Below are 118,148 nucleotides of genomic sequence, written 5' to 3'. Positions count from 1 at the left end.
CTTTTCCGATTTGGAACTAGAGATAGATAACTAGGAGTGGGATTTCTGTGTCCTATGGTAAATTTATGGTTATCTTTTTAAGAAATTCCCAAACTGTTTTCCAAAGCGACTGTACCATTTCACATTCTCATTACTCTCTTCACATTTCTCCACATCCTTGCCAATGTTACTATTTTTTTTATTATAGCCACTCTAGTAGATATAAAGTGGTATCTCGCTGGGGTTTTATTTTGTTTATCTTTAAAATTTACTTTTAGGCCATGCAGCTCTGCTTGCGAGATCTTAGTTCCCTGAGTAGGGATTGAATCTGGGCCCCTGGCAGTGGAAGTGCTGAGTCCTAACCACTGGACCACCATGGAATTCCCTCATTGAGATTTTAATTTGTATTTCCTTGATGACAAATAATGTTGAGTATCTTTTTATTTGCTTATTAACCATTAACATATCTTCTTTGGTGAAATGTCTATTCAAATATTTTGCTCATTTTTAAACTGGGTTGTTTGTCTTAATACTGAGTTGTAAGAGTTCTTTATATATTTTAGGTACAAGTCCTTTATCAGATATAAGCTTTAAAAGTATTTTGTTTCACTCTGTGACTTCTTTTTTTTCTTCCTCTTTTTAGCTGTGCTGCAGAGCATGTGGGATCTTAGTTCCCCAAACAGGGATTTGAACCTGTGCCCTCAGTAGTGAGAGTGTGGAGTCCTAACCATTGGACTGCCAGGGAGTTTTCCCTGTCTTCCTTTTAATAGTGTCTTTTGAAGCACATTTTGATGAAGTCTCATTTATCAATTTTTTCTTTTATGAATTGTGCTTTTGGTGCATTGACACTAACATTTATTTAGTTCTGTTCTGCCGCCAAAATTTATCCATAACCCAGCACTTTCCTCCACCTCCATTGTGACCACCTGATCCAAGCCACCATCATCTGCAGCCTAATCAGCACAATTCTTGCTTCTACCAGGCCCCTTGCAGTCTGCTCAACACAGCAGCCAGAGTGATTCTTTAATACTAGATGCCAGATCAAGTTACTCCTCTTAAAACCATCAAATGACTTCTCATCTAATTCTGGAGGGAAGCCAAGTCCTCATAATGGCCTACAGTCTCTCCCCACCCTCAACCCTGTGTCATTCCCTCCCTCCATCACTGTTCCAGTTCCCTATCCCCTCAAATCTGAATGGCTTGTTCCCTCACCTCCTTCAGGGCCTTGCTGACATATCACCTCCTCAGTGAAGCCTTCCGGGACCACCACTAAATGCTTTATTTATTTGCTTTATTTATTTTTCTGTTGCTCACCTCTCCCCATTAGAATACCTGCCACCATGGGGGCAGGGATCTGTGTTTTGTTCACCAAGATCCTCAGCACTTAGGACAGCCCTGGCTCTTCGCTTGTGCTCACTAAATATTATGTTGAGTCAAATGATATTTCTGAATTTTTCCTTTTCTAAAAAAATTTTTGGTTGCGCTGGGTCTTCATTGCTGCACACAGGCCTTCTCTAGCTGCGGCAAGCAGTGGTTCCTCTTCGTTGTGGTGCACAGGATTTTCATTGTGGTGGCTTCTCTTATTGCAGGGCACAGGCTATAGGATGCAGGGGCTTCAGTAGTTGTGGCTGTCAAGCTCTAGAGCACAAGCTCAATAGCTGTGGCCTACAGCTTCTCAGGTGGTACAGTGGTAAAGAATCCACCTGCCAAAGCAGGGGATGAAAGAGACTCACATTTGACCCCTGAGTCAGGAAGATTCCCTGGAGTAGGAAATGGCAACCCACTCCAGTATTCTTGCCTGGAAAATCCCATGGAGAGAGAAGCCTGGGCAGTCCGTGGGGTCACTCAGAATCAGACGACTGAGCATGTAGCATGCACATACAGCATATGGGTTTAGCTGCTCTGCCGGATGTGGAATCCTCCCAGACACCTGCATTGGCAGGTGGATTCTTAGTCACTGGATCACCAAGGAAGTCTTGTATTTTATCCTCAGAATGAATTTTTGAAGAAGTCATTATTAACATCCCCATTTTATTTATTTTTATTTTTTTAGACTTCTTTGTGTGGACTATTTAAAAAGTGTTAATTTATTTTTAATTGGAGGATAATTGCTTTGGTTTCTGCCATATACCAACATGAATCAGCCATAGGTACCCATATGTCCCCTCCCTCCTGAGCCTCCCTCCTGAGCCTCCCTCCCACCCCATTCCACCCCTCTAGGTTGTCACAGATCTCAAGGTCTGAGCTCCCTCTGAAAGTGCTAGTCACTCAATCACATCTAACTCTTTGTGGCCCCATGGACTGTGCCTGCCAGGCTCCGCTGTCCATGGAATTCTCCAGGCAAGAATGCTGGGTGGGTAACGGTTCCCCTCTTCAAGGTCTTCCTGACTCAGGGGCTGAACCTGGGTCTCCTGAATTGCAGGCAGATTCTTAAGCCTGTGTCACACAGCAAATTCCCACTGGCCATCTATTTCACACATGATAATGTGTACTGAAACTCCAATACTTAAGCCTGTGTCACACAGCAAATTCCCACTGGCCATCTGTTTTACACATGATAATGTGTACTGAAACTCCAATACTTTGGCCACCTCATGCGACGAGCTGACTCACTGGAAAAGAGTCTGATGCTGGGAGGGATTGGGGGCGGGAGGAGAAGGGGACGACAGAGAATGAGATGGCTGGATGGCATCACCGACTCGATGGACATGAGTTTGAGTGAACTCCGGGAGTTGGTGATGGACAGGGAGGCCTGGCGTGCTGTGCTTCATGGGGTTGCAGAGTCGGACACGACTGAGCGACTGAACTGACTGACTGAACTGAATGTGTATGTTTCAATGCTACTCTCCCAGTTCATCCCACCCTGTCCTTCGCCCACTGCCTTTTACGAGGACTCTTTTTAAAGTCTATTGAATTTGTTACAATATTGTTTCTGTTGTTTACCTTCTAGTTTTTTGGCCCTGAGGCACTTGGGATCTTAGCACCCTGACCACAGGTGGAACCTACACACCTTGCATTGGAAGGTGAAGCTTTAAGGACTGGGGAAGTCTCACCATCCCCATTTTATAGCTGAGGAAACTGGAAGGCAGGGAGGTTGTTGTTCAGTCACTTAGTCATGTCCAACTCTTTGTAACCCCATATATTGCAGCACAGCAGGCTTCTCTGTCCTTCACTATCTCCCGAAGCTTTCTCAAACTCATGTCCATCTAGTTGGTGATGCCATCCAACCATCTCATCCTCTGTCATCCCCTTCTCCTCCTGCCTTCAGTCTTTCTCAGGATCAGGCTCTTTACCAGTGAATCGGCTCTTCACATCAAGTGGCCAGATTACTGGGGCTTCAGCTTCAGCATCAGTCCTTCCAGTGAATATTCAGGATTTATTTCCTCTAGGATTGACTGGTTTGATCTCCGTGCAATCCACGGGACTCTCAAGAGTCTTCTCCAGCACTACAGTTCAAAAACATCAATTCTTCGGGGCTCAGCTTTCTTTAAAGTCAACTTTCATATCCATACATGAGTACTGGATAAACCATAGCTTTGACTAGATGGACCTTTGTTGGCAAAGTGATGTCTCTGCTTTTTAATTTGCTGTCTAGTTTTGTCATAGCTTTTCTTCCAAGGAGCATCTTTTCATTTCATGGCTTCAGTCACTGTCAGCAGTGATTTTGGAGCCCAAGAATAAAAAGTCTGTCACTGTTTCCATTGTTTCCCCATCTATTTGCCATGAAGTGATGGGACCATATGCCATGATCTTTGTTTTTTGATGCTGAATTTTAAGCTAGCTTTTTTACTGTCTTTCATTTTCATCAAGAGGCTGTTTAGTTCCTCTTTGCTTTCTGCCTTAAGGGTGGTGTCATCTGCATATCTGAGGTTATTGATATTTCTCCTGGCAATCTTGCTTCCAGCTTGTGCTTCATCCAGCCCTGCACTACACATGATGTAAATAAGCAGGGTGACAATACACAGCCTTGACGTACTCCTTTCCCAGTTTGGAACCAGTCCATTGTTTCATGTCTGGTCCTAACTGTTGCTTCTTGACCTGTATACAGATTTCTCAGGAGGCAGGTAAAGTGGTCCGGTATTCCTATCTCTTTAAGAATTTTCTGCAGTTTGTTGTGATCCACACAGTCAAAGGCTTTAGCATAGTCAATGAAGCAGAAGTAGATGCTTTTCTGGAATCCCCATGCTTTTTCTATGATCCAGCAGATGTTGGCAGCTTGATCTGCTTCCTCTGTCTTTTCTAAACCCAGCTTGTACATCTGGAAGTTCTCGGTTCACGTAGAGCTGAAGCCTAGCTTGAAGGATTTTGAGCATTACCTTGCTAGCATGTGAGATGAGGACAATTGTGTGGTAGTCTGAACATTCTTTGTCATTGCCCTTCTTTGGGATTGGAATGAAAATTGACCTTTTCCAGTCCTGTGGCCACTGCTGAGTTTTCCAAATTTGCTGGCATATTCGGTGTAGCACTTTCACAGAATCACCTTTTGTGATTTGAAATGGCTCAGCTTGAAGTTCGGTAGCCTGAAACAGACACTGAGCCTGAGGGTATCTGTGGACCAGGAGCGTGAGTGATGAACTCAGTGAGTCAAGGACCAGGGAGGACTCCGTCTGTTTGTTAATGATGCCTTTGACCTTCACCTCGGAGTCGGTAGCGTTCCAGTCTTTGCCTGTGGACTAAGCTGCTGAATGTAAACATCTTTCTCAGGAGTTTGGGGCAAAGGGCCTGATAACTAGTTGCCCAGGAAAGAAGCCATGATCTGTAAGCAACAGAAACACATTGACATGACACAGCCTGACCTGTTCAGCTTGGATCACTGGGAGGAGCTTCTGCAGCCAGGTCGGTTTAGGTACAGAGAAAGAGAATTCAGGCTCAATTCAGCCTTGCAGACAGTCAGTTGGAAAGACCAGTGCCTCCTAGCCTACAAAATATAAAAATACAAATATAAAAATGCTCCAAGGCAGACACACACATACCCACAAATACACCCTGGATCTCTACATTTAACAGAAACAGAATTTTTCTTTCTGGCTCTGATTCATCCTCTCGCCCAGCAGAGGATGGCTCAGCATTCCAGCAAAGGCACAGAAGCCATGGAGGCACAACAGGAGGTGCCCTGTGGGCCCCCTCTATATCACATTCACCCCTTTCTCCCTTGCTTCCACCAGCTCTTCTACTTGGCTTGTTTTTTGTTTGTTTGTTTTGTATCATCTTTATCTCGGGCACCAAAATATCTTCATCTCAAAGCCAAATCCCCTCCATCCTTCAAGACTTGACTCGAATTCGACCCGTGTATATTCCTTGTTGATGTTGTTTTTTGGTCCAGCAGCTTGTGGGGTCTCAGTTCCCCAGCCAGGGATTCAACCCCGGGCCCTTGGCTAGTGGAAGCTTGGAGTCCTAACCACTGGCCTACCAGGGAATTCCAGTGCATTCTTTTATTTAAAGATATTTTAAATATAATCCTATTTTGTGCTTGGAGAAGGAAATGGCAACCCACTCCAGTATTCTTGCCTAGAAAATCTGAGGGACGGAAGAGCCTGACAGGCTAGAGTCCATGGGGTCACAAAGAATCAGAAGACATAACTGAGTAACTAACACTTATTTGTGCTGACTCTGGGGATACAAAGATAGACTGACTCTATCCTACTACTTGGACATTTGCAGGCACCTCAAACTCGGCAAAAGCAAACTCTTGATTCTCCTCTAAACCTGCTCCTGCCTCATTCTTGAGCATTTCAGAAAAAGCCCCAGTCTCCATCCAGGTGTCGAGTCTGTTGACTCTTCCCTCTTGCAGCCCACATCCAATCCTGTTGACATTACTTTCAAACTCCGTCCTGAATCCTATCCCTCTTACCTCCCTGGCACTACCGCCCCATTTCAAGCCATATCATGTCTCTCCTGGACCCCTGCAACCATTGCCCCTTTCAATCTGTTCTCCACACAGCAACCAGGGTGCTCTTTCTAAAAAGCAAATCTGAATTCACAGCTCTATTGAGAACCCTTAAAAGCTCCCTGTGCCTTCACCATGAACTCCAAGCCCCTTGCCATGACCTACCAGGCCCTGAGTGATTTGGCAAGTGGCCACTCTCCACCCCATCCTGCCCCACTGTCCCTTGCTCTCTGGGCTCCAGCCATACAGGCCTCTGTTCTCTTTTTCTAAAACACTCTTAAAAGGAGCTGTACTCCTTGCTGCCTCAGGACATCTGTTGTTCTTGTTCAGTTGCTAAGTCTTGTCTGACTCTTTGCAACTTCATGGACTACAGCATGTCAGGCCTCCTTGTCCCTCACTATCTCCCAGAGTTTGCCCAAGTTCATGTCCATTGAATAGGTGATGCTATCCAACCACCTCATCCTCTGCCACCCTCTTCTCCTTTTGCCTTCAATCTTTCCCAGCATCAGGGTCTTTTCCACTGAGTCAGCTCTTCCCATCAGATGACCAAAGTACTGGACCTTCAGCTTCAGCATCAGTCCTTGCATTGAATTTTCAATGTTGATTTCCTTTATGATTGACTGACTTGATCTCCTTGCTGTCTAAGGGACTCTCAAGAGTCTTCAACACCACAGTTCGAAAGCATCAATTCTTCAGTGCTCAGCCAACTCTTGCATCTGTACATGACCACTGGAAAGACCATAACTTTGACTACATGGACTTTTGTCGGCAAAGTGAGATCTTTGCTCTTTAATACGCTGTTTAGGTTTACTAAAGACCATTTCCTCACAGAAGCCTCTCTGACTCCCATGCAGGTTCTCCTCGCTTTAGGCACTCTTCCTGGAGAGTATCTAGGAGAGTCTGTAATTACATAAGCACATTAAGATCTCTGTGACTAATGTCTGTTTCCCAACATACAGCGAAGCCTCTAAGGAAAGGGACTTTTGTACACTCCAGGAGTATGAAACCACACAGGTTGCGCTTTGTATAACGCTTAAGCATTCAGGCTCTGGAGTCACACAGATCTGGGTTCAAATTTAGATTCAACTTCTCTTGTAGCTGTGTGGCTTAGGGTGAGTTGCTCTCTGAATCTTAGTCTTCAGCTGCAAAAGGAGATACTGATATGAGCTACTCTACAAAGACTGTTGGAGGAATTAAATCTCAACGATGTCGGTAAAGTGGTTGGTACATTTAAGTGGTTAGTGATGCTATCAGGCATTATTATAGCACATCATAGATGTATACCATGTGTTTGTTGGATTTAAATCTTGGGGACCACGTAGGAGCTCAGATGGGAGGAACTGCAGAGGCTGCCCTGAAAATGTGCCCGAGGGGAGGCTAGAAGGGGCCATCCCTGGAAAGAGGCCTGTTTGTGGGGGCTGATTGAGGAGTCTGCTTCTGGGGTCAAAAACCTCTTCGCAGGTCAAAGTCCAATCCAGGTCCTGGTTGATCCTTCTTTCTTTCTTTGTTTTAAAAACTTTACTTATTTGTTTTTGGCTGCACTGGGTCTCTGTTGCTCTGTATAGGCTTTCTCTCGTTGCAGCGAGCAGGGGCTACTCGTCACTGTGGTGCTCAGGCTTCTCATCGTGGTGGCTTCTCTTGTTGCAGAGCCCAGGCTCTAGGGGGTGTGGGCTCTGCTGCTCCATGGCATGTGGAATCTTCCAAGGCCAGGGATCAAACCTGTGTCCCCTGCCCTGGCAGGTGGGTTCTTAACCACTGACCATGAGGAAAGTACTATTTCTTCTTTCCTTAGGAGCTATTGTTCCTTGGTATATCTCCATATGAGCCATTCCTCCCATCGGGGAGGGGCATGGGGAGACAAGCAGTTCATTAGGGAGAGGGTAGAGTTTGGTGTGGTGGATGCTGACCCCATCCTAGATGAGGAGGTTGAGGGTGGGAAGACCCTCTAGGATCTGACCAAGGTCTGTGCTTAGGGTGAGAGATGAAAGGAAGGGAAGGGCCTCAGAAGAGCTGGGAGTAGAGATTCTAAAGGTTGGTATTCTGGCAGCCCAGCCATGTTGTTGTTTAGTTGCCCAGTCATGTCCGACTCTTTGCTACCCCATGGACTGCAGCACACCAGGCCTCTCTGTCCCTCACCATCTCCCGAAGTTTGCCCAAGTTCATGTTCATTGCATGGGTGATGCCATCCAGCCATCTCATCCTCTGACACTCTCTTCTCCTTCTGCCCTCAATCTTTCCTGGCATCGGGGACTTTTCCATTGAGTCATCTGTTTGCATCAGCTGACCAAAGTACTGGAGCTTCAGCTTCAGCATCAGTCCTTCCAGTGAATGTTTAGGGTTGATCTCCCTTAAGATTGACTGGTTTGATCTCCTTGCTGTCCAAGGGACTTTCAGGAGTCTTCTCCAGCACCACAGTTCAAAGGCATCAATTCTTTGGTGCTCTGCCTTCTTTAGGGTCCAGCTTTCACTACCATACGTTACCACTGGGAAGACTGTAACCTTGACTATATGGACCTTTATCAGCAGAGTAATGTCTCTGCTTTTCAACACACTGTCTTGGTTTGTCATTGCTTTCCTGCCAAGAAGCAATTGTCTTCTGATTTCATGGCTGCAGTCACTATCCACAGTGATTTTGGAGCCCAAGAAGAGGAAATCTGTCACTATTTCCACCTTTTCCCCTTCTATTTGTCATGCAGTAATGGGGATGGTTGCCATGATCTTAGTTTTTTTTAATATTTAGTAGTAAATCGGCTCTTTGATTCTCCTCCTTCACCCTCATCAAGAGGCTCTTTAGTTCTTCCTCACTTTGTGCTATTAGAGTGGTATCATCCACATGTCTGAGGTTGTTGACGTTTCTCCTGCCTATCTTGATTCCAGCCTGTAACTCATCCAGCCTAGCATTTTTCATGATGTGTTCAGCGTATAGGTTAAACAAACAGGGTGACAGCAGACAGTCCTGTCGTACTTCTTTCTTGATCTTGAACCAAGCAGTTGTTCCATACAGGGTTCTAACTATTGCTTTTTGACCCACATAAGACACGACTGAGCAACTGAACTGAACTGAACTGAACTGAAAGGTTTTTTGGGAGACAGGTAAGATGGTCTGGTATTCCCATCTCTTTAAGAGCTTTCTACCATTTATTATGATCCACACAATCAAAGGCTTTAGCGTAGTTGATGAAACAGATGTTTTTCTGAAATTCCCTTGCTTTCTCTGTAATCCAGTGAATGTTGGCAATTTGATCTCTAGTTCCTCTTCCTTTTCTAAAGCCAGCTTGGACATTTGAAATTTCTTGGTTCACATAATGCTGAAGCCTAGCATGCAAGATTTTAAGCATGACCTTACTATCATGGGAGATGAGTGCAATTGTCGGATGGTTAGCACATTCTTTGGTACTACCCTTCTTGGGGACTGGGATGAGGATTGACCTTTTCCAGTCCTGTGGCCACTGCTGGGTCTTCCAGATTTGCCAACATAATGAATGGCAAATCTTGATGGCATCATCCTTTAGGGATTTGAATAGTTCTGCTGGAATTTAATCCAATAGCTTTATTAACATAATCCGCCCAACAATCAGATTTTCGTCCTGCCTCAGGGCCAGGTCAAACTCCTCCCACTTTATCCTTATTGTTTTCCAGTCTGTCAGTCATGTCTAACGCTTTGCAACCCATGGACTGCAGCATGCCAGGCTTCCCTGTCCTTTACTATCTCTTGGAGCTTGCTCAGATTCATGTTAATTGAGTCGATGATGCCATCCAAGCATCTCATCCTCTGTCACCTCCTTCTCCTCCTGCCCTCAATCTTTCCCAGCGTCAGAGTCTTTTCCAGCGAGTTGGCTCTTCACATCAAGTGGCCAAAGTATTGGAGCTTCAGCCTCAGCATCAGATCTTCCAGTGAATATTCAGGGTTGACTTCCTTTAGGATTGATTGGTTTGATCTCCTTGCTGTCCAAGGAACTCTTAAGAATCTTCTCCAGCACCACAGTTCAAAAGCATCAGCTCTTCAGTGCTCAGCCTTCTTTATGGTCCAACTCTCACATCTGTACATGACTACTGGGAAGACCATAGCTTTGACTGGATGGACCTTTGTTGGCAAAGTGATGTCTCTGCTTTTTAATACACTGTCTAGATTTGTCATAGCTTTTCTTCCAAGGAATAAGCATCTTTTAATTTCATGACTGCAGTCACCATCTGCAGTGATTTTGGAGCCCAAGAATATAAAATCTGCCACTGTTTCCATTTTCCTCCCATCAATTTGCCATGAAGTTATGAGACTGGATGCTTTGATCTTAGTTTTTTGAATGTTGAATTTCAAGCCAGCTTTTTCACTCTCCTCTTTCACCTTCATCAAGAGACTCTTTAGTTTCTCTTCACTTTCTACCATTATGGTGGTATCTTCTGCATATCTGACGTTATTGATGATATTTCTTCTGGCAAACTTGATTCCAGCTTGTGATTCATCCAGTCTGGTATTTTGCGTGATGTACTCTGCATATAAGTTAAATAAGCAGAGTGATAATATCCACCCTTGACGTACTTCTTTCCCAATCTTGAACCAGTCTGTTGTTATCCTTTTGTGTGCTAAGTCACTTCAGTGGTATCTGACTCTTTGCAACCCTATAGACTGTAACCTTCCAGGCTCCTCTGTCCATGGGATTCTCCAGGCAAGAATACTGGGGTGGGTAGCCATTTCCTTTTCCAGGGGATCTTCTCAACCCAGGGATTGAACCCACATCTCTTGTGCCTCCTGCATTGATGGTCAGTTTCTTTACCACTAATGCGACCTGGTAAGTCCTGTTATCCTTTTAACAAACATTTATTGAGTCCCTCCTTTAGGCTAGGAGGCAAGGGTCCTTATCTTCAAAAAGTTCACAGTCCAGCGGAGGAAACAGATGAATCACACAATAATTATAATGCCAATTTGCATTTCATTTCTCCACCGTTGCTTACATAATTTCTTTTTTTCCCCCTATCTTAGTATGTGAATAGCTGAAGAAGCAAGAATAATATAAGTGCAGTAATATGGTTACTGGACCCATGGCTCAGCTGGATGTGAGGCTGTCTGGTCGAGGGTGGGGAGATAGGGGCCAAAAGAGGATTCTGTGAGGATTTGTCCTGGCTCAGGTGTGCCAGGAAAGGCGTCTAGGCACCTGCCACTACAGCCTCTGCATTTGTCTGCCACGGACACATTCTCATAAAGAAAGTGCCCATCAGAGGGAGAGGAACTAGAAAATACATTTGCAACAGGGACCATCGAGGGGCAGGCCCTGGGGCAGGCCTAAGGGCTTCACCCATGTTGTGAGGGGCATCCTCCCTAGAGTAGGGGTGTCTTCTGCCTTAAAGAAATATGTACTCCTTTCATCATCCTCCCAAGGGCTGGGCCACACCCCCAAAAATAGCCAGTCCCAGGCAGCCGCCATGTTCTACGCCAGAACTGCCCCTGAGAGGACCGAATGACAGAACTAGCAGACACCTTAGGGATGTCACTGAATCTGGACCTGAAAATGTCCCCACTCAATGCAGAGACCAAAACATGGGGATGCGGCCTCAGCCCTCATGAATCTGACAACCGATTGTGGAGCAACAGACCAGGTGCCTGTGCTATTGGGACCCCTAACCACTCCTGGGAAGGCTTCCTGGAAGAGATGACATCCCGGCCTCAGGAGGCCTGGGGCTAGAAGGCAGTCACTGAGGTGGTGGGTTGAGTTTCCAGGTAAAGGTAGGGAACGAAGTGTGAAAAGACGGGAGAGAACTAGGCACCTGAGGGAAATACACTTCATTGCCCTGGAGTGACAGGGCAGATCCAACAGGACCTTGTAGCTTTTAAGGAACTGGGTTACATTCAGGACTTTCCCGGTGGTCCAGTGGTTAAGACTCTGTGCTGCCAATGCAGGGGGCATTGGGAAATTGGATTACAGGGCTTTCATGATGGCATAAACGGTAAAGAATCTGCCTGCACTGTAGGAGACCTGGGTTCGATCCCTGGGTCAGGAAGATCACCTGGAATTCTTGCCAGAATTCCATGGACAGAGGAGCCTGGCGGGCTACAGTTCATAGGGTTGCAAAGAGTTATACAGGACTGAGCGAGTAATACTTTCACTCTCAAAATAGTTTTAAGGAGGGTTGACAAGATCAGATTTGCTCCTTGGGAGATGTGCTGTTTGGAGAATGAATGGGAGAACCATCCAGAAAGGGGGCAGTAATCTGTCCCGCCAGTGGGTGGAGGACCCTCATTTGTCCTGGAGTTTCCAGAACCTTTTCTGACTATGTTCTTCCTGGCCCCAACTACTAGCATGAGAAAAATAGTATGGAGATTCCTTTTTTAAAGTGAAGTCCATAAAGGGGTGTGTGTATGTATGTGCGGGCATGTGCGCACTGGGGTGGGGATGGGGAGTTGCTGCAAACAACAACAACAATAATAAAAACAAGAGAAAACCAAACAGAGAGCATCACCACCTGGAAAAATCACCGCTAACATTTTAGTGTACATCCTTGCCTGCGCTGTTTTCTTTTACACATGCCCTAAGAAACTGTCAAAATACAAATTCTGATTCAGTAGGTCTAGGGCGGGGCCTGAGATTCATTTTCTAAACTGCTCCCAAGTGATGCAGATACTGATGGTCTCCAAATTCACTTGAGCCAGGCTGTAGGCTATGTTTGTGTGTGTGTATTTTGGGTTGTTTCTCACTGTTCAGTATTATAAACAATGCTGCCATGAATTTTTGCCTATAGATTTTTTAAAATGTTTGTATGATTGTTTCCTTTATATACTTTCCTAAAATTGTATCACTGAATCAAAGGCAAAGCATATTTTACAGCCTTTGATAGACAAGGCACATATTCCCCCTAAAAAGATAGAAGCTGATTATATCCCTACTAGCAATATGCATGTGTGTGCCAAGTTGCTTCAGTCATGTCTGACTCTTTGCGACCCTATGGACTGTAGCCCACCAGGCTCCTCTGTCCATGGGAGTCTCAGGCAAGAATACTGGAGTGGGTTGCCATGCCCTCTTCCAGATCTTCCGGGCCCCAGGGAGTCTCGAACCAGAGTCTCTTAGGTGTCCTGCATTGGCAGGTGGATTCTTTACCACCAGCGCCACCTGGGTGTCAAATCCCCACAGCATATTAGCATATTTTTGTCCATTGAGTGTCGCACTCTAGAACCTCACTGTTCCGATTGTGCTTCTTTGATTAATAGGGAGGCTGAGTATTTTCCCCTATTTTATTGGAATTTGTGTATCTTCTTTTGTAAATTGCCTACTTGTGTCCATGCCCGTTTTTCTATTAGGGTGTTTCAGTTCAGTTCAGTCACTCAGTTGTGTCCGACTCTCCACGACCCCATGAATCACAGCACGCCAGGCCTCCCTGTCCATCACCAACTCCTGGAGTTCACTCAAACTCATGTCCACAGAGTCGGTGATGCCATCCAGCCATCTCATTCTCGGTTGTCCCCTTCTCCTCCCGCCCCCAACCTTTCCCAGCATCAGAGTCTTTTCCAGTGAGTCAACTCATCGCATGAGGTGGCCAAAGTATTGCAGTTTCAGCTTTAGCATCAGTCCCTCCAATGAACACCCAGGATCGATCTCCCTTAGGATGGACTCGTTGGATCTCCTTGCGGTACAAGGGACTCTCAAGAGTCTTCTCCAACACCACAGTTCAAAAGCATCAATTCTTTGGCGATCAGCTTTCTTCACAGTCCAACTCTCACATCCATACATGACCACGGGAAAAACCATAGCCTTGACTAGACGGACCTTTGTTGGCAAAATAATGTCTCTGCTTTTTAATATATTATCAAGGTTGGTCATAACTTTCCTTCCAAGGAGTAAGGGTCTTTTAATTTCATGGCTGCAATCAGCATCTGCAGTGATTTTGGAGCCCAAAAATATAAAGTCTGACACTGTTTCCACTGTTTTTCCATCTATTTCCCATGAAGTGAGGGGACCAGATGCCATGATCTTTGTTTTCTGAATGTTGAGCTTCAAGCCAACCTTTTCACTCTCCTCTTTCACTTTCCTCAAGAGGCTTTTGAGTTCCTCTTCACTTTCTGCCATAACGGTAGTGTCATCTGCATATCTGAGGTTATTGATATTTCTCCCGGCAATCTTGATTCCAGCTTGTGCTTCTTCCAGCCCAGCGTTCCTCATGATGTACTCTGCATATAAGTTAAATAAGCAAGGTGACAATATACAGCCTTGACGTACTCCTTTTCCTATTTGGAACCAGTCTGTTGTTCCATGTACAGTTCTGACTGTTGCTTCCTGACCTGCATACAGGTTTCTCAAGAGGCAGGTCAGGTGGTCTGGGATTCCCATCTCTTTCAGAATTTTCCACAGTTTATTGTGATCCACACAGTCAAAGGCTTTGGCATAGTCAATGAAGCAGAAATAGATGCTCTTCTGGAACTCTCTTGCTTTTTTGATGATCCAGCGGATGTTGGCAATTTGATCTCTGGTGCCTCTGCCTTTTCTAAAACCTGCTTGAACATCTGGGAGTTCACGGTTCACATATTGCTGAAGCCTGGCTTGGAGAATTTTGAGCATGACTTTACTAGCGTGTGAGATGAGTGCAATTGTGCGGTAGTTTGAGCATTCTTTGGCATTGCCTTTCTTTGGGATTGGAATGAAGACTGACCTTTTCCAGTCCTGTGGCCACTGCTGAGTTTTCCAAATTTGCTGGCATATTGAGTGCACCACTTTCACAGCATCATTAGGGTGTTTACTTTTTTCTTATTGATTTGAAAGATTTAGATTTAACTCCTTGATTGTTACAAAGGTTTTGCAAGGTGTGCCTGAGAAACCATGGTATTTAGATAAAGCTGGAGTGAAAGGTTCAAGGAGAGATGAGCCAAGAACTGAAGCAGAGCATAACGTCTAAAGTGTTGGGCTGTGGACCCTGGGGATGCTAAGAGCCTGCACTGCCTGCCTTACAGCCCCCGTTCTAGAAGCTGGGATGGCTGCACACATCAGATATTGTTTCCTCCCTCTCAGCAGGGCTGGATGGGCAAGCTTACCTTTGATCTTAAATTTTAGCCTTCATTTAGAGTCCAATCAGCTTTTCTTTCTTTTACATTAACATATATTCTTCAGATACACTGTTGTCAATTTTATCAATAAAATCTGCAATCAGAATTGAGGATGGAGTTTTCAAAAAATAATTTAATATCTAGTGGAGGAAAAATAGCAACTGGCACTAATTATTATTATTATTTTTTGCACTAATTAGTTTTAAGAAAAAATATAATGATGGGGGACTAGCTAGCTGTGTCAGATAATGAAACAAAGTCACGCAAGTTAAATAAGTAGTTTTGGCTTAGACTAGATGAAAGGACAAGTGAAACTAACTTCAGGCCCAGAGTACAGAGTAGACTCTGTACTTATAATAACTTCAAATGTGATAAAAAGGAGGCGTTACCAATCAGGACAGGGAGAAAGGTGACCTAAACAAAAAGTATTTTTGGGGAAAACCCCAATTTAGATACTCACATTAGCTATACTCCAAAGGATTTTCAAACAGAAAAATTCTGAAAGATAGTAAGTAGATGAACTCAGATTGACAGATAAACCAGGGCTGAGAAAAGCACAAGCCCAAGATCCCTGAGTCAAGGGTCATTCTTCCCAAGTGAAGCCTGAACTGGGTTTAAGTTCAGAATTTACAATTAAAAAAACCAAATTAGTGATCAAGCAAATATCAAGGCAACTTGATAAAGAAACCTGTTAGCAAAGCATCAACAGTGCCATATAACCCTCCTCCTTCAATAACTGGTTCATACAGTACTAGAAACAATAGCTTTAAAAGTTTCTGGAAATTTTTTTTTTTGCCTCATTGCAAAGCATGCGGGATCTTAGTTCCCAGACTAGGGATTGAACTTGCAACTCGCACTCCACTGCTCTGGAAGTGCAGAGTCTTAACCAGTGGACCGCCAGGGATATCCCCAATTTTTTTTTTCAATAAAGAAGCCCATCCAGACAAAGTTAAAACCGAGAGTGAATGTAAGAAAAAGATATTTTCAGGAATACAATAATCTTGTGAGGTATTCTACCAAAGTAAAGAAAAAGGCTCAAAATGCTGTATAAGAAACTGTGGGAGTGGAGTGTGCTCCAGAAGGGAAGGAAATAAAGAAAAAAGTAGAGACTTATTTGAAATTGATGCTTGAAAGATTTTTCATAAACATCCAGTTAAAATGCTGTTTATAGGTTTTTGATATTTAGGACCAGACAATTATACTAACAGATCAGAAAATATTATAAACCTTGACAATGAGAAATAAAAAATGGTAGTTGGAGGAGGGAGAATCAAGGAGAGTAAGCTAATTTTCTCATTCTTCATACAGGGTCATCAAAAGGATACTGCTCAGGGTGATAAATCAGGAAATAAATATTTAAACATATTGTTTAAAGTCATGAGAGAGCTCATAAAGAATTAAGAGAGATATATAACAAAATCAAGAGGAATAGGTGGGATTCACCAATTTGGCCAAATTCCACAGGTTTTGTTGTGAGGACTCACCAGGTGTACTGCTAGGCAGCTTACTGTGGAAGATGTACTGCTTCCACCCAGACGACTAAAATCAGAAGCTCTAGGAAATGACACTGTTGTGGGGAGGAGGGAGGAAAACTTACCTTTGGTTTTGTATCTTTTAAGACTGTTGGAATTATTTAAATTATCTTTATTAAAGGAAAGGTACGCATCTACTTTTCAATTTTGGCCGTGTGGGGTCTTCACTGCTGTGCGTGGGCTTTCTCTAGTTGCGGTGAGCGAGGGCTCCTCTGGTTCCTTGTGCGGGCTTCTCATTGAGGTGGCTTCTCTTGTTGCCTGGGCTCAGTAGTTGCGACTCACGGGCTTAGCTGCTCCGTCGCATGTGGAATCTTCCCGGACCGGGGATCGAACCTGTGACCCCTGCATTGGCAGGCAGATTCTTATCCACTATAGCACCCGGAAAGTCTCTATCTACTTTTTCCTTTAATAAACAAAGCTATAATAATAACCATGAAAAAAATTTATGGCGTATCCATAACAGAAGAGTATGTAGCAGTTTCAGTTCAGTCGCTCAGGTAAAAACTAACATGGAAAGAAGTTCCCACTAATATGAAAAGAGCCATTTGCAGAAAGCTATGAACAACAGGATGACAGTTGTATAAAAATAAAGTTTATACATGTTTCAAGATTCATATAAAATGCCCAGAAGAATAAAGAATAAATTGGAATTCCCCCCAGGGAGTTGGGGGGCAAGGAAATGGTGGAAACTTTAATGTTTTACACTTCTATATGGAAGATTTTTGTTGTTCTAAAAAACGAAGTGTTGGGACTTCCCTGGCAGGCCAGTGGTTAGGACTTGGCGCTTTCATTTCAGGGGCATGGGTTTGATCCCCCGGTCAGGGAACTAAGATTCCCCCAAGAGGCACAGCATGGTGAAATACCATTTTAAAAGTTTGTCCTTTTTAAAACAGTCTTTACAGAAAATTTAGAAAATTGTGAAGAAAAAAGCCACCCACACTCACAGCTTTTGGTGTATTTCCTTCTAAATATATATATATATTTTTCTCTATGCATCTGATTCTGTCTCTAGCTACGGGCGGGGAGCAGTGGGGAAATAGCTCTGGAGAGTCAGGCAGACCCTCCTGAAATTTCCAAATTCCTCCAAACTCCTCAGCTCCTATGTACAGCTTCCCCATCTCAATTCCAGTTGCTCAGGCCAAAACTGTGGGGTCAACCTTGACTCCTTTCTCACATCCAGTCCATAAACAAATCCTCTTAGTTCTGCTTCCAAGACACAACTGGTATCTGGCCACACTGCTCACCACACCTGGATTCCTGCCAAAGTCCTCCCATTGGCCTAGAAGCTGCCCCATTTCCTTTCCAACCTCATCTTCCACTGCTCTCCCATCTCCTGCTCATGGTGTCACGGCCACACGTGCCTCAACCCATGAGGCACACTCCTGTCCAGGGCCTCTGCTCCAGCTGCTCCTTCGGCCTGGATGCTCATTTCAAAGACGTTCAGGCAAATCTATCACCAGCTTCGTCTTTCCTCAAATCCCATCTTTTCAATGCTGCTTTCTCCAACCACCCTGATTATTAACCAAACCTTCCCTGTGTTCTAATCTCCTCCCCACTTTGAGGAACCCATCACTTTCTAACAAACTATATACATGTATTACTTTTCACATGCATGGTACCCTCCTGCTAGGAAGATAACCACCACCCAGGCAGAAGTCTGTGCCCTGATGTGAGTAGCCCATGGCAAGTGCTCAAGTTTTCTGTTGAATGAGTGAATGAGGCCTGATTTTCTCATCTACAAAATGGCCTAACAGGACCCACCCCACACATTGCTGTGAGGATCACGTGAAAAATACCTATTTCAAATTACTTGCACAGTAGGGCCCTGCCGCCTCAGAAACCTGTGGTTTGGGCTGACTGCGAAGGCCTGGTCAGGTCTTGTTAGGACAGTGTCATGGTCACATCTGCTAACAGAATCACTCTGGTGGCAATGCCGAGGAGAGAATGGCTGGGGCAGGGCTGGGGGCAGGCAGACCAGGGAGCAGGCACGGCAGCAGTCCAGGCAGGAGAGGGCAGGTCCCGGAAATGCAGAGAATCAAACAGGTGCAGAAGAGGCCAAAAGGGCAGGGTTGAAGAGATGCCTGTAGATGGGGTGCCTCACACTGTGAGGGGGAGCCCTGGAGCCTGGAGGAGTGGGTTGGGAGGGGGTGACAGCCAAGAGGAGGGAGCCAGACACCAGGCAATGGAGAAGGCAGGGACTCTGGAACAGCCATAACCAGGTGTGGGTCCCAGCTCTGGCACCAACTTGCCCTGTGTGGTCTGCCTGCTGAGTTGTTCTGAGGCTGTGATCATGTCCATAAAGCAGCATATGCAGAGCCTGCCTGGTACAGTTCATATACTGTTGCTCTTCAAGAGACAATCTGATATCTACCCTCACTTGAAAATGTTTAATGGCTCATTATTAGGAAATTTAAATTTAATATCAAGAATAATGCAATGATGGCACTGTTTTTCTGAATGAAAAGAAATATGCCAGACACTGAGCTAGGAGCTAGAGAAACCACAGCCACCGAAGAGACTGTTGGTAACTGGGGGGCTGTGAAGGCCTCAAAGGCGTGGTATAGAGCCTCTGTTCAGCATGGTACAGAGGCTTGCCACCCAGCAGGGAGTCCACAACCAGCTCAAGCCCCTCAGCTGCCTTCAGTCTCCTTATGTCTGCCACCTTATGTCTGTCTACCCCAGTCATGGGTGTTCTTTGTAGTCTATCATATTTGTTAGCCTGTTTCTTGCTTCCAAGCCTTTGTACAAGTTACTCTCTCCATTGGAAATGCTGTTCTCATCTTTTGAAAGAAACCTTACTTAGCCTATGTGACACTCAGAATCCAGCTTACATCACCTCCTCCAGGAAGTCCTTCCTGATCCCGCTGCAGGGTGAGGTGCTGCCATAGCACCTCTGTGTTGGGTTTACCACAATACTCGGTCACCGCTGACCACATGTATTTCTTTTCTCCACTTGTTCTGGACCTTGCTTATCTCTTGTCCCCAGAAGTTCCAAGGTTCCAACCTGGTAGGACTTACTGATTACCAGTGGAGAGACCACTACAAATGTTGCTCTGTGTCCAGGAGCTGGATGGCCACACTGGGTCTAATGCCCACACTGCAGGAATTACTAGTATCCTCTAACCAACTGCCATATAGTCTGGGCCGCCACTGCCATAGTGCCATTCTTTTCCTTACAGCAGGGGAAAGGAGAGGGAGGAGGTGAAGGAGAAGGGGATGTGGCAACCCAGAATCTGGCAGGGGGTGTGCTGCCAGCCCCGGGAGCTGGGGCTCATGTCAGAGTGCTCCCTCCACACACTTGGTGGCTCAGTCTTCAGGCTCCCATCTGAAACTGGTCACCATCCTGGGAGCCCGTCTCGTCACCAGATCCTCAGGACAGTCACACTGTCTCCTGAGGAGCAGGAAATCTGCAGAACCCACCCCGAGGGACTGACAGTCCAGACTCGCATTCCAGAAAGAGCGGAGACAAGAGACCCAATTTGTAAGAAATCTGATTATTCAAATTTAATACCATCAAGAATTCTGCAATGATGCTGTAGTTTTCTTAACAAATAGAAAACAGACTGTGTACAACAGTGAACTCTGCAGCACTAGCATCCACAAGGTAAAAATGAATGTCTCAGTCAACGCTACCAACCCTGGATCGGTGGTCTCGACAGCCTAGCTAGATCTGGGGACGTCCGTCTCACGTCCCTCGGCTAAAACAGCTATGCACCCTTCCCGCCCCCACTTACCTACCTAGATAGTGCTTCCCAGAGGAAGAGGCCCTCTCCCTGCCCCTCAGCAAGCCGAGATAATAGGGGTTGAGGCTAGTATCATTGAGAGAAGTCCAGTAGTCTTGCCACATTGGTTTAGGAGGGCAGCTTGAAGGAGTGGAAAAGAGTGCTCCTTGGGGGCTTTGAAGACAGCTGCAAACCAGGGAAGGAAGTCATCTGGCCCCCACCCGGAGGACAGACGTGTGCTACCAGGCCCACTGGCCTGGACCTGAACAGCCAGCCGCACCCCTGCTTGGCCCTGAGGTGTGTGGGGCATGGCACACACCCTGACCAGTGCCCGCTGTCTCGGCCATGTGGCCATACCCACAGCCTACCAACACCATGCCATCCTGCAATGCCAGACAAAAGGCAGGCTCTGTGGACCCAGAGGGAACCCCCAGGCGCCCAGAGCCACCTACCCTCTCAGGGGTTTGAAGCAGAGGCCAGGGGGTGCCTCTTTTTTTTCTTGGGTTTTCTTTTTCTTTTGAATTTTTTTTGTTTTGTTTTTCATCTTTGCTTTATCTTTAACCTTTGCAAAACACGATGGTGATGAGGAACGCCTGCTCCCCCAGACACATCTGTGGTTCTGGGCTGTGAATGTTACACACGCACTGGAATAGACAACTGGGGGTGAGGGCTTCCCATTTCCTCTCCCCAACCACTGTCTGTGGGGCCTCAAATAAGGCTCTTACGGAAAAATGGAACAGAAATTAAACCCCCCAAATGTGTTTCCCTGCACTTGGCTGAAACAGGGTCTTGTCAGCAGGACTGGAAGGGCAGCCGGATCAGCGGTGCCTCCGCTCAGGCTGGCGGCCCCGGCTCCACACACATGGGGAAGGCACGCTCCGTCCTGCAGCAGCGAAAGTCGTACCAAAGGAAAGGATCCAAAGTGAACTCAAGGAGAAAACAAACTATTCCCCCGTTCCCCACAGCAGCCCAGTCTGCAGTTAAGAATTTGCAAAAAGAAAGGTCAGAGGGAAGAGGCTATAATCCCTGTCTATAATCCCACTTAATGTATAAAAAGGGAGGCTTCGCTCCCACCCCCCCACCCCATGAGAAGAAGCATGAGAACCGCAACAACAGAACAGAGAGTTCGCAGTGGCTCCGGGGCAGGCCTAGTGGACAGAGACCGCGCCGTGGTGCCTGCCTGCTGGCCCACCCCCTCGCCCAGGGCAGTTCTGGGCACTCTGTGCGGTGTGGCAATGTTCCTGAAATGCTGTGGTCCCAACAGCATCCGTGCAGGAGGGTTGGACGATGGTCGGTATGGCTCAGAGGAGCTGAGTCCCCTCCGGAGCCCCCAGGCGGGGGTGGCGGAGGAGAGGGGGCGGTAGTTACGTTGCATAGTGGTCAAAGCTGCCGAGGTACTCCAGGGCCGCGCGGTAGCACAGCTGGTACTGGTCCTACGGGACAGGGGGCCGGTCAGCATGGGCGGACACCCGCCACACATGGCCAAGGGCACATGCACTGCAGCCAACGGTTCATGCACTCAGCCTCTGCTGGCCAGGAGCAGCGGTTGGACCCAGACATCTGCTTGGGCTTCCCCCCTGCCACCCCAGCTTGCCCCTAGATCGTGTACCCCTAAGGACTGCCACGTGCGACCCGAGCTGGGAGCCAGGCATACCAGCAGCACCCAGTGCACAGCTGCCGAGCGGGGAGTGTGTCCAGCTCACCCCGCCCCTGTGCCTCGGGCGATGCCAGTGGCATGTGTCTGGGAGGAGCCAGCCTCAGCCTGGCCAGGGGCCTGCATACCTCCGTTTGCACCATGGCTGGGCGCTGTGTGCGCAGGGTCTTCACGGTCTGGAACATGTCAACCACGCCTTCGTAGCGCATCCGCTCCAGGACGATGCTCAGTGTGATGAACACCCCGGTGCGGCCCACGCCAGCACTGCCCAGGGAGAGCCCTGTGTCAGGGCTCCGGCCCCCAGGCCCCCGCCCGCCCAGCCCCCGCGGGGCCGGTCCCACCTGCAGTGCACCGTGATGGGCCCGTCCTGCCCAAACTGCTCCTTGGTCTTGTGCACCTGCCCGATGAAGTCGATGAAGCCCTCGCCCGTCTTCGGCACGCCCTGCTCCGGCCAATCTGTGAACTGGAACTGCCGGATTGTCCTCGACTGCCCATCCTGCGAGAGGTGGCAGGGCCCGGGGTCAGGGCTGGAGCGGAGGCACCCCCTGGCCAGGTGAGCGGTGCAGCAGCACAGGTAAGCACCCTGAAGCCATCCTGGGAAGTGGGCTCGTGCCCCCACACCTTAACTTAGGTTCCTATGGTTGGAGCTGGGGTACCACGCAGGCAGCCCCCACCCCAGAGGGGCTCAGGCAGTGTTACAAACATGCCTTCATGCACATATACATACTCCCCTGTTCACTCACCCGGGCATCCGTGACCTTGAACTCACGAAGAATATACTGGGGCATGTTGTACTCGGCCATCGGGTCGACGACAAAGTACTGGTAGCGAGCAGAGCGCTCTGCAGGCCAGTACTGGTGGCATTTCTCCTGTGGACAGAGGGCCCAGCCCTGGGGTCAGGAGGGGAGAAGGTGGGGAAGAGAGGAGCGGGGAAGGTGAGCTCCAGGTTTCAGAGGATGTGGGAGTGGAAAGCCGCAGGTGGCGGTAAGGGTCTGAGGCTATGCTTACGGGGCCTGAAGGGAAAGGACGCGATTGAGGAGGGCGGCTGGTGTGCTCACCCTGCCCATCTCCCGAAGCCTGGTCAGCATGACAATGATGGTGGAGTTGTGCTCCCACAACATGCGCCAGAAGTCCTCGGTGCTCTCTGCCAGAGGCCCCTGCGTGGCTATGTAGGCCTTCTGCTGTCTGGGGCGGACACAACACTGGACATGCTGGAGGTGTTGCTGTCCCTAGAGTCTCCCCATGGCTGCCTAGTCCCTTGGGGCCCCCACTCAGATCACCCCTCCTCTAGGAAGCCCACCCAGGTCTTCCGGGCCAGCCTGACTCTGTTGTGCCCCCCACTGGCCAGGTGCGGGCCCAGCTACTCATGGGCGTGGTGGGCAGTCACGAGAGTGCTGACCTATAGCCATCCAGGAAACTGGCGTTGATGTAGTCAGAGCCCTCCACGCCGCGGATGGGCTGCAGACACACACGGGTCAATTCATAGGGCATGATGTTCACCAGGCGGTTCTTGAACTTGTTGCAGGGCAGGTTGGCGCTGATGAAGCGGGATGTATGGGCCTTGGAGTTGGCCAGCAACTAGCGAAAGGGAAGGGCTGGTCAGGCCGGGCTTCCTGGGGGGGCCGTCCCCATGACCCGGTCCAGGCGCTGGAGCCAGGCAGGCCCAGCCCCGAGCCCACCTTGAACTCCAGCTCCATGGCAGTCACACTCTCTCCGGGAGGCACTTGGCCCAGCTTCTGGATGTGGGCGTAGAGGTTGCGGGCGGGCACCTCCGTGTGTCCACACGTGGCGGCCTCCAGCAGCGCCTCGTGGATGAACACATACTGGTCCTCAGTCTGCACCATGTAGTTGCGCTGTGCCCGCATGCACGTCACGTGGCCGTAGATGTCCACTGTCTTCTCGTGCTTCATCCGCTCCAGCATGGCGTCGATGACAATGAAGCAGCCCGTGCGGCCCACGCCCGCGCTGCAGGAACAGGACTCAGCCTGGGCAAAGGCCTCCCCCACCTCTGCCCCGCCCCTGCTGGCAGCACCCCCTCACCTGCAGTGCACCACCATGGGCCCCGCGTCCAGGGGGTTGCAGGCCTTGACCCGCCGCAGGAAGGCCAGGATAGGGGTCGGGTACTCGGGGACCCCATGGTCTGGCCAGGCCATGAACTGGAACTGACGTAGCTCCCGCTTCTCACTGGAGCCACTCTGCAGAGGACAGCAGCAGAGATGGAGTGAGTGACCAGGGAGCATGCCTGCTACAGCCTGCCCTGACACCAAGGCCAGACCCCGGCTCTCCGACGGGACTCAGAAGTCACGTGGGTCAACCTGAAGGAACTCGGGTGCTGCTTCCAACCATCCTGCCCACAGCACCGGCCGGCATGGTCCGCTTGCACCTCCAAGCCCTGACCTCCAACGCGGGACTCCCACTCGCCCCCACTCCCCCAGCACACCACTCAGACCGTGGTACTCATAGTCTCCAGGCTGGGGCCAGGCACGGGGGCAGGGCTGTACCTTGTAGAGCGCGAAGGTGCGCACAGTGTAGGTGGCCAGCTCCACTGTGTCCAGCAGGGTCACCTGGATGAGGCCGTAGGTCTCAGTGCCCCGAGCTGGCCAGTACTGATCACATTTCACCTGCAGAGGGACAGCAGCGGGGGCGGGCAATGGTGTTAGAGGGACCCAAAGGCTCAGACAGGCAGGGCCCAGGGAAGGAGCTGAGGGAAGGTCCAGCTGTGCTAGCTGCCAGGCCCCTAGCCCCTGAGATCTCAGATTCATCATGCCACCCCCTCACCAGACCAAATCAGGACCTCATACTAGGCCGCCACCCCTGCCCTTGCGAGGGGAACGAGGGACGTAACTGAAAATCATTTATTCATGACCAGATTGCACCAGGTGCATTTTCTGCCAAATCTACCCATAACATTTATACACCATTTTCAAGCTCTGTAAATTTTATGTTCCAGTCAATGCTTTGCTGTGTAAAAGCAGATAACAACAGCTCTATTCCACTAATTAACTTAGGAGATGTGTTAAGGCCCCAGCAACACTCTAGCATCTAGGGAACACGAGAACATCCCAGAAACATGCAGTAACTGGGGGACATGTTAACATTCTTGGAAAATGACAGCATCTGGGACAACATATTAACACGCTAGGAACCCACTGGCGTCTGGGGAACACACCACGTCCCAGGAGCGCCCAGCAGCTGGGACACGAGGACAACCCAGGAGAACGATAGCACTTGGCAAGTCCCCTGAAGGGCGTCTTCCCACAGGGACAGGAGGAGGTGCCCGAGTATCTGTACCTGACCCCCCAACCCCAGCAGGGCCCTGCACAGCCTCACCCGGGACTTCTCCTCCAGCCGCGTCATCATGACCACAGTGGCTGTGCGCTGTTCCCACACCATCCGCCAGAAATCGCCCATGGTCTCGGGCAGCGGCCCCTGCGTGGCAATGTAGGCGTTCTGCTTGCGGTAGCCGTCGATGTAGTTGGCGTTGATGTAGTCGCTCCCGGGGACACCTACGGGCAGGAAGGGACCCGGGAAAGCATTACCTTGGGGCCTCCGACCGAGTCCGTGGAGAGTCAGGGGATGGGAGGGGGCCCCGCCCGAGGCTCACCGTCGATGGAGGTAAGGATGACTCGAGAGTGGTCGTAGGCAATGACGTTGGCGTAGCGGTTTTTCGGCTTGTTCACCTCCAGGTTTGAATTCTCCCACGTGAACTGCTGTCCCGGGTCAATTGACTGCAAGGAGTGAAGGAGGCAGGTGGAGCGGGGTAACAGCCAATCTCTGCCTAGGGCCCCAGGAGACCCGGCCTTCCAGGTGCTGCCCACATCTGCCTTTGCTCTCAGGCCACAGTCACTGGCTCTGTCCCGTGGTGCTGGGGAAGACTGAGCCCCAGCTCCCCAGCCATGGGGCACAGAGGCTACCATGGAACTGGTCAGCAAGGTGACAGACTGAAGACTCCTCTGACCAAGGTACCAAATCCCCTTGCCTAGGAGAGTGGTAGGGGTGGGGAGGGGGCAGGGGAAGTCCCTCAAGCCCTGCACCCAGCTAGCCAATGAGGGCAGAAGTGAGAGGCGGCCAGCTGTGCATGACCCAACGCTGCTGGGCTCCAGACACTGCTGCATGGCCTTGCCCAGCTCTCCTCCTCCCTCTCCGGCTGTTCCTTCTCAGAGGCAGGACACAGTGCTTCTCCGGGGTTCATTCCTAGGCCCTCTTTGCACTTTCCAACCTTTCCTAGATGAGCTCACTGGCTCTCAGGACTTCACGCCCATATGCTGGAGCTGACGTCACTCAGCTGTAGCCCAGTCTCCCCTGAGACCCGGACTGCAGAGCCCACAGGCCCCTGACATCCCACCAGGACGCCCCACACTTTTTCAATCTCAGCCCTTGCCAAGCTGAGCTCATCAGCTCCCCTGTGCAAACCCTGCTCTGCCGCTGGGGTTCCGTCTCGGTGAAGGGCTCTGTCCTCATTTACCCCAAAGCCACGGCCACAACCTGCCAGTCATCCTCCAAACTCCTCTGTGCCCCGAATCTTATCTGTCACCACGTCCCGATGCTCCCCCAGCTCCTTGGCTCTCACCACCCTGCTGCCAGGGCCTCAGCTGGGCCACTCCTGCTCAGACTGGGCATCTCCCTGCCTCTTTCCTTTGCCCCTTTCCCTGCCTCTCTCTGCCTTGCAGCCAGAACAATCCTTATAAAATGCCAATTTGATGATCAATTCCCTGCTTAATGCCTTCCATGGCTCCTTGTCACTTCGAATGATAATAATAACAGCTGAATCTCAGCAAAAACTTACCGAGTGCGTGGCGCTATTCTCTGCACTCTGTGTATTCCCTCTCCCAATCCTCCTATGAAACCAGTTCTATTATTACCCTTCTTTTACAGATGAATACAACCCGAAGTTCTCAGCACAGCACATCACCTGCCTGTTGGTTTCTGCACCAGCCTGTTACTCTGCCAGGTCAGTGAGCACTTCCGTGAGACCCCAGCACACCCCACCCCTAGCCTGCCTGCTTCGTGCTGCTGTTGGAGGACCTTCTCTGCACATCTGCATATTTAACACCACGGCACAGGGCCACATTTACTGTTATCTGTCTGCACTCATCTCCCTATCAACTGAGTTCCCTGTGGGCACTTGTCTCCACACTCCCAGTGGCAAGCACAGGCTAAGTGCTTGATGATGCTGATCATTAAAGGTAACAGCTACCAGATCCTGGCTTCAGAAAAGCTCTCGGCAGGCCAGGGTGGCCAGAGGTGGCTTCCTGAAGGAGGAAGGTCTGTAAGGGGAGCGCAGACTGGAGCAAAGAAGTGGCAGAAGGTGAGAGAAGGACACTGCGGGCCTGGAGAGTGGGGTGCAGGCCCCACAGGAGGAAGGGTTAGTGGGAGGTGGAACTGGATGAGTGAAGGCCTCATGGGAACTGGAGGCAGGGAGCCTGACTGGGTGGCTCCTTCCCCCTGTGGTGGGGCCCTGTGCAGGGCAGGCCCTCCAGTGGGAGCTCCACAGGAAGAAGACAGCACCCTGTCCGCTAGGCAGATGTGATCATCAATTTGCCTGCCAAGCTCAGCTTCCTCTGTGGAAACCTGACCCACAGCCCTTGGAAGTGGAGCCCTGGTGCCCAGGACAGCAAGCACAGTGGAGGGTGGACAAGTGACTGGAGGGAAGTGGATGCACAGCAGGGCAGAGCTAGCCCTTCAGTCACCCATCCATCCATCATCCACGGAGGCGAATCCTGTGCCAGGCCTGCGCCGGGAGCGGGGCCTGAGTGGGGTTGAGGCAGAAGATGCTTTAACAACACCTTCGCCAGTACTCCTCAGAGGAGTCTGGGCTCTCCTTATCACCTCCTTCACTAGCAAAGCCCCTCTCCAGTTGGGAGCTAGAAGCCTTGACTCCAGGTCGTGGAGCAGTGAAGTCTGAGCCCCCAGCGTGTGTGCATGCTCAGTCGATTTAGTTGTGACTCTCTGCATGATTCTTTGCGACTCCATGGACTGTGACCCACCAGGCTCCTCTGTCCATGGGATCCTCCAGGCAAGAATACTGGAGTGGATTGCCATTTTCTTCTCAGGGGATCTTCCCATCCCAGGGATTGAACCCACGTCTCTTATGTCTCCTGCACTGGCAGGCAGGCTCTTTACCACTAGCGCCTCCTGGAAGCAGGTAGGGTCGAAACCACAGTGAAGGAAGCACCTGGAGCAGGAAGGTTTATGCAGCCCAGGCGGCAGGAGTCAGGCTCCCAGACTCCCCATCTCTGTGATATACACTGAGCACACGCGCGTGCAGGCACAGGCTGCCAGACAGGCTCCACTGCTCATCAGTGACATGACCTTAGACAAGTCGTTCCCTTCTCAGGGCCTCAGCCTCCTCACCTGTAAGATGGGATAACACCAGGTCCCATTTCACAGGGTTGTAAGGAGGACATGAATAGATGGTACATGCAGAGCGCCTCGCCTGGAGCTGGCTGGCAGGGAGCTCTCTACAAATGCCAGCTGTTATTACTGATTGTGTTTATGACCTTCTCTCTGCCTCCATTAGCACAAGGGCATGTGACTTTGTGTCCTAATCTTGGCATGCCTGAAAGGTCTTGACCAGGCCCGGTACCTAAGAAGCTGAGTTCCCCACTGGCTACTGCTGACCCCTTCAGTTTGTGCTCTTGGGCAGCCTGGAGCCCACCACCCACTCCCCAAACACACAGCAGGGGCCTGAGGCAGGACAGGAGCTGGCCTGGGGCCAGGCATATGGTGGTGGTGGGGGTGACGGTGAAGGGATGTCTCACCTCGTACTCCTGGGAGAACTTGAGGCCGTCATTGGCTTTGAGGCGCTCGATGTTGTCAGCCAGGTCGGTGATGGGGATGGGCGGGTGGTCTCGCATACCTGGGAGCAGGGCGGGTACATGAGCAGAGTGAGCGTGGGGCCTGAGCGGGTGGTGGAGACAGCCCGATGCATGTATGTGCGCATGTGAACACGTGTGACCATGGAGCACTCGGCACTGGTGGTATGGAGACAGCGGCACATGCGGCGACAAGGGTGGCGGGGCACACAGCGGCCGGGGGGCGGGAGGGCACAGGGTGAGGGGTACGGATGCCGTGGGCATGAGTGGGCATGGCCACGTGACACCGTGTGGAGTGGCTGGTCCTCCTCCCAGGTCGGGGCCAGATGCCCAGGTGGAGGGCAGCGGACGGGCCGGGGCTGGGCTGCTTCAGCCTGGGCCCAGCCCGCAGGCCCTGCTCTGGACAGCGCTCCTGCCCTCAAGGTGCCAGTCACCGTGGGAGGCTCTGTGACCTCATCATCCCAGCACCCGGCACGGGGATGGAGTGATCATGACGTACAGAGATACGGCAGAGTGATGAGGAAGAACTCGGAGGGAGAGGTAGAGAAGAGGAGGCAGACACTAGGGCAAGGGGATGGGAGAGGCGCCGGAAAGGAGTCGGACTGAGTCGGGAGGTGGGAGAGGCAGAGACGAGAGGGGGCGGCCGGAGGAAGGGGGCGAGGTGGGGAGAGAGAGGGCGCAGGAGGAAAAGACAGGGCGCTGAGAAGGCAGAGCAAAGACAGGACAGGGGAAGAGCTCAAGGAAGGAGAGAGGTGACGGTGAGAGAAGTAGAGGAGACACACAGAAGCCAGAGTGGGCCCCAAACGGGGAACGTGAAAAACTAACTTGAGATATTCGGGCAACTGGGGACACTGGAACCTGCAGAGAAAAAGAACAAAAACAGCGGGGCAAGAGAAGGACACCTGTTAACCTCTGGCTACATCGCTGGTGGACTGCAGCCACTGGGGGTCTGGGGAGCTCGGAGGGCTGGCCCACCGCAGCCCCTTCTGCTCCATCCCGCCCAAGTGACAGACGCCCCTTGCCCACCCGCTAGAGCCTGCACAGCCTTGGGGGCCGCTTCCTGGGATGAAATTCTAGGTTCAAGCCAACCTCGTGGCTTCTGGTAACGAAGTTTGACCCTGGCTATTTCCAGATCATTTGGCAAAATACAAGTGTGCTTTTAGAGAGAGGGAAGGCACGTGTGTGAGAAACAGAAGGGTGCGTCCCCAGCAAGGATGGGCAGATGGGGACCGCGCCACTCTCTCAGCTCTTCTGTGCATTTCAAGCATCTTCAGAAGGAAAGTTAGATTACGAAAGAAAATAATTAACATTTGCTGAACTAAAAATATGGGAAGGGGGAGCCTCAGCGCTGCCGCTGCTCCAGCCAACCCTTCCTTCTGGTCACTGGTTCCCGTCCCTGGATAACCCTGTGCACAGAGACCCCTCTCCTGGCCAGCAGCCTCATCCCCTGACCTCAGCCCCTCTGAGGACCCTCACCATGCCCTGCCCCAAGGCCTGCCCCGGGCCACGGCCTCCTATCCTTCTGGTCCTCCATCCGTTGTAACACCACCTTGGATCCCCTGTGCTCCACCCTGCATTCCCTCCTCAGATCCCTACAGCCACAGGGATCCAGACCCCGGCAAGGCCTGCATATCCACTGGCTCATCCCCCACTGGCAGTACCTCAACCCGCTAAAAGGCTCCTTGCCCGGGACTCAGACCTCTCCGAGGTTCCAACTGCTAAAACCACAGTCTGTTGCACAGCCCCCTCAGCCTGGCCTCAGAGACGCTCCTCTCCCCGACATTCCCTCTCTGTCTGGCTGCCCCTCCTTGGCCATCCTTCCATCTGTCCTCAACATTCCAGCTCCTTCCCTGGCTGCTCCTGGGCCAAGCTCTCCCTTCTCTGCGCCCTTCTCCGGGGAGAGCTCATCTATCTGCAGGCTTTGACCACTGTGTGCTCCTCGGCACCTCCTCTTCCTATGGTTTCCGCCAGGATGTCGGTGTGGAGGACCCCCTGGACCTGCCATCCCCCTGCTCAACCAGCAACCATGGAGCCATCCTGAGACCCCTACCCCTATTTCCTCACCCCACGGGGAATCAAGCCCAAGCTCTGCTGCTCAGGCAGGCCCCTACGGCCAGCCCCACGTCCAGGTCCTCAGCACCTTCACAACGGTCTGCCTCCCCGGGTTCTCCCCCTCCAATCTGCTTTCCAGCCAGGGTGATACTTCCAGAGCACAATTCTGACCCCCATTGGTCCCTTCCTGAAAACCCTTCACGCCTCCCTGGCACCCTCAACATGAAGTCCAAACCCGTTAGCTTGGCGTGCAGGCACCCGCTGTGACTCACCCTCCAGACTGAGCTCTTGGCTCTCAGCACGCCCAGCTCCAATGCTTTAGGACACAGTGCCCCCCAGTTGCTTCTGCACCTGCCACTGTCACCGGAAGGAGCTGTCTCCCAGCCCCTCTGCCTGGCTAAGGCCCCCAGGGCTTTGCATCCCTCTCAGGGGAGGCTTCTCTGCCCTCCAGACCCCAGCACCCTGGAGTTCTGATTCCGTGCAGATCTGACCACACCTGGGTGCAACAGCCTGGCTCTCTCCCTCTCAGGACACGTGCATTTGGAGTGTTGTCAGGAAGCCCAGGGTGCGGGAAGAAAGCCGAAAACCCCAGGTGGACCCATAGCTGACTCCAGTATCAAGCACCAGACACAAGAATGAATGAGTCTCCAGAATTCTGTGGTCAGCAAACTTTCCCATAAAAGGCCAGAGAGTAAATATTCTTGGCTTTGGGGACTCTGCTCTCGAGTGTGAAAACAGCCACAGACAGTACATGTATGAAAGGGCTGTGTTCCAATAAAACTTTATTTTCAGAAACAGGTGGTGGGCCACATTTGGCCCCAGGCCACAGTTTGCTGACCTCTTATTTAAATGATTCTGGCCTTTGAGTCTTCCTGCCGAGGGCCCAAATATTCTGGAATAGAGACAAGCTGATCCTGCTGTGCTCCCGTCTGAATCTCTGACTCATAAAGGCCGTGAGACTAGCACATCATTGCTGTCGTTTCCAGCCATGAAATGGTACGTTCACTCAGCACGCAGTGCACACTAGCTCGTGCACACACAAACCCTGTGCTCACTCATTCATTCAGCTGCGTGTTTCACAGGCACTTAACAAGACCCTCAATGCGCACAACCCAAGAGATGGAGGAGGAGGAAGACCGTTCCTGGCTTCACAGAGCTCAGACTGTCACTGAGGCAACCCCAGACCAGGGCAAGAGGCATCCTGATGGAAAGAGCCCCTGGGAGCCGAGGACTGACCCTGCCCCGCTGGGAAGGAGACTGAGCTGTGCTGCTGGGGTGCCGACACGGAATGACAGCCAGAGAGCCCACGACAGTGGTGGGGAAGGAGGGGCAGGCTCCAAGTCCTGTGCTGCGTCCTAGGGCTCACACGGAAAATCGGGGCCCAGCCATCAAGGAGGGTCAGGTGCAGACACCCCCATCCTACCACAAGATCTGATAAGCCATCCCCCCTGAACAAACCTCTCTTCTGGGTGCAGGGGTCAGAATGCACGTACAGGGGCTGACACCCCAAGGCTGGGATGTGGGTTCTGTGAGGGTCCTGGACCTATATTTGGAGGGCTTGACTGAAAACGAGTTAGGGTCTAAGGAGCTTCACCCCACCCGCCGAGGCTTCCAGGCTTTCCAGCGCCTATCCAGTCGCTGGACACAGGGGTTCCTGGGTCACTTCATGACAGTCAATGGGTTCAGGGAGAAGGGTGGAAGGCAGGAACAGGAAACGGGGGCCAGGGTGAGGCCAGCATCCCTGGGCGGAGACCAGCACACCCAGGCAGGGCTGGCAGGCTGGCGGAGCCACCCTACCTGGGGTCTGGTAGTTGAGCCGCCGCATCTCCACAGGGTCGGAGGAGTGGGCCAGCAAGGAGTCCTTCAGCCCAATCGACTGCTCGTCCTTGGACGATGGGGAGTGGGTCCTTTTCCTGGAGAGGCAGAAGGGTGGTTGGTGAGACCTGAGGTCCAGGCGGAGGACAGAGACGCATGACGTGGCCGGCTGCCCCAGAGTTCTGTGTCCACAGCTCTGCCCCTCCCATCCTGGCTGGGGGTCTCTGAGCGCAGGGGGGCCAGGGCCACAGCAGCCTCACAGGGTGGGATGGGGGGAGAGCAGGAGTCGGGAGTGGACAGTGGGCCAGCACAGCAAGAAAGGAAGGGGTTGCAGAGGCTGGTGGCTCCTTCCCACGGGCACAGGTCACGGCTGGGCAGTAGCTGCTGTCCGCAAGACCCCCACGCTGAGGCAGCAGGAGCCACCAGGACTAAACATGCAAAGGACACATAAGATACGCAAACATCACAGAGAGCTGGGCCCCCGCCGTCTGGCTCTTGGGATCAGGGTAAAGGCGCAGAGCAGCAGGGGAAGGCGTTCCCCTAGCTGGGCAGTCTTCCCTTGCTATTGCCTTGGCTCCCCGGTCTACAGGGACAGGATCAAAGACAGACTGTGGGGTCCCTCTGCTGACAAGTATCCAAGGCTTTTGCGCAGTGGACACAGCTGTGTCGGGGAGGAAACTCAGGCGAGTGTGCGTCAGTGTGTGCCACACACTTCCCCACTGCCCTGCAGCCAGCGCTCCTTGCACACTGCAAGCTCTGTCTCCTGCAGCGCTGCGGTGACCTTAGACACCTGGGAGCCTGGGGGCAGGCTTGGGGGAGTTCCGAGTCGGCCTGTGCATGCATGGGCAGCATTGGAGTTCTGAGCTAAGCCTATCTCCTGAGAAGGGGCACCCCCTTATGCAGGGCACAGGTGGAGAGAGTGACAGAGCCGGCCCCGGCATCTGCTGAGCTGACCAGACAGCCGCAGGCCACGAGGCTTCTGGTTCAAGCAGCGTCCCTCCCCGATGGACCCGCAGTGCGCACTGGGACAAGAAGTGAAGGGGGAGGCGTGTGAAGAGAGAAGGAAGGACTCCTACCTTTCTTGTTTACTAGGTCCCGAAAGACAGGCAAGGACAGAAGAAAGGAACCGTCACTGTTTCCGCCACACACACTCAGGCCCTCTCATGACACAGGGGGACACTGCGAACCAATCTACAGCACCCACGTGGCATTCACAGGGAGGGGGTCACCTCTCCTGGCGTACACCAGGACCCAGACGGCAGCGGAGGGGGCTTGAGTGGGTGTGGGAGTCGCTCTTCAGGTTCCCTACCCAGGGATCTTCCGGCCCTGAACCAGGCAAGCTTGTCCCTATTCACCCTGGGAGGAAGGAGCGAACTTCAGGTAGCAGGCACTGAGTCTAGGTCAAGGGTCAGGGTCAAGGGCAGGGAGAGCTGGGGCACCGGGCACAGGCCCTTGTGTGTGTACCCGTGTGCAGACACAAGGGCCAACAGGCGTGTGCTGACAGCCTCGTGCTGGGTGACGGGAACAGGCCCAGCGAGGTTCCCGTGGAAGCACCACCAGGCAGTGGGGGACAGTGTGACGGGGGAGTGGGAGGGGCCTGGCAGAGCCTCGTGGCACCAGAGCCTGGACAGGAGTCTCCAAGGATGGGACGAGAGTGCAGTGGAGGGGCGCAGGCCAGGATGGCCGGGAACTGCGTTAGTTCAGTGATGATGTAGGGGTGGTGGCAGGGGCCAGAGCAGCCAGGCATCTGATGGACCGTCAGGCTGCAGACAGGCTATAAAACTCTTCAGTTAAAGCTGAGAAATTTCATATTGAGGGTGACAAAGTAAATCTTTGCAAATACCCTTCAGGCCGGGAGGAGGACAGAGAGGAACGGGCGCGGTAAGAAGAGGAGGAGGCTGCAGCTACGCGAGAGACAGGACTGAGGCGTGCCACGTGCGTGTGCACTGCCTCGCGGGGAGCTCACGGTGGGGTGGGGGGCAGGTCAAGTGATATTCACGAGAGACTGGGCGGGGAGTGGGAGGGAGGAGGGTCGAGGGGGACGCTTGGATTCCCGGTTGGTGATGGGGTGGGGGGGCCCATCCCCTGTGACAGGGACCCTTGGGGGAGGGCTGTGGGAAGGGTCAAGACACCCTCTGTCTGGGACAACTGGGGATGCTGTGCTCACAGCAGCCACTGAATGACCGTCCGTCAAGTGAGTGTCCGTGGGCACGTGGGCCTGGAGCTGGGTCTGGGCCTTTCAAAGCCTGGGCAGGGGAGTCAGGCTGGGAGTCATCTAGGGCTGGTGGCAGAGGGGATGCTGAAGGCAGGAGACCAGCGGGAGGTGGTGCTGTGAAGCTGAGAGACAGACATGCTCACATCCATCGAAACACAGAGACGGACAGACAGACATGCCCCTGGGATGCACCGGAACAAATCCCTTGTGAAGGTGCGCGGCTGCTCATCACACCCAGGCTCACACCAGTGGGTGTGCGCACACACTGCTTCGCTCTCCTGACTCCCCTCCGAGCCCAGGAGCGTGCACCCCGGGGTGCAGGCCGGCGTGGCTGCCCTGGCCTGCATGTGTCTGGCCGGGGAGGGCCTGGGGGGTCCACGGGCAGGTGGCCGTCCACCAGAGCGCTCACCTCTTGAACAGGAGAATGGCGATGACAATGAGGACGATGAGGATGACTGCCAGGACAGGGCCCGTCACCCACAGCAGCTCCGGTTCCTCCTGCTGCTGGGCCGGTGTCACCTGGACCACGATCTCGTCGGAGTAGGGGCTGCAGGCATAGCGCTTCTGTGACCCGGTGGAGGAACAGCACAGCGGGTGAGCCCCAGGGTGAGAACGCCCATCCTCCATCCCCCAAACCTGGAGAAAGGGCTCTGGGCTGGGTCTCCTGGAACTACGAGGTTGACCTGGGTCTGGTCAGCTCACTGGGCCCCTAGGGCCAGGTCGGGTTGTCCTTCTGGATCCTAGGGGTTAGTCCCCTGAGACTGCAGTGCAGGTCTGGGGCCTCTGGGGTGTCTGAGACTGGTCTGGGGGTGTCTGGTCAGGCCTGGGGTCTTAGATAGACCTGGTCCACAGGTTCCTTCAGGGAGGCGAGCACAAAGCACTGGTAGCTCAGGTCTGGAGACAGTGGCCGGTTGTAGAAGCCCTGGTAGTTCTTCTTGTCCCCCAGGGTGAAGGTCTCCGGGAGAACGTCCACCTGAGCGGCCACGTATGGCTTCAGCCGCTCCGTCTGCCGCCGGCGCCGCTGGCGCTCCCCGCCGCCCTGCTCGATGGCCTCCAGCAGCTGGCAGCAGAGCACAGGAGTCACACAGGGCCTTGGAGCGCATGCTCCCGGGCTAAGGCTAGGCTCACCGTCCACGTTAGGGGCCTGGGCCTGGCCTGACTCACTGTCCGTGTAGAATCACACTGGACACCAGCAGGCAATGCCACTCCTCCCAGCCAACCTGCTAAGAAGGGGCCCTCTGGGTAACCTGCCTCCTCACCCTCACCAGAGAGGGCTGGCTGCCCACCACTGCTGGGGTTCCACTTGAGCCCGTCTGTGGCCTCTAGACCCCTGCAGACTGCGAGGCTCACAGGGCCTGAGATTCTCTAGATCTGAGAGATGGCTCTGCCACTTTGCACCCCAGGGGATGGATCCTCCATAAACCCCTCTGGGGAGGTCTCGGTAAGCCCTCCAGGAGTTCTCTGAAAGCTCCCAGGAGCCAGCTCAGAGTGCGTCTCCTTAAAGACACAGGCAGGCTGCCAATCAGAGAATAATTCCAGTTTGGGGGGAGTCCCCGGGGCACAGCCAACCAGCACAATGGGACTGCCATCAGGGCCGCCCTGGCCAGGTCCCCAGGCACCTCGTCCAGCTCCAGCTCCTCGGGCGTGCTCCACCGTGGCGCCAGCATGCTCCCTCCCATGCGGTCGATGGGCACCACCATGATGTAGAACCATCTGGGCGGGCAGAGAAGAATCAGGACTGTCCTCCCCTGGCTCTTGCATGGCCAGCCCTGCCCGCCTCCCCTGAGGTGTGTCTGCGCACCTGACAAGTGCGGGTTCCTGCACGCGGGGCATGGTGAGGGTGAAGCGGCCGTCCTCGATGTAGGCTGAGGCCGGCAGTGGCTTGTGCGGCAGGAGATCGGGGGCCGTGCGGATGGACACGAGGTGTTGCAGGCCCCCCGCACTGCTGCCGCGGTTCATCAGCACAAATGAGTATTCGGTGTTGGGCTGCAGGTCTGCGATCAGCTTCCGCATGGAGTGCCCATCCACCTCCACGCTCTGCCCGTTGTATAGGATCTGCACAGGAAGGAAAGGGGGGCACAGGTGGCGTGTTCGGGTGAGGGGCCCCCTCCCAGGCCTACGGGACAGAGCTTTGTGAACGCAGATGCGCGGGCGGAGACTGCGATATGGGCCCCACCTACCCTGAAGGGTACTGCTGACTTGTAGGAGTCAGGCACTTCCCAGCTGAGCAGCACGGATGTCTTCATTGCAGCCTCCACACGGAAGTTCTTGGCAAACACTGTTGGGATGTAAGGCGGGAGGAGTCACCTCTGGCTGCCTAAAGGGGATAACCGGGCCTAGAGGGCTCCCCGCTGGGGAGAGATGGGGTGGGGGCAGGGCACAGGGGATTAGGGATGGCTGCAGAGGGCCAGAATCCCCACTCCCGCCAGCTTCCACTGCACACAGTTCAGCTCCCAGCCCCGGCTCTGCCTCATGGTGAGGACCAAGCGGGGCAGAAGCCACAGGACCCGTGGTCAGGCTCTCCAGAAGGGCACAGGTGAAGCTGGAGCTTACAGACAGCAGGTCAGAGTGACCAGAGGTCAGTGGGACTCGGGCACGAGAAGCCATGTGGCCGCGCACCAGAGCACGGTGGACCGTGTTCACTAGAGGTCAGGGGGTCGTGGCCCCAAGAGATTAGTGTTGCATACCCAAGAGCGGTGATGCAGTCATGAGAGATCAGTGGGTCAAGGTCACAAGAGACTGGAGTTGCCCAGCAGAGGTCAGTAGGCCAAGGACAGCAGAGGTCAGAGACCACACACACAGAATGTGGCGCCTGTTCACTAGAGGTTAGTGATCATGGTCATGAAAGATTGGAGTGTCACACACCAGAGGTCGGTGGCTCACAGTCGCCAGAGGTCAGTGAGTCAAGGAGAGCAGAGGTCCCCAGGCGTAGCCACGTGCCCGCAGCACACACCTTGCTCCACGGGCATGGTCCGGGACTGGATGCTGGGGCTGAGCGGGCCGGCGCCTTTGCTGGTGCGTGCGCGGACCTTGATGTCGTAAGTGGTGTCTGGCTTGAGACCAGAGAGCGTCAGGTGGGTGTCGGCAGTGACGTTCTGAAGCTCCTGCTGGCTGTTGATGTCACGGTACGCCACGGTGTAGTTGGTGATGCGCCCGTTCCTCTCCGCCAGCACCGGGGGGTCCCAGATCAGTTCCATGGTAGACGTGGTCAGCCCTATCACGCGCAGGTTTTGGGGGAAACCGCTGGGCACGTCCTCGGGGGTCGTGATCTCCTTCTCGAACTCCTCGCCCAGGCCAGCCCGGTTCTTGGCAGCGAGCCGGAAGATGTAGGTGGCCCCTCTGTGCAGGCCAGTGACCGTAAAGTGCTGGTCGTCCTTGCCAAAATCCATGGTGTTGGGCCGCGCTTCGTCGGCTCGGCGGTACTGCAGCCGGTAGCCCAGGAGCTCCCCAGGCAGCTCCTTGGGCGGGTGCCACTGGAGCAGCGCCGTGTTCATGGCCGTGGTGCTGACCATCATGGTGGGCCGGCCTGGGACTGAACAACCACGCACTGGGCTCTGGCCCTGCCCTCCTCTCGGCCCCGCCCTCAGTTCTGACCCCAACCCCTCACTCACCTGCCCCCGTGGTCGTGACAATTTTGGGCTTGCTGCGGGCACCGTCCCCCTTGGTGGTGTAGGCGGCCACGGTGATGGAGTAGGTGGTCTCTGGGGTCAGGCCGCTGATGGTGGTTTCCTAAAGGAGGAGAAGGGGCCCATTCCCATCACAGGAGAGCAAGGAGGGACCAGACCAGGCCAGCCACCCCAGGCACATGGGGCCAGAGGTCTTGGGAGGGGGGCTGTGCGGTGCTGGACCCTGCGGGAGGCAGTACAGGCAGGTGGATGTGTGCCCAGGAGGACCCAGCCTTTCCGGGGAGCCACAAGCCTAAGGCAGACAAGCTGCTCATTCTTCCTTTCAGACAAGAACAAAAGGCCACACTGCTCCTTCACTGCACTGTACTGTGAATGACACCTCGTGAGGTCCAGGTACACGTGACACACAGGGCAGCCTTGCACGCATGTAGCACCTCGCTCGGCTCTTGGCACGGACCCCTGTGCAGCCTGCAGCTCCTCCTGCACCAGCAGGCGGAGGGCCACCTGGAGACACTAACGCATGCACACGCACACCACAGAGGGAGGTGGAGGGGTGGGCCGAGGCACCACCCTGCAGGACTGGGTAGGACCCCTCCTGTCTCCATCCAGGCCCTGGCTCTGTGAGCACCATATGCCTTGCAAAGCTTGCTGGGGCAGGGAGGAGAGATGAAGAGGACAGGGAACCCCCCCACCCTGGGGAGCATACTGTCCCCAGAGACGCCTGAGAAGTCAGCCAGGGCAGTGTCCCTGTGCCTTGGCAGGCCCTGCCCATATGCCCATTTCCAGCCAAGGCATTATTTCCAGAGACATGCAGAAAAACACCATGGGAGGCCAAGCCACACCACACACAGGGAACAGTGGGAAGACAGGAGGGGACCACCGCGCAGTGGGAACAGAGCTGTCACCACCAGCCCTGGCGGCCCTCCAGCTCTGAGCCTTGGGTGGGGCCGCTGCAGTCGCCACCAAACCCTCGCAGGCCCCTTCTGCCCTGGCTGGAGGGTCTCCCAAGGCTGGGGTTCCAGAACACACCGATGCTGGAACCCAGCCCCCAGAGCCGCCTCCCAGCCTGGGCCTGGAGCAGGTGATTTTTCACTCCAGGGATCAATAAGGCCTAATGATCAGGATTGGATTTAACTCCATCCCTATCTGGCCAGAGCAAGGGCCAGGGCCCGGTCGATCTCGAACACTGGCCTGAAATTGCTGCTTGACAAGGGAGAAGTAAGGATTAGAGAAAATGCCAATCGCTGCTCAGCTCGGGGCTCGGCGTAAACGCCAATTTTCTCCAGATGTGGCTGGTGCCCCGTGGATCTTGGCGGCTCAGGCTGGGAGGAAAGGCGGGGGCGGGGGAGTGTCCCATGAGCCCAGCCTAACCCAGGTCTTGCCCGCGCTCGCACACCTCTTACTTACATAGTCCTCGGACTCCTCTGGCCGCCACTGACCGCGGGAGAGGGAGAAAAAGGGAGACAGGATGTGAAGGAGTCTGGCCCCGAGGGGGACTGGTTGGGGGAGGGCTGGTGGCAGGCATGGGCCAGAGGGGTGGCACCCCAGGACCACTCGCCATCCAAAGATCCCAGCCCTGCCTCACAAGCCCAGCTGGGGGCACCAGGACTGCGGAGGAGAAACTTGGAGGGCAGAGGGCCAGAGCAACAGGGCTCCCTGACACTGAGGGGTCAGAGGGCGCCGCCCGGAGGTGCCTAGAGGGAGAGGCTGCCAGACTGGAGGGGGTGGGTCCTACAGCTCAGGCAGAGGAGTGGGGAGACACGAAAGTGTCTGTATTGTACACGGAAGTGGCTGCAGTGGTTTGCCGGGAACAGTCCTGGTCTAAGCTTGCTGTCCTGGTATGATTATTCACAACATCTCCTTTTACTCTCAGAAGCATCCCAGTTGGGAAGACAGATTATGCAGTGTGCTCTAGGCAAGTGACGTTGTCCCAGGAACAGCAGAAGCTACGCTGTGGCTGGAAGGGGCGGGGCAGACTGGTCAGCAAGATGACAGAGGCCGTGAGTGCCAAGTTCAGAGTCTGGACCCTGCCCCACAGGCACTGGGAAAGACCCAGTTCCTTCCCAGGATGCCTGAACATCAAGACAGGAAGGCACAGATCTGGGCTGGCGCTACTGCTGCTGCTGATTCTCAGTACGTTCTTCTCCAGGCTGGGGTGCATGCAGGTTTACTAGCTGGAGGGTGGAGAAGGGAAGGTCCCGGGGCACTGGAGGGCTGGGGGTTGAGAGCTGTCCAGCACAGCACAGGAAGCGGGGCCGTGCCACCCCCAGACCATGGGGTCCTCTGGGCCAACCGCCTCGCAGTGCTGGCCTGATCTCTGTCCAGCAATCCCAGCTGCTCCTGTTCTGGGAAGCTGTCTTGGAAAGTACTTGCAAGGAGTGTGGGACAAGATACGGGAGGAGGCCCTTGGCCGTCCCTCCTGGCCTCGGCCACTTTCCACGGTGTGGCTGGGCCCAGCTCTGCCCTAGGTTCCTTGCCTAGGGGGATGGGGGATGCCCTTGCGAGCCAAGCCAGGTGTCGGCGTGGAGGGCCTCGCAAGGGGGAGACTGGGAGACAAGAAGGGAAGAGGAACAGGTTGAGGCAAAACACGGGGCCAGAGGATGGAAGGGACCACCGGAGAGAAGAGAACAGACAGGTGAAAACGCAGTCAGCGAGGGGGAGAGACAGGACAGAGAGGAAGGAGAAACCGAGCACAGGGATGAAAAGAGACAGGGCGGCGGAGTCAGAGCGCGAGAAACAGGCTTCAGATGGAGACACACACATGAAACGGGACAAGTCTGCCCAGACAGTCGTGGGGGGCACGCACCCCCACTGATGAGGCCCGGGCTGAGCAGATGGTGCTGTGGGCAAGGACAGGCTGTGACGTCCTTGACCAGGCGCTCGGGGGACAGCTGGGCCCTGTGGCCAGGCTGGGGACCAGGCCCCATCTGCTCACCTCCTGGCCTGGAGCACAATGACCCAGTCCGGGTGTTGGGGGCTACAAAGGCCGGTCCTCCACCTTCAGTGGGCTTCCCTAGAGCTCAGGCGCAGGTTTACCTCCTGTCATAGGAGATCTGAGACCAAGAGGACAGTGCCCTTCGTCCTATGGCCCAGCTCCCTCCTAACCACTTGGGACCAGAAGGGGGCACCCGAAGAGAAGCAGCTTCTCTGGAGCCACAGTGGCTGCAGCTGTGCTGCTGGCCCCCCGGGGCGGCAGGGCCGGAGGGAGCCCATTCCCGGGATGCTTCTGGGTGGGTGTGTCCACCCGCCGAGGCTCCAGGAAGAGCCCTCGATCTACCCCAGGAATGCAGCCACAGGCCCGCCTATCTCTCCCCTGTTCCCTTAGCGCTGGGCAGGCCCAGAGGAGGAAGAGTGCGCCCTCTGGGCAGAAAACTGAACCCAGCCGGAGCTGGAGACAGGAAAGCCCTGTCTGCCTGTGGGTGAGTCCAACCCTAAGTGCAGCATGAAGGACACCGGTCTGATCCCAGCCTGCAGGACCCAGGTGTGAAGAGCCAGAACGGGGGCGGGGGGGGGGTGTTGGTGTTTGCATTCTGCCGGGGGTGGGGGGGGGATCAGGCTCCACCCCCTCACGGCCCTGATTCTGGACAGAAAGCCCTTCAGCACAGACACGCCGCCAGATGTTGTGAATCTTCAACAGAATGTGTGGGAAGGGAAGTCGTGGTAGCAATTACAGGCCTTTCCCAGGAATCCTGAGACCTGGTCTCAGCCACCCCTTACTGGGAAGTTCTGGCCCGCGCGCCCAGTCTCCCAGTGCCCCAGGTTCTCCTTCTGGATAGCCAACCAGTGCTGAGAATACCCCAGGAACCTCACCCCAAGCTCCCAGGCAGAAGCGCCATCCCCTGAGGATGGAAGGGTGTAGAGGTATGAGTGAGATGGGCCGTGGGCCCAGCCCTTAAGAGCAAATATCAGCCCAGCCCGGTTCACGGAACTCTGCCAGGACAACGGCCGAACGGGGGAGGTGACCGCCCCGGCTGTGAGAGGAGGAAGGCACATCTCGAAAACCCAGCCTAACTGACAGCGGGTGCATTTCCTGCAGGCCACCAAGGAGGGCTTGGGGGTGGGGGGGTGCTGAGGCCTGGGGGCGTGCCGACAGCCCCACACTGCTGGCACCGGTGGCTCAGCCACCGAGGTGACTGCCAGGCTGGAACTGCCAAGAGGGCAGGTAGGGCTAGCTGAGCCTTGGTTGGGACAGATCGGGCAGAGCCAAGACAGAGGAGGGAGTGATCCTGGCAGCAGGCCCTAACCTCCTGGTCTCAGCGCCTCCCCAAATGGCACAGCATGTCTTGTTGTCACCGGCCCTCTGAGAGCAGGCAGGGGAGGGGAGCGAACCTGGGCTCAAAGAGGAAGGGGAATGTGACGGTCTCGCCCGCCCGCCCGCCGACCCCACCACCTCCTGGGGGCACACCTGGGCCTCAGCCAGCATGACGTCCTGGATGATGGGGGCGCCACGGGGCTCGCCGTTCTCCAGCCGTACGTAGGTGACCTGGTAGCCGCGGATCTGGCCGTGCTGCTTGCTGGGGACGGGCAGCTTCCAGGAGACGCGCACGGCAGTGGAGTTGAGCGGCTCCACCTCCACCTTTCGCGGTGGCCCGCTGGGCACTGGGGAGACCAGAAGGAGAAATCAGGCAGGCACAGCACAGCTCCAGGGCCGTGCCTCCACACCCCACTGCCCCTGATGCGGTTGCCTTAGACTGTCCGCCCTGCAGAGGAACGTGGAGGACTCCCTCCACCTGCATGGGAAAGAGCCTGGGACTCTGCGACCCTCGGGCCAGGACTGCCTCACTCGGCGGGGAGGAGGGCTGAGGCAGGGCGGTGGGGCAGCGGGCTTCGACCTCCCCGAGTCAGCACGATCTCTGCTGTCTCCTCTGGGCCCTGCGCCACCCTGATGTCTAGTGAGGGGAGCCTCGCTAGTGTCGGTGGCGCCAGTCCCCCCGGTTCTCGCCCTCATTGGCCTCAGCCTTTTGAGGCTCCCCTGCTTGGGGAGCCCTGGGGCTGGGATTCAGGCATGGGCTGTCCTACGAGCTCCATCTCCCCAGGCGGGGCCATTAAGCTTGTACCGGGAAGATGGGGAGGCCCCCCAGGGGCGCTCGGGAGGCTGAGCCCTGGGTGCCCGGTGGGGACACCTCCTGCCGAGACCGAGGCACAGCCTCTCTAGCTCCCTAGCTCTCTAGCTCTTTCCAGCGTCCCGCAGGGCTGCCCCGGGCGTCCTCACCCGTAGCGAGGCCACGCTCCCTGCCCATCCCCTCGCCGTGCCCCGGCGCCGCCTACCGTCCTCGTCCGTGCGGACGAGCACCGGGCTGCTCTCGGGGCCGGGGCCCACGTCCGTGTGCGCCCGCACCCACACCCGGTACTCCGTCCACTTCTCCAGGCCCACCAGGTCCCAGCTGCAGTGCTCGCGGCCGATGCCATCCACCACGTGCCGCCCGCGGTCCTCGCCGTCCACCGCCTCGTAGGCCACCGAGTACTGGGTGATGACGCCGTTGCGGCTGTCGGCTGGCGGCGGGACCCAACTTACCCGGACGGTGGTGGAGCCCACGCTCACACACGTCACCTTCTGGGGGGGTGCGGAGGGGGCTGGGGGAGACAAATGGGGGGGGAAGCAGGCAGATGGAGGGTGGGGGGCCACAGGCAGGGCGACCGGTCACGGAGGACGGAAACTCACCCAGATGGGCTACTCCCCGGGGGGGGTGGCGTGGTTATTCCCGGGGCCCCTCCAGGCAAGCTGCCGCCACTGGCTGCCGGACAGCCCGGTTCTCCCGCCAGGCCGCAGGCTCTCCACACACGCACACAGACACACACGCAAGGCTCTAACGCAGCGCCTCACACATCCACCGTCTCAGACGAAACACACACAAGCAATGGAGGCCATGCCACCCTCACCCCCGCTCACGCCTACAACCACTCACGGCTGTGCCCACAGCTCTCCCCCTTCTCAGGACAAGTGACTGATGGCTCTTCTGGCGTGAGGTGGCCTGAGTCTGTGCCTGCCTGGACAGAGTGTCTACGGCCGAGGTGCAAGACCCCTGGGGCAGTCTAAGGGAAAGGGCCATCAGAGGGGCCCTCACTTATCGTTTCCCAGACCCCAGTCCCATTGAGGACTCCGCTATCATGGCAGGGGTGTTCTCATCGTGAGTTCTGCCACCACCCTGCCTGGGATGCCAGCAGCCCCTCAACCCACTGGCTCTTAAGCCCCTCACCTTCAGAGCCTTCTCCTCCCTGCACTGCGGGGGTCCTGCCCCAGACTCTGCCACACTCTCTACAGCTGACCTCCAACACCCCCCGACAGGCCCTCACCCCATGGCCCAGCTTAGCAACTCAGGGTTCCCAGCCCACCGCCTGCCCTGCAGCCCCAGGGTCCCCATCTGCTGACCTGCCATCCTCACTGCCCTTGCTATTCAGCTTAGACTCACACCACTCATACCAACACACCAAACTCTGAGCTCCTGCCTTGCCTGCAGCAGGCTCTAAATGACCCCATCCCCCACCTTCTCCAAGGCAGCACACGGGACAGGCAGAAAAACCCTACGAGTGCCCACGGCTCCCGGGGCCATCCACGCTTGTTGGCTGGCCTCTGCTCTCTGCCCGCCACCCCTCACCACGCCGCTTGACGCAAAACACCTTCCACCTCCTCCACGTTCCTCAAACCTTCTTTCCTCTCGGCAAATAATCCCATCTCCTACTCTGCAGAGAAAACCAAGACCTCCCAACAGCAGCTCCTGCATCTCTTGGTACCAAACCCACCACTCGGCCAGCTTCGGCTCTGAGTTTCTCCTTCCTGCACCCGGGAAGGAAGGGAGTACCTTCCTGTCCAGCGCCAGTCCCTCCCCTCGCCTGTGCTCTGCCCTCTTCCCCACTTCCCAAGGTGCCAACTATCCTGTTTTCCACACTGCCTACTCCTCACGGGCACACTTCCAATGGCGTTCACGTGTGCTCAGGATTTCCCCATCTTAGTCTTCCCACATCCCGTCCTTGGCCCCACAGCCTCCCCTGCTGCACCAGCTGCACTGCCCCCTTTCTCAGCCAAGCCTCTGTCTCTGCCTCCGTGTCTCCCATACACGCCTCCTGGGGCTCCAGTCGGCTTCAGCCCCTCACACCAGGTCCACCCCTGCGTATTACTACACCCAGTGGTCACACTCTGGCCCTGGCCGCTCAGCATCAACAGCGATGGTCTCCTCCTTGAAACCCTCTTCTTCTGATCTCCAAGACACCCCCATCTCCTGGAGTCCCTCCCATCCCTGGTCCTCCTTCTCAGCTGACCTCCAGCCCCAGCTCTGGATTCCGGCAGCCCGCCCAGCATCAGCACCCGGATGGCACACAGCTTCCTGAGCCTGGGGGCCTTGGCACCAGGTGTGCCCCTCGTACCTGCTTCTGTCTCACTTTCCATTCTAGGGAGCGAGCGGCACCACTCGCCTCCCAGGTTTATACACCACACGCAAGGCTGCACCTGAGGCATCCCTCTCCCTTAGCCCACCCCCACCCCTAACCTGTCACGAAGCCTGGTCAGCGGGACCCCAGACAGCTCTCAAAACCACCCCCAACCCCCACCTCCAGCTCACCTAAGCCACCATCACTTGCCTAGACCGATGCACACAGCCTCTCCTGTCTCCAGCGTCCTGTTGGGCCGTCCTGTGCATTCTCACCCTTAGCTAGGCAGCTCTCCTGTTCCCTGTCCCCAAAGCCCTGATGCTGTCGTCTGGGGGCTGCTCTGGCCATACTGGCTGGCTGCTTGCCCTGACCCCAACCAAGCACCTTCCTGCTTCGGGGTCTTTGGCACCTGCTGAGCCCCTGCCTAGGGCTTCTGTGTCACCCAAGGAAGCCCCTCGACCCCTCAGATCACACGAGGTTCCTTTCTCATCTTCTCTCCACTGTTCGTTTCCTCCACGGCACTTTACACAAATATAATTAAAAGCTCATTTGGGTAATTGTGGGTTTAATGTCTGTCTTCCCCACTAGACTAGGACCCCCGCAGGCAGAGGCCACGTCACGGTTGTGCTACTCCCAGCAGGGTGCATCGGCCCCGGCAGGAGTGTGGCAGGTGCTTGTAATGAATCCAGGAACACCAAGTCACACAGGGCACATTCACACAATCCCATGTGACGTAAGGGGCCTCAGAGGACCATCACATGTCATCACGCGTGCTGTCTCAATGCCACGACCCCAGCCAGCCACACACACTTGGCCCCATCATCACAGGCAGCGCCACAGACGGTGGCTCACTGTGGCCATGTGACTAGAGAGCCCAAGGGCTCGCAATCTGTCACTGGGAGGGAGAGGGGCAGAGACCCAGACACCCTGAGACACACTGGTTGGGTCCCAATCCTAAGAACAGCAATGGACACACCCAGGCCCAGCCACAGTGACAGACACCCCCAGGGGCTGCACAGCTGGGTGCTCAGACGTGGACACACTCTCGGCATCAGTCTCACAGGAATACAGCAGCACGCAGCACTCCTAGGTGCGTACACACACAGCCTCATGCAGTCCAACACATGAGTGCCGCACGGCGCCACTGTGGTCTCCTCTCTCCCCCGTGCAGCTGGCTCAGTGAGACTGCCTGGCTCACGTGGATGCTCGTGGAGGGAGCAGGAGGCAGGAATATGGGTAACGGGGGGATGAGATGTGGGGATGCAGGAGGGAAGACGCCGCTGGAGCAGGTCTGAAACACAGCGAGCACAGCAGTCCCTCCATGGAGGGCGGCCGTGGGCTTGTGTGACCAGCATAGAGCGGCTGGGGGAGGAGACACAGAACTTACCTGGGCGGGGGCGGGGCTGAGGGAGGGCAGGAGGTGGGCAGGGAGCAGCGAGGGCAGCAGCCGCCCGGGTGCAGACTAGAGGGCACTTACCTGTCCCTCACTTGGGATCCAGACCGAGCCCAGGGCCCAGTGGAACTGACCACCCGCCTGGTCGAGGCGAAAGGGTGTGTGTGTGTGTGTGTGTCCGTGACCTACCCAGCTGTAGCAGCCATGGCTCTGGGAGACACTTACTGGACTGTGCCGTGCGAGCCTCAATGGTGGGGGTGAAGACGCCCACCCCCAGCTCAGAGCGGGCGGCCAGCTGGAAGCGGTACAGTGTGTCGGGCTTCAGGTCCTCTACGGTGTAGGAGGATGTGGGGTCGAAGGTCACCTTGTGCTGGAAGAGCAAAGAGCACTCACTGACCACCCTGACCTCAAAGGTCACTCAGAGGTCACCCCCAACACAGCTGCAGGGCTGGCTCCCTGCCATGTGGCCACGTGGCCCACGCAAGGGCACCTCACTGACCACATGGGCATGGGAACACCACGGACATGGTGGCCTGGGGAACTTGAGGGCTCTGCTGGCGCCATGCGAGCCATAGCGCTGAGGAGACCCAGGACGGACTCAGGAGCTCCGTCCCCAGGACAGGGCTGACAAAGACTACAGAACCGTCCAGGCCAGCACGGGTCCCAGAGCCTCAAGGGCTGTGTCCCCATGACCCGAGAATCCAGGAAAGCCTACGTGGGAGAGCCCAGCACAGACCCCCGGGGACCAGGAGCAGCCCTCCTCCCTGCACACCGCCGGGCACTCACCTGCTGGCCCTCGTCCTCCGCCGCCCAGTACACCAGCTCATACTTGACGATCCGCTCCTGTGGGGGCAGCAGCCACGACAGCTGGATCCTAGTGTCTGAGTCCGCCTCGGCCTGGAAGTCCGCGGGCTGGGCAGGCACTGCAACACCCCAGCCAGGCACCATCAGCCTTGCCAAGCCCCCGAGGGCAGGGGCCCCCGGTGGAAGGAGGCAGGGCCTCACCCCACCCCCGTCCTGCCTCCCCAGTGGCCGTGTGCAGATATGGGCTTTCATTATCCCAAAGACCGACCCCCCCCCCCGCCCCCGGCTCACAGCCTGAGGGAGGCGGGTACCACCCAGCCTGGCCTGCGCCTACCTCCCTGCTGCGTCTTGACCTGGATGGTGGGGCTGGGGGGACCGTCGCCCACGGCAGTGAAGGCCAGCACGCGCAGGCTGTAGGTGATGCCGGGCAGCAGGCTGCCCACGGTGGTGAGGAGCCCAGCGTCTGTGTTGTGCTTGTGCCAGGCACTCAGAGGGCGGCGGGAGTCGGGGGTGTAGTAGACACGGTAGCCCCGCACCAGGCCGTTGGGCTCCTCGGGCGGCTCCCACTGCACCAGCATGGTGCTGGCGCTGAGCATGCGCGCCTGCACGCGGCGTGGGGGGCTAGAGGGCGCCTGCTCCCCTGTGCGCGCCCGCACCGCCTCGCTGGGCGGTCCGCGCCCGATGCTGTTCACCGCCAGCACGCGGAAGGCGTACTCTGAGAACGGGCTCAGGCCGCCGATGCTGTAGCGGGTGGTGGCCACGCCGTCCACCTCCTGGAAGGGGCCCTCCGCGCCCGCTGGGCGGTACTGGATGCCGTAGTAGGACACAGGCTCCGAGTTCCCAGAGTCCCAGGTCAGAGTGACGCTGGTGGCAGTTGTCTCTGTCACCACAAGGTCAATCGGAGGCTTTGGCAGGGCTGGGGACAAAGTGGAAGGCTCAGGGCTGCCAGAGGTCACGACCCCAGGAGCCGACCCTGCCCTGGGGTTCACCCCCAATAGCCCTCCCCAACAAAGAATTGCCTGAAAAGCCCTCGTGACCACTGAGGTCACCTAGCCGGGGCTGGTGTCCAGGCCCATCAGTACCTGCAGGGGCCTTGGGTCATTCGCTGTCCACCTAAGTCACTTCTAAGACTCCTTGGACCTCACAAAAGCCCTGGTGGCTCATCGAGCACACGGACCCAGAGGGGCCGGCCAGGGCCTGTGCAGATGGGAGACACACGGGCCTCTGCAGTGCATCTGGGCTCACCCACTGGCAAGTGTGTGTAACAGGGGTGGGGAGAGGGAAGGGATTTCCTCAGGGAATGGTCCTGGATTTGAGAGAGACGGATGGGGCTGCTGGCCCCACAGACACCATGGCTTGGCTCAAAAGGAGGGGAGAAGTCCCAGGTCACAGCCAATCCCCGAACAACAGACACTCACAGAGTGCTGATGGTGTGCCAGGCACCGCGCTAGGCTTGAGGACACACTGTCACACGGTCACATCGCTGAGCTCACGGGGCTTATACACCAGCGTGAGGAAGAAGCAGTCAGCGAGCGATAACCGTGGCTCTGGTGTGTGTAATGGCAGCAAAAAGCAGGGTGCGGAGATGGGGAAAAGTCCAGGGCGTCCTTGAATGGGGTGATTGGGGAAAGCTCCCCAGGACTGAGGCCTGGAGAGCGGGGAGGAGCCAGTGGCGGCATGAGTGCACTGAGGGCGGGGTGAGACTGGGACTGTCAGCCTGCTCAGTTCACAGCAGTGAGGACCCTGCTCTTTATCTTAAAAGCAGTCGGAAGCCACCGCAGGGAGTTTCTCCCTTCTGTAACATGATGCTGAAAATGAGGACTCGTGCTGCAGAATAGGGGGTGTTATCAGAGGAGAGAGGGGAAGCAGAGCACCCCAAGGAGACTGGTCTACATGTGGCTGTCCTAGGGCTCCGGGCAGAGACAGAGAACCCACCTGCCTTGGCTACTGTTTCCCATCCTTCTTTCTGGGAGGCTGGGAAAGCTGAGGGTCCAGTTCTATGGTTAGAAGGGTGTGTGGTGGATTCAGACCCCCAGGGTTCAAGTCCCTGTTCCATCATTTACTTCCCTGTGACCCTGCGCCTCAGTTTCCTAACTTATGGGAATAACAAGAGAATCTATTTCCCAGGGTGACACCACCTGAACAATATAACCTGTGCTTCCTAACCAGCACGGTGTCTGCCCTCCAGGGACCTAACACCTGTTAGCTAAAATGATGAAGCCAGTTTCTGACAGAAAGCCCTCTGCCCACCACTGAGGGCCAGGAGGACCCCCGGGGCCGGGCACCAGCAGGGTAACAACCCTCAGCCCCACCTGTCCCCCAGCAGTCATGCCCCCCTACCCCCCAGCCCAGGGAAGGCCACGGGCCACAGCCAGCACACCAGTGAGGCTCACCTTTCACGGTGACCTGGGCTGTTGCCTCGATCATGCCCAGGGAGGAGATGGCCACGCAGGTGTAGTTGGCAGAGCGCACCACGTTGCTGAGCTCCAGCACGTTGCGGCCGACTGGCATCTCGTCCTCCTTGGTGAGCTCTTCGGCCCCCATCATCCACTTCACGTAGGGCATGGGCGCACCGACGGCGACACACGTCAGGTTCACGCTGCCACCCGGCATCACCTCCTGGCTGCTGGGAGGGATGGAGAAACGCGGAGCCACGCGGCGCACTGCGGGAGGAGGGAGAGAGGCGCTCACAGGCCGGGCAGGATGCGTGTGCGGGTGGAAGGGCAGGGGCCCCTCGTCCAGGAAGCCCCTCTCGTCAGAGCCAAGGGGTGGGGTCCCTGGGTCCCGGCTGACCCCCACCCATCCTGCTTTGGGGCCAGAATAGCCTCTGCTCTCAGGGACTGTCTGGAACATGAGAGATTCTGCAACCAAGCTCCCATTTTACAGCCTAGGAAACTGAGGCCCAGGATCACAGGGGAATTAGTACAAGGCCTTGTAGGGGCCACATCCCAGGTCTCTCTCCGACCCCCGCCCCCACCAAGGAGGGTCTCCAGCAGGGCTAGCTGAGGCACTAGTGCGAGAGATCCAGGCACCCTAGGGTAGAGGGTCCTCAGAGCAGGACTGGGGCAGGGCAGAGGGTCAGCCCGGAAGTGACGTGGCCACCTTCTCTGAGGCCACTGCCTCCACCTCCAGGCCGTGATCCCCGGGGAAGAGATGAGGGCAGCAGCAGGACCACCTCCCAGGACCTCAGCCATGCTCAAGGCAGAGCCTGAGAACCCAAGAGGAGGCGCTGCCTCCAGGAGGGAACGGACAGGGGCCAGAGTTCTGGCGGGCCAGGGACGTGGTCCGTGGGCAGGATGGGCATGACGATGGCAGTAACATGATGAGGGTGCCAAGCAGACGGCTTTCGGCACCAATGGACAGGGTCTCAAGGCGGAGGGGTGGCAGTGCCTGGCCACAACCTCCAACCTTGGGCTCCCCAGGAAAGAAGCTGTTCTGAGCTTCTCAGTTCAAGGTGCAGCCTGGACCCCCCCGCAACTCCTCCTGCCAAAGTCTCGAGCTGGGTAAAGACATTCGGAACATGCAGAAAGAGGGAAGGCAAGCAAAACCTAGCCATGGGCAGACATGCTTGGCATACAGACAGGGCATGCAGTTGGTGGGCAGAGGCTGGGGTGTGTCCTTCCTGGGCACCCCTACACGCAGGGCTGGAGATGGCAGGCAGCGAGGCTTAGACCCAGAGGAGATCACTCAGGGTGCAGGTGTCTGAGGGTCCTTGCTGGGGAGCCCAGGCATGCAAAGGACCCATGGTGCTACATCGGGAACACCTCCACCACAGATGCCAGACTGCTGCTCGCTCAGCCCAAAAGCACAGAATCAGAGCTGGAAGTAACTGCAGAAACCACCTGGTCCAACCTGTGACCTCACAACACAGAGGTCAAAGCTGCAACCCACAGACCAGACATCCAGCAAATCACCAGGTCCCGCTAACGCACCACCTAAAATATCCTTCTAACGCTCTAATTTCTTGCCAAGTCCACAGGTGAATGCCACCTCCGAAGTCCAAGCCACCGTCCTTCCGTGGATTGCTGTACTGTGTTCTCCATTGCTCCTCCTGCCCTGGTCATCCCCTGACCCGGTCACTGGCCCTCCACAAACAGCCGGCACAAATCCGTATCTGTTCACATTACCTGCCCTGTTAAAAACTCTTGCGTGGAGCTTTGAACGACTCCTAGGCCCTCACTTTACTCAGCCTCAACCGTACCCACACTGCCTCCCTCCAAAGCCTCCAGTTAGAGCCAAAGCACTGCCAGTGCCACGGCCAGCACCAGGGGCCGAGTCTACTTCCCTCTGTGCGCCGTGCTCACTGGGGTGTCAGTGTGTCTCCTCCTAGAACTGGCATCCCCATCTTCTCAGGAGAACCATCTCAGTCCCCATTTTTGGTTCATGAGCTATGCGACCCAGATGTGGCTCAGGAGATAGAACCTTTGGCCTTTTGCAAAAACTACTAAGACACGTGGCTTTTCCTCTCCACTTCTGGTCTCTAACCTGGGGTGGGGTGGGAAGCTGGGGACCACCTTTCACAAAACTTGAAAGGACCTGCTTGAGAACAAACGAGTTATTGAGGAGAGGAGAGGTACAGACAGAGACAGACGAACGCCTGACCAAACTGTATAAACACCTGCATCCAGCCCTGCCTGACGCTGAATCTACTTCTATACTTTCAGTTTTGTAAGACAAGAGTTTCCGTGTTTCGCGTTAAGCTGATGGAAGTGGGCTTCTGTCGTTTGTCCTAGAGCCGGGAGTCTACACTGAGTGACACAGCACAGTTCAGGCACAGCAGCACTGTGTGGCAGGGGGACAGGTGGATCCCAGGGGCACGGCTGGCAGGGGAAAGCCACGACAAACAGCTTCCTTTGAGCACTCCCCACAAACAGCTGAAGGTGAGGCTGGGAGGCTCGAACATGGTGCAGGCACTCCCTGGGCTCTGGTGCTGAACCTGGGGCACAGGTCATGAGGAGCAGCATGCCCGCTGGTGAAGATGTAGCCTGGCTAAAGCAAAAACGCTCAGCGGTCCTAACTGACCAACTCTCTTCTTGCCTCTCCTCTCTGCCAGTGGCTGCCCCGTTTCCTCCTTGTTCATGGGCATCCAAATGGGTCTGGGGGGAAGAGAACCACTCTCGGGCACCTCGTCCGGGCTGCAGGTTTCCTCGCTGTGGATGCGGGCACCTCCCAGTTAAAGAGGTGGGAACTGACAGCTGACACTCAGGGACATGTTTATACATGTACTGGGAGCAGGTCCGTGGGATGAAAAGCTCAGGCCCCTTTGAGCCCTGGCTCACAGGGTGAAAAGAGAGACCCGGGCGGCTCCATGAAGAAGCTTCTGGGTCTGTTGAGGCTGATGGAAGAACACTCTCCAGTTGGTATGAGGATGGGCTTCAAGCCTGTGCCAGGGACACAGCTGCCAGCTTGACGGTGGTCAGTGGCAGAATCCTGGGACCCAATCGGGTCCCTGGACATGAGAACCAAGAGCCCCAGGGGAAGGAAGTAGGTCGTTGGTGGATAAACCTTAGGTCTCAACCTAAGCTGCGAAGAAAACTGACCGGGCTTTACCTCAAACCGTCCCAGAGGACAAGGCCTTCCTGCCACTGCCAGGAAATAAGGGCCCTTGGGAAACTAACATTGAGAAGGGTTTGTTTTTATTTTTAATTTCCCCCCTTCCAGATCCAAGTGGAAGGGAGAACCCCAGGGGCTAAGGATGAGTGAGAGGTCAGAGGTGAGCCTCAGGATCACCCTTAGCACCAGGGCAGGGCCTCAAGCCCAGGGACTCCTGGACGGCACGCTCCAGCAGGGCACCTCCCTTCACAGGCCTGCTGGGCTTCAGCCAACACAAAGAGCCTGGACAGGTTTCCCGCAGAGCAGACTCATCTTCCCCACGGTGTAGGGGCTAGGACTACAGAGAAGGTGGGAGTAAGAGGCGAGTGACCACTTCCTGGGATCCTGAGTATCTGTGGAGTCCCGAATTCTGGATGGTCACCCCCCTGTCCCAAGCGCCAGGAGTGGCTGGCTCCTCCCTGCAGCAGTCGCACCGCCACTCCTCTCACTGTCACTGACACGAGGCCTCCAGAAGGGGCAGGACTTGCCCTGGACTCGGGTCTATTGACAGCAGCAACAGCAGGGAAGGAAAAACCAGGGCTGGGGAAAAAATGCACTTAAGGGCTAATCTTGAGCTCCAACAATGACGGTCTATTACTGTTCCCTGAGCATCCTTACTGCTGACATTTTATAGACAATTTCCAAAACAGGGCCTTGCCATTTCTGGATTATATTTCAGCTGTAACTTTTAAGTCTAATTATTTGAGCTGACAACCCCCTATAATAGGGCGGTGTGGCGCCTGGAGGCATCGGCATTCAGTGGAGTGACAGCCTAATCGCAGGGGGGAGGCAGCCCCGCAATCGGCATTCACTCACGGAAATTTCTCTGATGAAAATAACACAACATTAAGGAGGGGATAAGGGGCAGGATCCACCGTATCAAGATAAAATAACTCTTTAATAAATAACCTTGTGGCTGCCGCAGAGCAGTAATTAAATGCCGGAGCACTCGGCACACAGTTTTAAGTAAAGCTGGAAAAATGTAAGATGTAATTATCAGCACCAAACAAATTACCAGCACGGCAAATCCCCCCTGGAATATTTAGAAACTCATTTCTGCCTTCCCATTAAATATTTGTGTACATGCTTATTTTTGGTGGAACCATGGAATGGGAAAAGGAGAAGGGACAAGGGACTGGGAGGGCGGGGGAGGGGGCCCAGGGGGAGGCAGTGGCAGGCTGGGCTCTCTCTGCTGATGACCGTTTTCTGAACTCGCCCTGGGGCAGATATGCCCGGTCAGCGAAAAGGTGTAACTGAAATGCCCCAGAGCTCAGGAATGCATATGATGATGCTCAGGGCTGGTATCTGAGCCAAGGCTGCAATCCTCCTCCCAACAGGCTCCCTCTCCTTGTGGAGGAAACCCAAGCCACAAAGAGAACGCACAGGACACCAGGTGGCCCGGGTCTGCTCCCTGGGGCTTCACCCAGTGGACGGGAGCGCCTCCTCTAACGGCTCAGACCAAGGGACACAGGAAGGACTGCTGGACCAAGGGCGTGGAGTAGAGGCCTGGCCCTGAGGGTGTGAGACTGCTCTGGAATGGGCTGCTGCGAGGTCTCTGGGAAGTCCTCCCCGACCCACGGCCGCGCTAGGGCTGTTGAGAGTCTCACACATGGCTCTAAGCAGCACTTGACCGCTCGGTCAGATGTGAGCTCCTGGTCGAATGCCCAGCACCCAGTGTGGGGCCGAGGAAATGCAGCTGTCTGGGAAAAAGTGGGAGGCTTGGACCAGGTGGGAAGACCCTCATCTGGATCTAGCTGCAGGGCGAAGAGACCAGTCAATGGGAGGCTTCCTCAGTGAGCCAAGGTGATGCCACCCACCCTGTGCCCCAGACACTAAGCTCAGTGGGCACAGCATGGCTGCTGTCCATCCAGCTTTGGGGAGGTGCTCAAGGATAGTGCAGACCCTGGAGGACGTTCACCCTGGGCTGCAGGATCTTGAGGGGTGAGCTCATTCTGGATTAGCCTTCCCCTTCATCTTCCCAACAGTTTTAGCTGAGCTCTAGCAAATGTGGATTTTCAGCAGGGGGATGCGGGAACTGTGGAAGGCCCCACAGATGCACAGAAAGCCCCACAGCTCTTACAGAGCCCACAACCACTTCTGAGCTCCACCTGGAGCAGGCAGCTGGCCTGGGCACAAAGGCAGGGCCCAGTCTCGTGCCCAGGACCGTGCCCACCCAACCTCCCCAGCAGGGGAGCCCAGCTAAGGGGACATGCAGACACGTGGGGTGGTCAGGGACCCAAGCAGCAGAAACATGCGGGGCAGGGGGGCCTGCCCACCCACCCCTGGCCCTGCCCGCCTGCCGGCTCGAACAATGGAAGTACAGAGCCCGACGGGCGGGCAGGCCTGACTGGGGCAAGCCCGAAGAGCTGACCGAGCCCGCTGGTCCCTACTGACGGGGGCGTCCCGTCGATGGGCGAACTGTAGATGGATAAGAAGTGAAAAGGACCAACCTTCTCGCTGATCTGAGAGATGAGAGTTTGGGTTGATGGCAGAGTGCGATGAGGATGAGGAGGGAATAAAAAAAAGACAAGGAGAAACACAGAGAGAGTAAAAACAGGCCAACCTTCATCTGCCCACACAGCACGGAGACGAGACAAGACTCTTGTGCCCCACGCACACGCACGTGCCCACAGGTGCGCGCGGACCACGCCGCTCACAAGACTCAGGACTCATGGAGGACACGGGTGGACAGGGCTGGGTCCCGCCAGCAGGTGCCGGGTGCCAAAGGGCGGGACAGGGACGGGTGGCAGTGTGGCACAGGCAGGCCCCCATGCCTCACGCGCACCCCAAGGCTCAGACAGACCCACTGAGCTCAGGGCCCACCCAGCCCACAAACCCACTGAGGCACATGGGCCACTAGAACCCCACCACCTTGATGAAGCCCCACGCTGCGCAGCCCCAGAGTGAGGAAGCTGGTCTGGAGTCTGTGGGGAGAAGCCAAGGAGCCATCGCCCCGTTTAGAGACAGCTGCGGCCCAGCGGCCAGGTCCCTGCAGAGAAGTGGGGAAGGGCGGGGGCAAGTAGCCCAGGCTTGGTGGAAAGCATGGCCCATCCCTGGTCCCTGGCAGCCGTGCGTCCTAAGAGCTAGACGGGAGAGACGCTGTGGATGGAAGGAGTGAGTGAGTCACTGGGGAGGGGGTGGAATGGAGAGGCTGGTCCACCCGGCACGCCTGGGCCTGCTAGACCGTGGGTGGAGCTGCAGGCAACTGAGCAAAGTCAGACGAAACTGGGTGGTGCAGCCCCCACGGTGCTTTCCCCGCGGCGGCAGTGGCTACTGACTGCCCAGCACTTCCTGCGTGCCCAGCACCGGGCTGGGAGCTCTACACGCACGGCCCTACGAAAGGCAGCCACTGTAGGTCTGAGAGAGGTGGTGGGAGCCCCGAGTCTGCGGGACAGAGGAGGGGTGAGAGGTGGACACTGGAGCCAAATCCAAGGAGACACGACCTCGGGTCCCGTGGACATGGCAGAAGAGAGAGATGGATGGAGATAAGAGCCAGAGTGAGGCTGTCCACCTGAACAGTGTTTCGTAATGGAGGAGAGGAGGATTCCCCCAAGCGACACTGGGCAAGGTCTGGAGACCCTGTGAGCCGTGACCAGGGGGTGCTATTGTATCCAGTGGGTCGGTAAACACCCCAAAATGCACAGGACAGCTCCATACAGGTTACTTGGCCTCAAATGTCAATGGTGCTGAGGTTGAGAAACCCTGAGCTGGCGTCCACACCGACCTCGATGCTAAGGCTGAGCCCAGTGGGGGCCTCCCACTGGCCTGGAGGGTGACAGGTGCCCTGCCTGGAAGGAAGCTTTACCCCCGCTCTGCTGGGAAGCAGGCGGGCACAGGCGAGCACTGGGGGCTTTCTCCATGTGTGCCCAACCCCAAGAGGGGTTCAGGATACAGAGCTGGTGGCCAGTACCGCAGAGGCTGTCCCAGAAAAGTAAGGGGCTGATGGGGCTCTCAGCACTGCTGGGGCAGAAAGCAGGGGCTCTGCTAGGACCGTGATGAGGAGGGGTGTGGACCCCAGATGCCGTGTCCTAGCAGCACAGCTTAGGGTTCTGTCCTAGGGCTACAGGGCAAATCACCCTCTGCAAAGCGGGATGGGTACAGATTCAGGTGGGAGCCTGGGTATCAGACATGTCCTAGGGACAGACTGAGGACTGGCCCCACAGGAATGTGTGTGTGCGCCAGTAAGAGGGAGGGACAACCAAAGTGAGGTTGTCCCTATTTTAGGATTCTTAGCAAGTGGGGCTAGAACTAAAGGAACACCCACATTTCCGGCCCAAAAGGCCTGAAACGGGTCCGGGAAGGCAGTTCAGGAAGACCTGTGAAGTGGGGGATGGGCCATAGCAGGAACCAGTTAATAGTTCTGCCTGAGCCCATCACGGGCAGACAGTGGAGTTCCCACAGACAAGGAGGTAAGAGCCCCCTGGTCAGCACCTGAGCCACCAGCTACAGCAGCTGAGCTCAGCTCATCCATAGAGACCCCTGTCCTGCCTCGGGCTGCGGCCAGCGTGACAGTGACTTCAGAGAACGCTGCCCAGCCAAGACGGTGACGAGGAGCTCAGCCACCCCGGCTCTGGGCCTCCTGCCTCGGTGCGGTGCCTGCAGCTCTGCCTGCCCCACCTCTCCCTGGTGCAGCCACATGCAGTGAAGGACTTCACTGCTGACGCCTCGAAACTCCATCCTCAACACGACGGTCTTCTGGAAGAAGTGCTGGGTCAGGCCCACACAGTAGCTGGAACAGTCTGGGTGGAGGAGGGAGGTCTCTGAGGAGGGTCGTTCAGTTGCTCCTCTCAGAGGGGACTCATTAGGACCTTGTGCATAGGTCAGAAGCTCTGCTGAGGGCAGCGTGGGGGGAAGGCTGTGCAATTTATGACATATTCATCTTGGCTATCTGGGTGACCTGCACGCTCCTGGCCTCCATGCCCTGATGCTTCTCCTTAAGACAGGCCCTGGGGCAGCTCAGGTGAGCCCTGAAGAGCAGAACACCTGAGAAGGGGACCAATGGAGACCTTCCATCCCATGCCCCCAATTTTGATGAGGCATCAGCCACTCTCTGAAGCCCCATGTGCCCATCACCTGTGGCCTCTTGGGATCTTGTGCCCTGACAGCACAGCCCTTTAATAAGCTCACGGTTGATAGCCTAATTATCTCTGGTCTGTCTGACCACGTGGCCCTGAAAGGTGGGACAGACCACTGAGCCTGCCCTGCCCCACGCTTGGCCTGGGTGGACAGGCAGACTTCGCCCACTGTGAAGCTGTACTAAGCACTTAGCGTGATGAAATCATCACTGAGAAGAAGCGGCATCCACTTTCCTTTAGAAATCCCCAGAGGGGAGATGGTTTCACTTTTCATGACACCCATCTGTGAAGGAGGATTAAGTGGGGGGGATGGTAGGGGTAGGAGGGTTGCCAAGGGTCCCCCCTAGACACTGTGCACGCAAAACCTAGAGTGTTCTTAGGAAGGGGCAGGTGGCCAGCTTTGGGCTGTGAGCAGAACAGAGAATGGACAGGCCAAAACAGCCCCCGGCCCTCTCTGCTGGGTACCTGGACTTGTGAATACATGACTCACTTAGTCCCAGCGAGAAACACCTCAAACGCACGAGGTGCCCACCTGCAGGGGCTCAAAGCTGCCTGGGCCTGACCCCCCTACACAAGGGCCCTGGCTGATGACAAAGCACAGCTGGCTCCTCCCCCAGGAAGGCCCCAGGCAAACCTGGTCAGGAGGCAGGGACACTTGGCCTGAAGCCCACCCTGCTGGGGTCGGCAGGACAGACTCAAGGAAGACCAGGCAGGTGTGAATATGTTCACACGCAGACATGTGTGCCTACTCACACACACACACACACAGTCTGCTCGGAAGGCTCGAGACTCTCGTGGGGCTCCAAGCTCACGAGGCAGGACCTATAAGAGATACAAATGCTCCCAAGAGCGGCTGTTCCCAAAGGGCCTGCGGGAGGAAGGCAAAGTCGGGCGGATGTTAGGAGCTTGCCCAGTGGGAGCTGCTGCTGCTACGGCTGCTGCAGAGAGAGGCAAAAAGGAGGAGAGACAAGGCCCGCGGCAGCCCGGTGGTCCACACCAAGGTTCTGGGCAACAAGCCCGGCAGGCGTGGCTTGCTCCATAGTCAGGCAGGGCTGGGCACCACCTGAGTCCTTACCTCGCACATACAGGTTGGCAGGGGCCGAGTAACGAGTGCCTGCAGAGTTGGTCGCCACACACTCGTACTTGCCTTGGTCCGACTCCTCGCTGCTCTCAATCTGCAAGGCACCTGTGGGGACACAGAGATGGCGGTCTGGCCTGGAACCTGAGGAGGGATCTCGACAGCACCCGAGGCTCAGGTCGACCAGATGTGGCAGGCATCAGGGCCACACCTGGCACAGGTGCTGCTTCTGGGAAGCTCTCCCTGACAAGCCCAGAGGCCTCCTGGACAGAACTGAGGGTCATGCTCCAGATATCAAGCCCGCCCACTCACGGTCTAGCCGGGCCTGTGGGCTGGGCCAGGGGCTCCACCCCATCCCCCAACTCCACCAAGCATCCGCCATGTCTGGCCAGCACGCAGTACTGGAGCATGTTTGCTAATGAGCATCCCCAGTCAGAGCATCACAGAGCCAGGTGTGGGTGGGAGCAGCCTGGAACCCACAAGCATGCGATGCCCTCCTCGGGCAAGACCTGAGACTCTACCGCCCACCAGAACCCGCAGGAAGGAAAGGCTGGCCCTGTGGGCCTGGTGCCCAGCAGCTCTGCTCACAGTACCCCTCCTCCCCGCCCCCACCTCCACCCCCGCCAGCCCCACCCATTCCGGCTCCTCTCCTCAGCCCGGTCCCTGCTAAAGTGCTTCGACCCACCGCGGCTCCTGCATAATTCAGGAGGCTAATGGAGGCTGCAGCTCCCACTCGGGCCAGCACCCTGAGGGGCTGTTCTGGCCACAGACGGACAGATAGGAGCCGGGACCTGGGCGTGGGGGTGGGCGCTGAAAATGACCCTCACAGAGGGCGGAGGAAAGGGCTGAGGCCAGTCCTGGCAGGTCCAGGTACCAGGTAGGGGAGGCCAAGGCGAGGGTGAGGTGGGGGATGGGGGCAAAACCAGGACCTGGCCACCTCCATCCCCGGCAGTAAGCGCCTGAGAACACCGCTGCTGCTGAGGGTACACCTGGCAAACCGTCGTGACAGGAACACCCCAAGGCACAAGCAACACCCGCTCCCTGGAACAAGCTGACAGACAATCACACCCACGCAGGACGCTCCAACGGACAGTTAACAACCCCACAGGACACAGCCTGACAGAAACCCCTGCCTACACAGACCTACCCCTCCCAGAGCCCAGGCCGGCTGACAGTCACACCCACACAGGACGCAGACAGAACTGCCTGATCCTGCCTGACCCAACGGGACAGGAGCCACAGGGAGGAGCTCCCGTGGCCCAGGCTCCGGGGGGCGGGGTCCCACTGCAGGTCTGAGCTGTAACATGTAACAGCCTCTTCATCCCCCAATACCTCTCTTTCATCACCCAAATGCTGGGCAGCAGGAGGGGCAATGAACACTGGAGGTGGGGAGAGGGGTGCTCAGGCTTGACCCCAATGCAGAGGGAGAAAGGGCTGGCCTGCTCTGTGGTCCTGGTCAGCCCTCCCCACCAGCATCAGGGAGCATGAGGACCCAGGACACATGCCAAATACCCAGCTCCTACGAGAACAGCCCTGATGGGCACCCAACAGGTCATGTTTATGGGATGGATGGACGCTGTCACAGAAAACGCTCATTCAAGCAGATGGGGGTCAGGCCCCTGGCCAAGGGGAGAGGGGGCTGTACGAAGGTCAGTTCAGCTGAGGGTAGGGGGGAGTCCTGGAAGCTGGTGCCACAGGTGAGAGCAGGAAGTGGTACCTGGGTGGGATCCTGGCTGGAGGAGGCGGCTCCCTGCATGAAGAACCAGGACTGGTCAGGGGACCCCACGCAGACCCTGAGACTACTGCACACAGAAATCCCCAAATCTGGAACCAACCCCACGAGCCAGCAGTGGGGGCCAGGCCCCATCTTCTGTTCTGAAAACAGCCTGGCCCTGAACTCTGAGGGTCTAGAGGTGCCCAAGGATACTGAGAGATGGGGAGAAAACGATGTGAATACAAATACTACAGAAGCCACCATTTTACAGGATGTCTGCTCTGGGCCAGACCATACCCAGTCTTCTCCCTCTGCTCTAGTCATCATACCCCATGAGGTGGGTCCCTGGCCTCAGCCTAAACAGGAGAAAACAGACTTTTGAGAGAGAAACTGAGTTTTCAAAGGACACGAAGTTGAGTCAAACTTGAACATGGCTCTTCATGGATCTTTGAGTCCAGTCCGGGCTTGGAATCCCAGAACGTAGGATCCTGCAGCATGAAAGCAGCTGGGGTTCACCGGTCAGGGGATCAGGCTACCCAGGACCCTGTTAATTTCTGCTGTCATTCCAGCCTCTGTGTTAGTCTTAACTGCCTGTCCTTCCTAGTGTTTGCTGGACTGAGAGATTTACAGGGGGAGCCTCAATCTACCACAGGGCTGGATGCTGAAGGCGGGGCTAGTAATGACTGAAGGCCCCAAGACCAAGGAGGTTCTTGAGATGGAAGGCAAGGCTTGGTCATGCTCCCCCACCTCATGGGAAGATTCTCCATCTCTGGCTAGCCTTGAAGACTAGGGCCTGGCTTCCCTGCAGGAGCCAGCAAAGACTCTTCTGTCTGCGGGGCTGGCCTAGAAGGCCTGGTCAGTGGGCCTGCAGTCCCAAGGCGGGGATGAGCTGAGTTATGTCCACAGTCCAGACTTGGAATGGATGAGCCACAGGAGGGGATGGCTGAGTGGATGTGTGTGGTGGCCGGTGGTGCTGAGGGGCCGGAGCTGGAGATGAGGAGGCTGGAGAGGTGGGGATGGGGGAGGTGACGACGGGACGGGACGGGATGGAGTGGTGGTGACGGCGTGGCGAGGCGTGGCGTGGCGTGGCGAGATGCACGGACAGCATTCTTACCTCTGATTGGTGAACCACCTGGCGAGGTAATTTGAATGCAAATAAGATCAGAGAGAAGCATTAGTACAAAAGGAAGGAAAGCCACAAAAAGCCAAATCAGATAAAATAAAACGCGAGAGAGGGCCTTAATAAATACACAGAGAAATTGAGGTCTGGCTAAGGCCGCTGCAGGTGGTATGTGAGCAAGCACCAGCTGCGTGGAGGCGAAGCTGTGTTCCCCAGGTCACTGGCACGGCTCTGAGAAGGGAGGCAACTGAGGCTAGGTCAGCAGGGCTGGGGGGTGACAGGAATTAGGACCGTGAGGCAGGGCTCCTGAAGACCCCACTGGCTGAGGTCAATGGAGAGGGAAGGTGAAGAGAAGAGGCGATAACCCCACCCTGCAGGGACCCCTGAAGTGCACAAGATTGAGTAGGATTTCAAAACAGAGGACTTACCCAAAGCAAAGCATTTAAGCAGACAGAAGAAACGGCTAAAGGGAGGGCTCACTTCAGGCCACTACCAGACCAGGCCCCCACAAACACACACACCAGCCCCCTCCTCACCATCGGGTGGCAGATCCCTGTGAGGTCACTCAACCCTGCTAAACAGAGTAACTGCAGAGTACCCCCAACCTGGCTGGTGAGAGGCAGAGGCCATTCCCCGCACCCCTTTGCCTGTTCATTGCCTTGTAACCCTGGGAATCAGCAGACAAGAGGGTCAGATGCTCACCCTGCAAACGCCGGGTGCGGGGCTATTATCAGGTCTGGACTGGCTCCCTCCCCAACAGCGGCCCCTCTCTCCAGCTGCCCCATCCAGAGGAGTGGGGGCCTATGGGCAGGTCCAGGTCAGCGCTGTCCACCCTGCCCCTCTCTGCCCACTCCTAGGGAGGGCAGCGTGCTGGGAGACAAACACTGATTACAGCTCATTGAACTCGACGACACCCACTGAGGAGGAATGTATCCATCTCAGCAAGAATGAGGATACAGAGGCTGAGGAACATCAAGTGCTCAAAGCCCCAGGTCACACAGCTTATGAGGTGGCAGGAACCAACCAGGGCTGGCTCACAGCCTTCCCAACTGGACCAGGCTGCCTCCTTCAGACACACAGGCTGGAGAGAAGGCACAGGCAGCGCTGGGCCCTGGGCAGTGTGTGAGGCGCACAGAGACGGTCCAGGGAGAATCATCTTCCCGGTGATCCTCCAGGCGTGGTCCATGGACCTTCAGGGCACCTGAGGCTCTTTCAGGAGTCTGCAAGGTCAAAGCCGTTTTCACACTACTGAGAAGCTTTTGGCCTTTGTCACTCCTGTTCTGTCATAAACATACAGCGGAGTCTCCTGGAGGCATCAGAATATGTGATATCACAATAAACCAAAGACAGAAGCATACAGAAGGATCCAGCTGCCTCCTATTAAGCCCCAAATTAAAGAGATTTGTAAAAGTGTAAAACAGGGGCGCTCTTCTCACTGAACGCTTTTGTTTCACAAAATGTAATTATTTTCCATTAAAAAATGTTGTTTATGTTAACACATAATGGGTTTTTAAATTATTTTAAAGTAGATTAATAAATATTTAAAATCTTCTTGGTCTTAACATCTAATGTGGCAAATACTGATAAATAAAATCCATACAAAAGCTCTTGGAGATGCTCTGATATTTACAACCAGGGGTCCTGAGACCACAATGTCCACAGACTGATCTACTCCTACAGTCCAGGTTTAACATGGGAGGGGGAGGGGGAAAGGAGGGGAAGGGGTGGCCACCTAAATGCTCCAGGCCTGGGACCCCTAGCTCTGGCCTCAGTAATTCCAAAACCTAACCTGCTGTGTGACAAGACTCTGGGCCTCTCTGGAAAGTGGTTTCCCCACCAAACTGAAAGAATTTGTCTTTTCCATTTTCCGTGATGGGTGTGGGAGACTGGACGGTCCCTCAGATCCACACTGCCCCTGAGGGGTACCAGAGTATTCAGATAAAAGGGACCATTGCTGACAGTAGGCCCTCCTGGCAGACCCACTGGTGGTGGGATGGAATGGGGGCTGCAGCCCTCAGGCCCACCAAAGTTCCATCTGTCTGGCCCAGTGGGCCTCTTTCTGCAGCCAGATGCTGGCATCCAGGCTCAGGTGTCTGGGTGAGCAGCGGACAGTGTGGGCAAGTGGTCTTGCACGGTGATGGGGATGGTGGCATACACACTCAGGCCGTGGGATGAGCGGAGCACAGGAGGTGTCCCACAGTGGTCCTTCCGGGCTTGGCAGAGTGTGGGGCCCACAGCAGTGGTTTGGACCCCACCTGGCGGTCAGCCCTGTCTTGGCTCCAGTGATGCTGCCCACTCCTGACTGACTTCCACTCTCCCTGAATTTGTGCCTATTCCTCTGGGGCCCACACCGGGTCTCAAGTTCAAATCCTTCAAGAGGCAAAGGCTGTGGCAGCAGGTGACGTCACTTCAGAGAAGAAAGCACCTGTTGAGCAGGGGTCGCGCACATGCACTTTGTCACATGCTTTTGCTCCAGGGGCCACGCCCTGGAGCCACGTGCTAGGGCCGGTCTGCAGTTACCTGAGGAGTTCTGGGTACAGTCGGGGAGCGCCTGAGGTTTGGAGAAGACAAGGCTGTGGCGCTCTGGGGCCCTGGCAGGGCCCAGCCTCTCCCCAGGCCCCAGGTTAGTCGGATGTGATAGTAGAAGGCCCTAGATACCATTCCAGGGGAGCTCTCCAGCCTTGGATCTCCCCGTGACCCTGGGCGGGTGACTCCCTAACTCAGCTATAAAGCAGGCATGATAATCACAAACTGTCCTACTTCTCATGGTTGCAAGAAAATCAAGTGCAACCAAAGGCAGGAAAGCACTTTGTAAACGGTTGGTGATGCATAAACTGTGAGGTCCCTGTAAAAGCTGAGCGCTTGGGGCTATTCCACTCTGTCAGGGACACCCCTGTCAGATGTGCCTGGCACAGTTCCACACCCTTCTCAACGGTACAGGCCAGGGGCAGCAGCTACTGGGTCAAGGGTCAGGACCAGGGTCAGGAAGTGAAGGGAAGAGTCCTGTTATTGAGCAAGTGGGATGACTGAGGCCCCTCAGATGCCGTCCCAGGAGCTTGATCCTGGGTACCGCTTTCAGGTGGCAGGACAGGTCAAACAAGAAAGGTTTCCCTGGACCTGAGAAGCAGGTCTGCAAGGACAGGGCCCAAAGGTCATCAGGAAATCGTTTACCCTCAGGGCTCAGAGATATCTGTCCTATAGCTGGGCTTGTGCTGGTCACCTGCCAGGCCCTTGAAGGCAGGAGCCAACCCCAGGCCCTCCCTCCAGAACACCCAGCCTAAGTGACGAGAGCTGGAGCCAGATGGTGACAACACATAGCAAGGGGAGTACTGAAGGAGTGGGCCTCAGGCAGAGAAGGGGGGCTTCACGCTCCAGTAATGTGAGTAGAGGGTGAGGATGTGGTTGGGGGGCCCAGTACAAATTGGGGAGTGACTGGAGCTTCAATGAGCCCCATTCACAGAACCCTCATCACAGGCCAGTCAACTACAGCTCTCACCACCATTGCCTCACTTAATCCTCACTGTAACTCCTTTTTAAAGATGAGAAACTGAAGCTCAAAGTTAAATAACTTGAGTGAGGCCAAGAAGCTAGTGGGTGAAGCCAGGACCCGATGAGAAGCCAGAGACATGAGCTGGGGAAGAGTGAGAAAGGCTGTGTGTGCCTGTTCAGGAGTGTGCACCTGACCATGGAGGCAACGAGATGCCACCGAGGCCGTCAGAAGACACGGGGCACAAAGAGCAAACTCTGCCCGTGCTGCAGGACAGATTCAAGGGGAGAGCCTGGAGCGCAGTGTTCAGTGACCTGGAATACAGGAGAAAAGAGGGCCAATGTGAAAGCCATGTTGGTGACCAATCAAGAGGGTTAGGGATTTCCTTATATAGAGCAGGAGTTGGGGTGTGTCCTAAGTTCCAGGTTAGAGGGGCTGCCACTCACAGACAGAGGGTCAGTGGAAGCAGGGCACTGTTTGGAAAGGAGTTACCACCCTTCACGGTCAGGGTAACACCCAGAAGCCAGAGGGCTTTTTTAGTCTAGGACTCCAGCAGGATGTTTGGGTTAGAGCGACAGAACCGGGACTCGCGGGCGTGCAGACAGATGGAACCTGAAGCTACAGGAGTGGGCGAGCTGGCTGGGGGAAGGGCTCTGTCTATGGGGCAAGAGCAGGGCTCACGCACTCCCTGCCTGGAGGAGTGAGCAGACCAGGCTGCCGAGCAGAGAAGGGACGCTCAGAAAAGAGGGAAGCCGGGGCGACCGGGGAGCGAGTAGGTTGAGGGAGGCAGGGTGGCTGCTGAGAGGCTGAGGAGGCCAGTGAGCAGCATACCGCGCGGGAGCTGACTCACGGGGCCGTGAATGGGTGGCACTGGGCCCAGCACACAGCAGGCGCCACATAAATACTTAACGAACGGAACACGCGAGACGGCGTGCCTTCCCGGAACTGCTGCCACAGACAGCGCCGTGCCAGTCGGAGGCCAGGCCTGCGGGGAGGACCATCTGGCTGCTTGGGGAGCCTGCCTAGGGGCTGCGGGGACACGCAGAGGAGCCGAACCGTGGCGGCCGCTGTGCCACGCTGGGCAGCGGCCGCGAACGCTGGCGGCCTGTTTCCTGCCTTGATTATGGCTGTTTTAATTAACTGCGCTACAGCTGCCTCCATCTTGTTGAGTTTTAATTAAATTAAATGAGCTAACACTTCGTAGGCTGTCTCAGGCGGCCACGGCTGGGACCAGAATCCTGCTCCTGCTGGGTGGCTCATCCCTTCCTCCTCCCCTGGGCACCATGGGGGCGCCCACCCGGCGGGAGCTGGTGTGGAGGGGCTGGCACCCCAGGGAGTGGCAGGACATCTCTGCAGCCAGCAAGGCCCTGAGAGCGGCTAGGGTCATGACCTCCTTTGTGGTGTTGACACCACAGCTGATGGGTACGGTTGGGGCTGGCCATCCGGCCCGAGCCCACGATCCCACAGCTGGCAGGAGGGCTCCTGGACTGAGGTTGACCAGCCCAGCCTGCACTGGCAGCAGATGCAGAGCTGCAGCCAAGCTGATTCCAAGGCTCCCTTCCCACAAAAACGGAATCAATTATCCTGGCGGGAGCCTCGCAGGCAGATCGATCGACAGGGCGACACCTGCCTGGTTTCAAGGCAGCATCCTTGCTCGCAGGGCTCCAAGCTGGCTCGACTGTCACATCCAGAGGAGACAGGTGGCCCTGGTGGCCGAGGGATGGCTGAACATCCCCCTGGCTGCAAGCCTCTGAGGTCCAGCCTTTGCAAGCCTGATGAATCAGACATCTTTGGTGTCTTTCCCTGCCGTCTGGAGAAACAGAGAAGCGCCGTCCAGGCCCCCTTCTCAGGCCGGGCTCCAGGGAAGGTGGAGGATGAATGCCCACAGAGCACCTTCGCAGAGCCCAACACAGCCTGGGAAAGACACTCGTGCCTCCAGGCGCAGAGGTGGATTGAAGTCTGGAGTCGGACAGTCCCAGAAAGGTGAAAGAATCGCCAATGAGCAGCCCTTGATGCCAAGCTCTCTTCCTGGGCAGGTCAGGTGGGCCTACAGCAGTATCTGGCCTACCCACCAGGTGCCCTCTGCTCAGCCCTGGAAGGTCAACCCAGGCCGAGGCCTCCCGTAGCTCCCAGGCCCAAGAGGGTAGCGCTGGGATCCGGCCCAGCGCCATTCCTAAAGTCTCTGCGGCCCCTCGACCCTTGCCCTCTGCTCACCTGAACGCAGTTGCTTGATGCGGCCGTTGCTCGCGGCGGGGTCCACAGGGAGGAAGTCCTTGAACCAAGAGATCTCAGGGTCTGGATTCCCGCCTGCTGCGCACAGCATGGTAGCCGTGCGGGCCTTCTCCACCACCTTCAGCTGAGGCCCCATATCGATGGAGGGGAACCCAAGGGGCAACTGTTCCTCTGTAGACAGAGAGCAGATGTGCACATTAGGGCTGGCACTGCCCAATGGGACCGTCATGATTCCCAGGGTAGCTGCGACCCTTGGCTCCTCTCTTCTCTGCATTCTAAGTACGAAGCCTTGCCCTGACGTGAGGAACCAGAGTCTGGAGCCCCACTGCCCAGCCCTGCCCTTCACAAGGCCAGCGAGCTGCCAGGGGGCCCACCCTGTCCCGTTAGGAAGTTTACAGGTCTGAGAAGTAGGCCGCAGACTGCAGACATGAGTACTTACCTCTCCAGGCCCTGGGAAAATGAGTTTTGAGCCTCTCCTGGCCACAGAAGAAAGTGCTTCGTGGACACTGGGCTGGAGGGGGCCCATGGCTCCCACAGCAGCAGCACCAGCCACAACTCAGCCCAAAGGCTCCCTGTGCCAGCCAGTCCCCACCCTCTTGTGTGTATGAGAAGTGTCCTTTCCGCTGCCTGCATCCAGCCTTCAGCTCCACCCCAGGGCAGAGCCCCATGTCACAGCCTGGGTTCTGGCCCTGACTCTGGGCACCCCTTGCCTTACCAAAGACCCATCTTCCACCTCTGGTCCCCACCCTGAACCTCCTTCCTTACTCAGTCCTGACCTTGGAGGCCATGGTCAGGCCCAGGGACCAGGTCTGAGCATGTGGAAGCTGAAGAGATTAAAAAAAGGAAAAAAAAAAAAAAAAGCCCTGTGAGGACATCAAAAGTCGATGAGGGAGGCAGAACTCCTTGGCTGCTTCTCCCAGCTTGCCAGTGGTTGGGGGCTCATGGAGGAGTCGCGTTCACAGGAGCCACAGGCGCGGGCCGCAGCAGCACACCCCTGCTCCCAATGCACATGGACTCCGGCATCAGCGTGAGGGACCCAGACAGGGGCAAGGCTGCCCACTCCCCACCCCTGGCAGCGCATGGGGCTGAACACAGACTCTGGACAAGCGCAGACCACGCAGAGCTCCCGCCTCCATCACTAACTAGCTCTGCGACCTGGGAGTGTTACTAATCCTCTCCCTTTATCCATTTTTATCTATTAACAAGGTTCAAGTGCTCTCCTTATAAAGTCGTCGTGAAGACTACATCTAATGATGCACATAAGGTGCTGGAAAGTATCGGACAAAGAATCTGAACCCAAGGACTACTGGCTGACGTTATTATAATAGCAAGGGCTAGGCCACCAGGGCAGGCAAGTACCAAGACTTGGGCCTGGGGCCCCCTTCCTGTCCTGGTCTGGTGAGAGGCGCTCCCTGCCAGGAGCAAACCACAGAGTGAGTGTGGCAACTGGGCAGAGTCTCTCCACCAGTGTGGATGCCACGCTGCACACCCAGTGGGGGAATGGGAACCCTGTCCTTTGTCAGTTTCCTGATAGAGGAGCAGGGCCCGGTGGTCGGGGAGGCCAGCACCACACCCATCTCCCTCCCACAGGCCCAACTCGAGTGTGTGGGGATGTTTGCTGAGGTCAGCTCCCGTGCCAGGGAAAAGGCAAGTGGCATCCTCAGAAAGGAGGAAAGTAGAGGCTGGCAGGGCTGGTCCCCCCAGAGACCCAAGGGAAGTGACTGGTGGGCAGGGAGGAGAGGAAGTTGGAGGAGCCCCAGCAGGCAAGGGCAAGACTCTCTCTGCTGCCACACCCCAGGTGGCGCTCTGCCAAGGCTCCAGCTGCCTAAGCATCCCTAAGGGACTGTGGCCCTGTCGGGAGAAGGGGCAGAGTCTCTGGCTAGGGACCAGTAGGAGTCACCTCCCCAGCTTCTCTAGGTAGCTGGCAGAACACCTCCCCACCTGCAGTCCTATAAATTCCAGACGTGAACCCAGCGTCTGCTTGGCTGTAAACATGATCCCACAGCATCCTGACTTTTAGCTCTGATTTTTAAAAGGAAAATGTTAACCGTGGCAAGAAAAGGGAGGACAGAAATGAAAGCAGGACTCGGGATGCGCCAAGCAGGGAAACAGCTTCCTTTGGTCCTGCCGCCACTAGCTTCTCCTGGAAGGCCCAGGCAGGGCTCCATCCACTTCCACCATCCCTGGACTCCCCAACAGCCGGGGGACACTCAGGGCTGCTGGAGACATCCCAGCCCACTGGGGTACCAGTCTAGTTCTTCCCAGGCCTCAATTCGACCTGCTCAGCCCTCCTGAGCAGTGGAGGGGGAAGTGGGGGCAGGGCCTGCCAGAGTTAGGGCCCAGGAGTCAGCTGGCCTCCATCTCTACCCACAAGGTGCTGATCAAGGAGAAGGGAAGAAGTACATACATCTGCAGCCCTGTGATCTGGGAATGTACTCTGAATTCCTAACACGGGGAAAGTTTTTGGGATCGTGCCAAATTAAGGACAATTAATTTTCCTCCCTCAATTATCGTGCCCTCAATGGCTCCGTCCTTGGCTCAGATCATCCCTCGGGCATAGCCGCCAGAGCCTAAAACCGGCATGTGTGAAGAGTCCATAAAACAGCGGGACCCAAAAGCCAGTCCCTTGTGCCAACTAGGCTTCCAGGCACAAGTCGGAAGGCTGCAGTTCTGCACCTTGGTGGGGGGAGCGTGTCTCACAGGAGGACTCCAGCCCTTCAGGAATGACCTGCTGTTGGCTCTTCCTTCCACACTCACTTGGTGCAGCGCCCCCCCACCCCCAGGCGCATTCAAATATAGCCAAGGACAGCAGCCGCTTACTGACGCCTGTGCCCGTCTGGCCAAGCTGAGTCCTGGGCAGGCTGGTGTAAACTGACCCACCAGACTGTCATGTTAATCCTCTTCACATAACCCCTGTACCCTGAACCGCAGCAGTTTGGGGTCACTGTACCCTGAACCACTCACGCTAAGGACCAGGGCAAATTCCTCAGGCTGGCATCACATGACCACTCCAAACCCATCAACACCAGGGAAAACAGAGGCCCAGGTAGAGGGATAAAGGTCAGATTTATGGAGCACTTCCTAGTTCCAGGTAATGCGTTAAAATGCCTTACAAACTGATCTAATCTTTACTGAAACTATGTAAAGTATATGAGCAAATGGAGGCGCAGAGAGATCCAGGAACCTGCCAAGGTCACAGAGTTAAGTCGAGGTGGGGCTGGGATGAGACCAGGTGGTGTGACCCCACATCGGCAGGGTGTGGGCGCTGGGCTCGGGACGGCCCTGGGGGAGCCAGCCAACATCCTGCTCCCATACCACGCCCTCTGCCGGCTGGGCTTCTGGCTGGGCGCTCCACCGCAGACCCCTGCACACACGCCGCCACGTTTCTATTTCCGCAAAATGAACACGACTGCCCCACACACGGCCCCCGCCGGCACGCACCACGTTCCAACACCGGCACGTACTGGTCACGCCGAGTTCGCTCAAAACCCATCCTGAGGGCAGCTGGGCTGCGCAGCGCCGCGGGAGGAAGGGTCCCTCCCCGCGCCAGACCGCCTCGTAACTATGGCAACGGCGGAGAGCCGGCGCCGCGGCGGAAAGGCGGCGCTTGCGAGTGCGAGCCGCTGCGGCCCCTCCCGGGTTGTCACAGCACCCCTTCTCAAGACCCTACTCCCCAACTCTAGGGAGCCCAGCTTCCTTCCCGCTCAACTGACGCCAGGCTGGGGGCTGGCCCCCGGAGTGCGCACAGAGCGCGGAGGTCCCCACATCTGCCCCCGGCCAGATTTTTGCAGTGTGTCCCTCGGGGGCAAAGGTCGGTCCATCCTCTGATAAAAGGGTCCCCCGTGAAGAAAAAGAAAAACCCGTGGGGACTTTAGTGGACCTCAGAGGTACTGGGAAGCCTCTACAGTTCTTTGTGGATTCTGCCTGCATGCACAGTTAGGGCATGCACACATTCCCAGGGTCTGCCCACACAGATCTGTGTACCTGGGTTGGGGACACACGTGTGCATATACACTGGTTTTAGATACTGCAGTGGGAACCCTGACTTCTTCTCTGCCATCCTCACTGGGCAGAGAAAGGTGACAGGGTGCGGGGGCTGAGGGGTGGGTGTTGGGAGCCTAAGGCTCAGAGAGGGACAAGAGCTTGGCCCAGGTCCCCACAGCAGGAATGCAGTCGGATCAGTGCTATCTTGGTGGCTTCCTGAAGGAGGAGGGAAATGCAGGAGTAAGAAACACTTGAGCATGAGCAGCCGGGGAGAGCTTTTTAGGGGAAGGGAGGGAGGGGCTGCCTGAGTAAGGGCTGGGGGAGGGGAGGGAGACAGTGGGAAGGTGAGGCTGGCTGGCGCTAAGGCCTGATGGATGAGGCTGGGGTGCGGGTGGACAGGGGATCAGCCTAGGCTAGCGGCAATGACTGGGGGAGGAGGCTGCTGCTGCCCCCTTCAAAGCACACACAGGTCTCTTTGTCCAGCTCAGCTTGGGATGCCTGAGGCGGAGTCTGGGCCAGAGGGAGGGGGCTGCACCAGGGAGGTGGACAGATGGAGACGCCTCGCGGGGTCCCGGAGCGGGCGGCACCGTCTGTCAGCAGGAACTCCTCACTCGTGTTTACCCAGCTTCCTGGAGTCTCTGTGTGCACGCAGGCGCGCGCGCGCATGCACACACACACACACACACACACACACACTCTCTTACACCAGCTGCCTGGGGTGGCACCGTCTGTAGGCCTGACCCCCTTCCCGGTGCCTCGGTGCTAGACCCGGCCTCACCTCCTCGCTGAACGCAGACACCTCGATCCGTGCACAAGCAGGCCCCACAGACAGATACATGGAGAAAGAGACAGGTGCAAAAACAGAAACCTCCATGTGCGTGCGGAGGGGCACCTGCAGTGACGAGCACCTGTGGAAACAGACGCACGCAAGCAGAGCCAGTGGGAGTGCACGCAGAGACGCAGAAACACACATGTGCAGACATGCAGAGCAACACGGATGCTGGTGTGGCGAGTCCCCTGGAGACGCCTGTGGGGCCGGAGCCGGGAACTGCAGACGTGTGGAGACGCACGAGGGGACCTGGTGGGTAGCGAGGCTGCTGGTTCGCCCAGCCCGCCAGCACTCTAAGGGAGCCAAGGCCACCTCAGGCCCTGTCCCTGAGGCAGCCCCATCCTTAGCAAGGTCAGGGTCAGGACACCCCTGAGCAAGCGGGAAGGGCCCCTCGGACCAGAGAGCTCCCACCCTTTCCAAAGCCCCACCCCTCCCCCAGGCTGCCAGGCAGTCAGGGAGGCCTGGGGAGCCTTGGGCTCCCTTCGCAGTTTTCAGTCTTCATTTTCAGCTTTTTCTAAGAGAAAACTCCCACCTCTTCCAGCACTCAGATTTCATCAAACTTGGCATCTTAAAAGCCTGTTTTGTTTTTGAATCCGAGCTGTTTGGGGCCTGTCGCTGCCGAGAACAGCCAAGCAGGCGAGGCCTCCCCCTCCCAATCCCCTCCTCCCCAGGACTTCCCTGGCACCTCCCAGGGCTCTACTCAACCTGGCTGGTGAGGCCTCCTAGTCGCACACCACCAGGTGACCCCGGGGGCTGGTCCCAGCTCTGCACCCTCCACATCCCAGTTTCTGGGGTCTGACCCACACTGAACCCTCCTCCTGGGGTCTCCACCTCAGTCCTACTCCAGGACCATTCTCTCAGTCCCTTTACCCCTGCTAGGTTCCAGCCTGGGCCCTCCAGACCACTGAGAACCTCCCTCTTGCTCTTCAGGTCCCTGTAGCCCAGCTGCCACCCCCATGGCTTGACGCCAGCGTGCTCACCAAGGTCAACCACAACTTCATGGAGCTAAGTCCAGAAGCCACGTCTCAGCGGTCATCTTGCCCGACCTCTCGACAGCACCCCTCCCTGCTCCTTCAGATTCTTTCCTCTTGATTTCCACGGACTCAACCCTATAGGAAAACCCAGCATCTGGGGCTCCATCCGGGCCCTCTTCCTGTCCTCTGGCTCCCTAAGATGTGCTTGCCATTTCTCTCCCCACTATCTCCAGCTGTCCCTCGGAGCGCCAGGCAATATCTGAACAAGGCCTCCTTGGCACCCCTCCCCGGGATGCCTACACACACCTACTACGACAGATTTCTAAGTGGACTCATCAACTGGCCCCTCAAACGGGTCCTCCTCTCATACCTGAACCTTAGCGAACAGCACTGTCATCTACCTGGCCCGGAGCCAGCAACCCCGAGTCACCCACCTCCCCAGTCCCACAGGCCAGGCGAGCTTTCTAAACTGCATGGAACCTAGTCTCCCTTCCTCCTCTACCCACTGCCTGGGTCTGGGCCACTGCCACCTCTTGCCTGGGCCACTGCCCTGGCCTCTCACTGGTCTTCCGGTACCTGCCTCTGCACCCTCAGGGACCTTTCTCAAGCAAGCATTTTATCAGGCATTCCCCTGATTAAAATCCTCTCACCCCTGGCAACCAGAGGCACGGGACACCTCATCAGGGGTGGAGGATATGAACACGGAGAGGTATTTGAAACCTCCAAGCTGGCGAGCTGTTCCCAGAGCTGCCAGCTCCGCCGTGGTCCCGGGGCCAGGGCGAGGGGGCCACACACACAGCAGGACCCTGTAAGAGCCTGCGACTACAGGGGTGGGAGGGGCAGGCTGGGCACAGGCAAGGCCTCCAGTGTCTGTCGCTAACAGAAGAGGCAGGCATACTGCCCACCCCACAGGAGGGAGCTTTCAGAAAGGGGTCCACTTGGGCCCCCTGAAGATAGATCAGAACTAGAAAAAAGTGGGGGAACCCATGTACCAAGAAACTTAGAAACCTTCCTGGCAATGCCCACCTACTGACACCTCTCCCACCCCTACGTCCAGGGCTCAGATCTCTCCAGGGAACGGCTGCAGAGCCTCGTATCTGTGTGGTCCTGAATGTGACTACGGTCACAGCGGGGCTGGAGGGACAGGTCACAGGGCCAGAAGCACTTAGGTCATGCCTCAGCTGCGAGGGAAGGGGCAGAAGCTGGCCTGGCTTCTAGGTGCGAGGTTCTAGGGGCCCTTTCTATGTCTTCTGTGGATGCAAATCAGGGAGGTGACGGGCCCAGCTTCCTCAAAACAAGCCCATTACCTGGTCACATATGCAGGCAACAGGAAAGGGGCACGGTCATTCTCTGCCTGTGATAGCCCTTTACCCAAACGCCCCAGCCCCTAATCAGCCCTGGGCCAGGGACAGGGAAGAGGGTGGGGCAGGGAGCTGACTCCCTGGGGAAACGTCCACCCGCCCTGAAAACATGCGCTTAGGTACTGGCCGTGCTCCAGGTGCAGCCAGCCCTGGATGGCAGGACAGGGGTGTATGCTGCTCATCAGTCCTCACGCTCAGAGGGGCTTGGCATGGGGCTCAAGAGGACCTCATCATCCCACAGTCCCCAGACCAGGGTCAAAACCACTTCTGAGCCGGGGGTCCAGGCCCAGCACTGACTGCCTGCCTCCCACCACCAGTCACTACCCAACAGGCCTGACAGCAGGCCTCCCCCAGAGCCTATCCCCAAGGAAGGGGGCAAGACCAGGCACGCCACGTGGGCACCTAGATTCCTGGGCCTCTGTGGCCTGAGTGGTATGGTCCTGGTCAGTCACCAGCAGACAGCAAGGCCAGGTGGGAACAGGTGAGAGGGAGCCGGGGCTCAATGCGGGGAGGAGACGAAGAGGAGAGAGTCCCAAGGTCTGGGGAGGATCCCTCCCTGGTGCCCCCTCCCCCTGGCCTGCTGAAAGGTAGTTTCTCAGGCACTGAGAACAGCTCAGGCTGACCACTCTGCCCCACATCCATCTTTGTCTAGCTGCCCTGGCCGACCACCAGCCTTGAGCAGGGATCCTGTGGGGTCCTGGAGGCAATGAGTCCAACATCTCTGGCCTCCTGCAGCACCAGACTGACTGCACACACTCGGCCCAGGCTGCTTGCTGCATACCCCTTCCCCCGCTGTACACAACAGCCCAGAAGGTGCACCCTGCCTGCTGTTCAGCCTGCACCCCATATAAACACTGTCTGATGCACACACGGCATGCCGTGCACCACCTGCTGTATACACACCACATACACACTGCCTGATGCGTGTGCACACAAGCACACGCACACGTGCACACACACAGTCGGAGGCACGGCCCTGTTTTCTATACAACCCATAAGGCACACACATCCCATAGAGTGTAACACCACATCACACACCTCACACACACAGCCTTCCAGGGCACTCACACCATAACACGGGTGCGTGTGGTCTGCTGTATCCATGGCCACAAGCAAATGCTGCCTCTTGCACTCTTGAGTCCACCGAGCCAAGCCCTCCAAGGCAAGTCAGAAATGGCTCATCTCTGCTCCTCGGCCTTTTTCCTCCTCTTTCCCCCTCTCCTCCCTGCCCCACTTCCCCTTCTCCTAGACCCTTCCAGAACCTGCCCGGCCCACACCTCTGTTGTCTGGCATCCTCCGGGGCTTTCCTGACCACCGTACCTCCTGGCCGGAACCCACTGGCCCAGGCGGATCCTGAACCTCCAGACTGAGCTCCAAGACCCTCCCGGCTCCCCCACCTGCTGGAGGGAAAGGCCAGGAAGCAAGGCCTCCCTCCCCTCCCCCTCGGCTCCCCCTCCCTCGCGAGGGAAAATGTCAGATTCCCTGTCTCAGTGGCGGCGGCAGGCGGGTTGGAGGGGGAGTGATTCAGCCTCAAGAGTGTGGAGTGAGAAGAGCTTTTCCTGCCATTACCCGGCGAGGGAGAGGCTGGCGCGCTAATGGCTTCAATTACCACTCAGACAGGAACGCTGGGCAGCTCACCCCCAGCCAGCTTATGCCGGGCACCCCCACCCTGTACCCAGCCCGGGCCGAGGGGGTGGGGAGGCAGCTGGCTGGGCATCACAGGGCAGTCGGGACTCCCTGGGAGTGGCAGTCTTGCCCAGGGAGCTGGGTGCAAAGGCCACGGAGTGGGAGTGGTGTGGGGTGTTTCGAATGTGAAAAGAGCTGGGCCTGGCACAGAGCAGGGCAGGGCAGGGAACCTGGCGTGGACATGCAGGCCTGGGAGGCAGCAACCTCTCAGCTGAGCCGAGTCACCCCAGGGAGCCCTGGGCCACTCCCCTGAAGTGCCCAGTGTGTGCTGAGCTACACGCGGTGCGTGGCGCGCTGCACGTAAGGAACTCAACCTTGAGTCCCGTCCCCAAACCAGCTTCCTTCTCTCTCCAGCCCTCCTCCCAGGATGGCCCTGGCTCTCTTCTAACCCAAGCCCACAGCGGTAGTCAAACCATCCTTTCACCCCACTCCTACACACACCCAGCCTCTCTGGCCAGCAGGGGAGGCCTGGCACGACTGGGGGGAGCTGCTTTCCTCAGGCCCCGGCCTCTGGCACCTTTGCGACCTCCTACTCCACTCCTTCCTGCCAAGCCCAGAGCCGGTCAAGGTTATGTAGACCAACATGGCAAGTCAGCATTTCGCCTTCCGGGTGCTGTGTTTCAGGAGCAGGAGGGGGGCTCACTCAGGCCCACAGCTCCATCACAACCAGGCCAGGAGCAAGCCTGGGGCCCCCACGCGCTCCCCAGTCTCACCAGACACCTCTCACACTCAGAAGCAAGAACACACCCCAGAACCCTGCTAGAGAAACCCTCATCCAAGAAGGCTCCTCCAGAACTGGCGTGTAGGGACTTTGTGGGGACTTTTCCTCCAACACTAATAAGGAGCCTCTCTTCCCTTTAACGCGAGGGCCTGAGAGATGCCCTCTGGGCTGGAAGCCACAGTCTGGCCCTTCAGCCACCTCCCAAATGTCAGGGCAGGGCAGATGGCTCCTGCTGGGGCAGTGAGCAACAGGAGGGAGGGCAGTGCTGAAATGCCTGTCCTGAGGTCATGAGTGGGGAAACTGAGGTCATGGGTGGCAGGGAGGACCCGAGAGCACCCAACCGTCAGGGATCCTGGTGCAGGGCCTGTCCTCTGGCCCCACCCCTTGGGGGACTGGACGGTGGGGCTGCAGCGCCCAGAGGCCAGGCACCACAGACACCAGCACAGGCAGCTCACAGTGTGGACCTTAGGGTGTGCAGCTTTCAGCCCTACGGCAGCTACCATCCATGCTGGAATCCAGCAAGGCGCTTAACTGCTGCTGCTGCTGCTGTGTCACTTCAGTCGTGTCCGACTCTGTGTGACCCCATAGACGGAAGCCCACCAGGCTCCCCCGTCCCTGGGATTCTCCAGGCAAGAACACTGGAGTGGGTTGCCATTTCCTTCTCCAATGTATGAAATTGAAAAGTGAAAGTGAAGTTGCTCAGTCATGTCCGACCCTTAGCGACCCCACGGACTGCAGCCTACCAGGCTCTTCCATCCATGGGATTTTCTAGGCAAGAGTACTGGAGTGGCTTGCCATTGCCTTCTCCGAAGGTGCTTAACTACATCCTATTTAATCCTCCCAACCAGCTTGGGTGGCAGGCATCACGTCCCTATTTACAGATGGAGCAAAATGAGGCTCAGAGGCACGGTTACTCACCCAAGATCACAAGGTAAGAGAATAAGTGGTCCCGAGCCCCTGATCCTAACCACTGCCCCACTAAGCTGGAGGGCCCTGCCCTGCCTCGCAGGAGACACACAGGCACAAAGGAGTTACTGAACGGATGCGAACGTGAACACATAAAGCCACAGTGTAAAAACGGCCAACACAAAAAGATGTTCAACTGCTCTTGTAATCAAAGAAATGCAAATTAAATTGAGATGCCATTTTTGCCTATTAACTTGGCAAAGATTTTTTTAATGATAATTCCCACTGCTGGTGAGGATGTGCAGAAAAGAGGCCTTCTCATGCCCTGTTTGATGGGTGTGTAAACTGACACAGTCTTCTGGAAATATTGAAAAGGCTAAACATCGCATGTGGCCCTTTGACCAAGCAATTCCACTTCTGTGCATCTAGGAAATAACCAGGAAAGTGAACACATCTCTAAGGAAGCACACAGTCCCTTATTTATACAACCAAAAAACTGGAAACAACATGTGTGTCCAACAATAAGGGAATGGCTAAATAAATTAGGGTACTTGCATGTGACACTTACCCACAGCCATTAAGAATAATGATGCAGAAAAATACTTAACGGTGAGGAAGATGTTCATATGTTTTTTTAAAAAGCAGTCTACAAATCATTGGGCAGAATGTAATCTTGTTTTTGTTACATATATAATGCATGCACAGAAAATGGACTATAAGGAAATAACCAAATGTTAACAGTAGTGGTAAGATAAACAAGTGATTTTTAATTTTTCTTATGTGCTATTTTATACTTACCAAAATTTCAGCAGTGAACAGGTATTGGTACTGCAATTTTTTTTTAAAGCAACAGTCCAAGCCATATTTTGAAAATACATGCAGACATAGTCAGACTGATGCCTTCATTGTGGCAGGTGGGGGTGGGCGGCGATCACGTCACTCCCTGTCTGTGGCTTCCTATGTCCCCAGTGAAATGTTTCTCAGCCTGGTTGGTCCTGTGTGATCTGCCCGCCAACCTCTCCAGGCTCATGTTGACCTACCTACTCTTCCCCACTTTACTTTGTGTCTTCCACCCACCCCAAAGCCAAATGGAACCACTCAAGAGTTCCCTAAAAGTTCCACTATCTCCTGACTCTGGGCCTTGTGTGAGCTGATGCTATTTCCCCACCGAGGCCCCCACCCCAACTGCCACTTGTCTTTAGGACTCAGGTTAGACAACAGTCCCCTCCTCCCCTGAACCCCAGTGTGCCCCCCACCCCCTGCAGTCCCCTGGGCCTCTCCTGCAGAACGCAGAACCCACTGGAGACTGAAGTCACAAGGGCAGGACCAGGTCTGATAACTCTCAGGACACGAGGTGTCATTAGGGCGCGTTTGTGAATGAATGGAGGAGCCACCGAGTGAGAGAGGTCACTAAAGTCCACATACTGGGCTCCAGCTTAGGGCCCTTGCTCGTCACAGAGACGGGGAACACACTTCTCTGAAGCCCCTCACCAGGTTCCACAAGAAAATCACATCCACTACCACAAATCACGTACTGCTACCACCTCACACTTCAGGTCAGGCCCCAGACCCCAGCCAAGCAACACCCTGGCTCAGCACAACACAAAGACACCACGCATACGCCAAAAACCCAGCGATCATCGCTGTCCACCACTGACCTTCTCTGACCCCAGGATGGCCAGCTCTCTCTACCAAACACACTGCAGTCCCCACCGCAGTGGGGCCAGGGCTGGCTGGCTAGCTCATCCCCCACATGAGTCTCCCCACCCTCCGATGCCACATCCCTTTCCAGCAGGTACCTTCGAGCACTGAGAGCTTGGCACTAGTGTTTATCTCTCCCAGACTGTTGGTGGCCGTGCACTCATAGATGGCTTCGTCTCGCTGCACCCGCAGTGGCTGGATCCGCAGCACAGACCCTGCCCCATCGTCAAACTCAATGACCTGTTGGAGGACAGACACTCAGTCACAGCCTGCTCAGGACAGACACTGGGGCCTGCTCAGGCTCAGCCTTTCTCTTGCCGAGAAAAGGCCCCCAGGGAGGGAGATCAAGAGGAGGTGATATAGGACCGGACCCCAAAATAGGCAGAACCGGAGACCTTCCTGCCCCTTCCCACCCAAGGTGTACCTCGAAGCGCTGGGAGCTGACTTTCTTCCCCTTCTTCATCCACGTGATGCGCGGCTTGGGTTCCCCCGTGGCTTGGCACACGAAGGAGGCTACCCCTCCTGACAATCCAGTCTGGTCCTCGGGGACCTTGACGAAGACAGGTTTGCCTGGAGAGAGAGGAACGTCAAGTCACCACAGGATGGTCACTGCAGACATGGCCTATGCTACAGGGGGCAGGCATGGGGGTGGGGAAAAAAGGTCTATAAAGGAAATAATTGTAGTGATGCCCAGCCCTTATGCAGTGCTTCTTACGCGTCAGGCGCTCTTCCAAGAGCTGTGAGCACATGCTGCTGCGGCTGCTAAGTCACGGTGTCCGACTCTGTGCAATCCCATAGACGGAAGTCTACCAGGCTCCCCCGTCCCTGGGATTCTCCAGGTAAGCACACTGGAGTGGGTTGCCATTTCCTTCTCCAATGCATGAAAGTGAAAAGTGAAAGTGAAGTCGCTCAGTCATGTCCGACTCTTAGCGACCCCATGTACTGCAGCCTACCAGGTTCCTCCATCCATGGGATTTTCCAGGCAAGAGTACTGGAGTGGGGTGCCATTGCCTTCTCCAGTGAGCATGAGGAGGATTTTATTTTTGCTTATAGAGAAGTCAAGGTACACAGAGGTGATGGGATTTGCCCAACATGACAGCCGCTTAGTGGCAGAGCCAAGATTTAAACCCAGGCAACTGAGTCTGGGGTACTGAGTCTGTACTGCTACACTCTTCTGTCTCCCATCCCCTCAACAATTCCAAGCTCCAGGACAAAGGCATGCTGAGAGCTGCTGGGAATGGCCCAGCCTCTCTCGCAGACATGACTGCTCTCCACCCAGGTGATGGTACCACCACCTACCCCAAGGCTCAAGCCAGAAACCATGACTCCTCCTCTCCCTGGCCCCCATGCACCATCAGTTCCGGAGGCCTAGACATTCCAGCTCCTAATCCAGAGACGTCCTATCTCTGGATGTCTTCCCAGGTGAATGCTTTCCTGTAAATCTACCCTTCCCACCCAGCTCCCACTGACTGGGTGATTGCCTTCTGACGGCCTGGACATCTCCCCAAAGTTCCACCAAGAAGCAGCGGGAGGTGGAGAAGGAATAGGCTTGGACACTGCACTGTCACGCCCACCCACACCACTCTGATATACCACAGGGTCGACCTGGAATCCCACCACCCAGGGTCACAAGATCCAGGAGACCCGGCCTTCATTAAGATGTAGCAATGCCTCGTTAATCCTGACAGTGGATCCATTTCCTATTAATCAGGCCAATGAACAACTCCAGGAAGGCTGATGCCGTGAGAAGTGACCTTTCAGACCACCTGCTCGGCGCTGATGAGGCCAGGCCTGGCCGGGTCTCTGGCACAAAAACATGTTTGTGCAATGGTGATAATCCCACCCTGGACCCGGCACTTTATCTCACTGAGTTCTCCACTGCTTGTTGTCCCCAGTTTAGAGGCACAGAGAGGTCAAGTCACTAGCCCAAGGTCACACAGTCAATGGGCGGCACATCCTGAGATTTGAATTCAAGTCTGTTTGACTCCAAAACACCTGGCAGAAACAGTTCACCTTGGTGTAGTTGGAGGTTTTGTCACGAGCAGTCAGGGGGGTTACAGGGGCCAAAGTCAGACCAAAGAAGGTTGAGGAGTAAGTTGGGGGTGAAGAAGTGGACGGCAGAGTACAGTGACTGTTTAAAGGCGACTGGCTGTGATGGGGGAGGGAAAGAAAAGATGGCCCTTGGAGGGGATGAAGATTGGAGGGAGGTTTTTACATTCTTGTTTCTTTTTTTCCTAAGATGAGACAGTACTTTTTAAAAAACAATTTTATTTATTGACTGCGCTGGGTGGGTCTTCACTGCTGCACAGGCTTTTCCCTAGTTGCAGAGAGCGGGGCCTACTCTCCAGTTGTGGCGCGTGGGCTTCTCCCTGCGGCGGCTTCTCTCATTGCAGAGCACAGGCTCTAGGGCGAGCGGACTTCAGGAGTCGAGGTTCACGGGCTCCAGAGCACAGGCTCAATAGTTGTGCATGGGCCCAGGTGCTCTGCAGCAAGTGGGATCTTCCCGGATAAGAGATTGAACCTGGGTCTCCTTCATGGGCAGGCGAATTCTTTACCACTGAGCCACCAGGGAAGCCCGAAAGACAGTATTTAAATGCTGATGGGAAGAAGCCAGCAGAGAGAGAAGGTGCTGATCCAGTGCAGAGAAGAGGGACAACAGATGGAGCAGTGTCTCTGAGGAGGGAAGGGTCTGGGGACCAACCACTAGGCTCAGGAGTGACAACTGCAGTGCAGAGCTGGGAGGGCTCAGCCTTGCAGGGAGCAGGGAGGGGTCCATCTTACCCAGAACCCCAGGGTCCAGCGGGCTCTGGAGGTTTTGTGTAATTATTAAGAAAGGTCACTAACTATCTCTGAGCCTCATCTGCTAAACAGTGCTAGAGGCAGGGGTCTGTGCAGACAAAATGTAATGATGTCTGTAGGCTGCTCCCACAGCAGGACACATAGTAGGCTTCGTCTGTGGGCAGCTATCACCCTCTTTAGAACCAGTAGTATTATCATCCCCATTTTAGAGATGGGAAAATGGAGGCTCAGAAGGTCAAACAACAGCCAGATCAACACTGATCTGAGCCAGCATTCCAAATCCTAAGTACAGCTCAGGGCTTCCCTGGAGGAGGGAGACTTGGGGACCTACCTGATGCTTGGGAGTACCCAGAGGGGGCGAGGGCAGTCCTGTTGGGGTAACACGCAAACCTGCTGGGGGCCAGGGTGGCATGGGGACCACAAAGGTTCAGAGAGCCTCAGGCTGCCTCACTCTTGCCCCGACTGCCCTCTGGAGGCTCCTCTGGAGCCTGTCTTTGTACGCCGGTCCTTTCAGTCAGGTCTTCTCAGATAGGACCCCTCCTCCCACATTCGGGGGCAGGGAAGAGTCTCCTGCCCACCCCCCTCCACACTGCACACCCCTCCCCTACACCTCCAGACTGCAGCTCCCCTCTCCTTCTGCTCTGCCACCACCTTAGTCCAGACAACACCTTCCCTCGACTGGACACTGCGCCAGCCTAACCAGCTGCGTCCCTGCCTCCAGTCCTGTCCTCTCCAGCCTCTTGTCCTTCAGCAGCCGGAGCAAAGTGGCAGCCTCTTCCCTGATCAAAACCCTCTAGAAGCCTCCCACGGCTTCTGAAACAAGACTTAAAACTCCTGTTGTGGTGGACAGAGCCCTGCCAGGTCTGACCCCAGCCCTTCACACCCCCCAGAGCCCTGGCTTCCCATCCTCTGGATGAGCAATGCTCATCCTGTGCCTCAGGGCCTTTGCATAAGCTGTTCCTCCTGCCACAAACCTCTTAGACCACCTCTTAACCCACTGTCTCCTACTCACCTTTCTGATCTCAGTTTAGACATCATTTCCTCAGAAAACCTTCCCTGCCCCTCTGCTGTCACCCCTACCTCGACTGGCTTGGTTCTATGTTTGGGGCTCTCTGGTGACTCCCCTCTGCCTCGCACAGCCGTGCTCATGGTTTGTTACGTCCCGTGTGAGGTGACTGCTTTTGCTCACGGTTTGTTATGTACACGTGTGAAGTTATTACTTTTTCCACATTGTGGAGGAGTATTTGATTCATGGCTGCTTCCCGACAGAGAACAATAACCCTGGGCAGGGCAGAAACCTGCCTGCCTTGATTCCCTCCCTGTCCCAGTGCCAACCCCATTCCTGGCACAGGGCAGGGGGTGGGGGGGACAAGGGAGGTGACCTGATGGCCATGAGGGAAGGCCTGCAGAGGAGGATGGAAGCCTTGGGCCCCTCACACACGACACTGGGGAGCCCTCAACACCTGCTGGGGAGAGCAGCCCGGGGTGGAACCCCCCTGGTTCCTGCCTCAACCTGTCGGCTGTAGAAACCAGAGGCTGGAACCTGCTGAACCAGACGGCCGGGTGAGTGTGCCTGGGGGTGGGGCCTCTGCGCCAAACAAAGAACCGGGAGCTGGGGAGGCAGCCAGGTACAGGTCACGAGAGAGAAAGGGGAAGGCCTGAGGACAGTAAAGGCTGGACGGGGCCCAAGGCCTGGGGCCGCTGAGGAGGCGGAACCTCCCGGGGAGGCTGGAGAGGGGCCAGGGCCCTGCCCAGCCCACCCACCCACCAGGCTCTGGCAAAGACTGGCAGTGTGCAAGCCCAGGGTAGTCCAGGGGGCAGGTCTCTCCCCTTCATTGGACCAGACACTCACTTTTCTCAGCCCACTCACCCGCACAGGAGGGCATCTCTCATCCCACAGCTCCGCCAAGCCCTCGCCTCTTTTCACCAGTTGGACTTCTAGGGAGCACAAATCCTGTCTCCCTGCTGCCTTTCCCACACTCACTCCTGCTACCCTCTCCAGGCTCACCTTTCTCAACTCTTTCAAAACAAAACAAAAGTATCTGCCATGGGCCAAGCACTGTGCGGGACACAGCTCAGGCCCTGTGGTGATCCCATCCCACCCAGACCCATGGGCATCCCCCTTGCCTTTGCATGTGCCCAGCCCCTCTCATGCACCCTCCTCTTAAGCCTATGAGAGCCTACTCTGCGCCCCTCAGCCTCTGGGCTCCAGTCACTGGTCAGGTCTCCAGGCAGGCAGGTAACCTCAGTGACTTGATCACTCTGCTCAGTACTGACCAGAGATGGCGTCCAGGGAGGGTCTGAACAGAACTTCCAAGGACACATGCCTGGAGGGGCTTTTTTCCCCACCAGAATGTGGGGCCACCTCTCCTCCATACCCACCCCTCCCTGACCACATGGAAGTCATGGCTGCACAGGCCTCTGGGAAGCAGCTCCCAGGGGCATATGCCCCAGACACTCTCAGGTAGCTGAGCCCATGCCAAGTGGGAGGGAGTGGCCTAGGAGAGGAAACAAGTGGGCTGGCCTGGGGGGCCATGAGTCCCAGGGTCCAGTCAAACTGAGCTGCCTAAAGCTACTCCCCAGGGAGATGACTGCTATTTTGTACCTTCCCTGCAGCCCCTTGTACACAGGCACACAGACACGCAGCAGCCAGGGGCTGTGAGGGAGGGCAGGTAGGCGGGTTTCCCCGGCCCTGAACAGCCTAATGAGCTGGGGACTCATTAACGCTGGCTCCTGTGACCACTTCTGGCATCCCCGGGAGGGAAGTTTGCTCAGAAACAACCCTGGGCTTCCAGGGGACACATACGGAGCTCCAGGTCATGGCCTGGAATGGAGGGAGCACGTATGAAGTGTCAGGTGCCTTGAACATGTGACCTCAGTTAACCTTTCCAGGTAGAAGTGACTATCCTCATTGTGCAATAGGAAAACAGTCCCTGAGAGGGAAAGCAACCTGCCGGAAGTTCCATGGAGGGCAGAGTCTAGACAGGCCACCAGGTCTGGCCTGCCCAAGGATGGCGGGGGTTGGGTGGGGAAGGCACTGCTGAACCACGTGCAGCACTCTGCCTGCCCCATTCCAGCTCCACAGACCGGGTCGGGGCTGTGATGACAGATACATCCCCAGTTACTTAGGACTTAACCCACCCACCTATACTTCTAGCCTTTAGACATCCTGTTCTGCTGCTGCTGCTGCTACGTCGCTTCAGTTGTGTCCGACTCTGTGCGACCCCATAGACGGCAGCCCACCAGGCTCCCCCATCCCTGGGACTCTCCAGGCAGGAACACTGGGTGGGTTACCATTTCCTTCTCCAAAGCATGAAAGTGAAAAGTGAAAGTGAAGTCGCTCAGTTGTGTCCGACTCGTAGCGACCCCGTGGACCACAGCCCACCAGGCTCCTCTGCCCATGGGATTTTCCAGGCGAGAGTACTGGGGTGGGCTGCCACTGCCTCCTCCGTATCCTGCTCTGGGCCCCTATGATTCCATGTAACTGGGCTGCCCTGCGCTGTCTGGGAACAAAAGGGAGATGGCCCTTACGGTGGTCCTCTCACGGGCTCCAGGGAGAAGCTGTTCCTGTGTCTTCCCCCATCTCATCTCATTAGGCAACACCCCCCCCTTAGCAAATGCCCACTCACCCTTCAGGGCCCCAGTTTTCCAGGAAGCCTCCTACCCGCTCCTGTGACACTTAGGTCACTACCCCTGGGGGTGCCAGCACTGCCCCCAGCACAGCGCACGCTGTAGTAACCCCACCACAGGCTCTAGACGCAGGCCTGTGTGGATTCTGAGCACCTGACCAGCACACAGCGTATCAGCAAACCTCTTCCTGCTCAAGATCACCTCTGGCCCCACAAGCTGCCCTCTTGAGAAACAAGCCCCGGCTGGGGGAGCCCCTGAGCCCCATACCCAGGTCCCCGCCGGAGCTGACTCGGCATTGACTCGGGGCCTCTAGGCTAACTCTTGGCAGCTGCTTCTCTGCCCCTCTTCCCTGCACTTCCCTCAGAGGCCAGGGCCCCCATTCATTTGTCTCGTTAAGAGGCCTATAGAAATACATTTGTCCGCTCTGCGCTCCACTGCTCCGGTCGTCAATTCTCTGGGGCGCCTGCCCTACCTTTTGCAGCAGCTCTGTCCACGTTGCCTGCTTGCCCTGGCTAGAAGTCTCCCAGGCCCAACCTAAGGCTGGCCAAGGTGTGGGGGGGGGGACAGATCCAAATATCTGTGCAGTGTGAGGCAGACACTACCTCCTGGGGTCAGGTCATCACAGCCCCCAGCCCATGCCCCTCTTCCACTCTCTGTCTGTGAGCAGAACCCAACCCACCTATATGGGCATCTCCAGCTGGTTCCTACCTTCGAGACCATGGTCTTTGGGCTCTGGTCCTTAAGAGACCACCAAGGAGGTTCTTAGACTCTGCTCTGTTCCACTCCACTCCTACTAGGGGTTCAGGCCTGACTCCACCCTTCCAATTCACTCATCTACCAAACTCCAGGCCCTGAGCTGGACAATGGTCTGACCCCCTGGGACTCGCAGACCTGACACAGAGTCACATGTGCAAGCACATGACCAAGGCTCCTGGAGAAGGTGATGGCTCCAGGTGAGTGGAAATCGTTAGGTGAAGGGGATGGGGAAGAGAGTTCCTATCAGAGGAAACAGAAGAGCACAGGAGCAACTGGGAAGTCAGCACGGCGGGGGCGTGGTGAAGGATGGGGCAGGTGAAGGGTGAGGCTGGCAGAGGCTTAAAGATGCATGGCCAGGACCCCAAGGCTCCATCCTAAAGGCAACAGAGAGCAAGGGATTTTCAACTGAGAGACAACATGATCAGGTTTTCATTTTGCAACGTGACTCCCATCATGGAACAGAGACTGGAGACAGGAAGCCACCAGGAGGTTGTGGCCTGCAAAAGACCCAGAAAGAGCTGAGCCTGGCTTGGATGAGGATGTGGAGGGAGAGGTGGATGCATTCCAAAGACATTCAGGAGGGAGAAACAGCAGAACTTGGTGATGGATTAGATGTGGGTATGAGAGTGGGAGGAGGCCCAGGTTTCTCACTTGGGTGGCTAGGTGGGTGGGAAAGCCATTCACAGGAGAGAGAACACAGAAAGATGGGCAGGTCTGGGGGTATGAGGGTGTGGGTACAGGTTCCAGCATGTTGGGTCTGTGCAGGAGGGGAGGCAGTTTCGCTCCCAGGTGTATTGTCTCTGACAGCCAGCAGAGAGGTCCTCCCTCTGCTCTCAAGCTCCTATTTGAAGGCCCTGAGAGTGTCCAGAGTGAGGGTGGGGGAGCAAGGCCAGCACGTCCGTGCCTAGGGGCTGACTCTGATGAGCCTTGGCCTCCTTGCCATCTCAAAGTCACACCCAGTGACTTCTACCTCGGGCTGTCCCTGCAGGCTCCAGCTCTCTCCAGTATCCCCTACCCTGCCCTGCTCCTGCTAACCTGGCCCTCTTTATCACCAGCACCTTAAGGGTTAGGCTCTCATCACCCCACGCTCTGCACCCCAAGAGGAATACCCTGTTGTCCCCCTTGCCCTAGGAGCCCCACCCAGCTCAGCCTGGAGGACAAAGGGCGGGGCTCTCCAGTCCCACCCCCTCCAGCATCTGGTCCTGAATAATTAAGGAGCCCTTAGGAGAAAGGGCTTGGGTGGGGCAAGGAGAGAGCTCTGCACCCAGATACTTGGGAGAGGGGGCTGGGGGAACCTATGGCCTGCTGACCCCCGGGCTGACCCCCAGGTTGGCCCTGGGCCACCTCTGGGCTCCGGACAGGATGGGAACAGCCCCGTTCCCAGGGGACCTTGGCTCCGACCTCGCCCCTCCCCCTCCGTGTGCAGATTGGCTAAATCTGCCCTGTGCCCCGCCTCCCACCAGCAACCAAGCAGTGGTAACCATGGTGACGGGGCGGGCTGCGGCCAGTCTTGTAGTGCCAGGCAGGGGGAAGGGCGACAGGAAAGGGACTAAAGTTCCGAGTTGGATCTGGGCAGGGGACAATCCCACCTCCCCCAACACACAAGGAGGGGCGCTGGAGTCCAGCTTCCTGTGGCCAAGTGCAAGCTTCCCCCATTCTAAGGGCTGAGGGGCTGGAAGAAGGGAAGGAAGGGCTCAGTGTCTACAAGGGCCTAGACCAGGGGCAGGGCTATGGTGGCTCCCTTCTGCCTTTTCCCTGGACCTGTGCACACACCTGGTGTCCCGCTCACACACCCACACATGTTCCTCGTGTGCAGCCCCGCTATTCCCACACTGTCCCCTGATGCAGCCCACACTGTGCCTTCTGCACAGGTCCGCAGCAGCGGACACAGTACACGCCTGGGCACATCATCTGTGACCACACGAATCCTGGGCACGTCTCACCTCCAGCCCATAAACAGGGTCACACTCACACACACCCCACCCTGCAGCACCTTAAGAGACAGGCGGGGATTCCACAGGGTGCTCCCGGGAAGTACAGGGCTGGGGTGCTCCTTGGAGGGGGTGCTCCAAGCGGGGGGCCTCTCAGGGACAGAAGGTCTAGAGGTGTATATAGCCATCCTGTCTCTCCTGGTGACTGGTCCCATTCCCCCCTTTCAGAGTCCTACTAGGAAGAATGCATCCTTTCCATCTGGGAGGCCCCACACCTTGAAGGGCCAGACTTACTGTCGCCATGGGCGCCTGCCACCAAACCAAGCATCACAAGCGCAGGGACGAGGAGCACCATCGTCCTCCCTGGGGCTGGCTCAGGGGCCATCCGGGGCTCCGGCACCGCGGCCGGCCACAGCCTGGGACAGTCAACCTGTGACGGGGAGAAGGGCAGAGTTAACTGGCTGGTATCCACCCGCGTCCCGTTGTCCGCACGCCACCTCCTGGCTCCCAGCCACCACCAAGACCACCGAGTTGAACAGACACCCCCACTCTGGAGTGTGCAATGGCCATCCAGACCTTCCAAATCTTGTGCAAACCCAGACTCCTCATCGATTCCCTGGAGACCCCAAGGATAACCCGCCAGTCGTACGGAGGAGAGTATGAGAGGCCCTCAGGTCGTTCTCTAAACCTGAGTAGGGGGCAGGGGCTTCTGAAACCAGAGGATGTACAGGGACGTTCCATTCCGGACCTAGAGTTTCCAACCCGCCTCCATAAGGGGACTGGGACAGGGAAACGGGGTCCAAGAGACACAGACAAGGGGGAGACGGACACTGAGACAGAGCAGGTAGCAGACCCACAGAGGCCTCCTGTTGCCCGTCCTCTGCCCAGCAGAGCCCACATGCTGGGCACAGGCCTCAGAGCACAGCCCTGGCGGTGGCAGACAGGATCGAGATATCAGAGGCTTGGAGCCAAAGCCACAACCCGTCTGGGCTCGCCAGGACATGCTCTGGATGAGTTGCAGCCACCCTGCGTGGCCACCCTCATCCTACCCAATTCCCATGGCACCAACCTTCTCTACAAGGAAATCAAAGGGAGGCCCTAGTGGCCAGGACTGGGGGTGCTGGACCCTGAGAGTCAACCCCACACCTCCTCTGCCCTACCCCAGTGGCCCAGAGCTGATCAACTGATGGGTGCAAGCTTCAGACTGCGACTCGCTCACAACTGCCCTCCGGGCTAAGCCAGGAACCTGGGCAGGGGAAGACCACACGGGATGGTCTGAATGCCTCCAGGCCTTTGTTTCCAGGGCTCCTCGTTTGGCTGTGCTCCTTCTCCCTCCACACACACTCTACCTGGCACCTATGTGGGACACTCAGCATGGTCACACTAGACGGTACAGACACACTGCTATCACTCCCTGGCCCTGATGGCGAGCTCCTGAGGGTCTCTCTCCCACGGCTCCCATTCAGGGGGCTTCAGGAGATCTGCTCCAGTGCCCACCAGCCCAACTCACACCTTGCTCTGGGACAGGGGCTGGTGTACAAAGTCCCTCAGTAATGTCCTGGGGACACAACAGGGCAGAGTGATGGTGGACACATCCTGGGGCTCCACAGTGGTGCCTACAGACTCTGGTGGGAGAGGGGGCACCAGACCCAGCTGACCCACAGGGTGAGAGAATCTGCAAGGAGGTGACGGGGCTGGTAACAGGAAGAGACAGGACTCAAAGGTGGCTCTACTCTGCCCTGGAACTTGGACCCTAGTCTCAACCGGGACAAAGTTCAGAAGAGCAGAGGGCAGAAAGTGAGCAAAGGAGCTGGGACAAAGCAGGAGGACTGTGAAATGAGGTAGGGGCTGACCGCAAAGGGGAACAGGGGGGAGATGTCTCTTGTCCCAAGATCTTACCAAAAGTCTGAGATGGGCTGAGCAGCAAAAGCAAGAACGCTGAAGCAGCCTGGTGGGCATCCCACCCCATTTACCCCACACCCGGGGTTCTGCTCAGTGATCACAGGGTTCGGGTAGCTGAGACCAGGAGAGAGGGCCTCCCCACCGCGATGCCTTTATGGCCAAGTGGGGGTGGCGGTCACGCATCACTAAGGCCCTGTCTGCCTGGGCGTGGTCACCATGGCGCTGTCGTGCTGCACCGTGACCAGTGATAGAGTTCAACTTCCCAGCAGACATCAGGTGGTGACCTGCCGGGCTGGGCCGGGCCATCATGGGGGTATGGGCCGTATATAAAACCATCCTGCACCCTTGGTACACGTATCAGTGGCACGTTGCACCAAAGGACAGAGGCTGAGGGGACTAGTACAGACACCATGGGGTGCAACGATATGATAGTCACAGAGGTTTCACTCCCAGGTATTGTACAAGCAGTCCAGGTGTGAACCTATCCCCCCATCACCAGTGCGGACACACACACCTCTCTGGCATGGATGCAGAGGTGATGAAGCCACACAGGAGAGACACTGTGGAGGTACAGCACAGCACCACCATCATGGAGTGTAACTCCCCAGTATAATGGTCACTGGGCCATAATCCCCTCTAGCTGCCTTGGCATAGTAATCACAGCAGTGCATCTCCCAGGCAGAGACATCATGGAGGTGTAGCCGTACTGGCCAGACGCCATGTGAGTGTGGACAGACATCATGGGTGTGCAGCTGCTGGATGGACATTACCAAGGTACATTATCACAGAGGAATAACACCAGTTACCAATATCAGGGAGTGTCAGTCCCCAGCACAGCCACAGCATCACTTGGTCATGTCTGATTCTTCTCTGACCCCATGGACTGTAGCCTACCAGGTTCCTCTGTCTGTGGGATTTCCCAGGCTAGAATACTGGAGTGGGTTGCCATTTCCTTCTCCAGAGGATCTTCCTGATGCAGGGATTGAACCTGAGTCTCCAGCATTGCAGGTGGATTCTTTACTGCTGAGTCACCAGAGAAGCCCAGTACAGCCATCGTGGGGCTATTATTCCAGAGCAGATACCATGTGGTATCCTCTTGGATGAGATTCTGGCCATGGGTGTCAGAGAAATTGGGCCTCTGGTAAGCCCACCGCCACTGTAACAAAGACAACTGGCCCTGACGTGCCCTGTGTATCTGGGTCTGGAGTGAAAAGGACACTGCTCAGATGCAGAGAGAGGACAGAGGTGACGACGTGGAAAAGATGACATTCCCTCCTAGACAGCTTCTCCCAGCAGTCCATGGACATGGGGACACTCAGAGTGATAGGGAAACATGGGGACACAAAATACAGACACGTTCTCAGAGAATTACTCTGGCCAGCACATAGCTGTCCCGGCCAGGGCTTCTCCCTCACCAGCTCCCGGTATGAGCAAGCTGCCTCCGCCTCGACTCTGGGCACAGAGCCCACCCCAGTGGCAGGCGGTGCAGGCCGCTCCCAGCTCCAGGGCCCTGCGTTGAAGTCCCTTCAGTCTCAGGTCCCGGGTCTAGACACTGGCCCTGCCCTCAGCCCCAGAGTGCTCAGGCTCACCTGTGAGGAGACAGCAGGAGGGGAGCAGGGAGGCGGACTGACGCCCGCCTGGCTGGGGTGGCCGAGAACCTTCTGAATTCAGTGCAGAGGCGTTAAGAGCAGAGTGTCCACTTCTGCCCATGGCTGGGTGAGTCTGGACTCTCAACAGCCGAGATGAAAACGGCCTGAGCACTTGCACACTCGGCTTGTCTCTGGATTGCACTGCGGACCATCGGTTCTACCAACTGACACACTTGGGCAGGAAAACAATTCTGTACTGAATGCTATTGTACAGTATCACTGGATGCCATTTTTCTACACTCAGAATGGTTTTCATATATCCTTTTTCTTCGCTACATCAGTGTAAGGCTGCCAACTGCCCTTTCTTGGGAAGAACTGTCCTTTTTTCTGAAATTTTGTCCTTGGTGTTAAAATGTCCTTTCTTATAGGAAGTGATGAGGGATAGCAAATACCAGTTATTTTTTAATAATGTCCTTACTTTGGCAAAATAAAAATTGCTAACCCCATGTCTGGCCTCCAAGTCCTTCTGGAAATTGTACTGGTTTGTGAAATTGAAGAGCCTGGGGATCGCTGCTATGAGGAAAAAGAAAGGAGCAGGCACCACACCAAGCCATAGGATTCGAACACAAACATCACGGACAGGCCTGTAAACAGAGGCCAGGCCACCTCCATGCAGCCGGCCTCAATGGGGGCTGCCCCAGAGAGACCATGTGACGCCAGTCATGGTGGAGGGGGGGTTCCCTGGCTGGAGAACAGCTGGGATCATTCCGAGGCCTCCTCATGAATATGCAAACACAGATTGATTTGTTTCCCTTGGGCACGTGTTATTATTCACAAATATTAATTAGTCTCCAAATACCACCTGTTCCTACAGATTCCTCCCCACTTCCTCCCTGGGCCAGGACCCTGCCTCCGAGGGGGGCCTGGGGCCCCAGAATGGATGTTAGTAGAAAGAGGGGTATGCAGAGCCCCAGGGAGTGGCCGGCCAAGGGGAGAGGCCAGAGCCTGGGCAAGAGGAATGTGAGGGCGGGCAGTGCCGCGAGCTGTTCATCTTCTCACCGGCGGGCAGCTAACCGAGCCCTATTGTCACGTCCCGGACACTTCACCGCGTGGCACTGCAGCAGCGGCCGCGGAGGCGGAAACAGGCCTTGTTACACTTGGGAAGGGAAAACCAACATGTTTCCAACTCTCACCAAACCAACCACCAGATTAAGACGGGAATAAATCAGTCTCAGCCGTGCCGTGACCTCGGCCCTGAGAAAGGAAGCGGCCGGCAGCAGGCCGCCTTTGCTACTCCAGCTAGTTGGTCAGGGTCTAGGGGCACAGCCAGAATCAGCCCCCACACCAAGGAAGCTGGGACCCTGACCCCCTGGCTGCTGCTGCTAAGTCACTTCAGTCGTATCCGACTCTGTGTGACCCCATAGACGGAAGCCCACCAGGCTCCCCTGTCCCTGGGATTCTCCAGGCAAGAACAGTGGAGTGGGTTGCCATTTCCTTCTCCAATGTGTGAAAGTGAAAAGTGAAAGTGAAGTCGCTCAGTCCTGTCCGACCCTTTGCGACCCCACGGACTGCAGCCTACCAGGCTCCTCCATCCATGGGATTTTCCAGGCAAGAGTACTGGAGTGGCTTGCCATTGCCTTCTCCCCCTGGCAGCCTTCAGCAATTCAAGCTCCTCTGTGAGCGGGCGGGGACCCTAGGAAGGCTGTCCCAGAGTTGCTGGGGGAGGCGCACGCTCCAGCAGAGGCTTATCTCTGGGGGCAGGAGACCAAGGGGCCAGCAGAGGCACCTTCCTACAGCTATAACTCCTAGGCCACCAGCCCTCTGGCCTCCTTCCTCTGGGGAGTGGAGCCTCCCCTGGGTTAATGTTCAACAACATGGTTCCTCCAGGCCTCTGCACTCATTGTTCTCTCTACTGGAAAAAAGGCCTTCTCCTGGCCCAGCCACCTACTCACCCGCCAGAACTCAGCTCCAGTGGCCGATCACTGTGAATCTTCCCTGAGTGGCCCTCCTTGGTTTTCCAGATTTGTACAGCACAGAGAAGGGAGCAAAAAGTGGCACGGACCCGTGCTTCTGAATCCAGGGTGATCGTGCCCCACGATGGGACATCAGGAGATGTCTAGAGACATTTTTGATTGTCTGATGGCGGGGGGCGATATGTGCTACTGGTAGAGTAGGAAGAAACGAGGGATGCTGCTGGACATCCTACAATTAACAGGTCAGCCCCCCAAAATTAAGGATTATCTGGTCCAAAATATCAACAGTCCTGAGGCCGATAAACCCCAATGTGGACAGCAAGATCGGTTCCTGATGTCCCTAGGTCCTGCCCTGCCCCCTTCCCCAGAAGACAGTCCCTGTGAGTACCCTGGGCCCCAAGACCCCAGGTATGCTTGACTGTTACATTAGCTGAACCTAGGCCTCTGGATCTCAAGCCATCTTGCCCACCCCCTCCCAGTCAGTCTTGCCTCCAGAAGCCTGGCCATGCAGCACACCCCAGTCCAACCCCTTCACATATGCCATTAGCAAGTGGCCTCCCCAGAGGACAGAGGGGCTCCATGGTCAGGCTCCTTTTCTGGTGAGACTGGGCTCCTAGGAAGGTCAGACCCATAACCCATGGATGGACAGCTGATGGGTATCCCCATACCCACCCTCCCCATTTGACCTTTCCAACCAGTGACACGGCCTTGCCCCTGCATCTTCTACAGACACCCAAAGCCCACCTCACCACACACAGGGCCTGGCCCTCAGCAGATGCCTGATATGTGCTCATTTCCTTCCCCTGCCTAGGCCAAACCCATCTCTTCCACAGACCTCTTCACTGGCCATCATGCAGAACTGTCCAGGGGGGACTACTGGGCCCTGAGCCAGAAGGCAGGGTGATGAACAAGACAGTCATGGGCTCTGCCTTCTGGGCCCTTGCAGAGGACTCAGACTCAACCGGAAGCCATCCTCCCCAACCCCTCCTCCAGGTCCCCACCTCAGTGACGAGCACCACCACGACCAGCCACCCAAGCCAGCCAGGCCTCCTCATATTCCCCTTTTTCCTCATCCCACCGATGCAGCTGCTCAATACGTTTGAATGTGTCCTGCCTCCATCCCAACAACCACCACGTTAGGAAGATCTCATCAGCACCCATGTCTTCAATGGGCTTCCTGCCTCTGGTCACTCCCTTCCAACTCCTCCTGCACACAAACCAATGCTCCCTTCAGTTTACAGAAATGCATATCCAATCAAGGCGCTCAACTTTGTCTGCTGCTTTTACTCCCTGGTGGCTCAGAGGTTAAAGCATCTGCCCACAATGTGGGAGACTTGGGTTCAATCCCCGGGTTGGGAAGATCCCCTGGAGAAGGAAATGGCAACCCACTCCAGTATTCTTGCCTGGAGAATCCCATGGATGGAGGAGCCTGGTGGGCTACAGTCCACGGGGTTGGAAAGAGTTGGACACGACTGAGCGACTTCACTTTCACTTTCAGACATGCAGATAATGTTTCATGAATGAACAAATGAACGGGAAAATGGGTGGATGAATGTGTGGATGCAGGTTCTCTGATTGAGAACTTTCAGTGCCTTCATATCACGCTCAGGAAAGTCTTTAGTTTGACATCCAAGGCCCAACACACTTCAAATGCAACCAAACCCTCCAACTTCATTCCCTGCAACTCTGCTCTGGGCTTCTAGCAGATAGAGAGAAGTCGATTTCAAAGAGACATGGAAGGATGGGCCCCAGATCTTGTGAGTATCAGGCTCTTTCTTCCACAACCTACAGTCAACAGGAACAGTCTTTTCTATAGAAACATGGTGAATGGGAAGCACAGAGATACTGGTGGAAGTCCTGCAATGTTACCCTGAAGCCTATTTCACACCTACAGCAGCTGACAAGCTGTACATCATTCCCCAGCCACCTCCACCACCCACTCCAGCCAGAGACTCGAGAGCCATCCGCGACACCTCCCCCCCCATCCCCCGCCTCCTGCCCCACATTCAGCCCTTCACCATGCCCTGTCTACTCGGCCTCCCTAAACAGCACTCGAATCCCTCCTCTCCACCGCCACCACTGCATTCCTTGTCCAGGCCTCCATTACCTCTCTACCATACGCACACTGCATCGCCGTGTCCCCTAGGGACAATCCTTTCATGGCTCTCCAGCAGGCTGAGTCTTAAATCTGAACTGCCCAGCCTGGCCCTCAGTGCGCCTACCTGGCAGGACACTCACCGGGTGTTTGCTTGCTCACGCCGGTCACTCTTGGACAATGGGCACTGAGGCCAGGGCACCGGGGCCTCCGCTCCTTCCTGGAAAGAGGGAAAAGGATGAGGGAGCATTAAGAGCAGCACCACAGCGGAACATGCATTGACATGGAAAGACACTCAAAATGTGCTGCTTATGCAGGGGCGGAAAAAGCAGGTTACGGGACTGTTCAAGCAGGACGATCTCCAATTAGTAAAAACGCCCACCTCTTCACTTCATTCACTCACTCCTTCCAGGCTCCTGAGCACCTACTATGCGCCAGGCTTTCTGCCAGGCACCTGTATAGAGCCGTGAACAACAGAGACCAAGTCCCTGACCTCGGGAAAAACACTCGTGTCCAAACTCCTTAGCGTGACCTTCCAGCACGGCAGTTCTGCCCACCCACCTCCGCGGCCCCACCTGGCTGTGCTCCCTTGCCAGCCAGCTGGCCTGACAATTTCCTCTTCTGATCCTCACACGTGCCATATTCTCACTGTCTCTCAGCCTCACCTGTGCCCTGCTCCACTGCCAGGATTGAACTCCCCACCTGTTCCAGCCAGTGATCCTTCGGCTCTCAAGAGCCAAGGGCACTTTCTCAGGGAGGCCTTCCAGGATGTCCCAGGCGACACACTTGGACCTTGCCTCGGAGCAGTGACCACAGATGTGATGATTTATTTATGTACACAATTGCTGAGTGACCGCTGAGTCACAACCATAATAAGCTTGGTGCGTGTCGGCTCAGCTCTAGGTCCCCAGCTCCCAGCAGAAGGCCAGCATAGTAGGGGCTCAGTCAATATACGCTGACTGGGCAGACTGGACGCATGAATGAGTTCACAGAAAACAGCCCAACTTGGGGAGAGCCGCGCCAGCATCCATGGAGCCTTCAAAGAAGCTTCAGAAGCAATGTTTATTTTTGACTCTGTGCTGCTCTATAATTTGTAAAATGAAGGTGTGCCCCTGGGTGCCTCTTCCACTGGCACACACACAGTGACAGGGCCTGGCCCCATCCTTCTAGAACCATTATTGAGCCCCTACCTGGCGTGGGTCCCCTCCTGGGTGGGGGAAGGGTCTGACCTGCCCACAGCTCTCACAGCCCCCTCCCCACTGCTCAGCAACCATCTCCCCGCTGCCCGCTCCACTTGGGCCGCACCTTGCACGGGTTTCTTCTCGGTCTCACGCCCCCATGCACACAGGGATCCTGCCCCACATGGCAGTTCCACCCTGGCCCCTCCCTAAACGGACCCATAGGACTGGGCCAGGGAGCCCCCAAGGCCAACCTCCCACACCTAGCACTTGGGAATCAGCCTCACTTGAGACTGACCCCCTCTGCAACACAGGGGATGTCCTCAGGCCAGAGGCCCATCCTGACTAACCAGGACAGGCCTGGCCAGCCCAGGACCAGTCGTGCTGACCCTGAAGCTCACATCCTCTCCTACCTCCATTGCCCCTTCCCCCAAGAAGCCAAAGCCCTGGGCCTCGGGATGGTCACACGCCTCCGGCCCCCAGCCCACCAGCTTCTCCACAAAGCTCCCTGTGGCCCCTGCTCCCAGCACACAGGCTGCCAGGTGGGTCTGGCATGTCCCAAACTCAAAGGCTTGTTTGTCTGGGGACGCCCACTGGGGCCTCACAGGGCCAGGTGTGAAGCTGTCAGCTCCACCGTTGCTCAGGGACCCTGGGGCAGAGTCCGAGGCAGAGAACGGGGAGGGTCCCCCAAGCCAGCTGTGCTATGACCACGCCCAAGGCCACACCAGGAGCCCTGGGCCTGGTGCTTGGACCTAAGCTGAGCAGGAGCCCACCTGGATAGAGGGGATATGCCCCGAAAGGCCTGGAGGTGGGTCAGAGGACAGACTAAACAGGCAGAGAACACTGCATGTGGAAAGACCCTAAAGCACAAACAGGATTCCAGAGGAGCTAGAATAGCTAGAACAGCACCTGGAACCACCAGTGCCCAAAACAATGTAAGAGAGTGATCAGAATCACCCATCAGGGTCACCTGCAGTGCTCCCAGAACCACCCCAGACACAGCATCAACCAGGGCTGCCGGGCACACCCAGGAGACCAATGGGAGAGCTACTCAGAAAGGGCCTGGCTGGTAACGGACCCAAGTTAGGAATCACCAGCTGGCACCCACAAAGGCCTCAGGAGCGAGACTGGCATTTGTGACCAGGATCAGGTGAGTAGGCCTTGGCACCAAGCCAGGCCTGGCCCCTGGCAGGGCTCTCTGTCATTTGCCAAGTCTGGAAGCCAGTCTGGCAGCAGGACCAGAAGCAAGTTGAAGTCTAGAGGAGCATGGACACTTCTCTCAAGCGGCTCCCAGGCAGCCCCCGTGGCTGCACCAGAACAGTCCCCAGAAGTAGCTGAAACACTGCCAAGGAACCAAAACCACTGCTCTCAGATCTGAACACTGGGGACAGAGTCTGGGTACATCTGGACCTCAGAGGCAGACACCTCCGCTGACACCCAGGGCCAGGGCAGGTGGGGAGACAGGGGACCCAACACGCTGAGGCGCCCCTTCTCAGAATCCCCTTCCACCTGCTCCCAATGTCTCTTCCCCAGGGCTTCATCCTCTAGTCTTCTCACACTAGCCCATCTGAAGGTCAGATACACCTGAGCGACACACATGATCCCAGGGATGGCATGAGGGCTAGGCACTCTCCAGCCTGCTAACCAAAGCTCAGAACTGCAGCTACTTTAGGTGAGCAGATGCCCAAAGAGGTTTAAAAGCCCTTCCCACTGTGATTCTGATGGGGGGGGGGGTTGCACCGCCCCCTTTGATGATTATTACAATAAGAGCTGCTAACACTGAGACAGCAATACTAACTAGATGCCAGGCCCTATTCTAAGCACTTTCTGCATATTAACTTCAAACTTCTAACCACCGCACAAGATATGGACTTCTGCTATATCTATTTTGACAAAAGGGAAAACAAATTCAGAGAAGTTTAGCAACTTGCTCAAGGTCACACTGCTATTCAGTGGTTTTGAACCCAGCAGTTTGAAACTAGAGTCTGCACTTTTTACCAGTGAGGCTGTCTTTTCTTGGGCACAGCTCTACACGCGCTCATATAACTCTCCATCCTTCCTCGGACTTCTCTCCCGAGCTCCAGATTCTCACACACATCGCCCTCCTAAAAGACACCCTCATCCCACCCTCAAATGCTCCAAGCATCTCAAAGGCCAACAGGTCGAACCATGAGCTTATTATCTGCCTCTCTCCCCAAATCCACCTCTCATCCCCAAGTCCCTGGCTCAGTGAAAGCCCTATCCAGTCACTCCCAGGAACTTCCTCTCCCTCATCCAATAAATCATCCTGTCCTAATAAATGCGTGCCATCTAAATGGCCCCATGCTACCAAACCACCATTCTCTCTCATCTGACTTACCTCCACCCTTCTCCTCACTGGGTATCCTGTTTCTATTTACTTCCCGCAGCCATAGAATCCTCTTCTGGAAACATGAACCTGATCACAACACATTCCACACACACCTCCCTCTCATTCAAGCTTTAATTATTTGGTGTTTCCCTTTTGTGTTCTCAGAGTAAAGTCACAGTTACTTAACAGGGCATAAGATCTGCTCTATCTCCGAACATGCCACAGGTGATAAGACCTCTGGGTGTTTAGACACACTTTTTTTTCCCCTGCTTGGAGTGTCTTTTCTTCTATTGGAAAACTCCTATTCATCCCTCAAAACCCAATTCAGATAGCCCATTTTCTTGGTCTTCTCTGGGACTCATCTCATCTTGACCTCTGAACTTGTGGTAAACTCCTCCAATCTTCCAACCTCAGTTCAGAATGGCGGCTGCTTTAGGTGAAGCTGATGCTGGGCTTCACCTTAGCAGTTCCTGAGAAGTGGGCTGCCTCTTCTACATAGCAGTTAGCCCCATAGGAAGCATGGCAGCCCAGCTGAAAGTACCTAGCCCAGAGTCTGGCACACAGCTGGCAATCAATGAGGTTACTGAATTGCTCTGCATTCTCATGATGCAGTCTGTTCCCCCAGGGACCATGAGCTTCTCAAGGGCAGGGCCCTGGCTGCAAGCTTGGTCCAAGCACACAGCAGTATCAGTCACACGGGAAGCAATGGCCACTGCTGCTGATACCCTGCCACTCAAGGGATTCCCACAATAGCCTTAGCAACCAACTAGGGTTGGACGACCTCTTCCATTTTATAGGGGGGTGAAACTGAGACTCAGGGAGAACGGGATCTCCCCAAGGTTTCAAACTGGAAAGTGGAGGGGCTGGAGCGTGTGTCACAGCCTCTGTAGAAAAAGGTCTGTGTCCTATCTCCCGCTGACTCTACTGGACTTCCACAGTCAGGACTGACGAGAACAAGAGTGAAGGGAACACAAACAGCAAAGGCCAGCATTTTGCTGCACATAAATACAATTCCCAAGGAAAAGTAGCCAGGCTGCTCTTAACTGCAACGCTCCACGGCTCCCTGAAATCCCCGCCCCAACTGCTTCACCAGCACCCAAACCTAGCCTCCTCCCCTAGAAGCCGGGACACCATACACACGCTCACGATGTGCACAAGGCTGACCAGAGGGGAGGCCAGGAACTGCAGGAGGAAGGAGAGGAAGAAATTATATGAAAACTATTTCCTTTTCAAAGGGAAAAAAGAGGGAAGAGGAAGAGCAAGCAAAAAACAGAACTACAGAAATGTTTCCAATGACAAGGGGAAACTGAGCAAGCAAAAAGTATGAGAAAACGTGCGCACAAGAAAGCATGAGGCTGCACAGGTACACACGCCCTTCTGAGGCAGGGCATAGGGGTGCAGTGAGCGTGCAAGCAAGCACACAGACTGGGACCTGGGCGTGCAAACACAGCAGATTTTGGAGCTCTGGCTCCTGCGCAGGCCCAAGTGTGCAAATGAGGGGACACTGGGGAGACAAGTGGATGTGGGGTGGAGGTGGGGGGGAGGGTGAGCTGACTGTGGAAAGAGGGGGGTGTGAGTGTGTGGCCAGGGCTGGGGCTACGGATGTGGGGGGGCTGTGCTTGGGGACGCTCACCTGCTCCTTCCTGAAGCCCTAGGCTCATTCACATCATCAGTGAAAAACTGGGATTTTCTTGCTCCCTGAAGCAAGAGTTAATAAGGAGCCAAGCATAGAATTTCCTGAAATTTTTCTGACAGAACCTTGCTCTGGATCCCATTGGATGCCTGATGCCTCTCAAAGGATCCCTCAGCAGATCTCCTGCCTTCTCGGTGGATCTTTCACCATTGAGGACCCCCCTGGAAGCACCAGCCCTGGATCCTTTTCCAGGCCTTCCACTTCTCTGGATTCTCTAGTCAGATCCCGAACCAGGTCACTTTGGGAGCCCAAGGGGAGTCTTCATCACCAACACTTCCGCAGTCCAGACTCCCGCGCCTGCCCCCCTCCCCGGGGGCCCCCAAGGGAATCCAGAGGACCCTCCCCCCCACTCCTGCCAGCAGCCTCCTTTCCATTTCACAGCTCAGACAGGTACCCGGCACCCACCCATCGACCTGTTCCAACTTGGGGGCCCTGCACTGGGCTGGGGGGGGGGGGTGTTGAAAAGAGGAGAAAAACTAGCCCCTCCCCCACTCTGGGGTGGAAGAACCAGAGGGGCAGCATTCCAGAGGAACGAGGAGGAGGTCTGGGTCTCTGCAAAGGGGCGGCAGAGATTCCAGTCCGTGGGAGACAGAGACACCAAGAGATCAGCAAGAGACCCGACAGAGACCCGGGAAGGGAGACCCAGAGATGGGGGAGGGAGCACAGAGAGACCTGGGAAGAGAGAGCAGAAAGCCGGGAAGAGCACAGAGAGACCCAGGGAAAGAACACAGAGACCCGGCAAAAAGCACGGAGAGCTGGGAGAAAGAACACAGAGGCCCAGCGAGAGAGAACAGGGAGACCCCGGAGGGAGTCGCAGACAGCAGAGAGACCCCGGGACTGCTTGGGGGGTGGAGTGGGTTCAAAGTGGGAGGCCGCGACACGGGGAGCCAGAGATACAGAGGCTTTGAAGGGCGTAGAGACACGGAAACACGGAAAAGGAGAAATAAGCCGAGACCGGATCGTGGGCACAGCGATGAGGACCGGGGCACACCAACACGGGACGGGACGCCGGGCGGCGACTGAGTGAACTTTCCGGAGCGGGTCCGAGTGGACACGTCCTCACGGGACAGGTGGCCCCAGGGCCTCGGGTCACTGCACCCGGGGCGGGGCGGGCACAGCCCGGCCCAGCTCCTCCCCAGCCCGCGCCGGCGACCTGGGAGGTGGGGGGAGGTGGGGGTTTCCAAACTCGCGGCCCGCGCACCCCGGGACGGCACGTGCGCCCGGGCCGCGAGCGAGACGGGGGCGCGGCGGCTGCGGATCCCCCGCCGGCTGGGAGGGGGCGCCTGTGCGGCGGGGGCGGGGGCGGGGGCGCGGCCTGGACCCGCCGGGGGCTGGGGAGGCGGTGGGAGGCCGAGGGCCGCCCCCGGAGCGTGTCCGCGTCGGCGGTGGGGCAGACGAGGCGGGACCCAGGAGGGGGAGCCCCGACGCAAACGGGAAACTTTGCGCTGGGGGGGGGCGCGGGCTGCGGCTCAGGTGCGGCGGGAGGGAGGGGGCGAGGCGGAGAAAGGGGAAGGCGGCGAGGGCCGGCAGGGAGCTAGCCAGCCGGCGGCAGGGTGATGGCGAGGGGCTCCGTCTGCCGCCGGGTAACGCGGGGAGGAGCCGCCGGGCTTGGTGGGGGCGCTTAGCCGAGGCGGCGGGCGCGGCAGGTGGGGGCGCGGCCCGGCCTAAGCGGCGCCCCCAGCCCCCCGGGACCGCCCCCAGCTCCGCTCGGGGAACGCGGGGAGAGGGTGGGGGAGTGGAGAAGGGACCGATGCGGAGGGAACTGGACGGGGGCCCGGGGGTCACTCACCGCCTATCGAGGGGCCGTCGGTCCGCATGTCCCCCCCAAGCCTCCGGGGCCGCTGCTCCCGCTCCTCTTCTGCCGCCGCCGCCGCCACCGGATCCCACTCCCGCCACCGCCACCCGAGCCGGAGCCGGAGCCGGAGCTGGAGCCGCCGCCTCTGCCGCCGCCGCCGCCACCGATTCCGCCGCTCCCGCGCCAGCTCCAGCCGCGTGCCCGCGCCCACGCCCGCGCCCCTGCCCCTGCCGTGCGCGTCCCCGGCGCCGCCCCTCCCCTCGTGCACTCTCGCTCGTAGAGCTGCTGAGCCGCGTAGGCCCGAGACCGCAAGCCAGCCCCGCGCCTAAACCGACCCGGACCCCAGTACAGAACCTGAACCCCAGTCATGAGCATGGGCAGACCCAAACTTCCATACGAAGTCCGGATCCTACTAGAGGCTCCCAATCCAAATGTGAACCTTATATTGCTCTAGGACCCCATTTTCTCTCCGTAGAGATGGGAACCTGCTATTGAGCCCGGACCCACCCCAAACTCAATAGTAAGTCCAAACCCCTGAACCTGCCGTGAAATTGGCTCGAGTAGTAGTTTTAATCTGAACCCCTATATTAAACTGAAATACCAATTGTTATCACCTCTACTTTATCGTGACCCCAGCATCAACCCAGGCCCTTAAATGGACCCCAGTACCAATGCTGAGCCCCAATCCCTGTGTGAACCTTAAAGTCCAATAGCTACCTTGCTATGGTAGCTACCAGCACTTTTTTGTGAACCCCAAGCCTTTCCATAAAACTCTTAATACTGCAGTCCCAGCCCCAGGTCTATACCAACACACTTTGTGAACGAGGATTGAGTCTCCAGAAAAGGACCCTAATACAAATAGTGACCTCAGACCTTGTCCATTTGAGGGGCCATTTAAGACCCTGACTTGATTCACCTCTAGTGGTAATCTTGGAACCTAAGATTTATGAGACTGACTTTGTAGAAGCTCCACACAAATCCACTGCAGCCCCATACCCACTCTCTACTCCTCTGACCCGATGTCAACCCCAACCTGAGGCTGACCAACACCCCAAAATCAGCAATGCCAACTGTGGAGCTAAGTCAGGTCCTGAGTTGGCCCTTAGTTCAGCACTTGATAGTGTCCTCCAAGCCTGATATAAACCTCAGTATTGAATTTCTGACTCCTCATATCAAACTTAAATGCTGACCCTATAAATCTCTGGCTAAACCAATAACTTACCAAAAGATTTACTACAGGTCCTAACTCATAGGAACTTGGTGAGCTCCAAACCAAGAGTCACACCTTGGCACCAAAGCCTCTGATCTCAGACCTACTGTGCAGTCCATATCACATCAGCCCTCTCCTGCCTGCCCCCCGTCATGAAAGAGGGGGAGCCTACCCCGATTGCCTAGATCAGATGAGGACCCCTATGGGATCTCTGATCTGTGGGGTCTCTGTGATATCTCTGTGAGTCTAGGGGTCAGGTGAGAAATAAAGTCTGGAGATTGTTGAAGCACCTGGATTCCAGTGTAATGTGCAGGGCAGAGGTAGAGGTGGGGGGTCTGGGGTGATGAGCTGAGTGGAGTTCTGGTAACCACCTAATTCACTGCCTGCTTTTGCCCTGGACTTGAATTTAGAAACGGTGTGTGTGCGCCCCCTCGTGTGTGAGAAGGGGATGGGAGTGATTCTGGGCAAACAATCAGATCCCGGATTCCAGATGACAAACGGATCAAAAATGAACATTCCTAGTCTGTGGTTTTTTATCCACTGATAATTTTGGTGTCCTGTGGAGGAGGTATTGCAAGTTTTGTGCATCTTTAGACATTTTGGCCTGTTTTTCAGAAGTGAAGTGAGTTTAGGCTTCGGGGGAGGGCTTCTTCTAAATTTAAAAAAGCATACTTTCCGGCCAGTGATGCCCGCTCCTTGCTGACTCGTGAAAACAGTTCTTCTTGGCTTCAATGGTCTATACTCCTTCCCTGATTGCCATTTCTCAGTCTCTTTTTTACCATCTCCTATTCCTCCCAGGATCTGTCTACACTGTCCCTTCTTGCGCTCTGCCCATGGACCATCTCCACCATCACCAACCAAATGCTGATGACTTCCAAATCTGTCTCCCTGGTATGGGTCTCCTGGGCAAGAATACTGGAGTGGGTTGCCATTCCCTTCTCTAGGGGATCTTTCCAACCCAGGAATCAAACCCAGATCTCCTGCATTGCAGGCAGGTTCTTTATTGTCTGAGCCACCAGGGAAGCAATGTTCTGAGTGCAGGACCCATATTTCCAAGAGTCTTCTCTAGACCACTCCCTGGTTGTTGGTCAGGTAAACTGAATTCACTGTGTCTCCCACCCCAGATCTGCTGGCCCCCAGCAATCCCATCTCAGGCAGCAGCACCTCATTCAATCAGTCACTGGGCCAGAAACAGGGCATCTTCCCTCCTGCACCCTCATCTAATGCAACCTGTAAAATCTGAAATATAGAAAGGGGCTAGAGATCATCCCAAGGGAGGTGAGCAGGAGGAGGGGCTGGAGAGAGAATAAGTGGGGAGGGGAGGAGATGGGAAAGAGATAGAGAGCTTTTGACTTTTGGGCTTCAGTTCACACAAAAATCTCTAACACACAGTCATAAAAACACCTCTTAAGACTTACTACGTGGGACTTCCCTGTGGTTTAGTGGCTAGGATTTTGAACTCCCAATACAGGGGGCCTAGGTTTGAGCCCTGGGAACCTAGGGCTCTAGGTTCCTCTAGTCTGGGAACTAGATCCCACGTGCCACAATTCAAGATCCCATGGGCCTAAACTAAAAAGATACTGCCTGCCGCAACTGAGACTCAGCACAGCCAAATAAATAAATAAAATATTTTATAAAAAGATCTCAGTGTCAGTGGCTTCTCTCTCACACACACACTATATATAAATATATAATATATATATATTTATGAACACTCTATGTTGAGTGGGGTCAGTACCCTGGAAACAATGGTACCTATTTGGAGCCATCACTTCCTCCAGAGAGCCACCTCTAACCTCTTGCTGAGTTGGGTCTTGCCTGCCCAAACTCTAAATCCTGGATGTCACCACCATTAGTATCTGTGTCTATCCCCCGACCTTAAAGGCGGTGGGTTCCTTGAGGACAGGGCAGGCGGAAGGAGCCTCCATGTCCACTGCCACATCCCAGTGGCCAGTACCCGGCCCTGATACACAAAGGCTGCTCAGTATATATTTGTTAAAGGAATGAAAAGATAGATTTTCCCCTTCTGTGCTCAGGGACCGTCACATATAAGTGACCAGGTGAGGAAGGCTCCCTGACCCAGCCTCAGAGCTCTTCCACACTTGGGGCTTCTGTCGGCCTGGCCTGGCCTGAGGGGGGCTTGTGGTGTTCGCTGACCTGTTGCCTGCAGACTGGGCCTCAGTGGGTCTGCAGCTCTGACAGCCCAGTTCCCTCAGCTCAGCACTACCTGGTCTGTGAACCCAATACTTGGAAAGCCCTATGGTCCAAGGGCCTTACTCTCCTGTGGCTGAAGTCGGCAGCCCCACTCAATGCGACACAAACCAGGCTCTTGCTTCAACCCCCTCAGGAACACAGGGTTCTCAGAACCTCAAACCATTGGTCTCAGCCCCCTGCTCACCCACCTTTCAGAACCATGCGTGGCTCAGGTGACTGGCTGCAAGCAGCCAGCCCAGACCTCAGCGTGCCCAGCACCTGAGACTAGACATAAGGCCGAGGTAAAAGAACCAGAGGCCTGGGCCCTGGGGGCACGTGGACTAGAGCCTCAGGTGGCTGGGCCTGTGCATGCCTGAGCACTGTGGAAGGAGAGGAGCCAAGACTTGGTCCAGACTGCCAAACTCTGAGCTTGGGGTCCATGTGGACTTGACCTGCTGCCCTGCTCCTGGGCCTGGCGGGGAGGGACGTCCTTGTGCTCATCTGTGAAGGCCGAGTGCTACCACGTGGTAGGTCTGTGTCTGTCGGGCTCCAGCCCCAGGGGGCAGGGTGAGGGGAGAGCCAGATGCCAGCTCCCACTCATTGTTCACCCTTTGTCCAGGTCCTGGGCCCACTGGACGTTCTGCTCCAACTCATGACGTAAATACAGCTCTTAGTCATCTCTTAGTGGGTTTAAATCAAATTAAATTCAGCCTGAGTCCCTACCCACCAGATTTGTGAGAATTCCATATCACTCACAGCTCTCCTTCACCTCCCTCCAGTGATCCAAAAACGCCGAGGGGCTCACACAGCCCCAAAGATGCTCAGTCTGTGGTCCTCTTTGAGGAGAGAGGCTGAGGTCTGTTTCAGGCCGGCACTGCTGTTGCAGACATCAGCCGTCCCTGCCATGGGGCTTCCACTGTTTGTCCCCCATCTGCAGGGTCACTCCCCCACCCCTGGCTCTTTATGGGGGTTTCTCTCATAGACCCTCAAAGTCGCAGCCCTTAATCCTTGGTATCTGCAGTCACACATATTCATTTTCCTGGGGGTGGGGGGTGCATGCCAGAGTGGGATGGGGAATGCCTGTCCTCCTGCCCGCTCTTCCGTGCTGGAGAACCAACTCCCTAAGACCCAGCAGTGTTCTTTGTCTCAGCCCGGTCAGAAAGAACTCAGACGCCAGCACCACAACACCGTCTGTGTACCATCTCAGGTGTTGAGTGGGAGGAAAAAGGCCCCGGCCTTGGAACGCAAAAGCCTGGCTAATGCCTTTCACTCCTGCCTGGTGAGTCACTCTGCAGGGGGCGGGGGGGGGGGCGACGGGAGAGCGGGGGAGGGGAGCAGGGAGGGTGTGTGTGTAAATGAGACAGGAGTTAATATCTCAATAGAACACTCTGCTGATGACTTCCCTTCAAGCTCTGAGAAAATAGAGGCTACCCAGGGGAGGACACCCCCACCCTCAACTATCAAATCCAGAAGCCCACCCTGTCATTTCCTTTCTCCCTCCTGAGGTGCGCCCCCCAATGGCAAGTGGGCTGAGCCCACTTGCAGCCTCTTTACTGTATCATTCCTATCAACTCTTCGTCACGCTCAAGTGTCTCCCATCCTAAAAACTCCGCTCCCTTGGCCCCACCAGCCCTTCCAGAGTGGGGAGGTGGAGTGTCTCTCTGTCCTCCATCCTTGCGAAGCCAAGAGCTGTTGGCACAGGGAGCCTCCACTCTCCCGTCTCTGATGTACACTCAACCCACTGTGATGTGCACCCCGGGACCATCGCTCCACTGAAGTTGCTCTTGACACAGTGACTGCCTGGGCTTCTCAGGTGGCACTAGTGGTAAGGAACCGGCCTGCCAATGCAGGAGACACGGGTTCGATCCCTGGGTCAGGAAGATCCCCTGGAGAAGGAAATGGCAGCCCACTCCATTATTCTTGCCTAGAGAATTCCATGGACAGAGGAGGCTGGCAGGCTATGGCCCATAGTGTCACCGAGAGTCGGACACGACTGAAGGGACTTGGCATGCATACACAGTGACTATTCACCTGCCTACTGCCCAGTCTGATGGCCATGCCTGTTTCCAGCTTAGTGGACTTCTCCGTGGTCTTTTCCACTTCCTGCCCTCTGCCTGGGTCCCTTCAGTGCCAGCGTGCACGGACCAGTTCTGACCTCGTTACATCCCCATCAGCAGGCTGCTAGGCCCCCTGTTCTTACCCTCACACACCGGCCTCGACTATCCCTCACCCCAGACCCTGCTGTTCCCACCTTGCTCAGGGGACCTGGAGATGAGATGACTGTTGGGTGTCCTCAGATCTCTCCGCTGTGGGCCTGTGTTCTCCTAATGTATCCGCTCTCTCCTGCTTTCACTTTTCTTCTTGTCCCACCTACATGCCAAGGCCTAATGTTTTAATTACACTCTTGTCAATCCCCCAAACCCCTTTGCCTCTCTTCCTTTTGATGGTATCTGTCTGGCAGACCCCCAGCTCCGGATGCGCCCTCCTGTCTGCCTTCTTGTGCTTGCTCAAGCAGCCAAGTAACTCCACAGGTCAGAGTGCTGTTCCCATAAATCACAGCTGCTGACTGCACACAGGCCCTCCACACCTTTCTCCGTGCAGCTTGGAACCCCACCTCTATGCGATGGCTGTTTTCAACCTTCACCATTCTCTTTAAGCCTCCAACCAGCCCATTTCCTCCTTGCTGGCAGATGTGACCTGGCCTGCTCCTTTATAGGATTAAAGCCGCAGACAGGAACCCCCCAGTGCCTTACTAGCACAGTCACACATCTCCCTACACCCTCCCCCCACCCCCGCTGCTTCAGAGGAAACACCCCTCCTCCCATCTCCTGCCCGTCCTTGACGGCCTAGCCCCTCCTGCCTCTCTCTGTTATCCCCTCTTACTCTGAGTTCTCTATCCACACCCTGCCCCCACACCTTACCTGGATCTTTTCCACCAACTTGTCCCTGCAACCTTAACCCTACCTCCCTTCCCACCATTGGCCGCTGGGCATTCCTGTCCCCTCCGACATTCAGTCAAATATTTCTTTCACCTCCCACAACTTCCCCAGAGCATAATGTTTGAATGGGGTCCTCCATGCCCCAAAAAACGATGGGCATTTTCCCCCAGCATTCATCTTACTAATCGTCTTGATTACTAAACTCCTAAAGCGTTAGCTTCTTTGAGTCCCTTGGCACCATACTCTCCTGGTTTGTCTCTTTGGTCTCCTTCTCAGGCTTCTTCGCAGGTCACCCTTCTCCCTTAAATGCTTGTGTTCCTCGAGCTCATTCCTAGGCCTTTCTCCCTCTCATTGTGGACCCTCCCTGGTGATCTCATCTGAGCTACAGCTTCGATTACCACTCATCTGCTGATGATTCACACCTTTATGCATCCAGCCTGGACAACTTCCTGTCTAAGCTCCTGACCAGGAGGATCCTAGCCAACAGCCTCGTCATCTCTTCTTCCATCTCTCAGAGGACCTCAACCTGGACATCAGTTCAGTTCAGTTCAGTCGCTCAGTCGTGTCCGACTCTTTGTGACCCCGTGAATCACAGCACGCCAGGCCTCCCTGTCCATCACCAACTCCCAGAGTTCACTCAAACTCATGTCCACAGAGTCGGTGATGCCATCCAGCCATCTCATCCTCTGTCGTCCCCTTCTCCTCCCGCCCCCAATCCTTCCCAGCATCAGAGTCTTTTCCAGTGAGTCAACTTGTCACATGAGGTGGCCAAAGTATTGGAGTTTCAGCTTGAGCATCAGTCCTTCCAATGAACACCCAGGATTGATCTCCTTTAGAATGGACTGGTTGGATCTCCTTGCAGTACAAGGGACTCTCAAGAGTCTTCTCCAGCACCACTGTTCAAAAGCATCAATTCTTCGGTGATCAGCTTTCTTCACAGTCCAACTCTCACATCCATACATGACCACGGGAAAAACCATAGCCTTGACTAGACGGACTTTGTTGGCAAAGTAATGTCTCTGCTTTTTCATATACTATCTAGGTTGGTCATAACATTCCTTCCAAGGAGTAAGCGTCTTTTAATTTCATGACTGCAATCAGCATCCGCAGTGATTTTGGAGCCCGAAAAAATAAAGTCTGACACTGTTTCCACTGTTTTTCCATCTATTTCCCATGAAGTGATGGGACCAGATGCCATGATCTTCGTTTTCTGAATGTTGAGCTTCAAGCCAACCTTTTCACTCTCCTCTTTCACTTTCATCAAGAGGCTTTTGAGTTCCTCTTCACTTTCTGCCATAAGGGTAGTGTCATCTGCATATCTGAGGCTATTGATATTTCTCCCAGCAATCTTGATTCCAGCTTGTGCTTCTTCCAGCCCAGCGTTCCTCATGATGTACTCTGCATATAAGTTAAATAAGCAGCGTGACAATATACAACCTTGACGTACTCCTTTTCCTACTTGGAACCAACCTGGACATATCTGAGACCCAACACACGGTTCTTACTTTCTTGGGGTTCTCTGTCTTGGCAGATGGCACCATTGTCCATCTAATAGGCCAACCAGAATCCTCAGAACCATCCCCAGACCCTGTTTACTTTACCTCCAGAGCCTCTGATCTACCCCGTTCTCTTCATCTCTATCAGTACTTCACTGGCCCAAGCTACTGTTGTTACCTCTTATCTGGACTCCTACGGTGCTCCTAACTGATCTCACTGCATCTGCCCTGCCCTGCTCCAGTCTTATCATGTCACTCACTCCCCTTTTAAAACCTTCTAATGACTTCCCATTGCTCCGGGATAAAGAGCCAACTCCTTCAGTTCAGTCCAGTTCAGTTCAGTTGCTCAGTCGTGTCCGACTCTCCGCGACCCCATGAATCACAGCACGCCAGGCCTCCCTGTCCATCACCAACTCCCGGAGCTCACTCAAACTCATGTCCATTGAGTCAGTGATGCCATCCAGCCATCTCATTCTCTGTCGTCCCCGTCTCCTCCCACCCCCAATCCCTCCCAGCATCAGACTCTTTTCCAGTGAGTCAACTCTTTGCATGAGGTGGCCAAAGTATTGCAGTTTCAGCTTTAGCATCTCCTTAACAAGTACTAAATGCCCTCCCCTTGCCCACCTCCCACATCATCCAGCACCATGCTCCCCACTGCTGAGTGCCCTGCATCTGCACTAGGTTCCTCTCAATTCCTCAAACACTTGTGTCCCCATCCGCCCCAACCACCAGGCCTTTGCACATTCTTTTAAAAAAATATTTATTTATTTGGCTGTGCCGGGACTTAGTTTCAACAAGTGGGATCTTTAGTTGCAACATGTGAACTCTTAGTTGCAGCGTGTGGGATCTAGCTCCCCATCAGAGATTGAACCCGGGCCCCCTGCATTGGGAATGTGGAGTCTTAGCCGCTGAACCACCAGAGAAGTCCCTGAACCATTCTTTGTAGAAGACTTTTCTACTCCATCACTTCATCTTTTAGTTCATTCTTCAACTTTTGGTGCAAGCATCATTTCCTTGGGGTAGCCTTCCCTGATGTAAGTCAGAGTTGTTTGTTAGACATTCTTACAGTGTTCTGTTTCTTCCACATATAATTGTACAAACATATCTCTCTGGGCCCCTCACCTTGTCCGGAAAGTGGGTAGAGTCCATGGGGGTTCCCGGCCACGTGGACATTGGGATTCATAAGTGTAATAGGGGCTTCTGACCAAGGCTTTAGATCCACACAGGTTTATACCACAGATACCTCCAGGTTTCCAAGGGCTCCCCAAAGCTGCCAGTGCCACCAGACACCCCAGGCTGAACTGGTGGCACTCAGGACAAATCAGTGACTAGGGGCAGGCCAACCTTTGCAGACATACTAGACCTGGCCTAAATTATGCCTGTGGCACTTACAAGCTATCTGGTCTTGGACAAATTACTTCTCTTGCTTAAACCTCACTTTCCTCTTCTGTAAAACGGGGATACTACCTACTTTGTAGCATTGTAGGAATGACATAACATTGTGTTTGTAAAGAGCGTCATCTGAGCTTTATATCACAGCTTCTTGACAATAGAAGCTATATGATGATTATCAGAATTAGCACAACCAAGACTCTAATAGCATTGGTTTGGAGGACCATTTAAAAGCTAATCCCACTGGGGTCCCATAGCCTAGTAATCCTCAGCTACTGTTTGAATGAGTGCCAGCTTTATCATCCATCAGCTTCCTTCTGCACTTCCTTTCTCCTGATCCAGCTTCACACTGCTCCCTCCCCAGCCTTCGCCATAGTCCTCTGGATCCCCTCAGCCTCTTCAGAAGTCCTTCCTCCAATTTCTGCCTCACTGAGGACCTGGCAACCGTCTCCAGGGAAGCTGCCATTCTCCACAAGTGCAGACTAAGGAGGCAGGGCAGAGCCTTCCTGCTCACGAAAACCACTCCCACATCATTATTCCTTTCAGCCTCATGGAAAAATTCCTGCTCATTTAAGGCTCATGCCATCTGGCTCTTAAAGTTCATCGATTCAACCAAGATTTATTGAGTTCTTTTCCCTCTTTCTCTACCCTACCTTCTTTCTCAAAAGGCTTAGGTGACTTATTGAAAACATAAATGGGACTTCCCTGGTGGTCCAGTAGTTAAGAATCCACTTGCCGGTGCAGGGTACTCCGGTTCAACCCCTGGTCTGGGAGGATCCCACATTCTGAGGAGCAACTAGGCCTGTGCACAACTCCTGAGCCCACGAGCTGCAGCTACGAAAGCCTGTGAGCCTAGAGCCTGTGCCCTGTGACAAGAGAAGCCACTGCAACGAGATGCTCGTGCATCACAGCAAAGAGCAGCCCACGCTCACCGCAACTAGAGCAAGTCTGCATGCAGCAACAAAGACCCAGCACAGCCAAAAATGAAACAAATCAATAAGCAAAATAGAAAACTTAAAAAAAAATAAGATGCTTGGTACGTAGTAAGACTCTTCTTATATTTGTGACTAAATGAATACATTGAAAAATGTTTCCCTCTCCCCAATACCCCCTTTAGAATTTCATCTCACCTAAACAGAAAAGTAGAAAGTTCGGTCTTAGATCTCCCTTGTGTTATTCAGTTAGAAGCTGGTGCACCATTTTAAATGTTCTTGTAAGCTCTGTGGGTGATCGCATCTCATAACGCTGGTCACCACCTGGCGCTTGGGATGTAAATTGCTCAAGAAAACCTTGCTTCCTCCCTTGGAACCCCAGCAAAGAGGTAGGAGGTGGAATCCTCCACCTCTTCACCATAGTACCTTTTTCTTCTTCCCAAGACCATCATATGAGGCTGGGCTGCCATGTGTGACTTGCTTTAATGTAGGACAGGGCAGCTTAGAAGAGGTATTACAATGCAGAAGAAGAAAAGTTACAGTCGAGTAATAACTCGGACTTTCCCTGAGATCAGAGAGGTAAGTATCTCAAGAAGCCAATGCTAACATCACTCCCCTGCCCTCCTTTATACAGGGTTTCTCTGAATTGCAGCCTTCACCAATTCACCCTTGCAACACAGAAAAGCCCCTCCTTCCCCACCGGGATGGGGTCTCACTCCCTGGGCCTCTTCTCTTCCCCCATTCAGTTCCCCAAGATAACTTGTGAGTCGTATCTGCAGATTTGATCAGTAATGCCTGAATGGACACCTCCTCCCAAAAACTATTCTTGTGGGAAATGTGTTGGCATTCTACTTCCCATTTTTCAAGGTGGGTTTCTTTACTTCAAGGATTTTCTTTTCAATATTCCATATCCATACTGGTTTCCTTAAATACTGAAGTTATTAAACAAATACATTCATACCCGGAAAGACTACTTCTTAGGCCTAGTACATTTTAAAGCCAAACTGAGAAAGGAAATAATTCCTTAACTGCCTCAAATTAGCATCGTGTTGTCCCTTTTCCCTGGGAATCAGTAAATCCGATTATTGTGGCAAGGGTAGAATGTCTGTTCCTTTCTTGATCCCCTTTGGGATTTGTTTGAATAAGAATATGGTTCTAGGCCCTTTAATGACTTCTCAATGATTTTCACAAGAGAGGATTTGATGGCTTGATTTTAGGACACTGGCAATTACATTCTTTCCAAGAGCTAATATCAATTTGGGGAAAGAGAAGGGGATTGGCCTATTCTCCCAGTTAACTAAAATGGAAAAGGCTGGAAAAAAAAAATAAAAAACAAGGACAGTACTCAAGACTATGTAGGATAGACCTACTAATCAATGGAACAGACTTGAGAGCCCAGAAATAAACCCATACACTCGTGGTCAATTGATTTTTGACAAAGGTGCCAAGGCAATTCAGTGGGGAAAGGATTATCTTTTCAACCAATAGTTCTGGGACAACTGGATATTCACATGCAAAAATATTAACTTAGACTCTTATCTCATGCTGTACTCAAAAAGTAACTCAAAATGGGTCATATACCCAAATCTAAGAGTTAAAACTATAAAACTTTTAGAGGAAAAAAACATAGGAGCAAATCTTCAGGACTTTGGGTTAGAAAGAGTTTTCAGATATGACACTAAAAGCACAAGCAATGTAAGAAAAAATAATAAACTGGGTTTCACAAAAATTAAAAACTTTTCAATTCGAAGAACACCATTAAGAAAGTGAAAACAAGTTACAGGCTAGGAGAAAATATTTACAAATCTTACTCTCAATAAAAAGATTTGTATCTAGAAAGTGTGAAGAACTTTTGCAACTTATAATAAGACAAATGACTCAGTTTTAAAATGGGTGAGATTTCTCTGGTGGTCCAGTGGTTAAGAATCTGATGTGCAGTGCAGGGGCCATGGGTTCCGTCCCTGGCCTGGAAAAATGCCACATGCTGCAGAGCAACTAAGCCCTCAAGCCACAATTACTGAGCCTGCACATCACAACTAGAGAGTACGTGCTCTGCAACGAAAGATGCACACGATGCGATGAAGACGGAGGAGATGCATAATTAATTTCAAAAAGTATCCACCTTCCAATGCAGGGACACAGGTGTGATCCCTAATCGGGGAAATAAATCCCACATGCCACAGGGCGACTAAGCCCGCAGGCCTAAGCTCCAGAGCCCATGCCACAACTAGAGAAGCCCGTGTGCTGCAGCGAAGACATGATGTAGCCAAATGAATGAATCAATGTTTTTAAAATGGCAAAGTATTGAACAAACATTTCACCAAAGAAGGCATATGAACGGTCAATAAGCACATGAAACGATGCTCATTGTTAGTCGTTAGGGAAAGGTACCTTAAAAGCACAATGAGATACCATTACACATCAACTACAATGGCTGTAATAAAAAACGCAGGCAGTAACAAGTGCTGATGAGGAAATGGAGAAACAAGATTTCACACATTACTTGGGGGAATGTGAAAAAAGGCAACACTTGGGGAAACAGTTTGAGATTCTTAACACAAATTTACCACGTGACCCAACAACTTCACTTCTGGGTATCTTCCCAAGAGAAAGGAAAACATGTCCACAGAACTTATATGTGTGGAAGTTCATAGCAGCAGTATTTACAATACCCCAAAAGTAGGAACAGCTCAAATGTTTATCAACTGGTGAATGGATAAACAGAATGTAGTCTGTCTGCACACTAGTGTACTATTTGGCAATAAAAAGGAATAAAGTACTGATCGCGTCTACAGATGAACTTCAAAAACCTTACACTCAACAGAAGAAGCCAAACACAAAAGATCACATATTGTATGATTCCATACATATAAAAAGTCCAGAAAAAGCAAATCTACAGAAACAGACAGTAGGATAGTGGTTGCTGGTGGGAATATGCGGTGACTAGACATGAGCACAAGGGCTCTTTTGGAGGTGATGGAACTGCTTTGTGGCGATGGTTGCACGACTCTGTAAATGTACTAAGGATCATTTAACGCTACACACACGCGCACACACACACTGCAGAAAAACTACGACGGGGTAATAACGAGGACTTTCCCTGAGACCAGAGAGCTGAGGATTGCAAGAAGCAGATGCTAACTTCACCCCACTGCTACCTCCTTCATCAGCGCCCCCTTGCAACAAAGAAAATCCCTTCCCTCCCCACCAGGATAGGGGTTTCACTCCCTGGATCCCGTCCCTTCCCTCATTCAGTTCCCCAAGATAACTCATGAGTCATGTCTGCAGGCTTCGCCAGGTTGATCAGTAATGCCTGAATGGACACCTCTTCCCAAAGATTATTCTTGGGCGAGGGGTGTTTGTATTCTATATGCCTCCCATCCCATACAAGACAACAGAGTAGGAAAGAAATAAACGGAACTGAGGATGATATTAATATTCAAGGCACCAAAGGTAGAGGCTCTAAATTTGACTGAGCTTCCTGACAGCCAAAGAGAAAAAGGAAACAAATTGAGTATGCAATTCACAGTGTCTTTAAGACTGAAAAAAAAAAAAAAAAAGACTAACTTGTTAAGAGCAGCTTTGCTTTTTCAGGTACTTAGACCGGAGAAAAATTTTTTTCTAGTGAGAGGACACTGTAGGAACTAGTCAACATCTTGAGTACTATCCTACAGTCAATTGAATTTTGAGTTTTTTTGACAGCTTCTTAGAATTAAGAAGAGTAGAATTGGTAGAATTAGGCTAGAGTTGTGCTGCCCAAAGTGGTAGCCACAGTTGCACGTGGTTATTGAAATTAAAATTAGGACTTTCCTAGTGGCCCAGTAGTTAAGAATTCACCTGCCAATGCAGGGGATATGGGTTCGATCCCTAGTCCGGGAAGATCCCACACACCACAGGGCAACTGAGTCCGTGTATCACAACTGCTGAAACCAAGTTCTGGAGCTCCGGCCT

General features: G+C 55.4%; 1 protein-coding gene across 3 annotated transcripts; it reads right to left on the bottom strand.

The window, feature by feature from the left end:
* Nucleotides 1-19,901: 19,901 nt before the first annotated feature.
* On the bottom strand, nucleotides 19,902-104,172 carry PTPRF (protein tyrosine phosphatase receptor type F). 3 transcript variants are annotated; one of them, XM_055401300.2, is made up of 34 exons: nucleotides 104,030-104,172; nucleotides 97,163-97,239; nucleotides 89,755-89,890; nucleotides 80,769-80,914; nucleotides 80,443-80,584; nucleotides 68,165-68,353; nucleotides 59,627-59,737; nucleotides 50,278-50,547; nucleotides 48,219-48,800; nucleotides 47,867-48,003; nucleotides 47,306-47,450; nucleotides 43,591-43,896; nucleotides 42,728-42,921; nucleotides 39,730-39,756; nucleotides 38,308-38,425; nucleotides 37,650-38,228; nucleotides 36,877-36,974; nucleotides 36,498-36,751; nucleotides 36,316-36,409; nucleotides 35,538-35,756; nucleotides 35,106-35,260; nucleotides 32,464-32,579; nucleotides 28,561-28,658; nucleotides 25,404-25,527; nucleotides 25,130-25,305; nucleotides 24,301-24,420; nucleotides 23,840-23,994; nucleotides 23,479-23,764; nucleotides 23,199-23,377; nucleotides 22,858-22,984; nucleotides 22,543-22,668; nucleotides 22,141-22,295; nucleotides 21,928-22,063; nucleotides 19,902-21,578 (listed from the first exon to the last, which is right to left on the bottom strand). In XM_055401300.2, the coding sequence occupies exons 3-34, from the start codon at nucleotides 89,843-89,845 to the stop codon at nucleotides 21,510-21,512; spliced, it is 5,724 nt and encodes a 1,907-aa protein (XP_055257275.1). In that variant the 5' UTR covers nucleotides 89,846-89,890; nucleotides 97,163-97,239; nucleotides 104,030-104,172; the 3' UTR covers nucleotides 19,902-21,509. The 3 variants fall into 3 exon arrangements, with proteins under 3 accessions (XP_055257275.1, XP_055257276.1, XP_088691343.1); XM_055401301.2 differs by lacking the exon at nucleotides 39,730-39,756; XM_088835217.1 differs by lacking the exons at nucleotides 97,163-97,239; nucleotides 104,030-104,172 and adding an exon at nucleotides 91,360-91,434.
* Between the last annotated feature and the right edge of the window lie 13,976 nt (nucleotides 104,173-118,148).

Source organism: Moschus berezovskii, chromosome 4 (assembly GCF_049115385.1).
Source record: "Moschus berezovskii isolate FMDL1 chromosome 4, NW_MosBer_1.0, whole genome shotgun sequence".
Classification (NCBI taxonomy): Eukaryota; Metazoa; Chordata; class Mammalia; order Artiodactyla; family Moschidae; genus Moschus; species Moschus berezovskii.
This window is presented reverse-complemented; position numbering and strand designations above follow the sequence as displayed.

Bases quoted from the DNA above. Each gene is read 5' to 3' on its own strand.
- PTPRF (XM_088835217.1), bottom strand. From the start codon at position 91,419: ATGCCCACCAGGCTGCTTCAGCGTTCTTGCTTTTGCTGCTCAGCCCAT. The intron at 35,757-36,315 runs GTGCCTGGGGAC...CTCTGCTGCCAG, and splicing joins AGGAGCTGGAGCTGGACGAG to CTGCTGGAGGCCATCGAGCA. The intron at 35,261-35,537 runs GTCTATCTAAGA...ACCGGGTCACAG, and splicing joins TGAAGGAACCTGTGGACCAG to AAGCGCTATGCCTGCAGCCC.